The 144,179-nt window shown below is 35.0% G+C and overlaps 2 pseudogenes across 1 annotated transcript; both read left to right on the top strand.

Annotated features, from left to right (window-relative positions):
* Positions 1–31,032: 31,032 nt before the first annotated feature.
* On the top strand, positions 31,033–142,953 carry LOC149538524 ((S)-coclaurine N-methyltransferase-like; annotated as a pseudogene). The gene is made up of 8 exons (XR_016356073.1): positions 31,033–31,434; positions 31,507–31,615; positions 76,212–76,436; positions 83,727–83,826; positions 83,921–84,031; positions 134,391–134,473; positions 141,736–141,794; positions 141,926–142,953. The product of XR_016356073.1 is annotated as a (S)-coclaurine N-methyltransferase-like (transcript).
* Positions 38,420–39,199, top strand: LOC149538525 (protein HIGH CHLOROPHYLL FLUORESCENCE PHENOTYPE 244, chloroplastic pseudogene; annotated as a pseudogene).
* Positions 142,954–144,179: the final 1,226 nt, after the last annotated feature.

Here is a 144,179-nt window from a genome sequence, read left to right as displayed (position 1 = left end):
ATCAATTTTTTTCAAAGAAATATCACAATTATCATACTAGAAGAGTCATCAACAAATAGAATGAAATATTTGTCTCGATAATAGCTTTGAACACCAATAAGTCCACAAAGATCATTATGAACAAATATTAAAATCATTAGATGAATATGTATTGCTCTTGACACTAGAAATTGTTCATTTTTTCAATTGACATTGTTTACACAAATCATTATCAAGTCTCTTAAATTTTGGAAATCCTCTTACTCTTTTCATCTTACTAATGCTAACCAATTTGTCAAAATTTACATGACATAACCTCTTGTGCCATAAACATATATCTTCATATTGTGCAAAGAAACATGTCTCATCAGATAAATCTAGATAGAACAAGTGTTTGATCACCAGTTCCAATTAGTTCACCATCAACATCAAACATCTTGGACTTTCTATGATAGAATTCAACTTTGTAACTTGATTTGTTCAACTGTGAAACACTCAAAAATTATTGTTAAGTTCTTCAACCCAATAAATATTATCACACTTGATCTTATTAGTTAGTTGTATTGATCCTTTACCTTTCACAAGAACATCATTACCAAACTTAACACAACTACCCTTGTATGGTCCAATGTTCTCAATTTTACTTTTATCACTAATCATGTGATTTGAACAATCACTATTAATTATCCACCTATCACTTTTATTCACATAAGAGATTAAAGAAATTTTCTCATCTTTATTAGAATCTTCTTTCATAGAAAAATATACAACTTCTTCATCATTACTTTTAGATTCATTATCAATTTATTCTTCAACAATGTATCAAGATTTCTTACCTTTCTCTTTATTTTCCTTATTTCTCTTATTTTCTCGATCATCTCTTCTTTCTTTGTACTTGTTCTTCTTTATTTTATCTTTTTCTTCTCTATCAGGACATCTTGCAACAATATGACCAACTTTGTTGGATGAAAAACATATTATTATAGGAAGTTTACCTTTGCATTTTCCTTTGCCTCTTAGAAGTCTTCTAGCCATTAGTACTTCAAGCTCATCATGTTCATCATTGAAAGTATCACCTTCACTTTTCACATATTTCCTTTTCCTTTCTTACGAAGAACCAATTGTGATTTCAATGGAGATTCAACCAAGGTAGGAGTGAGATTTTCAAAATTTGACATCTCAAAAGAAGTAAGCCTACCAATTACACCTTCTAGAGTTAGGTCATTACTTGAAGTACATCTCAATTCTTGTATTGTAGAAACCCTAATATCATAAATAGTAAGTAGAGTTCTCAATACCTTATTAATTATAGTCTCATCATCAATATTTCTATATGTTCCTCTTATATCATTTGCAACCTCTTTGATTCTTTCACAATACTCGACTATATTCTTACCTTCTACCACTCTTATTTCATCAAACTTACCTCTCAAGCTCTCTTCTTTTTCTCTTAAGAAATTCTTGTCTCCTTTATAGATTTTCTTCACTGTATGCCACATTTCTTTGGTAGTATTGCAATCTTTTATGTCATCAAAATCAACATAGCTTGGTTCTATTCTTTCTTCTCTTTTAGTTGCTGAGTTGTCAGAAGAACTATTGTTATCTCCACATATGCATTGTCCACAAAATGTATTGCACCATCACCAATTCTTGCTAGATGTAGTCTCATCAAACTTTTCCATGTAGGGAACTTCTCTTTGTTCAACCTTGGTACTTCCTTTTTGTAGATCATGGTCTTTAGCTTCAAGTACCTTCAAACTTTTCTTTACAAGCACCAATTCTCTAATACTAGATTTTATAATGTTTAGAATGATTGGGGCAGGGTGGTGGGGGGCCGGTGTGGGGACTAAATCGGTTATCCAAGGTCCAAATATACCAATTAAACAAACAAGCACTTAAACAACCTCATATGTTAACATTTTTTAGCTCGAGCTCTATAGTAAACTTTCAACAACATAAAATAGCTATCTATTGTGCCGCATATAATAGACTTTTAGAATATTACATTAGAATGCCACCTTTATTGAAGGATTTACATATGACTATTAGGTTAACCTTGATTAAAGGATTTAAAATTGATACAATGGTTAGAAATTAATAATAGGTTTTGATCTAGTAAATACAACTCACTTTGCAAGTATAGATATCAATTCAACTCAAAGATTGATCCACTGGCTGGCCTTCATTGTCATCTCAGTCTCTGATTCTCGTGGCAACCCTTCATGTAATGACACTTCACCTCTTCTCAACTCTTCTTAGCCTTCTACTTAATTTTTTGAATCAATAACATCAACAACTAATCCAACTTAATTAGTTTAGCCTTTATATCTCATTACATAGGTAATTCTAATCTTTTTTTGCTTAAACATAACCATAGATCTTAGGGTTAGGTCAAATTCATTGAATCCTTCCATCATTTCATCTCTTCTTTTCTATTTTAAAAAATTCTCCAAAATTCTTCTTAAATCCTTACCTAGAAACATGCAAACACAGTTTCCCTTCATTTAAATGTTTTAGGTCATCCATCCTTATCTTCAACACACTTTGCATATTCCAAGGAATCAACTCTATCCGCTAGAAATCATGATTTCTCATAATCTATCAAAATGTTCTTCCTCGACCAACATTATGTACTAACACTCAGTCAGCACTAGATTACTCGGTCACTACTAACTTTTTAGTTCAAAAAATATATTATCACTCAATCAATACTAACACTTGGTCAACAATATTTCTACTCAAGACATACTATGGCTTGGTTGACACTAGCATCACTTGGTACAAACTTTAAGTTCCTTACTCTTCTACTCTATTGCTTAGTCAAGCATATGCATTTGGTTAGTATTTGATCACTTCTTCAAGGCTTTATTACAATTGTCTTGTTCTCTTGTAGCATGATTAAACAATCACCTTATCTTGTCAAAGTCTAAGTAGTTAGGTGTCCATTGTAGTTTCTCTCATAACTCGATCATTCCTCTAGGTGCTTTTGTTATGACCAACTTCTCAAATCATCTTCATCAATTATCTAGATATGCCACTCAAATTAGATAGCAAACTATCTCATCAATACAATTGTTCCAATTTTAGTTTCCAACATGTATTATTGAGTAGATGGTGTAGAGATTGCATCAGTCTAGTGGTACATAGAAATATTTTTTTTATCTAGATTAGATGTTGATGCTTCATCTATTGGGGAGTATCTATGATTGAGTTGAGTCATGAATGACTCTTGGTAGCTTGTATTTAACAGTGTCTTTGGACACTTGACTTGTTGAAGGTGTTTTTGTAGTAGATTGACATAATGATGCCTTTTTCATTGATGTCTTGGTGGGGATGTACTTGAAAAACATCTCATGTGGTACATTGAAATAAGGGAAAAGATGTACATGATAGAAGGGAGAAGATGAAGATCATGGGACAAGATGTAAAGAGTATTGAGGGAAGTATATCTACGGGGGAGCAACACAAATGGAGATTTGTTCCAAAGATTCAAATTTGATTAATGAAGAGGATTTAAAAAGAAGATGACTACAATAGTGAAGCAGTTACAATAGAGTGGTATGTTTAGTATTTTTGGAACTTAGATTCTTTTCATCTATGTTTCCATCAATGCTAAAGGGGGAGATTTTTAGCATGAATGTTGATAATATTCCTATGGGGGAATATCCTAGCATTAGTTGAGTATGTGGAATATTGATAGCATGAATATATGTTGCATTCATGATGGTGTTTATCATTGATATAAACATAATGGTTAGTCTATGAAGACTGGAAGAGTAGAAGAAAAAGTTTGAGATCATATGGTTTGAGGATTAAAGATAAGTTCAAGTGAATTTGAGGACAAGTTATGTGAAGTGTCTTGATTCCATGGTTAAGAGTGCGTACAAAAATTTGAAGACCAGTAATAGTTATTTGAGATTTATAAAAGATAGTGTATAGAAAGAGTTCCTAAGAAGTGGTTTTTGGTAATCAAATTATATCTCCTAATAGGGATAAAATCTGGTTGGGCACAATTAGACAGACGTAGAAGACATCATGATGATGATGTTAGTGAGTTTGCAAAGTCTGAGGTTGCACTTGTGAAGACTATGAGCCAATAGTGTTATGTAATAATGAAAATATGTAATGTAACATGTATTATTTTATCTTAATGAGGTCCTATTGTAATTATAAATTGGAAAATCCTTAAGGGCGACTCAATAAAGTGGTTTAAGAACTTGGTATAAAGGAATGTTGTTTTCCTTGTGATTATGTAATGAAATAAAGTGAAGTAAGTAAGAAAATTATAAGTTTGAATTATATGTGAGTAAGTGATCTAAGGGATTTGTGCGATGTGAGTTTGTAGATATGGTATTGAGATTTGAGAAGTATTTGATGCAACAGAGGCATGGTAAATGAGAGAAGTGATTATATTTGAAAAATACTGCTAGTGGATAGTTGATCATTTGGTATTGTTCTAAAATGCATAATACAAAGGCCAACTGGACAGTGAGTTCAATGGCCTTTCCCTTGAATTTTTTTGGATAGTGGGTCATTGTGCCTTCCAAAAATCCTAACAGAGTTGACAAAACTCTTAACAGGGTTGCAATCACCTCATAAGGATTTAAAGTCTCTTAACAAGGATTGATACTAAATGTATTTCACTAGATCCTAATAGAGTCCATCCTCTTACAAGGAATTTATATATTATTATTTTGTGTATACCATCCTCATCAGGTTTTCCCTCTGATCAAGATTTTCCCTAGTTAAAAAATCTAGTGTTGTGTATGGTTACCTTCTTGTGGTTATTGCACTTGTTGATTACATGTTTCAAATTTAATAAGGATAACAAAAGTTGTTTAGATTGCATAACTGATTCACCCCCACCCCCTCAGTTAGCTTGGTGGACTTTACTTTCAAACAATTTTGATTTCAAATATAAGCATGTATGTGACAAAATACTATGAATAAAATTATAGTTTATGGCTTATAATGGAATCCCTATGTTTCAATGAAGAAAGATAGTAGGTAATAGGGAGGTATATCATCTTTTTTCTTAGTCACTGATAATGCAAATAGGGAAATTAGGTAAATCAAGCATGTTTAAACATCTGTGAATCTCATAGAGACTCTCTTCAAGTACAAATTTTTGGATAAAATTACTCATTACATAAACGAACTTAATTAAGCAAATAAAATTCTCAAATAAGAATGGAATAAGAAATCAATTGAAGCTAATAGGTTGAAATTCAAGTCATATAATAATTCAGTATTCTCTAAGTAAAATAAACTAACATAATCATAACTAAGTGTTGTGATGTGGAGCCTAACCAAACTCAAAGGTTTATTCAACACCATTTCCCCCATATCTTTTCTATGGGGGTTTGGGGGAAGCACCCCCAAGATGGGGTCAAGGGGAAATGCCCCTTGTGGGGTCTTGGGGGAGTGTCCTAAGTGTGCTTCCTATCACAATACAAGGTGGGGTCAAGAGGCAACACCCCCACGGGGGTCTTTGGGGGTAGCGCCCTTAAGCCAAAAATGACCCACTATTGTAAAGATGTTGACTACTATTTTTCTATTGGATGACTTATTCTAGCCCTAATTTTGTAAGTGACAAAAGATTGCATAAAATGGAATAGGATTAGGGATTTCATAATGTATGGTGATATTTGTTGGAAATATTATGATAGGCTAAGTTACTGAGAGGGGAGGGGTGAATTAGTAACTTATAAAACTTTTTATCCTTATTTTGTAATTAATCCTTCATGTATATTATGATCTAATTGTAGGCATGAGAAATTAAAAACATTAAAGCATGCACAAAAATTTGACACACAAGATTTGGTGACCTAGAAACCTTCCAAATAGAAAGTAAAACTACGGTGGGGATGATACCCACAAGCTTTAGTACTGCAGTATAAATTTGGCCTGTTAAGACTTAGAATGATCACTTTTGATGATCTGCCCTACTAGGAGCAATAAGGACTACTAGGTCCACCTTGCAAAAGGATTTACAAACATACAATGAAGTATGCACTTGGTAAAGAGATTTATATAAGACTGTTAAGTCTACCTTGTTAAAGGATTGGACTGATCCACCTATTAAGATGAAGTAGTAGTTGATCTTTGATCTGTAACTTGTTTTTTTGAATGAGATTCCTCTAAGTGTACAAATCACCTTGTTGTGATAGATAAATCTTTGTTGCTCCTTATATTGTTGTAGCCTTTGTAATTTGTTCTTTTTCTTTTCTCTAATGATTACATTTTTGATACTTTGGATGTGATATAATATGTTACATATATAGCAATCCAATTACATAATTACAAATTTGGCCACAATACAAGTTTACACAAATATTACAAAGTCAGCCAAAGTGTAGAAACTCAGGTTGTAAAGAGTGGCTTGGTGAGGTTCTGATACTCAACATCTAATGTCAATGCTCAACATTGTTATGCACTTAGTAGAATAGAAGCTTGGTCCATACTAATCACTTCCAAGTAATCTAAAACTCACTCTGCATTGGTGATTTGCCAAATACTGTAAAACTCAGCATATAAATTGAATCACTTGATTGACACTACATAGCTCAGTTAATGCCATCACCTCGAGCTTGGTATAAATTGAGTCACTTGGTTAACATTGAGTAGCTCGATTAACACTAGATTCACATCACATCAACTGCAAACTCTGTAAGCATTGCACAACTTGGCTTGCACTGGTAAACTTGACATGCACTAAGATGCTCAGTTTACATTGTTGATCATCACCATAGTAGTAACTATTCAGTGCAAACCAAAATCTGTCCAAAGGACTCGGTAACAACTATAGAACTCAGTAACAATTGAAATGCTTGGTTAACACTGTTAATAAGCTTGGTATGAACTTACAATCTAAATAAGTGTATGTCACTAATAACAAACATGACTGGAATGTCAACAATCTCCCCCTTTGGCATTAGTAAGAAAAACACTTATCAGTCAAAACTAAATTGAAGAATGTTCAAAAACATCTTTATTTATCTCCTTATGTCTCCAACTTGTAGAGTATACTATTTTTGAGATTTTTCAAAATTGGTTTTGTAAGAGATATATTTATGTACATGGTAATGCTCCCCCATACATAATATACAATATACTATACATGCAATACAAAATTTCTCTACAATTTTCTTTCAATTTTGTCCCCATTTCTCCTTATATCTTCTCACATCTTCTCATATCTTCTTACAACTTTTCTCCCTTTTGACGTTAATGCCAAAGATTTATGGTATATGTATTTACACAGTAATGCTGAAATGTGACAATAATTTTGAGTGTACCTTCAAGATAAGTGCCAAAGTCTTGTCCCAATTCTCTTGCAAGACCTTGCATGTGTGCAATGCAACTTGCACTTCAGTTGACAATTCAATCATGTGGTCTGCAGTGAAGAAGCTATTGTCATGGATGAGCATTTTTTAATGTGAAATGTTCTTCGATAGTGCATCCATGTTAGGGAGAATCATATCCTGAATATCTATCAATGTAGATTATTTTCTTGCTTCTTCTCTAAGCAATTTTTCCTGCATATCTATTAGAAATATGATCTTATTGAAGTGAGCAGAGCTAGAATTTGGGTCAAGCTGCAATTATTGTGCACTTTCCTTCAGACCTTCATCAATTTTTGATAATTTATCTCTTATTTCTTTTGTGAAAATTGATGTATCACATAACTTACCAAAAAGTAAAGATACATTAATGTAAGAGGTCTCTAGAGAGCCTAAAATAGAAGATAGCTCTACTTGATGAATTATAATCTGTTGACCAAGAAGTTCTAGAACTTTATTCTCAAATTTTTTCTCAGCTTTTTGTAATAATTTGTCTTATCCATCCAAATCTTCATTATAATTCTAGTCTGCCTCTGCTAACTCATACAAAATTGGTTGAGAAGTGTCAACCTCTATGCCTAGAGCCTTTGATAGAATGTTCTTAGCATCCTCAATGATTTTAAATTCTTTGTTTCTTTCTTCTCTTAGCCTTTGCTGGTTGGCTTTCTTTTGAAGAAGTTCACCAAAAGTTTGCATCTGATCTGAATTTAGATTTGAGATGTCCCATTTAGGAATTATCCTCTTCCTTTTCTTTTCATTTACTCAAAAAATTTGTGCTCGGTTGAGGCTTGATCTCAACTATCCTTACGCTTATTGCTTGCGTACTAGGAATGGAAACAATTGTTGAAATGGTAGGACTTGCTGCAAAAATGGATACTGAACTCATTGAAATACTAGTAGAAATGCCTATTGTAGCCAAAATTGATGTAGAGGGTAGAACTTGCTGCTTGGTAGATGAAGTGGTAGGCTGTGAGTAATTTTGTTTCTAGATCTAATACCCTAAAATTTCATGATGTTATTGGTGTTATTCTGAGTGAGGAAACTTGTAAGAAAATCTCAAGTGGATCTACATCAAAAATTTATTTGAACATACAAAGAAGAGGTAGAACAAATGAGACATGAAATAATTATGGAAATTGTAAGAAATCAAGAGAAAAATAAAAGGGAAAAAAGTCTCAATCCAAAGGACTAAGAGATTGCTGGTACTGTGAAAAACTGGGGCATAAAAATAAATATTTTTGGGTTGGAAAGAACAATGAAGGAGGCAAAGAAGATGGGAACAAGGAGGAAAATTTGGTAAGTAAAAAATCCAAAGAGGATGCTTTGCTTCTTTCCTTAGAAAGTGTTCATGATTCTTAGGTTTTAAATTTTGGGGCTTCATTTCATGCTACACCCCATAGAGGTTATTTTATTGATTATGTCCAAGGGGATTTTGGGCTTATTTATTTGGGGGATGATCAACCCTGTCAAATTGTTGGAAAGGAAAAAGTTAAGATTAAGTTACAAGATGGGAATCATTGGCTACTACATGAGGTAAGACATGTTCCGAGGCTTAGGAGGAATTTAATTTCAGCAAGACAACTTGGTGATGAGGGTTACATAGTTATTTTTAATGATAAAAATTGGAAGGCTTCAAAAGGTTCTCTTGCAATAAAAAAAGGTGTGAAAGTAGGCACCTTATATCTTTGTATAGGTCATATTGGTCCTTCTATATTAATTATTTTAGAGAAAAATAAATGTTAACAAATAGTTGCTGCAGTTGAGTAGGGAGAACAAATAGTTGTTGTAGATTATGATACAATGCTATGGCACAACAAACATTGCCACATGAGTGAGAAAGGTATGAAATTACTTCATTCAAATAAATTTTTAACAGGTCTAAAATGTGTCAATATGGATTTCAGTGAAATTTGTGTGTATGGAAAACAAAACAAAGTAAGTCTTGTGAAGAGTGGGAAGGAAAAGATAAAAGAGAAATTAGAGCTTGTGCATACAGATGTATGGGGACTAACTCCAATATCTTCCCTTGGTGGCTCTCATTGTTATTTTACATTTATTGATGATGCAACTAGAAAAGTATGGGTTTATTTCATTAGACAAAAATATGATATATTTCAAACTTTTAAGAAATGGAAATGCTTGGTTGAAAATGAGACTATTAAGAGATTAAACTATCTTAGATCTAATAATGGTAGTGAGTATTGCAGTCATGAATTTAAATATTATTTCTTTGCTAATGGTATTCATAGATAGAAAACTACTCCAAAGACTCCATAGGAAAATGAAGTAGCTAAATGCATGAACATGACAATAATTGAGCATGCAAGGAGCATGAGGTTGCATACTAGGCTTCCCTTAGACATGTGGGTGGAGGCTATCAATACTATTGTATATTTGATTAATAGAGGTCCATCTACTCCTTTGGATTGTGGTATTCTAGAGGAATCATGGATTGACAAGAAGGTGAGTTATTCATTTCTTAAAACCTTTGGTTGTGAAGCATTTGCACATATAGATTATGAAAATAGAACCAAGATGGAAGCTAAGTCAAAGAAATGTGTATTTGTTGGATATGGCATTGATGAATTTGGTTATAGGCTTTGTGATTTTGAAAATCATAAAATTGTGAGAAGCATGAATGTCATATCCAATGAGAAAGTGTTGTATAAAGATGTGTTGCAACAACATGAGAAGAGAGAAAATGATTATGTAGTATTGGATGATACTCCAAAAGATGATGTTCTAGCAGTTCCTTATGCTCGGTAACAATCACAACAAAAAATACCACACACTCTAGTGAATGTTAGATGGTCAACAAGGCTAAGTAGAACTCTAGAAATATTTTCTCACTCTCTGTACACTATTTTACTTATTGATGCTAGTGAACCTACATATTATGATGAAGCTATGTAGGTGGATAATAAGATTTAGTGGGAGTCTACAATGAAAGAAGAAATTGACTCCTTGCTAAAAAAATCAGACATGACATTTACGCAAGTTGCCTGTAGGTAAAAGGGCTTTAAAGAATAAATGAGTTTACAAGTTTAAAGAAGAGGATGAAGGTAAAAAAAGATTTAAAGCCAGGTTAGTTGTAAAAGAATTTTTACATAATTGATTTTGATGAGATATTTTCTCCTATTGTTAAAATGACTTCTATTCGTACTATTTTGAGTATTATGGCTACTAAAAATTTACTTTTGGAGAAGCTTGATGTTAAAAAAACCTTTCTTCATGATTTTTTGGATGAAGAGATAGATATGAAATAGCCATAGGGATTTGAGGTCAAAGGTAAGGAGAACTTAGTATTCAGATTGAAGAAAAGTTTATATGGCTTGAAGCAAGCACCTCGACAATGGTATCTTAAATTTGATAGTTTTATGCATGAGAATGGTTAAATTCAATGCCATTCTAATTATTGTGTTTATTTTGAGAGGTGAGATGATGGAAACTACATTATTTTATTTTTATATGTTGATGGTATGCTTGTAGTTGGGTCTAACATGGATCACATTAAGGGGTTAAAGGAACAATTAACACATTCATTTTCTATGAAGGATTTGGGGGCAGAAAAAAAAATCTTTGGTATCAAAATTTTCAGAGATAGAGAGCATAGAAAATTAACATTAGCTCAGATTGATTATATTGAGAAGGTGTTGCAACATTTCTCTGTGGAGAATGCCAAAGCTATCAACATATCTTTACCTAGTCATTTGAAGTTGACTAAGGATATGTGGTCAAAGACACTAGAAGAGGAGGATAAGATGTCCAAGGTACCTTATCCTTCAGCTGTAGGAAGCTTGATTTATGCTATGGAATGTACAATACTAGATATTGCAATGCAGTGGGAGTTTTTAGCAGGTATATGAGTCATCTAGAGATCAAGCCTTAGAATGCAGTTAAATGGATTGCCAAATATTTAAGAGGAACATTCAGTAAGTGTTTACATTTTGGGGGCTCTACTACTGATTTATAGTGCTACGTCAACTCAAATTTGGAAAGAGATATTGATACTAGGAGGAGTAATATAGGTTATATGTATTTACAGTTGGTGGGGCAATAGTGAGATGGGTTTCTCTGATATAGAAGGTGAGTGCTTTATCCACTACAGAGGTAGAGTATGTTGCTACTACAGAGGCAACCAAGGAGATGATCTAGCTTCAACTCTTCATGGAAGAGTTAGGACACCTATAGAGGGATAATTATTTGTCTATAAATAGCCATAGTGACATTCATCTTGTGAAGAATTCTTCTCTACATTTAAAGACAATACACATACAATTGTGGTACCATTTCATTTGGTCAATTTTAGATGATGGATAGATAAAGCTAGAGAAGATACGTACAAATGATAATCCAACATATATGTTTACTAAGGTAGTAACAAGGGAGAAGCTAAACTCCTCTTCAGCTTCAGTTGGTCTTCTAGACTGAACAAAATAAAAGAACAATAGAGTCTAGGGTGGTTTGATATTTTAGTGGGAGCTACAAGTTTTACAATGCTATTATCAGCCTCCAAGTGGGAGGTTATTGTTGTGGAGTCTGATCAGTCTCCAAGTGGGAGATTTTTATGATGTGGAGCCTAATCAGACTCGAAGGTTTATTCAGCACACTTCCCCCTAGAATTTTCTTAGGGGGTTTGGAGGTAGTGCCCCCAAAATGAGATCAAAAGGCACACCCCTTATAGGGTCATGGGGTAGTGCCCTATGTGCGCTCCCTATTAGAGTACAAGGTGGGGTTGATCGGCAACACCCCACAGGGGTTTTTGAGGGTAGTGCCCCTGAAGCCAAAAATGAATCACTATTGTAAAAGGCATCACCTATTATTTTTCTATTTGATGACTTATTCTAGCCCTAATTTTGTAAGAGAGAAAAGTATGTATAAAATGGCTTAGTGTTAGGGATTTCATAATGTATGGTGATATTGTAGCTTCTTGGGATGATTTTGAGATGCAAGGGATTGTAGATTGTAATCACTAGATAATAATAATATTGGACTTGCTATTGGTGGACTTAGCCGAGGGATTGGGTGAACCATGTTAAATCCTTGTGTCTTGTGTTCTCTTCTATACAATTTTATATTTTCTAATATTGGTTATATTTGTATCTAGTTCTTTTTTCTTGCCCGTGGTTAATCCTAACACTAAGCACTAGTAACCTGCCATAAATACATGAATCTTTCAAAATAAATATAAATAAGTTTCAATCATAAGAAAATAGAGTAATATGATGGAAGATCTACTAAAAACAAAAACTCAAATCATCTAAAAGGTTTCCTAACACCTAACATCACCAAAATAAGATTAGAATATGAAAAGAAACACATAGTAAGAAAAAATGAAGGAAGGGTTGGTATTTTGCTGGTATTTGGCCAGTTAGACTATTTGCAAGGGCCATCCCCTTATTTTGGCTGCTTAATATTTCAAAAACATTTTGTCGATCTCTTTTATTTTAATAGCTAGTTTTGCTATATTCCATTTTAATTCCTAGATGACTTGCTTTAATTGAATTGATTCACACTCTCCAATCAACTAAAATATTGAGAGACCTTGAGAAGGCTCTTCATATTTAGATAAATTGGAATTAAGTTTTTGACCTTTCATTAATTCTTGAAATGGATAGTTCTTTAGATAGTTGGATTTCTTTCCAAAGCCATTCAACCGATGTCTATGTATACCCAACAACACTTTATCTAAGTAGTTACAATAAAGGTAAAGAGTTAAGTGTCACAATGAATACAATTATCAAATTGAAGGTGCTACTTAGCAAACAACATTTGATGAACCCATTTCTAAACATCTATTGCAAGAAGCCCTCCTTAATACACACCATCTAATAGTTCAAGTAGCCCACATTATTCTTGGAAAGGAATTTATCATGAACTCTAACAAGTATAGAGTGAAAAGTGATATTACTTAAATGTTCATAGCAATGTGTTTCTTGGTGGAATCAAATAAGACATGAATCCTTAGATTGTGTAAGAGACTATTCAAAATTGAATCTTTAAGGAATAAGGAAAAAGTGTAGGGTAACATTCGTAATGACTTATATATATGTTGCCCTTGTCACTACAACATTCCTTTGCACAATAGGAATTGTGTTCCTCTATATCCCCTCTTCCTTCAATCCAAAAAAACTTATAAAATGTTCTCTATAGTAAAAATGAACCTCAATTTTCTAATGGTATACTTTCATATCAAACAACCACAAGTTATAAATTGGATGACAATTTATATGGCAGGAGACAAGATAGATACATGGAAAAATAACCCTCGTTTGGTGGAAGCCAAACTTGGAGGTTGATGAAGAAGTTGAGGAAACATAACCACGATCACCATTAATTATGTTAGAAGAATAATATTCTTTATCTTTATAGGTCGTGTAGAAAAGGAAGTTTTGCATGATGATGATTGTATTCAATGTAATCAAATTATAAATAAGAAATTTCAAATAACCTCAATGTGAATTTCTCAAAGATGTTGACTTATAGTTTTATTATCTAAGCTAGTTTAGATTAAATTTAAATAGAAATATAAGATTCACAAAAGTTAAGCATAGCATAGAAATAGGTATATAATAACAAGGTGTTAAATGCCTCCTACGAATAGATTTATATGAATTTCACGATTTCAAAGCTAACTATTTTGGTGAGATGATAATGTGTATGGAGGATATTAACAACTAAAAATATCTTGTCAGAATATAATATTCTGCCTTGTATTATTTTATACACTTGTAATATTACTAATTTATTGGGTTGAAACAAGTTAATTGTTGCAATCAAACTTTCAGCCCACTTATCAATACATTGACAATGTGTTATACAAAGATATAGCGATTTTTTTTTAAAATTAACTAATTCTAACAATGATCATGGTTAAAAGATAATTGTATGCAGGTCAAATGAACTGAGAAGGCAAATAAACAATTAGCACAAACACCAAAAAGGAAAATAGAGACTAATATTGAAGGAAGATCAAGATGTTGAATATTCTATAATTCAAAGGAAATTATTGTAAATTCATTTTGTAAATAGGGGTATGCCCCTATACTATTGTTTGTATCATTAATGTGACATATGTCCTTGGGCAAGAATGCATATATTCTTGACTCTGTTGTTCTCCCATTGAAAGAACCATATAAATTTTTATTAATAATTAACAAAATATTGACCTCTTCCTTTTACAAACAAAAAAAACAAAAAAAAAAATCTAAAGTTATTTGAAGAAGTTAAATAATATTTTTTTGAACATTTTTCCCTTTTTCCATTAAATGCAAATACCAATAATTAATGGTAAAAAATCATTATCACTTTATACACTATTGATGAACTTGAAATAGTTCAATTTTTATCTTTAAAATTTTATTATAAATATGATCTTTATATTTATTACTTTAATTTATTTTTTGAATATTTTAATTCAATTAGTAAATTTGAATATCTTAGTTATATATAGATTTAAAAATAAATATAAATACTATATATTATAACTTATTTGAAGTATGTTTATTGAAAGACATGTCAAATATGTAGTACAACATCAATATAAAATGATTTTATTTTTATTTTTAAATATGAATAAATTTCATATAAAATTATAATTGAAAAAATGTTATTTTTAGTAAAGATGAACAATTGAATAAAATAAATATATTAATTTTGAAAGGTTTTTAAGCTTCCCAAGTTGGCTTTGCTAGGGTTTCATGCGATCTTTGAGCTTTCTTGCATACAACTCTGTGTCTAAGCTTTTCTTTAGTTGTTTCCACTTGTCAAATTGTATTTATTGTGGGAGTTTTTAGGCTAGTTTATAATGGTCCCAGCTAGTAGTGACCCAATTGTTGATACTGGTGTTCATGTTGTTGCTTCGGAAAGCCATGGCACCTCTATTGAACAAATGTCCTTGCAAATTTGTCTCGAAGGTTTTTCACAAGGTAATCCTGATACTATCCTTCCTTTGCAAGATTTTGATGTTGCTTGTGATTGGTTAGAAAAGTGTACCTTAATAGGGTATTTTGTGGGTAGGATTCCTCCTAAAGCTATGCTCTGAGAATGAGTTAACAAGAGCTAGACTCCTCATGGAGTCTGCCTTGACATCATGCAAAACCTCACCAAGGCTTTTCTCTTATTGTGCTTCACCAACCCATTGCAGGTAGACGTAGTTTTTAGCAATTGTCCTTGGTCTATGCGTTCCTCCCTACTTGTTTTTCAAAGGTGGTCAAGACACTTCACTATCTTTGACAAAAAAAAGCTTAGGGTTCTTGTGTCGGTCAAGCTCCCAAGTTTACCCTTGCCATGTTGGCCTTTTATTGAGCTCATTGCCAATACTCTTGGCAAAGTTATCACAAAGGAACATGAGAAATTTTTCAATGCTCACACTCAGGAATGCATCTGTGTTGAGGTTGATCTTTCCAAGGATCTTAAGGATTCTGTGGAAATACAAATTGAGGCTTAAACCTTCTCTTAAAAGGTGCTTTATTTGAACCTACCTAACACCTACTATAGATGCCAATCTGTAGAACACAAGATTAGGGATTGCCCTTTGGCCATGCCTAGGGTTAAACCCGCACCCAAAGAGGTTCCTGCCAAGGCAACAGAAGGGAAAAAGGAAGAATGGAATACTATTGGGCGCAAGGGTAAGGCTTCCTTGGCTCTTAAATAGTCATATTCAGTGGTCATTTTGGTTCCTCCTATTTCAACAAGAGCACAAAACCTAGCTAGTTCAGGGGCACATGCAATTTTTTTAGAAACAAACCCTGGTGTTTAAACGTTTTCAAACCCTGGTGTTTCATAGGGGATTAAGGTGGCTAGCAGGGCTAACACCTTGGTTGTGATTCATACCTCTCTTGTTGCTTCTTCTATAGTGACTTAGAATGCACGACATTCTCGCAATCCTCTCGGACATATTGAGAAATCAGAGAAGAAATCACAAGCCATTAGTCCAAAAGATTTTCCTTTTGGCTTTAACCTAGGTTCTTCTTTCTTGTAGAATAGTTACTCCTCTCTTGAGGATGAGGAAGATATGGAATAATTTTCATGAATTTTTTATCATGTAATGTGCAAGGTCTTATAGACCTTTCCAGAAAGTACTATGTCAGGAACACCCATCATAGAATTGGAAACTTAAATTTTCTCTATATGCAAGAAGTTAAGATCTCTGGTTTCATGCTTTCTTCTACATGTCATGTCATTTGGCTGAATGGCATTATGTTTTCCTCTCACACGATGCTGGCAGAGGTGGTGTAGTTACTCTCTTGTCACCTCGTCTTCATTCTGCTATTATTTTGCATGGTTCTGACCCCATGCACAAAATAATTTGGCTTTTTCTTTCCATTAACAATCATTCTATTGGAGTCATTAATGTTTATGCTCCTAATGATGTTGTGGAAAGATCTCAATTGTGGGGTTGGCTGGCTGACAACTTGCCTCTAGCTACTTGGGTTATGTGTGGTGACTTCAATATGGTTGAGTTCACCTTTGACAAAGATGACATTTTTCCTTTTCACTGGACAACTAGGGAAAGGGAAGCCTGGTACTATATGCACAATAAATTGGGCTTTTTTTATCCCAATACTAGCTGTCACTAACATAATGGGGTTTGGCACACTTGGTAGAACTTTTGAGCTGGTTTTGACTGCATTTTAAAGCATCTCAATCATGCCATGATTACTGCACAATCTTTTTTCTCCTTTTCTGAAGATTGAGATTTACCTGCCATTCCCTTGCTAGATTTGATGTTATCTGACCACTATCCCATTTATTTTTCCATTTCATGGCAAACAACTATCAAAAAAGTTTTCAAGTCACAATTCTTCCTCAGCACATTTGTGTTGATGCATGCTTCCATTATTGCTCATATCCTATATGTCTAGAATTTGGAGCCACATGCACATTCCCAAATTGGGTAGATTCAGTGGTGGAATGATGCCATTACCAAAACTGCTCAATTTTTGCACATCTGTGGAAGGCACTTGGTGGTTTTAAGAAGGCAGTCTTATGAATCTACTATTTCTGTCCTAAAAAAAGCTTTTGAGGGTCTCACCCTTAATCCTTTTGATGTTGATTTGTAAACTCAACTTGCCAAAATTTGTCATGACAAATAGGTTGTGGATAATTATGCTGCTCAAGGAGCCAAAATTAAAGCTTGCCTCCATTGGTCGGAGGTTGGCAATAAAGCTTCGAAGGAGTTCTTCTAAGTTCTTTTAGCTCGTCATACCAATTTTGGGATTAAAAAAATCAAACAAGGCACTTTTATTCTCTCCAGTATCCCTGACATCTTGCAAGCATTTTTTCATCACTATGAGAACATTTTTGCTTCATAGGGGAATTCAAGTGCTCAGGAAGAAACTCTCAAAAAGTGTATTTCTGCTACTCCAAACTGCTTAGCAGTTGAGCAACATGCTTTCTATGAGCAACTTCTTACCCTCTGAGACCTTAAAGAGGTGGTTTTCTCCATGGAAAATGATAAGTCCCCCGGGTGTGATGGGTTTCCTTGTGAATTTTACAAGCACCTCTGGAAGCATGTTGGTCCTGATTTGCACAAAGTTTATCTTGAAGCCTATCATTCTAAAAGTCTAGGAGCTATTATCAATAAAGGAAACATTAAATTCATACCTCAAGTTGGAGATCTTGAGTAAATTTTCAATTGGTGGCCCATTACCCTTTTAAATGTGCCATATATATTATTGCTAAGGAAATTTCTCTCAAAATTTTCCATCTCCTACCTTTAATTGTGCACCCTAAGAAAACTAGCTTTATCAAGTCTAGATATATTCTTGACAACATTGTTGTTGTCTAGGAAGGAATGGAGTGGGCTAGCATATCCAAACAGCTAGCTATTTTTTTGAAAATAAATTTTGTAAAAGTCTATGACTAAATTGAATGGCCTTTCATTTTGGCTATGCTCCAAGCTCTTGGTTTTGGTCCCAACTTTCTGCAGTCCATGGAGATGCTCTTTGGAGATGCTAATGCTTGCATTACCATCAATAACTCTCAATTTGATGCCTTTTCACTTTTTTATTCCATGAAGCAAGGTTTCCCTCTGGCTCTGGTGCTTTATGTTCTTATTGCTGAAGGGTTTAGCTATTTTCTAGTCCACTTCGTGTCTTCAGGTTTGGGTCATGGGATTTCTTTGCCAAATTCCTCTTCCTAATTGGTAAATGGTCAATTTGATGCAGAAGCATTGAGCTTGAATTTTGGTGGAATTATGCTTTTCATGGTTAGGGATGTGTTGGAGATACATTGGGGAACCTTTCCTCATGATTACATAGAGATTGGATGGATTGAGTTGAAGTTTGAACTATTTTTATTTTGCTACTGGAACTGCATATTCTAATTTTTGGGTGCCTATTCCAGACTATGTAACTAATTTTTCACAATGAATGAGAGGATGCCCACTTTAGGGATTGAAGAGAGCCTAGATTACTTCCTTGTATCAAAGGTACAATTTCTAATTCCTCATAAGGTGGGAGATATGGCAGTTCTCCCAGAGTATCAATTTTTGGCAATTTTGCATGATAGTTTTTTGTGCTTGACTTTTAGGATGGATGCACAACTTTCCTTGGTGAATCAACCTTTGTAAATTTCAATGGTTGTAGAGGACCTAAAGTTATATCTTTAGTTTGAAGTGAAATTTCTAATTCAATTGGAGCTAGGAGATATCACAATTTTTCTCGAGTATCAATTTCTAGATAGTTAATTTCTATTGGAGGCCGACTTGTGGCTCTTCAAGTATTTAATGTTAATTTTTGGCATTTTGGGCTGATTTTTGGCTTAGATTGGTATAAGTAGAGGTTGTGGTAAAGTATTTTGGTCATTCATGATGGATGAAATCATTCATTCAGATGAGCGAGTTTGGTTTTCCTGAGTTTGTGGATAGAGCGTTGAATGTAAGGCAGTTTACAACATGATTATGATGGAGTTGTGAGTGTGTGGGAAAAGTGTCAAATGCGAGGCATTTTACAATTGGATCTTGGATAAGTTGGAGCAGAGATAGGGTTGTGATTGAAAAATAAGGAGATTTCTTGGTGGGCTTGTGAGTATAAGTTTAGAATTCCTTGTTAGTTTCTTCTAGATAGCTATTATGTTATAGATCTAGGCTAACTAGGATTGGTTTTGTAAGTTGGATCTTGAGGGAACTTGTAGAACTGATTTTGTAATTGTTCTATGTATTTGGACCTAACCAAGAAGGCCTTAAAATCGGGCATATTGCATGTAACTAGTTATATTTTATGAACAAATTATTATAATTTGGTATCAGATCTTGCATTTTGCTTCTTGTCATTTTATCTTCTGCTATGTGGTTATATTGTTGGGGCCTCAAACATCTCGTTTGGGGATTCTCCTACCTTGTGCTACATCAGATGGTATCAGAGTGAAGGTTGTTCCTGAGTGTGTAGACAAATCATTGAAGTTGTGGTAGTTTGCACCAGGACTTGGGTTGAAGAAGTAGATCTAAGTTGATCTTGATTAGGTGGTGGTTTTTCTTTCTAGAGTCCTAGATCTCTTGGTTGCAAGGTGGAAAATCATGGTTCTAACTTACAATTGTAGAGGGCTTGTATATGGATTGATGGATGTGAAGATGGAAGACTAATCTTGTTGATACATGACCATAGAGAGTTTGTAGATTATAGATCTGTGGTCCTAGACTTGTAATTGGGTTCCTAATTGTTCATGTAAGGTGGCAGATTACAATCTGACTTGCAAACAATTTAGTTTTGTCACAAGGAGCATAAGAAAGATTTTTTGTATAGGGTTTACAAAGATCTTGGGAGATGGCTCTGAGAGGATTAGACCCTGAGATGATTGCAAATCTCTATGATGTGCTAGAAAGGGGGTTTCTTGAGATGTCTGCTCAAGCTGAAGCTAGTATGGCTGATCAAACTAAGAAGGTGGTTCCTCAGTTTGAAACTAGTTTGGATGATCGAGTTAAGGACATGATGAGGAATACATTACATAGATGTTTGTGGAGCTAGAGTTTATCAATCTGAAAGAGAGTTGTTTGGTCAATTAAGAGACTTGTTCGTGAGAGAAGATGGCATGACAATGTTGAGGTGGAAGAGGTTGGTTTTGTCGATTAGTTTGTGAAGTTTGATACAAAACTTGCAAAACAACTTGAGGTTTTTGCTGAAGATATTCCTAACCTTGTCGATCTTCACGATTAGTTGGCTGAATCTAATACAGAAATTGCAGAGCACTTGGTCATGGATGATCCAGTTATTGTTGGTGATGAGTTGTGTGTTGTAGAGCATCTTGTTGTGAGCAATGAGATTGTTGGTGTTGTGAGTTTGGCATGTGTTGATGGATATTTACATATTGTTTCTGATGTGGAGCTTGTTGTTGCTAGTATGGATTCATTAGTTGTTGATGTGGATAAGGATTTGCTAATGAAGCATTATGTTCAGTTTGTTCTTGGGTGTGAGCATGCTAATTGGGTTGCTGATATACATTTGATTCTAATGTTTTAGTAGATGAAGCATAGATGGTTGATTTTCAGATTTGTTCTTTTGACTTTGATGAAGTGGAAGCCTTCGGTAAAGATGAAGTTGGTTGCAAATCTCTCTTTAGGCATCAAAGTATGAGACATACTTTTCTATTTACTTGGGGAGTCTAATGCAGGAGCATCGAGCTTGGATTTTGGTGGAGTTATACTTTTCATGGTTAAAGATGTGTTGGAGACACATTGGGGAACCTTTCCTCATGATTGCATGGAGATTGGATGGATTGAGTTGAAGTTTGAACTATTTTTACCTTGTTGATGGAACTACGTTTTCTAGTTTTTGGGTGCCTATTGTAGACCATGTAACTAATTTTGTGCAATGAATGAGAGGATTCACAATTTAGGTATTGAAGAGGGCCTAAATTAATTCCTTGTGTCAAAGGTGTAGGTTCTAATTCCTTATAAGTTGGGAGATATGACCATTCTCCCAAAGTATCAATTTCTAGCAGTTTTGTGCAATAGTTTTCTGTGCTTGACTTTCAGGATGGATGCGCACATTTCCTTGGTGAATTAGCCTTTATGCATTTCAGGGGTTGTAGAGGACCTAAAGTTCTACCTTTAGTTTGAAGTGTGAGTTCTATATATTGCAATTTTTCTCGAGTATCAATTTCTAAATAGTTAATTTCTGTTGGAGGCTGACTTGTGGCTCTTCAAGTATTTAATGTTAGTTTTTGGCATTCTGGGCTGACTTGTGGTTTAGATTGGTATAAGTAGGAGTTGTGGTGAAGTCTTTTAGTCATTCATAATGGATGGAATCATTAATTTAGAGGAGTGAATCTGGTTTTCCTAAATCGGTGGACAGAGCACCAAATGTCTGATGCAATTTACAACAGGATTATGATGGAGTTGTGAGTGTGGGGATAGAGCGCCAAGTGTGAGGCAGTTTACACTTGAATCTTTGATAAGTTGGAGCAGAGATAGGGTTGTGACTAGAAAATAAGGATATTGCTTGGTGGGCTTGTGAGCACAAGTTTATATTCCTTGGTGGTTTCTTCTAGATTGCTATTATGTTATAGATCTGGGCTAGCTGGGGTTGGTTTTGTAAGTTGGATCTTGTAGAACTAGTTTTGTAATTGTTGTATGTATTTGGCCCTAACCCAAAAGACCTTACAGTTGGAAATATTGCATGTAATCAATTATATTTTATGAACAAATTATTGTAATTTGGTACTAGATCTTGCATTTTTGCTTCTTGTCATTTTATCTTCCATTGTGTGGTTATATTGGTGGGGTCTAGGACATCTCCTTTGGGGATTCTCCTGCCCTACACTATGTCACATTTTTTTGATGATTCCTTTCTCACTCTTTTGGAGGATGAAGAAAACATCAATAGTGCTTTAAATTCCCTTGATACTTTTTGTCAAGCCTCCGACTCTACTATTCAATGACATAAAATGCTCTATTATTGCCAATCTTTTTTCCCAATGCCACCTTAGCTTAACCAGTTTGAATGGAAATGGGTCACTCACAGGGAGATCTTCTACTTTCTAGGCATTCCTTTTTCTTTTCAAACATTGCCAGTGGATCTGTGGAATGCAATGCTTGCCAAGATTACTAAGAAGCTGGATTATTGGCTTACGAAATGGCTTTCTCTTGCGAGAAAATTCCATATTTTCTTGAAAGTTCTTGCAGCAACACATGTCTATTATTCTTCTTGTTCGGCTTCTTTCAAAGCCTCCTACCAAAAATTAGAGCAATTGCTCTATGATTTTCTCTGGGCCTCTAGTTTTGATCATCATGGCTTTCACAGAGTTGCTTGGGATTTTTGTTATCTCCCAAAAGAGTCTGAAGGCCTTGGCCTTCTCTCCACATAGAAGCAAGCCCTTGCTCTATGTTCCAAATGGATTATTCACACCATCACTGGGGATGAAGTCTAGAAGATTTTGGTTCGACATTGCATTTCTTCTGGATTTCCCTCAATAGGCCTACATGGAAGGGGATTGGCTTTCACACCCTTCTCATCATGTGAGAACCCATGCTCATATAGGGATCTTTTGTTATCAAGAGCATATGGAAAGCTTGGAAAGTTATTAAGCCTTGGCTTCATTGGTTTGGTGATGAGTACCGTGATGGGCTCTCTTTGAATCAGTAGAACATTTAGTGGTCTCCCTTATTTGCCATCTAGGGTATTCCCCTTTCCAAGACTCAAGGTGTTAGTGCTTTGCATTTTTTCAAATGAGGCATGAAGACTCCTAAAGATCTTTTCTCTAGGGTTTCCATGAGTTTCAGATCTTGGGAAGATATGCAAGTCCAGTGTCATCTTACCAATTTAGATCGATAGACTTTTTAGTTATTGCTTTCTGCAATTCCAAGGCACTTAATTCATAAAGTAGGTATTCAATCTGTTAGACCTTGGTGGATTGATTGGAAGTGATATCCTGCCACTCCTTTCACTAGTTTCAAAACAAGTTTGGGTTATAGATGGCTTTCTCCCCATCTGCCAATGGTGGATATGCTCAATTAGAGACGACACTTGCAATCTTCTCTTTCTCAATGGAGAAAGTGCTTTGACACTATTTGGAGTGCTATTACAGAACTCAAGATTGCCCATTTTGCTTGGTGCCTAACTTTTCAAGGTCTTCCCCTTGGGCCTCGGCTCAAGCATATTGGGGTTTCAGATCCTAGATGTCCATTCTTTGGCCAACCAAAGTCCTTCCTGCATATTTTTTGGTTTTCTAGACATGCTCAAAATTATTGGCACTAGATTCATGAAATTTTTTAAGTTGTTTTGGCCTAAACCCTTTTCTTGGAACATGGTTATTTTGGGTGATTCCCCCAAGATCCCTCAAAAATTTACCCAAATTTGGCATACCTTTAGGATAGAGATTTTGTTCACTTTGTGGAAAGATAGAAATGTTGATCTTTTCACTCACAATTTTCTTGATATTAATATTGCGATGTAGACTAAGATGTGCATTTGTAATAATGTAATAATGCAGATTCAAGTGCAAGAAAACAAGTTGGCCTTGGAGGTGGCCCACCTTCAAGAGATTCTTAATCACTAGGGCAATGCCCCTTGTACTATTGCTAGGGTACCTCCAGATGCCTCAGTTGATACCTCGATGCCTAGAGGCTGCCGCTAGAGGTGCAACTCCTTAGGCTATCGCTCGCACACTCCACGTTCCCAGGCTTCCCACCACCACTCTCCCAGTGGTGGCGATGATGGATGGAGGTGCCACTTGGTTTTTGTGCCCCATGGTGGCTCTAGCTGGTCCCTGACTCCTCCTAGTGCTCGGCAAGTGGTTTTTGGGAAATGGGCTTTTCACCTAGAGTTGGCTATTTTGCCTCCATGACTAGATATGAAGGATGTTGACTAAGCCACTAATGCTGCTGATGTTGCTATTGATGGTTGGACTGTTCCTAGTCTGCCTCCCAATCCTAAAGATGATTGGAGATTTCATGATTGTGATGAACCACCTCCCTCAATAGGCACTGATTTAGCTACCTGAGGCTTGCTTTATATGTTTTTTTGATGAATAGTTGATGTTTTCGGCCTCAGTTGTGTGAACTCTCATGAGATGAACTTATATCCCTCAACCCTTTTTTTGTGAATTGTATTCTTAGTATATTATTTATTAATAGAAAAGGACTATTCATTAAAAAAAAAATTTAATTTTTTAATAAAACATAAATTGTATTAGTAAAAAATAGATTTTATAATTTTTATTTCTCAGTGTCTTCAAATATATTAAAAATCTATGTTGCCTTAACACATTACATATTTCTAAAAAAATTTGTCGTTCCCTATAAAGTTTGTCATCTAAATTAAATTAGTACATGCATTTGATAAGGAGAAAGCTTTTTAAGTTTTTTTACACCAAGCTATTGATATTTCTTTGTTATTATTATTATTATTATTATTATATTGAGTTTCCTGTAATTAATGAACCAATCATGAAATCAAAAGTGATAAGGTATAATTGATTTAAAAAATCTAACCTTACAAAGTTTGTAACTAATGAACCAATCATAAAATCAAAAGTGATAAGGTATAATTGGTTTTAAAAATCTAACCTTACAAAGTTTGGAATATAGCAGTAGAATTTTTATGAACAAAAATTAATAGCGATCCAATAGGTGGGTTGGAACATTAATTGAGACTAATAATAATATTGCTCCCATTCTAATACTACCAACTTTAAATATCACACGCTAGAAATATTTAAAGAATGTTTCAACATGACAATGTTGGAACATTAATTGAGACTAATAATAATATTGCTCCCATTCTAATACTACCAACTTTAAACATCACATGCTAGAAATATTTAAAGAATGTTTCAACATGAAAATGTTGGAACATTAATTGAGACTAATAATAATATTGCTCCCATTTTAATACTACCAACTTTAAACATCACATGCTAGAAATATTTAAAGAATGTTTCAGCATGCCATTGTCCTATGTAGCCAATTATTTATGTAACTTTACCAAGAGAAATTGCTATACTTATGTTTTTAATAAACCACTCCCTTTGCTAAGTTATCTAAATAACTGAATGCATATCTATTTCCTTGTAATAATACTACTCCATAGAAACTTGCCCCTGGACGAAAAAGTGTTGCTACGATTCTGAGAATTATATTAACTTAAAAGCCATTTTCCACCCTACCATTCTCAAGGGCCTAGCGATTCAGATTCGACTGAATCACTGCAATAAAAATTGATATAATTGCACATTCAAACAAGGGCTCTGCAAGAGCTAGAGTCCCTACCTTTTGGTGAAAAAATAGATGATTGTTTTAGTGATTGATTTGTCAAATCTTGTATTAATCTATAATCCGTAAGTATGTAATTAGAACATAATTTAGAAATATATAACACTTGTGGATAAGATCTAATGCATTTCTTGCAAACAATTTTATGGCAACAAAATTAATAATAGTTATTGTAAATAAATTTATTTTAAGATAAACAATAATGAAATAATTGCATATACTTATTTCAATATATATTTGCAGTTGAAATTGTTAGGGAAATTAATGTTGAATAGAAAAGGCAAGTTATGTTTTGTGCAAAAAACCAATAATAATATTTGTTTATTAAGAAAAATTCATCTTTCATTGCAAAATAGAATCCAATAAATAAACAACATTTATAATAATATTTTTGAAATAAAAAGTGACCAAAAACAAGGGGGTCAGCCCTTACAACCAACAAGCTGGTAAAAAACACATTACTAGTAGAGACCAACAGAGAACATTATCATAATAAAAACATACTAAAGTTCCACTTAACCACAAAAATACTATGCAAGTAAATAACCAACATACTACTATGAATAAAACCATCTAAACTATAATAGAAGTTTATAATGCCTATCATACTACGAAAGTTCATCATAAAAACTGTTGGCATAACTAGGCCACCCCAAGTCTAAGCAACAGCTGGAAACTAGCAAATTCAGTAACAACAAATTAACATAAAAAAATTGGATCCGAGGATCCCTTAAAACAAAAAAACTTAATTCTCAATTTTCTCCTTTCCCTTCGCAACCAGTAGAATTTGAGCCCAATCATCAGCAAGGAATTTAAAGAGGAGCTTATGATCCTTCATATCCAATACAACATCTTCCTTCTCCTATGCCAATAGTTGGAGGGTAGTGGCAGCGACGTGGGTGACCTTTAGGGAAAATTTAGAGAAGGTGAAAAACCCTTCTTCTAAAATTTTAACCCTCTTATCCAATTTGGCATACACCTCCAATTACTCCTCAATCTCCTCTTTATTTCCCACTTCCACCTTTTTAGCTTCCTCTTTAGCTTTTTCCACCTGGTTATCAACCTGCAAAACCCTTGGGTTAGTAAAAAACTTAGCTTTTTCCTTGACCGGGGAGGAAATATTGATGGGGAAGGTGTCCACTTTGTTGCTATCTTCACAGAACGTAATGGGCTATAGGGTGAAGCTGGCCAAAACATGGGTAGTCTCCATGGTGGCAGCATTGCTAACAGTCACCTGAGTATTATCAACATACAACTGGGCATTGTCAATAGAATTGTTCGCCGAGTTAATACTTTTTTCTACCTCCTCATTTCCTTCTTCTCTTTTGCATCTATAATAATGTTTGAACTTGGAAGAAATCTAAATTTTTTATTTGAAATAAAATCAACAATATTGAAAGGAATATGCAATATAGGCCATAATATTTTAAGGATAGTAGCAACAATATTCTCCATTTGTTAAGAAAGAAAATAGTAAAGAAATGCATCGAAACACCTCCATATGTTTCCTAAAATGAAGAGAAAAAAAATATTTTAGTTGTTTATTGGTAAATCCCAAAATAATTAGACAAAAAATATTTAAGTCCATTAATATTGCTTGTGCTCAGATGAAATAATATAAAATGAGGGACTTTTATAGAATGTTTTTGAAGACATTGTTAACATCTAAACATGAGACTACAAACCTTTAAATAATTAATATCTACCTGAAAATCATTACGGAAAGAATAGAAAAGGAGAAACACCATGAACAATTATTTAAACATAAATGAATTTTTTTTTGAAATAAACATAAAAAATAAATATTTGAGTTGGATGGGCAATATGATTGCTGCGAATTCAATAATGCTGAAAAAAATCCTTTGAAAAATAATTATGGGCGGTGTCGTATATGTTGAGGAAGATTGATGATAATAATGAAATAACATGTAATATTGTGTGTCACAAACCAAGTTCTTTGAATAATAATCTAATATAAATAATAGAGCTCAAGATTTATTTATCCGAGTATTCTATGTATTCCAGAAAATCATTGCATAGTACATTACATGAAATACCAATATTCTAGCTATTGTAAGGGCCAGTTGTTTCCAAACTATGAGGCAAGATTTAGAGAAAGCATAATAGATGGACAAGAAGGAATATCAAATATGGTTACAAGAGCAAGAGACAATCCTAACAATCCAAAAGCCCCCACCATTGATAACAGAGGTGTCAGAGTGATCAGATTTGGCGACACTATTGGCATGGCTAGAATCCACAATATTATAGTTATTCAAAACTTCCAAATAAATATGTAAGTATCATCATTCATGGTCTCATAAATTCCTCTTCTCATGCAAAAATGCCACATCATAAGAACATGCATTTCATGAACAACAATCTGAGCCTTAAAAATATGGATTTTTATAGACGTTTAATACTTACCTCCTTTAGTGTTTAAGTTATTTTTGAAATCCACAAGAAAATGATTGGCACTATGGAGGTATTTGGTTCTATTGGGGTTACTAAAAAAGGTTTACTCAATATTTTTCATGGAGTCTACAAAGATTTTTCTACATTATGTTAGAACACTTAGATTATACGGCTACAAAAAACTTATTTGTTCAGAGACATGTATCTAACTTTGTTGAAAAAAATCAATGCCTCTAACATTTCTATACCCTGATGGAGGGTTTCAAATGAGCTCTGTATCATACTATTATATGAGAACTAAAAAAATCTTCACGCCTTTGAAAATATCTTCTCCATTATTTAAATGCTTCCCTAGACTGCCAATTTGGCTAGCAAGATCATCTACTTTCACATCTTCCATATGACTAGGTGGAAAGATGAATTGTTCAAACTAGACCTAAGAACAAGGGCTTTCATTTTTAATCAACTTTTCATCACTTCCATTCTCATATTCATCTTTGTGTCCAAATTCTTGAGGCATTTTTGTCCTAGGGCATGCAACAAAAGTTGATGTAGTATGTGGAAAAGCTTCCTATTCATGACCATGACTCTTACTTAACTCTTGCTTAATCCATCAGACCTTTTTTCTTACTAAACCATGTTTTGATCTTTTAGAGAAAAGATACTTGAATACACTAATTTGTCCCTCAAAATATCACATGTAACAATTGGCGTAAAAATTTGAATGCAAAAAAAAGATTAATCATCTAGTAGAAAGAAATTATGAAATTTGGTACAAGATGGGCCAAACACTAGGATATTCACTATGAAAACAAAGCCCTATCTTTAAAAAATATTTCCTTTAAAAAGAGATGTCAAAGAATATGTACTTGGCTAAGGAGGAGAATGGATATGTGGCCAAGGAGGAGCTTCACATTGAATGGTAGCACAAACTAAAAGTTAGTAACTACAAATATAAAAAATGATTCGAACATAGAAAATTACAGAAAGAAGAAAAATGAAGATGTTTGGAGTCTTCTATACAATGATAAAAACTATGTAATATTAATTTCATAATGAGAGTAGACATCCTCTGCTAAAGTATAATGGTGAACACCATTTTTATCCAAGGAGTACATAACATAACACTCTGACTTGAGGTTTTCATTACTTGAAGAATATGAACTATGTATAACTCTATTTTGATGTGTTCTTGAGAATGGAATCCCTACAACAAATACAAACCCTTTATAGAAATATATAAGATTGTTGCAATACAACACAAATCCAATATTGATGTGATATGAACAAAAAAATACTCAAATATTATAAAAGGCAAGAAAGCCATAAGGCAGAATGAGCCATAGAATATAATGGAGAAAATGGAGAAAGACAACTATAGTACTGGTTTTACTTATCTCCAACCCAACCCAAAAAGAACCCAAAGCTTTGTGAGTATCCTAGAAAGCAAGTATGAAATATAAAACAAGTGTCATATAATGGTTTAGTACTTGCCTTAGTTTTAATAGTTTTTATTATAAATCTAATGTTAAAATAATAAATTTATCATAGTATATAAAATATTTTAATCAACACAAATCTAATATAGTTAAATTCTATTCATATATATCATATATACTATTATAAATAAATTATAATATGAAAATAAAAATATTTTAATAATAATATATAATAGTGTTTCTTAAAATATTATATAATATAAGTATAGATAATTTTTAAAAAATATTTTAGTTGAATGAAATAAATTAATATTTAAAATTAGAATGTTAAAAGTATAAACATCTAAACTAACTTATTCACAGATAAAAATATTTAATTTCAATCATGCATATATAAGACTCAAAACAATTCACCCAATCAAATCATCAAAAAATATTTAATAGAAATTATGTAGTTAAAAAACTTGCATTTAACTATGCATTTTATAATTAAATTTGAAAATGATAAATTTAAACTTATAAAAACAATAAGTTTTAATAGGCATGAAATGCAATGCACAATAAAATGCATATATGGTTGAAGTTTAATGAATATAATGCAACCACTAAGGCCAAAATAAATGCCGGTCCTTTATTTAAGCCACTTTCCTTCCACATAGCAATAAAATAATTTAAATGAATTTTTAAAAATGTTTAAACCACTAAAACAAGTATGAAATACAAAATAAGTGTCATATAATGGCTTAGTACTTGCCTTAGTTTTAATAGTTTTTAGTATAAATCTAATGTTAAAATAATAAATTTATTATAGTATATAAAATATTTTAACCAACACAAATCTTATATAGTTAAATTCTATTCATATATATCATATATACTATTATAAATAAATTATAATATAAAAATAAAAATATTTTAATAAAATATTATATAATATAAATATAGATAATATTTTTTCAAAATATTTTAGTTGAATGAAAAAAATTAATTCTTAAAAATATAATATTGAAAGTATAAACATCTAAACTAACTTATTCACAAATAAAAATATTTAATTTCAATCATGCGCATATAAGACTCAAAACGATTCACCCAATCAAATCATGAAAAAATATTTAATGGAAACTATGTAGTTAAAAAACTTGCATCTAACTATGCATTTTATAATTAAATTTGAAAAATGATAAATTTAAACATATAAAAATAATAAGTTTTAATCACAAGTTAGACATGAAATATGACTACTTAATAAAATGCATATATGGAATAAGTTTTTAATGAATATAATGCAACCACTAAGGCCAATTTAAATGTCCATCCTTAATTTAAGCCACTTTCCTTTCATATAGTAATAAAAGAATTTCAATGGGTTTTTAAAAATGTTTAAACCATTAGCAAAAATAGTAATAACCAATAAAAAAATAGTATTTAAGTGTGAAAAATATGTATTTTAATAATAATAGTGATACACATTTAACATTTGATAATGTTTTCAGATTTTAAAAAATAAAAATAGTAATAGTATAAACAGAACAAAAACTAGGCAGAAACTAGCAAAATAATATTAACACATATAATTATGTATCTAAATTATTAGTAATATTTTTGAACATTCAACTCAAATATCATCTTCATAGATTTCTCCCTTTATCTTCACAAATTTCTCTGGAACGTGGTCTTGCAAAGTGAATTAACGGGTTCAACTCCGGGAAAGTGAATTTCAAAATGATCATATGATTTTGGGTGTAAGTTGATAACATGGTTATCCTATAACAAGAGAATGCAATAGACTGATAACCACAGGTGAAGAAAGGTTTGTTGGAGGTAGGGAAAGAAAGAGTAGGTGCATTAATGGAGGTGCAAAGAAGCATAATGCAGCTTTGTTATGATGTGTTAGTGAAGAGAGTAATGCGGATATTGGAGGCCAATCTTCTTCCCGACTTCCTTCTCAGAAGAATCACCCGAAAACTTTTGGCAAGCAGATTGCATTTGGGTTACAAACCCAATGCCCAATTACAGCTTCAAGATCTCATGGCTTTTGTCAAATGTAATATTTGATTCCTTTTTCCTTTTCCGTTTCTCCTTGTTGTAATTCACTCATATCTTTTGGTGAACTCAGCTTTGAAAGAGATGCCAATAGCATTGAGCACAGAGGAGCCCAAAGCCCAACACTACGAGTTACCCACTTCCTTCTTCAAGTTGGTGCTTGGGAGAAATCTCAAATACAGGTTAGTTCTAAAAACTAATATTAACTTTGGATATGTCAGGTTGTTACCTTGAGATTGGATTTTCAGATTGTCTCAGATAGGTCAGACTCTTAATTTTTGCATGTTAGACTTCTTTTTTGGGGTGGTGGTTGGTTGGGGGGTGGGGCGTCTCGATGCATGGATGGCTTAATAATCATACATTAAGACTTCATTCCTAGGCTAAAAGTGCTAAATAGTCAAAATTAACCTAGTTTTCCAAGCTTAATTTTTCTTGGTAAACGATTCCTAAACATTAGTACATGCCATCAAGGTGTATGTCCAGTTATTTTAGGCTATTTACATGAGTACAATGGCTGATTAACACATACAAAATGACCAACTAGCAATAGTAAGTGAACACTACAGCACTTCATGCATCTTCCCACTATTTGGTTCACTAGCACATACCTTTTTAATGCATCCCAGCTAGAAAGAGGGTTGTTCATACATCCCATACTACACCATGGTTTCCATCAATTTTTTAAATTTTGCATACAAATGTGATGATGGCAAGCATCCTATTGTACTTCCAATTATCACTGGATAAGATGATGTGAATATAACAGAACACATCATATAAGGTCATTAATAAAATTCCCACACTTTGTTGAACCATTGGGTTAGTGGATTTAGATGTTTGTTGTTTCTAGGACATTGACGACAAGTTTTTCCAATTTTAAAAGGGTAGCATTTGACATATATCATCATGGTAGAATGTCGACGAACCCCTTTGCCACATGGGTAGCTATTGACTTCCATAACCTCATGCTACTGGCGATGGCAAACTATATCCTACAATACAGTTTCATAACATGGATAGCTCTTGTTATCTTCACATCTATTCTATTGTTGAAAATTGGCTAATCCTTCAAATAGAATGGATAACACTTGTTGCTTGTCACTTGCACAATGTTGGTGACAACTAACTATATGTATTTGTATCAAACTCAGTTTCCACAAGTTGGGTCATATTAAAGTTAAACACACATAATCCACACATCACAAGGATTCACAAATATTGGCTAGGTGGACGTAGATACACGTGGCAGAAAAATATCTGTGAACTTCCACACAAAGTTTATGTCGTGGATCAAATTTTCAAACCACATAAGAACAAGAGCTGCTTGCAGTTGGAGCCCCTGCCACTTCCAAATAGTTAATGTTGGGTACTGTTGAGACTTTAATTGTATGATTTTATTACAAAGATGTCATTAATTTTAGCCAGCCTAAGATGGAGGCACACAAACGAGTTTTAAAATGCATGGTTGAAAAGAAAAACAAGATTAAAATCCTGATAAATATGATATAAGAAATGCCTAATAAAGCAATAGGATTCCAATAAAATAAATAATTTTAAGTGACTTGCCAGAAAATAAAAAAGAAATAGTAAATAAATTAGAATGTAGAATGTTTTATCGAAAAGCCAAATCAATTTGTAAAATGCAAGAGGCATGATTTATTGTTATTCCTGTGATTTGTACATCAATTAATTGAAAAGCCGGATTAATTTGTTATTATAGCTGTTATACATTGTTATTCATTAGTGTTTCTAGTACTTAATAGACTAGTGAAAGACATTGCAGTTGCAAAGCTGGCTGTAAGATGTGTAGTAAAGGTTTGACCAAAAACTATTTGCAGGGAAAATATTAATTGACAGTTTTAACTAATAAAATTAATGGCAAGTATAAGGTTGTTTGTGATCAAATCTTTCTAAGTGGCGGGGGCAACTGTCTTTGCAATTGCAATTTTTAAATAACCTTTTATTCTGGTGCAAAAATGCAATCTCTTAAATAATTTTAAATGAATAATGCTTATAATATTTTATTTTCCTAAGTAGAAGTAGGAAGCCAGAATATTATCAAAGTTCATTCGTGGCTTGCATGAAATACAGATTGTACTTCTGGGTTATTCATGTATAAGTGCTCCTCACCAGATGGATCGTATCCATTCCTGGCTTGATTGCTTTCCTATCACAGAGGAACAAGCAGATTTATAAATTCAGTACATATAATTAGGAGACATATTTTTAAGTTTGTATTAAGCCCAAAAGAAAACAGCCCCAACATTGTTTGTTGGTTTGGGAATTGTGGATTTCACAAACAAACAACTTACTCTTCAGTTGGATGTTTATCTTGTAAGAAAATAGTGAAAATCACAGTGGTTAAAACTAGTAACATTGATCTAGCATTTTGTAGGATTCCTGATCACTGAAGGGTCAGAATGGTCATCTGTTAGAGTTGGTCAAGAATGGAGGTAATGGTTCTGGTGACGGGGGCCTACAAGCTTATGGGACACTCAAGAATTGGGGGGAAGCTTTGTGTATCAGGCAAGGGAAATGATGCTAAGGGGACCCATGACCCTTTAGCAAATGGAAATGCAAATGCAACCACTTGGTCTTCACTTTTTGGGGTCAAACCGATAGGCAAGTTTGCATTCCCACCTGTGAAAGACTTATCGGATAATGAGGCTGGGAGGTATGTGATATTTGTCCTTGATCCTGTGATAGATCATAACATCTCTGTGATGTATTTATTACTTATTGGAAAATTTATGGGCCTAAGGCTAAATATTGATATAATTGGGACTTTTTCCAAGAAGAGATGGGCTCTGAAGGGTCAACTTGACATTGCTTCTGTACATAAGGGTTATTTCTCATTCTTCTTTTTGTGTGAGAAAGATCTAACAAATGCTTTTTTATGGGGATCCACGGGTGATTGCCAGATCTCCTCTAGCTTTGATGAAGTGGCCTCCAAATTTGGATTTCAATGATGTTATATTTGCCTTGGCCCCAATTTGATTTAGACTCCTTGGACTACCTTTGGAGTATTGGTATGAGGATGTTTTCAAGGAGTTGGCTGGTTCTTTTGGTGAATGGTTGTCCATTGACCCAATAGCTACAAAAAAGGAGGTTGGTGTATTCTAGGATCTTTTTTTGTGTGGGTCCTTCTACGGTGATCATGTCAAAATTAGGTAAGTGCGTTCAACAGGTGGACAATGAACATGTTCCCTTTACTTACTTTGTTTGCAAAAAGACAGGCCACTAGGCAAAGAAATGCTATATGCAACAAAACAAAGCAAAAGAGAAGAAGAAATCTAATGTCAAGAAAGTGTGGAAGGAGGAACCTTGGTATTCCACAAAGGGAGGAGTTGTTAATGAGAAGAAGAATGTTGATAACCCATATTCTGGATGAAGGCAATGGGCTTTTGATTCCCTCTGCCAATCAAGAGGGCAACATTCTCTCTAGAGTTGAAGACTCGCAGCCATGTAACATTATGGGTGGAGGTTGTCGCAGTTTTCGACCTCCCAGATAGTGGATATTGCGAAATCTTCCTACACGGGGAATGATCATATTGAGGGTATGCAGGATTTATTTTGGATAGATGACCAAGGGTTGATGGAGGGTAAGGATCATCAGGGTGTAGAGAGAAACATTTAAAGAAAAGAGTTGGTCACACTACTGATAACAAGAAGAATAATTTTTTTGGTGCTTCTTCCTTAGATGCTACACGGAGTGGAGTTTCAACTAGAAATAGGCTTAAGGTTGATGTGGGAAGTGGTAAATTCGCCCCATATAAGGCTGATGTGAGAAGTGGTAAATCTGTCCCAATTAAGGTTGATTTGGGAAATGCTAAAACTACCTTAGGACATAAGTCAGCTAGATGGTACAAAGAGTAGGAAAGTAAGCAAAACATAGCTGATGGTTGTCAGAAAATCATCACGGAGTTATGTTCCCCAACAAAAAAAATGAAGATCATTTCCTAGATTATTTGTGAGCTCAATGCCCCACAGAAGTAGGATATCCTTAGGAATATCATTACAGATCATAGACCAGATATAGTGCTGATTAATGAAACCAAATGTCTAAAGTCTTTTTAGATTGTGGTGTTGTCAAAGCCAACTTGGATGGAGCCTCTGGTGGTACTGCTATCTTTTGGAACCAAAATCATATTAGAGTAACTTTTCTATATGCTGATAAGAACATTATTTCTATTACAGTTATGAACATGAGGGATGATTTCACATGGGTGTTATGTAATATTTATGCCCCTAACTCTAACTTGGCTAGATCTAAATTTTGGAAGAGATTGACCACGTGTAGAGAGAATTTCCATGAGGAAGCCTGGCTGATAATGGGAGATTTATAAACTACTTTACTGGATTCTGAGAAATTTGGAGGCTCTTAGGTTCAATTAGAGAGTCGTCTTCATCTAATGGATTTTATCAATTCTCAGGCTCTGATTGATGTTGATCTCAAGGGAGCCTCTTACACTTGTTCTAATAGGAGAAATGACAACAATCTGATCCAAGTCAGGCTTGATAGGACTCTTATCTCACATGATTGGTTGGCCAGGTTCTTTTGTTAACTTACTGCTAACTCTAGAATAGGCTTTGATCATTCTTCTATCACTTTTGTTGTTGATGCTATCCATGGTAAGAACTTTTCTTACAGATTTGAAAAGATGTGGCTATTCCATCCTTTTATGGAGGAGAGCATCAAGATGTGGTGGAACATAACTGTTCATGGCACTGCTATGTTTAGGATGGCCAAAAAACTGAGATATGTCAAAATCAATGTCAAGAGATGGAACAAGGAAGTTTATGGTGATCTGTTTCCTTCTATGATAGCCATCCAGTTTGGTCTTGAAGTTATTCAAGAAAAAATCTAGAGGGAGGGGTATGATGATAATACTATGGCTTTAGAGAATGAGATCCTTGTGAAATGTCATGATATCATTGCAAAAGAGTTCTGGAAGCAAAGTTCTTAGACGCTTTGTCTTACAGAAGGGGATAGGAATACTAGGTTTTTCCATATGAGTACGCTTAAAAATTAGGCCAGGAAAAAAAATCCAAATTATCCATTAATGACACCTCTCTTAGCAAGGAAGAGGACATCTGGGGTGAAGCTGTTCGGTTTTTGTCTAGTCTTCTTTTTGTAGATCCTAATTTCAATAAGGAAGATCAAAATGTGTTTGTGGATGCTATTCCCTCGGTGCCAAATGATGATTAAAATAGATTTTTGTCTGGTGTTCCTTTAAGAGAGGAGGTTAAGAATGTTGTTTTTTTCCTACGAGCCAAACAGGTTTCCGATGTTTTTCTTCCAAGATTTTTGGCACATTGTTGAAGAGGATGTGGTTAATATTGTTAAGAAGTTCTTTGGGGCTAAGAACATCTCGAAGGAGCTAAATTCTACCTTTTTGGTCCTTGTCTTGAAAACTCTGGATGCAAATTCTATGGATGGATTTTGTCTTATCAGTTTATGTAACTCCTATATGATTATTTCCAAAGTTTTCACTACCAGGATGTTGGTGCTTCTCTATCATATCACCACTACAGAGCAACTTTGTTCTTGGATGCCAAATTCTTGACTCCATTATTATTGTCCATGTAAAAAAATATTCTTTGGAGATGTCTGACAAGGAGGGCTTCTTGATGAAGTTAGATCTTTCCAAATCTTATGACCGAGTTGACTAGGAATTTCTTTTGAAGACCCTAGAAGCCTTTGGTTTTGGAGACGAAATTCTCCAGCTTATTGTTGCTCAATTTTCACACATGTTCAAATGGAAGAAAACATACATGCTTATCACTTTAAAGTAATACTTAGAAATGCATTAAAGGAAAGAATTTTATTCATATTGAAATAATATCCAATGTTTGTATGATGGAACAAATCATGATAGAAATAAGATGCTGAAAGTAAATTTCTCCCACACATTTGACTATGAGAGTAGTCCCTATGTGCTGATATACATCTGTACTCTACTGAAATCAGTAACATGAAAGAGGAGTAAAAGGAGAAAAAGGTCATGGGCACAAGTCATTGCCTATAATAATTGGTGGAGTGGCACCCATCCGCATCCATCGTTTTTCTGTTTTGGATCTTGCCCTTTCCATGCTTCCAATTCCTGCATCCACAAAAGAGAATAGGTTAGATCCAATGGATCTAAACAATGCTGATAAATCACTTCATCTCACATTCATCATCCTACATGCTATTCATCTAAGTAAAATAAAGACATACATCAGCAGATAGAGAAGCCAATCACGAAAAATAAAAGTATTAAAGGGACAATTCATTTTCATTTGAAACCTTTTACTTATAATAATTGGTGAAAACAGGATAAGCGTAGCAAGTGGGACTGGTATGCATACCAGGAACAGAAAAATGAAACATTAAAGGGACGAACTTTTAAAGTTTTGAAACCTTTTGTTTCGCACATGCAAAAAGAATGAATGCTACAGTAGAAATATGGCAGAATAATGCAGTGTGAGAAGACAGATTCAGCCATACTTATCAGGAAAAAAAGTCAAATAAAACTGTCAGAGCAATAGATTGGTTCCATAACAAAGCATCAAAACTGAATGAGTATGCTATATGCAAAATGAAGAAAATAATCAGATCTATATGTTAAATTTTCTCAAAGATCAACAATACTGGACAATGCTGGAAGACTGAAATATCAAATCTTGATTTCATTACAGCATGGAAATAACAGCAAGTGAAACATTAAAGGGATGAACTTTTAAGTTTTGAAACCTTTTGTTTCATAGATGCAAGAAGAATGAAAGCTACAACAAGAAGTTAATTATCACAAAAAAAACCATTTTCAGCTAGTGATAAAAATGCGCCATAAAGGTAGCAGATGCAAACCATAACAATGACAGAAGCAAGATAATACTCATCAGTATCAGTAAAAATAAAAATACAGCATTATATGGAGAGATGTTTACATTTGGCTACTAATTCACTGCTCCATATGTTACATACCACGTTATCACTAAGGAATATGATGAATGGAAAGCTTATTCTTGCATTTGATCAAACCAAGAAAGCCAAGTTTGGATTGCTTTCGCATATGCAAAAAGCAGACTTGAACAAACCAGAGACAATTCGAGCAACACTAGTTGTTGTTCATACATTAATTGATTGTGCCATTGGCCGACCTAAAGATTGTAGACTAGGAAGGAAAAGTTGTCTTAATTCAATATGCCAAGGCAATGGGAATGCAAAAGTTTGTTTTCTTCTTAATACATAATTGTGATAAACATCCAGAGATACCATTGATAGAGATAAAATGGTGCACCAAAAAATACCTTCAAGAATCAGGCTTAAATTACTCTGTCATCCGTTTATGTGGTTTTATACAGGGTTTGATCGGACAATATGCAGTGCCCATTTTAGAAGATAAGGCAGTCTGGGGAACCGATGCACTTACCCGCATAGCTTATATTGATACTTAGGATATAGCTAGAGTGACATTCACAACTCTTGGTAATGAGAAGACAAACAAAAGTTTTTGACATTTGATAGACCTCGTGCTTGGACCACTTCAAAGGTGATTAATTTATGTGAGAGACTTACAGGTCAGGATGCAAGTCATAGCTGTACCAGTTGGAGTGCTGATTCACTGGCTAATTGACCTATTTTTTCAATGGACAAACAATGTTGTTGACAGGCTAGTATATATCGACAAGAGTATTTTGCAAACATCTTGGAAAAAATTCATATACAACAGAAACCCTCATGATAGAATATGATAGAGATGAATTTTCAGACGTCTAACAAGAAGAGGAAAAAGAAAAAAAAAGGGCGCTTAGATTTTATAACAGCAACAAGAAACTACCAAGAGAGCCGATACATCTTCTAAGGGAAACAAACAAATAACCAGTTGGCACGTCACTTATTCTCATACCCATGAAGTAAAGGAAGTTCATGCGGCCAAAGGAAAGAAGAGAAAATCACTTACAGCAAAGATCAGAAAATAGCCACGATTTTCTTTGATCCCAAACAACAAAAAATGAGTCTCCAGGCGTTCAAAACCCCAGTCTGCTATCAGAAGTCCGCAGCCAAAGAGAGGAGAGAAATGTTGCTCACAGATAGCAAAGCCCAGCAATGCAAGAGAAAACCCATAAAAGAGGGCAGATACGGCTTCAAACAGCACCAAATAACTAGTCGGCTTCTCAAAAAACCCTCCATTTTTCATGCCAGGATTTGTGGATGTACCAGGCGGTTGGATATAACAGCAAAAAACCTAAGATAGTGGTGTTTTCAGCAACAAAATTGTAGTATCTGAGCTTCATGGCGGCTAGGGTTTTATAATGACCCTACCATGTTTTGCTGCTGCTCATTCTCATAAACTTCAAGTGAGAAAATAAACTATCGACTTCCCTTTTGTTTCAATTTCTTAAGTGTTTTTTATGAAGTTTTCGGATCCACCCTATAATGCAAACTTTAAGCGGAGAAAATGTTTTGTTAAAACATTAAATTTTAATGGTGTTTTTAACTCACTTTATCCTTAACTATTATTTTAATTGCATAGGCTTTAAAAATGTAATATTATTATTTTATAATTGATATTCTACAAGTCAATTATTTAATAATAAAATTCATGCAATTAAAAATAATAAGTTAAGAATTAAAAGTGAGTTAAAAAAGGGGGTTTACATTGTGATTTCAAAGTTCAACTAGAAGAATCAAACAGTTGAAAGGGAGTTAATACTTTTTAATGCCAAATTTCAAGGGGAGTCTCAGTTGCTATTTTTGGAGGTCTAGTTCAGACTCAGGAGTTTGGAGTCAATTATGGAGTTATTTATGGCATTTTTGAGTTCCTTGTTAGACTTTTATAGCATGGGTGGTCAAGGCTCAGTTTAAGGCATATGAGGCATATTTTTAGAGCTGTTAAGGGATTTTTGTAAATTGTTAACTGATTATTTTGACCCAGATTTCCTAATTTGATGGAAAGTGGTATTGTTTTTGGAGATTGTTATATACCCCTCTTGTTTTTGAAGAAGGCGTTCAGATTTTGAGGGAAGAAGGATGCTTATGTGATTTTGTCTTTAGTATCATTTTCTTCATTATTCTGAGCTATTATGCAGATATATTGTTATTTGGGCCTTTGGTTGGAATATAGTTTTCATTGGAATCAACTTTGGAGTAAAGGACTTGGTTGTATGCTTTAAGGTGATTGACATTATTCAGTTGTGTTTTTGTTGATAGACCTTCTGAATTATGTCGTCTTGCATCTTCCTTATCTGATATCTGTTTCATAGGTTTTGAGTTGTGTTTCTATTATTGATATATTCAATTGTGATTAGTTTCGTTTCATATATTTTCAAATTCATAACCTTCTCTTGGAATATTGATATGAATTAACAGATCTTCAAGCAAGGGTTTTGTGATTATTTGTCAGAAAACATTCATTGTGTTTTAGGTATAACAATGTTTTTGCATTATCCATCTTGGTTTATCACCTTATTTTAATCTTTTAGCTTTTCATGTTCAAGGTTGTCTTTTACCCTTTTCCATATAAGTTTTTCACATCTCCATTAGCATAAGTAAGGTATCAGATATATTAGATAGGAACCGGCCTAGAATTCGGAGGTTCAACTAGGTCATAAGTTACCCACAACTTTAGGTTGATCCAATGTTTCTCCAAAATTGCTGAGGGTTTTAGGACTTAAAGCAAATTAGGATGTAGATTTTGGAGATAACAGTTTTTGGCACGCCCACTGGGACACTTGCCTTATTTTTTAAAGAAGTTGCTACTATTTTTGATATGCGAACAATAGAGTTTAATTATTATTTTCTCAAGAAAATCTGCATATCTGGCGACTCTATGGAAAAGAAAAGTGTAGATCAGTGCTGTTAATGAGAAAGGTACAAACTAGAAGCTCAAATACATTTGAATATCTGCAGCTTGAAACACCTAAAAGACATGGAAGGACTCTTGCTAGGAAAAAACCAGCGAAGAGAAATCAGAAATCAGCACAGGTTACTTGAGTTTATCAAAGGAAAAGTCGTACCACGCTTTGAACAAGTCCCAATTGGAGAACTAAACCTTTTGAATAAAAAATTTCTGCATCTTTTATAGATACAACAACAAGCTCAAGTTTAACAACAAATTTGTTTTCAGGACCAGCTATAGTTTCAATACATCAACAACAGATTAGTTACCAGTCACCATTAATGACACAACCAAGAGCTTTTGCTTTTTTTTCCCTTTAATCAAGGGAGTCCTCTAAATCTTTAACATAACTACATTCCTTTGGCAGCCTTGAAAGGAGTGTTGTACTTCACTGGAGAAGGCCAAACCACAGCTTTCGAGCATGTTAGAGATGTAGCAACCCTATGCAATGTTCATCATGTGACATAAGAAAACGTAACAATCAGATTATTGGCAGCTTCATTCAAAGGAAAAGCATTGGAATGGTTCAGAAGTTTACCGGTGGCTTCAATAAGCACATGGGATGAATTGGGTGATGCATTCACCAAGTTTTTTGAAGATAAGTCTGATCACTTGTCACTGGTGGAACAACTGACAACTTGTAATGAACCCTTTTTGGGGGTCCATTGTTTATGTGCGATTTTTCTTTTATTTTTCACCCTTCTTCCGTAATTTTCTTGATTATTGCAAAGAATATATGTTGTCACTGATATCTTTCTTTCTTATCAATCCCCTCCGATCATTCATCTGATTTGGCATTGGTAATGGCAATGGTCTGGTTATTGTGAAAACATTAGGAGTATATATTGATGCTTATGTGCTACTAGATTTTTCCCTTCCAATGGTAAGTCTAATATTGGCATTCTGTCCTCAATACTTAGTGGATTATCTCTATGTGGCAGTGAAGAGATTAGATGATGAAACTAAGATCGATTTATGGTAAACTGAAATGAGATAATGATAAATGCAATAACTATTTTAGAATTCTGATATTATGATCATGCAATCTATACTTTGTAGGTGCTGCTATCTCCTGCTATCAATTATATTCTATATCTTCCTTATATATGTATTGGTTGACGTGCTCTATTCCAGTTTTACTGCAATGTTCAATGAGTAACGGGTGTGGGTACTCTATTAGTCTATTCCAAAGGATTCCCTCTTGACATCATTGAATCTGGATTCTATATCTGTCAACTTCTCCTATGTTTGCATGTTCGCTGGAGTCTATTGTTTCTTCTTGGAGTTGGAGACGAATTATTCTTCTCATCAGAGATGAATCACATTCGATGATCTTCTTCAATGTATTTCTTTCATTCCCCCCAAAGATGATATCCTCATATATTTGCCATTTTTGAAGGGATGTGTCTATTCTAATGCCGTTATTATAATTTATTATTTATATGATTAATTTATTAAGGTTTTCATAAGGTTTTTTAATATTATATTAATTGTTATTCTTTGTTTGATTATTAATTACCATAAATATTATTTATTCTTTTTCAAATAAGTATACATCATAGTATTGGATGTATTACTATTTTATATTATATTTATTATTATATTAATATAACATCATTATTATATCAATATGTTGATATATATAAAAATTATGTTATATTATGGTTACATATATAACCTTATATCATACTTAATGAATTTATTATATTTATTTATCATTATATCAATAGTCAATAGTAATGTATTTTTAATATTATCAATCAATCATATTATATTGTATTATTTCCATACAATTATTATATATAGTATTATTTTCATACAATTATTATATCGATTGGTATAATAATAATATATTATATCAATTTGATATATTATAACTATATATAGTATATTTAACAATTATTATATTTGTTTATCAATTATAATCAAAATATTTATTTGTTATTTAATTTATTTAACTCATTAATATTATAATTGTAATATAATATTTTACATTACAATTATGCTATAATCTTATAAATATATCACTATTATATAATACCTTACAATATATTTTACTTTAATATTATTATTCTTAATTATTATCATTATATAATATTTTATTTGAATATTCATATATCCTTTCAATTTGGGCTCATGACACAACTATAAAAAGGGCTCCACAAGAACAGATGACTGATTTCAATACACGTTTTCAGAAAACGTGGAATAGGATACCTGTTGCTGTTAGATCAAGTGCTGATCACGCATTTTTGTATTATCGTAAGAGCTTGAACAACGATATCTCTATCATGATTCAATCTATGGGAGGTACTACGCTGCCACAATCATTTGCCATATCAGTAAGGGTAGAAAATAGCCTCATACAAGTAGGTAAAATCGCTCTTAGGCCTCCTATGCCCATTTTTCCGAATATACAGCCTGATATGTCTTTACAAATGCCATCATTCAATTCATTGCCAGTTGTTTCTAGCCAAGAAATAGTGGCTGCAGGACCTTCTTAGGAGCTGCAAGAGATTAAACAAAGTTAGCAAAAGATCGAAAATTTAATGCAAACATTCGGAAATGAATTGGTTAATCTCAAGAAACAACAGTTTTAGCCAAGGCAACCTGTACCAGCACAAAATTTTGCTGCAAATCAAGGATATCAGCAGCAGAATCAAGGATATCAGCAGCAGAATCAAGGTTACCAACAGCATAATCAAGGGCAATCTCAGAATAGGCAAAATTTTCAAGGGTTTAATGCTGGAAATAAACATAATATAAATCAGAGACCATATAGGCCTTACACTCTAGCACCCCTAAATGTTGCAAATCCGGTAAAAGATATAGTACCCATAACAATGCAAAACAATATGACTGCTAAATATGAGTGGTGTTTTCCATGCAATCAACATCATAGTCAAGCTACATGTTCAGATGGCGTGATCAATCAAGCTTTGATGGTACAAAACGCTACAAATATGCAACATACACCTGAGGCTGAAATAGAGCAACAACAGGATATACCCCCCATGGATGCTTCATTCCTAAATTGGCAAGTGGATGAATTCTGTGGTATAAATGGTGGTGATCTCAAGATTGCTATTTATTCCAGAAACAAAAAGAGAGCTTTAGATGACTAAAAAATCAGTAATAACAGCAATACAAGTGATGCAACCATTGCCGGATCATCTAAGACAACTAATCAGCAAATTCCATCAACAACTCTTCCACATACCAACACGGAACAACAACAAGAAGCACAACTTGCTGTTACAAGATCACAGCCAAAGGTACATACATCAATTCCTTTTAATATTGTTGGAAATATGAAGAAAATGAATGTATCTATCAGTATGTGGGATTCTTTGGCAATCCCTGGTCAAGTTGATATATTGTAATCTAAATTATCAAAAAGGGGTAGTGCTAGTGAGAATATATCAAGTGTTGCATTTGCAAGTAATGAAGAAAATAACAGCAAACCAGCAGCTCCAACTGTCAAACCTCTTCTTTTTTATGTGTCAGAGAATCTTAAGCCTAGATATTATGGTCCTTTCAGGATTATCAGGCGGATTGGTGAGATGGCTTATGAGCTTGAGCTTCCAAGAGGCAGCAGGGTGCACAATGTTTTCCATGTGTCACAGCTCAAGAAGGCGGTGGGTCAACATGTTGTGCCTTCAGCAGTTCTTCCTCCATTGGATGGTGAAGGGAAATTGGTTCTTGTCCCTGAGTACATCATTGACAGCAGAGAGAGGCAGCTCCGTAGGAGAACTATCAGATAGTACTTGGTGAAGTGGAGATATTTACCTGAGGAGGACGCCACATGGGAGGAGAAGGTATTTTGCAACATCCAGTTTTGAGATTGCTTGAGGGAAAGCAATTTCAGGAGGGGCTGACTGTCATGTCCCCTTTTTAGTGACATGTTATTTTTTAGTCAATTTGCCTATCATGGACTCTCGTAGGCAGATGATTTTGGTGAGTCATTTTGATGATTATTTGGGAATTGGATGGTCTTATTTGCTCTTGGAGAGATGGGGTTTATTATATTTTTATTTTGTGTTATGTGGGGTCAAAATGTTATAATTTTGAGTTGAGTTGCACTTTTTTATTTTATAAAGTTACTTTTTATAAAAGTACATTATAAAGGGATTTCATAAGAATATTTTATGGGTACTTCTAGAAGTTTTTAGAGGCTTCTTAGGAAAGTGAATAAATAGAGTGCTTGGCCTCTCATTTGGACATCCGAAGTTATGAGTTTACACTACTTTTCTCCTTGAGCATTTGTGGCGCCATCTTGGTCTACAGATTGTCATTTGATTGCTAGGAACAGAGTCTCCTAAGGATTTGCATAACTGAGGAGGTGAAAGATCCTTTGAAGGGTTGCACTTTGGAAGTGGTATTCAACTACTTCAAGTTGGGTTTATGTGGACATTTCCAGCAAGGTTCGATTTTTAGCCTGGACATACATTTTTTCTCGTATCTCACTGTTGGCTCGGAGTTTGATTTTTATTTTTTGGGAGAATTTTCCTTGGAGCCTGGTGATTATTTCAATACCAATTTCAGCATCCTTCATCCCAACATTTATTTTTTGTTGGTTGTCGTACTAGTCCGTACATGTACGATTGTACCTGCAAGCCGTACAGTCAGCAAATTGGAGGGCAGTTTGGAGTTGCATTTTCATTAATTCACCTTCAGCATTTAGTCTCTAGCATTTGCACAATCTAGGTTCTTTCATCTCAGTTGTAATTGCAAGAAATTCTCAATTGTATTAAGCCAGTAAGGGTTTATTTATAATGTGCCAAGTTGTAATGCCTTGAGATGAAAATCGCATATCATATGTAAAAGCATTTGGTTATCATTGAATGAATATATTGGCACTATTTTGCATCAATTATTTGAGTAGATTTGTTGCACAACAATTTCCTTTATCTAGCATTTTACTTTCAGCAGTGTATTTAGTTTGCATGCCAAGTGTTTGACGAAATTTCACAGTTCAGTATTAGTGGTTTTAGTGGCCTATTGGTAAGGGCCATTACAACTTCTGATGAGATTTGCATCGAGTGGTCTGAATTCGCTAGTCTTTCAGGTAATCCTTAAATCTTGATTCAGTGCTTTAAACTCTTTATATTATTATAAGTTCTTTTAATTATTACTTATAACTTTATATTTTATAAGTTATTTTAATATTATGTTGTAAACTTGTAACTTGTAGGATACTCAGATATTGCAAAGGTGGATCTCAAGACTATGGCACAAAAGAATCCCATTTTGTGGTGGAAATGTCATGGGTCACAGAAGTCAAAGATCACTCACTAGCCATCTGATTGCTTTCCGACGCTTTTTTCGGATCTGAAAAATGCCTCCGTATACTCAAGTTAGAGCCAAAAAACTGCCAAGGCCTCCGTATAGCAAAAAAAACTTCAAACCCCAACAAAAATTGAAAAAAGGCTAAAAAATTGGTCTCTGGCCCCCCATGTGACCGTAGGTTGGGCGGTGGTGGCCGAGAGGTGGCAAACTGGTGGCTCAGCCAGCAGATGTGGTGATGAATCCCGACAGAGGTAGCGATGGCCGAGTGGAGGTGGCAAAGTGGGTGGACATCGGGCGTGGGTGGTGACACCGATGTCCACTGGTGGAGTGGTGACCCTCGATGGTTAAAGCCAAACTGCAGTGGTATTTTTAATATCGGCTATGGTTTTTTAAATAGCCTCTTTTGATTTTTTTGCCATTTTCTTTAAATTTTCCACCTTGAATTGTGTGCCGAGGGCTGTATGACCTTGGTAGGCAGAAAAACGCAATTTTTTTGCCTTAGATTTGCTCAGTGTCCAAAATCGACAAATTTTATATAAAAATATGGGTTTTGACGTCTTCTAAAGCCAACCGTGAGGTCTATTTGGCCTCAAAGTGCTCCAAAAATTAGAGACCCCCCTATTTTCATAGAAAATACCCGAGAATAGCTAGATATGTTATGTCAAACTCTCGTTCTTTTTTTTCTCCAAATAAGAACAAACTATAGCAGGTTAGGCTTTGATACCATGAAGGATTTGAGCAATACAAATCCACAAAACTTGAAGAACACATGCATACAAGAACTTATCATAGAGAAGAAAAGACAAAGAAGAGGCAAAGGTTTTGCTCTGAGAATATGGAAAATTATATTATTAGACCAAAAGAATGAATGAAATTTACAATTGATCAATCCTTATAGGAGATCCTAAAACCTAAAAGGGAAACCCTAAGAGGTAAATGACATTTAATAATTACTATTTAATTATTAAATCGAAATACAAGCACATAAAGGGAAATCTTAAGAAGGGAGTAAAGGTAATTTAATAAATGAAATTAAATTAGCGCTTTACTCTAACAATTTTACTTTACTGATTTGCGATTCGCTAATTCAATGATTTATTGTTTATCATTTGTTACAAATTGTATGAACGTTTGTTTGTAAATTATAACTTTCAACTTTGTTATCTCAAGTTTCTAGCTCCTCAGTTGCAGAGAGGAACTGATCCACCTGTAGCTTCATCCACTATGGTAAGAGGAACAAACTTACCTCTAAGAGAGTAGAGAAGTTTGTTATTGTAGATGGTTTCTTGAGCTCAAAGATTGCAAGACATGCAAGTACAAGGAGAGCCCAATAGCACGATAGGATGTGGAGCCAGAGGATCCAACTCAGATTGATGAGGATGACAATGTAGCAATAGCCAATGTAGAGCTAGTTGGTATTCCTTTGGAGGATCAGGATCTTACCCATGAGGAGTGTAGTAGTTCTAGTGATGAGGACTTCGATATAGGGGATGATTAGAGAACACTTCGGATGATTCCATTCTCATTATGGACATTTTGTCATTTTGATGATTGTACTCACTTTGATATGGTTATGATACATTATTTCATTTCACTGTTTCATGCTACTCGACTCGTTGTCATCATGAGCATCTTTATGATATATAATATTCATATTTGAACAATGAATTTTGTATTTTTCATCTTTGTCATTTGATAAACTAATAGTCAATGGTTGACTTACATGGTACTATATGTGGTTTATATTTTTCATTTATCATTATCATTATTATGTTTAAAAGTTTTAGTATTTTACTAAGTTCAATGGCCATTGGTAATGGTTATGAAATTTCAAGTTTTTAAGTTTGAACTTATGGTTCGTGAATCGCATTTCAATTTTCTATATTCAACTATATTTGGTATGTTATATTGAAGTATCATTTCATAATTACCATTTTTAGTCATATATATATACTATGCAACACCCCCATCCTTGCCGCCACACCCCAACCGTCCCCCCATCATCCCCAAACTGAGGCCTTTTTTTTTCCTGCACTCGAAACTTGTCCTGATGTGCCCCCGCACCACCACACCCCCGCGCCAGTGTAACATTGATATAATGTGAAATCATTTGATCTGTGATACCATAAACCAAATTCCAAGAGACTTTAAAATATTTGAAAATTCTTTTTACTACTGCCAAGTATGATTCTTTAGGTTCTACTTGATATCTTGCCACAATACTAATTGCACTTGTTATGTCAGGTCTAGTATGAGTTAAATATTGTAAACCACCAATCATAGATCTATATCTTGTCTGAAATTACTAGGGAAATCATTTATAGTAATTGACTTACAACTTATAACTATAGGTATTCCAACTTGTTTGCAATTTTCCATACCAAATCTTACTAGTAAACTCTTTAAGATACTTAGTTTGAGATATAAAGATATCATCTTTAGTTTGAGTTATTTGCAATCCAAGAAATCATTTCATGGTACACTAATTATTGTGGATAGAGGGTCTTCTGAGTTAGTGGCTTGGCTTGAGAGGGTCTTATCTTCTCCACAATTTAGTGAGCTTCAGTTTGGTCTTCGTTTGTCTTCATTCAGACATCATTTGCTCTACTTACTATTTTTAGTAAGTGGTGAATCATTGAGATGGACCCCTGCTATTTTTAGAAATGAGCTATGGTCGTATGTGGCTTGGTCATGTTAGCCCCCAGTTCAAACGACGTGCGAAGATGATGAGTAATAATGGAGATATTAATATTTATTTGGCCAAAATAAATATCAAGTTTTGAGCTTATATTATTAAGTTATAATATAATTTTATATTATAACTTAAGTCACTTAAATGAAGGGTGAAGTTATCATAGATGGGGCCAAGTGAATACTTAATTATAAAAGAATTATTTATGGACTAACTATAGAGTTTTAAGTGAAAAATTAAAATGTGGGAATATATCTCTTATCCCACATTGGCTAGGAAAGTATTTGAGCTATTATAAGAAAAGGATAAAAGAGACTTATGGGCTCATTCTCAAGCATGTTATGTGAATGCTATTTTGTGGAGAATATTTGTCTTAGGCTTGTGGATTATTTGAGGGTTTCAGCCTTCAGGAAGACTGTGAGTATCGACACAGGAGAATGAGAGACTTTTATGTATTAGCATTCAGAGGCTATGAAATACTAGTCGATATTGTTTTAGAATTGGCTTTGTACAAGAGTCAAATTTGTGCAGATTTGTGGAGATTCCTTTTAGTATTCTAGGTTGATTGTACTTTTGATTTTTGGTGTGGGTTTAATGAATGGTTTATAGACAATTTTGACAAGTGTTTGACAAAATGTCAAAACATTGAAATGTGAAAGAAATTGATGCTTGATTTAGCTATAACTAGACAGGGTTATTATGGTGGTATCAAAGTTTGATTGCAAAGTGTTTGACGAAATGTCAAACAATTGAGTTATAAAAGAATTCGGTGTTTGTCAAAGTTATAACTAGTTGGGGTTATTAAATTTCATCTTACCTATTGTAACAGCTGGTTTTTCTACAACTACTTTCTTCATTTATCTAATTACATAATCAGCTGAATCTAAAATTCTAAACTAACCATTGAGATCAATCTAGACTAAATACTGAAGTTAAACTGAAACTAAATCTATTCTAATTATTGAATTTAAATTTAATCTAAAATTAAAGAGAATAAATTTAATCTAATATTGAAATTGAATCTAAATGCTAAAATTTAACCCTAATATGAATTGTTGAATTGAGAAGTTGCATCTAACATGCTAAAGAGAACTAAATTATATTTCTATGTTACATCTATTTCCAGGAAGAAATCTTTCAGTTGGAAAATAAGGTAAACTAACTTAAAAACAAAGATACGTACTGATTTACTTGAGAGACTTTTCAAATTAATTGACCAAGCTCTGACTTTGGTGAGAGGAGAAGCATTATCGTAGGCTTAAACTCCCAATTGCGGACCTTTTTACTTATCCCCACAAGTTCTAAATTAATAGAATGGCCCTCCCTACCCTAAGGTCAGGCTTGGGACGTTCATTGATCTAGTCATCGGAGTACTCAGGTGGGTTGAAGTCCCAACAGCTATTCGGTTGAATAACTGAAGCATCAGGACAACAATGCGATCATTTTGTTGTGGCAAGTCTGTCTTTTATCGCCCTGGCTAGGGATTTCAGAGGTGGGTTATTATAATCCGATCTCCACCACTCAGCTTGACAACTAATTATCAAAGTGGAATCACATGAGCTATTTGCATTAGATTAATTTATGTTTTATCAAATATTGATATCATTCTTGTTTTTCTTTTATCAAACTCATCTACACCTCACACCATCAACAGATCTTCAGATTGGTGTCTCCTCGGTGCCTGAACCATTACATCTTATACCAATTTATAAGATTATGACTTTACATTCTAAGATATTCCTTGGTATTCAGAATTGATCATTACTACTGTTTGTTTGAGAACAAAACATTTCAAGATAAAATCTACAAATTAAGACATACGTGGTTTGATAATGGTAAAATCTATATTCAAAATTATTTTTTTGAATTAAGGGATGGCAGTCAGTAGTAATAGAGAATGAATATGATGAGAATATAAAGCTTCAATACTTCCATAGTCGGCTTTTATTATATTCACCAACTACTTCATTAGCAACCATGTAAACAAGTTCTGTTGGCATTTTCTAATAATCTGAGCATATGGTAAATAGCAAGACTCTATACTGTGCACGCAACTCTTATATTTTGTATCAACCCGACTTAGAAAAGACAAAGAAAACGTGAGTGAAAGTTGGAAGTTAAAAACAATTTAACACATCCTTACTTGGCTACGGGTTACTGTATCCAGCTTGGTGGCCTCTTCAAATATCTGCTGAATCCGATGATTAGAGATGTGCAACAATGATTTCGTGGAAGCTCAGAGCGTATGATATTGTGGCTAGACAGGATAATGTTGTAGGTGATAAACGTGTTGTAGAATTGTCGACGGATTTTAGCAGGGTGATAAATGTATTTGCCAAAAAGGAGTTTGAGACAGATATCTTAGGATGCCTAAAAGACGACAAGGCTAGCTTATTTAATAATTTGCATAGACCTTACGGCTTCCTGCCGTTACAAGACTCATTTTGACTTCAAGATTGGAAAAGAAAGAAAGAATCGAAAAGAGGTGGAAAGATGAATTGGTCAGTTTTTTAATAATATCATTTTATATTATTTTGTTATCTTTATTAAGGTTATAAGTATGTACACACAAGGTGGTGTTATTGAACTATAATTTTTAATGTAAAAGTGCCATCTTGTGTCTATATATTTACGATTTTAATTAAGCAAATAAAATAATGTAAGGTGGTATTATTATTATTTGATAAATTAAATTAAGGTAAGAATTTTTTTTGTTTATATTTATTATTTTATTTTAACTCTAATTTTTAGCTCATGCGGATTCCACTAAGGAACTGGTTGTCAAATTCAAATAACTTGCCATAGCGATTTTTAGGTCAAACTTGTCATTTCTGATGACTAGATCTTATGACCATTCCATTCCGATGACCTCGTTTCATAATGCTTCCCCTCTTTCTCCGATCTTTATCCTGCAACCTTCAAAACAATCATTCTCTCCAAAACGTCAATTCATGATTCATAATTTGTTAGATAATATCGTTAGGAATTTCATCATAAATATTAACTGATTGAACAACGGCTAAAAACCATCTTCATTTCACATGAACACAACGACTCAATTTAACTGACTTAAATTCATGTAGTAATTTAGATCGTTGCAACATCTTAAGATAACTGCTTCAATTTCACATGAACATGAATAAATAAAGCAACGGCTATAACTACCATGATGAAACAACGGCTAACTTCACTTGAATATGAAAAATTATTTTGGTTCAACGGCTCTATTTACCTTAAAAAAATTATAGGGCAAAATTTGGGATGTAACACCTATCATAGACATTTCAAATTCACCTTTCATTTCATCAAAAAATTTGTTACTTAGTGTTGAAGATTGTAGCTGTGATGCGAATCTTTAGCTCTGATTTTGCTATATGTTGAAATTGGGACAATACCTCTGTATAGCTTCAACAACTAGAGAAGATATTTATGATGATATCTCTGTGATATTAAGTGAGCTCATTGTGGCATTCAATGTGTGCTAGGTGTCACACTCTAAATATTTGACATTTTATTGTACGAAGAGTCATGCAACATGTGAAGAGTCATGTGTTTGGAAATATGAGGAGACTTGTTTTGGAAATTGAATAGACCTTTGGTTTTGATATGAAGAGTCTCTCACTTCTATATATATATGTGATTTCTTTGTATGTATATATGTGATATTCAATTGAAAGTATTGTACTTGGACATTTATTATTTTAATAAAAGAGATATCTTTCTAGTGTGGTTGGGTTTTTCCCCTCAAGTTGGGGGGTTTTCCAAAGATATATTGTTGTGTCTTTATGTGCCTTATTGTTCTTTTGTTTATTGTTATTTATCTTTTTTCCTGGGCTAAACATTAACATAGTATCAGAGTGAGGTTAAAGATTTTAGATGTGGTCGAGGTCTGTTTACCTTGTTTAATCTCCTCTTGTCTATGGCATTTCTCTTTTCTTGTCATGTTCTCCTCAATGTTGTTCGAGCTCTCACATTAAGATGGCTTCAAATTCTTGTGTTTGTGCGTTTAGGTATTCTCTGAAGATTGCTCTTGGTCGTAATCATTAGTTGCTTATGGATCTTTTTTTGATTCGCATTCATTACTAGTTGTTCGTGGTTTGGCTTCATGCTCCAAAATGGATGATTACTTGGCATTAAGTTCACCTATCACAATGTTTCTTTGACATCATTGTTGCTGATTGTTATCCTTGAGTCTTAACATTTCTTTTTGGCTTCACTCTAAATGGAGTTAATGTTGGCAATTTTAGAGTTGTCGAGCTCCTTTCACAATGGTTCATATTGCTTCTTCGTATTTTATTTTTATTTTGTAACTTCAGTTTTGGGTGAGTTTGTTCACCTTTGTAATGGACGTCTAGTGTTATTTGTTTTTTTTTTCTTTTTTTCGTGTATGGTGATTCATTACTTTATTCGTATTCCTTTCTGAAGACAGATTTTTGAAGATATTTGGGAAAATGGGGAAATTTTGTAGCAAGAATTTCAGGATGACACTCATTCCTTATTTATGATTGAAGTCAAGAGAACTATGTTTTGATGTAGATACTTTCTATGTTATCATCTCAAGGATCATTTCATCTGCACTCTGTAGTCTATTAGATCTCTGAATATTTTCTTCATAGTCATACATTTTATGCATCTGTGTACTGTGTTTCTATGTAACTCTTTGTTGCTTATATTATTTACGATCATTGAATGATCAGTATGTGTTGAAGGCATTAAAAAACGAGAGTTTTTTGTTCATGTGCCATTTTTGGATTCTTTTAGCACCATTTAGGATCTTTGTGTTATTTTTTGTTTTCTGATTTCAAGCATTTATTATCTTTGTTAGCAACGTGTGTTTATATATTTGAGGGGACATCAAATATTAATTATAATTTCTCGTTCTTGCATATTTAAATTATATTTTTATATGTATTCAACAGTGAGTGATTAAGCTGAAACAAGGTAGGAGAAGGAAGCGTAGGTTGGAGGTATTATCATTAAAAAATGATGTGTTTATGCATTCTGATTTCAGCAGTGAATCTTACTTTGCAGATCTGAGGCAATGCTATGATCATTATATAAATATCAATTATTGTGAAGGGAAACTAGACTACAAAGAGATAAGTTTTCTATGATTATACCTTTGAGTATCGTTCACAATTTTTTTTATATTACTAGGAATAATGTATGATTCTAACATTGATCTCTAGATTTCTCTTTATGATAGGTTGATTCTATTGAGAAGCAATGCGATGATTACATTCAAAGCCATGCTGATTGTGAAAATGAACATGGAAATGGTGCATGCAGGCATAGGAGTGATGATACATATCTTCATTAGAAAAGGAAGATAATGTATTGGACGTGATATTCAGAAGGAGACTATTCAACTTCAAAGGGAGTTACATGACAAAGAGAGATGTCTAATATTTTACAAGCTTGTGTGGTAGTGTAACTACTAAACCTCCATGTCTAGTCAAATTGGAATCAACTATCTTATTGAGGTGGTCAAAGTTGTCCCCTTCGAGACAAAATCTTAGTCACTCTTATACATGTTTTTAATGATTTTTTCTCTGTGAAGGAGAAGTTTAAGGTGAAATCCCATATTAATGAGTTCTTCTCTGAGAGGTAGAAGTTTGAGGTGGAATCCCTTGTGAATCAATTCTTCTCTAGGAGGAAGAAGTTTGAGCTGCAATCCCTTGTTAACGAATTCTTCTCTACAAGAGAAGTCTAAGGTGAAATCCTTTGTTAATAAGTCCTTTTTGCCAGAGAAGTTCGAAGTAATCCCTGGCTCCACCCTCTATGAGTAGGTATGGTGGATCCACCCTTTGGGAATATGCATGGTGGGAATGCATTCTTCTCTGGGACAAGTTTGAGGTGAAATCCATCTATTCACCCTCTGTGAGTAGGCATGGTAAAAATGCATAGTTCTCTAAGAGAATCTTGAGGTGCTAGCCCTCATTCCACCCTTTGCGAGTAGGTATGGTGAATCCACCCTTTACTAGCTATAACAACCAGTTTTCTCGGGTCTTAATTAACAACAAACATACTCAAAGAAATTTAGTTATTACTTCATTTTCATAGGAAGATAGTTAAATCAGTTTTGTTCATATGAAAGAGATTGACAGTTAAAATTAGTTAAACAAAACTTCTTAAATAAGAACTTAAAACACCATCAATGAATTACTATAGAAATTAAAATCCACATACCATGGAATTTGAACCAAGAAATCATTGTAGGGATGTTTGTGCAACCACCCAGTTTAGTTCACAAATACCATTATAATAATATCAAATAACAACTACCATCCAATACCGCTATATCAGAATCAAATGACGATTACCATTAGACACCACTATGTTAGTTAGGGCATCACATACCACTGTATCAACTAGGACATCGATTACCATTGGAACATTTAGGGCATCAGATATCACTGCATCACTTAGGGCTTCAATTACCATCGGATCATTTAGGGCATCAGATACCATTGTATCAGTTAGGGCTTCAGATACCATAGAATCAATTAGGACTTCAGATACCACTATATCATTTAGGGCTCTAGATAACACTATATCATTTAGGGCTGCATATACTACTTTATCATTCCTTTCTTTTCGATTGCTTAATTGTGCCAATAACTCAAATTTAGAAGATATGCTCAAATTTATTATTCATATAAATGAAAGATTGATATAGCAATCTATTATATAAAATCTATCTCTTGCAACTAAATGTAAAATAACTGTAACGATGATAAAACTCAATTAATCTTACTTTCGTCTTGCATTTACATCATAAAAGTAAAACTACTTGTTTCCAACAAACAATTGAATATATAGCTTATCTTTGTCTATTGTACATTCGACAACTTGAGAAGAGGTGAAACATTGTCAGGGTCTTAACCACCCAACCTTGGACCATAGCTTATCCTCACACAATCTCTATCGAGAAAGGCCCTCCCTACGTGGAATAGACAAGGATCATCTTGTCATCTGTAGAGCATCCTGGTATCTAACCACACCACTCGACTTGACAACAAGAATTACAATAACAAGATCATGCATGAGCTATTAAATGTTTCCTTTTAAAAATGATAAACATTGTTATGTCATAACTGATACTGTTTCATGTTATTGCAGATTCCATTTTCTCACCTCTTCACCCTTTTCCTTGGCTATATAGCTAGGTGAGTCCCAGGTGTTGGAATTTTCAGAGCAACCCACTCTTTCTGTTGATCCATAACTGGTAAAAGAATATTATAAGTTTCCAGCTTATCACAAACTATGTTTTGAAAGAATATGTTCTTTAAAAACTACGGAAATATAATTGGTTCTTATTTCCAAATTGTATATTTAAATCATGATTTTATTGCATCTTCAATAACTCTTTCTCAAGAGGTTCTATTCGATGATTATAACTACAATTTAGTTGTTATTGAATTTGGAAACCAGTAAGAAATGATAAGAAGTATACAGCTATGCTTGGATCATGATTGATTATATTTTTCCAACTAATCACAATCTGTGATTTGAGAGATTATATTCTTTAGAACTTGCAGAATTAAATATCATCCTATTCCAAAGTCTATTGGCAAAGATAACTTATCATTCCATTTTATGGAAACTTCACTATGCTTATTGGTAAGCAACTCCCTAGAGTTATATAGTTATAATTGAAAATAATCTACAGCTATAGATATAGAAATCAATTGTAATAAAAATATTGAAGTAACATTAATTGGAAATGATTAACACATAACCTGATATAATTTTGGGTTTTTGCTGATGTATTTGCAAAATCGACTTGGTAATCTGACTCTCCTTCAGTTGCTAAGAATGTATCCAAAGAATACTAAGATATCCCATCTGCTGTGATGATCAATTCACACACAACAAGGTTCTAAGGCGTTGATTGTGAATAGAAACTACATATTAAAATAACAGTTAACGCTGCTTAAAAATGGAAATACTGATTGAATTAACAGTAAATCCTGCTTTTACAATAACTGGAAAATGGGTGTATGATGGGCGAAGAGGAGACTGGAATGTAGCAGAAGGTAGTCGGGTGTATAAAGGCGAAGATATATTGAAAACATAGCAGCAGAATGAAATCGGGAATATTGATTATGGTCCCCGACTCCTCTCATGGATTCCATATAAAGGAACATGTCGTAACTTCTTGGCTTCTGCCGGTTAAAGATTATAAGGCAATTCAAATTGCCAAATATTAAATTGATTCTAGTTGATTCAATTTTCCAAGTAATAAATCAATTTCAAAAAGAGAAGAATAAAAAGGATGGAAGAAGAGTTGGAAAATTATAATTTGATTATTGTCAATTTATCATGCCAAGTGTTAATCGATTAAAAGCAAAGAATATTAAAATGGAAAAATAAAGTTGGAAGGATTATAATTCAAATATTATTATAATTCAAATGTTATTATATTTGAATATTATTATTATAATTATATATTATATATGTACATGTAAATATATTAATGGGGTGACATCACTTTATTAAATTATTATATTATAATGGTGCCATTTCATTTTTATATCTATATGTACGTATATAGATATATCTATTATAATAATAAGGTTAAAGATCATAATAAATCCGTTGAGGTACATTTTATATTTTAATTAGATTATTTTTTTTTTTACTAGATTATTATCTTAATAGCTCATGCAGGTCCCACAAATGTATCCTGTTTCAAGTCGCTAGGTCCTGAATCCATCTGTCCAGTGATGGTGATGCTCCTGTGCCTAATTCTTTTCTGACAATGCTTCCACCCCTTCCATGTGTTTCCTGCAAGGGAATTCTTCATAATTAAATTATATTATCATAACGGCTAGTTGCCTTTTCAATTCCATGAATTTGTGATAAATAATCAACTAGCATGTTATCTTCACGTGAACTTATAATGACTAACCATCTTATCATTTCACATGATTTCAACCAATTTAACTGTCTACTGACTTCATGTGAACCTCAACGGCTATATTTTAAATTAGGTCAAAAATTGGGATGTAACACTAGCCAGCATGATGGAAGTTATGTGTGTAACTCCATGACTTTAATTTTACGCTCTTATGAAATAACTACGGTGAATAATGTTATGCTGAGATAACAATGTTTTAATGAGAATCTATATTATGAGAATTTGACATCTTTGGTTGCATCTATGTGTGTCTTCCATACTAAAGATCTCTCTTGCTAAATGAGAGTGTTGAATATTGTAGTTGTGATAGAGATCTTTATCTCTGATTTTACTATTAGGACAATACTTTTGCATTGCGCCAATAGCTAGAGAAGATATTTATGATAATATTTTCATCATATTAAATGAGCACATACGACATTCAATGTGTGCTAGGTGTCACACTCTAAATATTTGACATTTTGTGATATGAAGCATCATGTGAGATGTAAAGAGTCATGTGTTTGGAAATATGAAGAGACTTGTTTTGGAACTTGAAGAAACCTTTGGTTAGATCTCTCTTGCTAAATGAGAGTGTTGAATATTGTAGTTTTTATCTCTGAATTTACTATTGGGACAATACCTTCATATTGCACCAATAGCTAGAGAAGATATTTATGATAATATTGCCATCATATTAAATGAGCACATACGACATTCAATGTGTGCTAGGTGTCACACTCTAAATATTTGACATTTTGTGATATGAAGAGTTTCTCAATTCTATATGCATATATATGTATATATATAGATAAATATGTGTGTGTGTGTGATTTCTTTGTATATATATATTTGTGTGGTATTTAATTGAAAGCATTGTGCTTGGACATTTATTATTTAAATAAAAGAGTTTTTTCTAGTGTGATTGGGTTTTTCCCCTCAATTTGGAGGGTTTTCCTAGGATATATTGTTGTGTGCTTATATACCTCATTGTTCTTTTTTTTATTGTTGTTTATCTTTATTTCTGGGCTAAACATTAACACTCACCTCATCATTTTCTCCAAAAATAATGTCATCCACAAAAACTTCAATGATCAACAATCCATCTGAATTAGATCTCCAGTACCGATTACTGTCTACATTTGCCTTTTTGGATCCCACATGTAACAAGTGTTTATCCGACCCCACATACCATGCTCTTGGAGCTTTCTTTAATCCATAAAGAGCTTCCTTCAGTTTACATACCATGTCTTTTTTCTTAGTTAATGGAAATCCATCTAGCTGCTCAATGTAAACCTCTTCCTCTAATTCTCCATACAAGAAAGTTGATTTAACATCCATTTGATGCACTTTGAATTTTTTGTTAGTTCTTTATGCCAAAAATATTCTTATTGCTTCTAATTTAGCTACAAAGGAAAAGATTTCTTCTGATTGCTTCTAATTTAGCTACACTTGCTTCAAAATCAATACCTTGTTGTTAATAGCCTTTACATGCAAGTCTTTCCTTGTTCCTTACAACTTCTCCTTACTCATTCGTCTTGTTTCTAAATACTCATTTAGTTCCTATAATTGTTGTCTTTTGGCCTAGGAACCAATTCCTATGTGTTGTTTTTCTCAATCTGTCTAAGGTCTTCCTTCATAGCATTAATCCATGATTCAGCTTTGCATGATTCATCAATAATTTTAGGTTGAAATTTTGTAATCAAACATATTTCATTTCTCATTCTTCCTCTTGTCATTACTCCACAACTTGCATTTCAAATAATCTGATCATCGAGATGATTTAAAACAACATACCTTGGTGTTCTTTGTTCTTCTATAGGTTCTTCAATCTGATCATGAATCTTTTTGTCAATTTCAAAGAATTGTTCTTTTGCATTCTGATTTTGTACTGGTCTTTTACTTGTGCTCTCTTGGTTTGTATCCTCATCAAAATCATACTGAAAAGTTCTTTCTTGCACCTGAAATCTTTCATCAATTCTTACATTTTCATTTTCAACAATCTTCCTTAGCCTTGATTTAGAGCATTTGTAAGCCATACTTTTAGTAGAATATCCAAAAAATATACCTTCATCACTTCTAGGATCAAACTTTCCTATTTCATCATCTCTCTTGGTATGTAATTCTCTTCCAAAGATTCTAAAGTACTTTACTGTAGGTGTATGACCAAACCAAAGTTTAGAAGGTGTACTTGTTCATTGTCTTATATGCACACTGTTCAAGGTGTATATTGCAGTATTTACTATGTCCCTCCAATGTAAATCTGCCACTTTACCTTCAAGTAACAACACTCTTGCTGCCTCACAAACACTCTTGTTTTGTTTCTTCTTTCCCCTACACCATTTTGTTGTGGTGTTTTCGGGGCTTAAGTTTATCTACAAACTCCATTATCCTCACAATATGCATTGAATTGATTAGATGCAAACTCTACACCTTTGACAGACCTCAAACATTTTATCTTGAATCCGGATTCGTTCTCAAGTTTTGCTTTAAATATTTTCAACTTACCAAACACTTCAGATTTCTCTCTTATGAAAGCAACCCACATTATTCTAGTGTAATCATCAATGAAAAGAATAAAATATTTCTCACCATAGAACGTTCTTGTCTTTGTAGGTCCACACAAATCAATGTGTACAATCTCCAACTTTTCTATAGTAGTAAATACTTTGTTCTAAAATGTACTCCTTTTCTTCATTACTATAACACACTTCTTACACATCATGTTAAAAGGTTTTACAATCTTAGGTAAATCTTTGAATTACTGACCTTCACTATGTTATCAAAGTTTATATGACAAAATCTTCTATGCCATAACCAATTGTCATCAACTTTTGCAACAAAACAACTTATCTTTGAAGGATTTAATTGAAATACATTGCCTCTGGTCTTAGTACCAGTTACAATTTCATTCTTTTCTTTATCCTTGATTTAACATTTGCCATCAATGAATTGAAAATGATACCCCTTGTCTACAAGTTGTCCAACACACAACAAATCATGTTTCAAGCCATCCACAAATAAAACATCATTTGTGTTAGTCTTATCATCAGGTGTTATTGAACCTTTTCCCTTAATCAAGCAAGGTATATTGTTGCCAAATTCAACAACACCTCCATCATACCTTTTCAACTCAACAAACCTGTCTTTGTCCCTTGTCATATGATGTGAACATTCACTGTAGTACAGTCTGATTTCTTTTTCTCAACATGTGAAACAAGTGCTTTTTTATTCTTTAATAGGACATTCGTCTTTAATTGCAACAAATCCTATATCACCCTCATTATCACTATCTTGAAAGTTAATATCCTTGATTTTAATTTCATCATATAAAGACATTCCTTAGGAAATTTTGACTTGCAGGATCTAGGCTTAACCTTAGATTCTCTTGTAGGACATCTTGATGCAAAATGACCAATCTTCTTACATGAATAACAGAAAAAAGGTAGCTTGCCTTTAATTACTCCCTTACCTTTTGGCTCTCTCTTTATGACCAAAGCTTCAAATTCATCCTTCTTTCTTCTTCTTCAATTTCTACCCAATCCTTGACATAATCTCCAAGGTTCTGCTTTGGTGCTCACACTATTTGTTAGTATCCTTAACTCTGTAGTTTCAAAAGCTTGTAACCTACCAATTAACATTTCCCTATTGAATCCGTCAATGAGAGGAATGACTTCCTTGATAGTATTGACTTTGTTCTTGTAGGTTGGTGTTAAAGATCTAAGAATTTTCTGTACTACCTGATCTTCTAGTATATTTCCTCCTGAGCTCTTTATTCCTATTACAATCTTTGTAATTCTTTGCACATATGCTTTGATGGATTCATCTTCCTACATTCTAGCACTCTCTAATCTAGCTTTCCAATTTTTTGACTTATCCTTCTTTGTATATTCATCACCTTCCCATAACTTTTCCAATTTAGTCCAAATATCATGTGCTAAATCAAGTTCTTTTACCTTAAAGACTTCTGATTCAAATAAGGTGCTAATCAATGCCTCTCTTGCAATCATGTTGAATTGGAATAACTTCCTCTCCTCATCTGTGTGAAAAATCAACTATTGCAGTCACTGATTATTAATCTCCTATCATAAATGATTATTAAACTGTTGAAAATAAATTCCTAATTAATATTGAAAAATAACACAACTGCAACTTCACTTATAAAATACAGAAAGAAATGAACAACAAAATGAACACAATATTTTCGGACAAATTGTCCCTGGAAAAACCCCTAAGGGAAAACCAGTTCTACAGATGAGAAATTATATTAAACTTCAGCAAATCAAGAGATACAAAAATTCCTTGCCTCTCACTGGCAGAATTCCGACAACCTCCTAATTTGTCCCGCTGATATTCCCCACTGCTATTCCCACGCTAACACTGCGCCCTTGCTAACATTGCAAGACTGTTTGCTAACATTGCAAACGTTTCTCCAAAACTTGTTTCTCCAAATGACCCAATGTCCCCTTTTTATACTACCCTATTGGAAAAACCAACGACCGAGATTAAATCAAACCAACGGCTGAGATTAAGACAACTTGATAGCCAATAATAGAATTGGTTGCAAGGTGTCCAAAAGGGAATCACTAAAATTAGTAAATAATTATCCTTGCAATAACCATTTACTAATTCTCGGCAAGTGGACAAACAACTATCCAAACTACCTATAACTAATGCTGTTATACATAGATAAGGACGAACAACTGTCCAAGCTACCCATAAATACTACTGCTATTTCCGGGTCAGAAATAGCAGCTGTCCAACTAACAATAATTAACACTCCCTCTTAGCGAGGAAGCTGTTCTGCATGACACCCATCTTATCTCTGAAAAAGATAAATTTGGCCTTTCCCAAAGCCTTCGTCAGAATGTCTGCTACCTGCTCATCTGTAGGTATGTATTGTAGTCGAACAACTCCCCTTTGTACACAATCTCTGATGAAGTGATATCTGATATCTATATGTTTAGACCTATCATGAAACACTGGATTCTCAGACAACTTGATGCAACTCTGATTGTCACAATGTATCACAATAGTCTCAACCTTCTGACCAAACAAGGCTACTAACAACTTCCGAAGCCATATAGCTTCACATGTCGCCATGCTAGCTGCTATGTATTCTACTTTTGCTGAACTTAGAGCCACAGACTTCTGCTTCCTGCTGAACCAAGATACAACTCCTAATCCCAAGCTGAAACAACACCCTGAAGTGCTCGTTTTGTCTATTGTACTTCCTGCCCAATCTGCATCAGTATAGCCTATCAACCTGATACCTTCACTTCGAACATATCTGATCCCATACTCAACTGTACCACACAAGTAATGTAGCACATGCTTAGCCGCTATCCAATGTATTCTCTTTGGTTCAACCATGAACTGACTAAGAGAGTTTACTGCAAATGCTATATCTGGTCTAGTGTTGACCAAATACATAAGCGAACCAATCAACTGTCTATATAAGGTGGGATCTACATCTTTCTCCTTAGTTGTATCTACCTTCCTCCAATTCGTGATCATGGGTGTAGACATGGCTTTGTAATCCTCCATCCCAAATTTCTTCAAGATTTCAATGCAATATTTCCCTTGACCAAGGAAAATCTCCCCATCTATCTGCCACACTTCCATGCCTAGAAAGTAGTGCATAAGTCCTAAATCCTTCATCTCGAACTCTTCTGCAAGGTTCCTCTTGCAATCTACTATGAGACCTAGTGAACCTGTAAGAAATAGGTCATCCACATAAAGAACAAGAATGAGAATCTCACCCCCAACCATCAAGTAGTAGAGGTTAGCATCTGCTTCACTCTTCACAAAGCCCATTTTCTGCAAGTATGTATCAATGCGCTCATACCACGCTCTAGGAGCCTGCTTGAGTCCGTACAATGCTTTCTTCATTCTACACACGTGGGTCTCTTTGCTGTGTGCTACAAAGCCTTCTGGTTGTTCTATGTATACCTCCTCCTTCAACTCACCATTAAGGAATGCTATCTTGACATCCATTTGATGGATTTGCCACCCCATTTGTGCTGCAAGTGAGATTACAGCTCGTATAGAAGTATACCTGGCAACAGGAGCAAATGTCTCCTCATAGTCTATTCCCTCCTTCTGAGAGAACCCCTTTGCCACGAACCTCGCCTTGTATTTCTCAATGCTACCATCTGCACCGTGCTTTATCTTATAGATCCAGCGTGATCCAACTACAACCCTATTTGTTGGTCTAGGTACTACCTCCCACACATCATTCTGCATTATTGAAGAATATTCCTCAACCATAGCATCTCGCCATACCTGATATTCTGCAGCTTCCTGATAGCTAGAAGGCTCACTATCTACCAACTGACTAACTAATGCCACATAGTCATCGAACTTGGCTGGTTGTCTTTGCTGTCTAGTACTCTTCCTAGGAGCTCCCACAAACTCCTGAGTATCCCTTTGTGTATCTAGAACCACATGGTTCCCGCTGCCAACTGTAAAGGATGAAATGTCAACCTCTAAGTCTTCTAGATGCATTTCTTGTTGCACCCGTTGCTCCATACTCTGTGAATCTTCACTAACTGAGTCTACACTCATACTGGTAACTGTACTTGAGCTTTGTTGCTCTTGACTTGGTCTTGGAGCTTCTGTTGGCTGCTCACTCTGATCATCTGCTGGCAAATCTCTGGATCTCCTGAATGCCTTGTCCTCCATGAACTTGACATCCCGTCTAACAATAATTCTTTTAGTCCCTAGAATGAAAATCCTGTATGCCTTTGAGGTCTCACTATACCCAACAAAGTACCCCCTCTCTGCAGTCTGATCTAACTTTGTACGTGTATCTCCAGGAATATGGCAATATGCCAAACTCCCGAATATCCTGAAGTGACTAACATCTGGTTTCTTCCCTGTGAAAGCCTCCTCTGGTGTCATCTTCCCTAGCACCTTGTGTGGAACTCTATTCTAAATGTAGACTGCTATATTAGACGCCTCTGCCCATAAGTAACGAGGCATGTCCTGGTCATGTAGCATAGCTCTTGCTGCCTCCGATATAGAACAGTTCTTCCTCTCAGCAACTCCATTCTACTGTGGATTGTAAGGAACAGTCCATTCTCTCTTGATTCCTTCTCTGGTGTAGAACTCCTGGAAGACATTTCCTTTGTACTCGCCTCCATTGTCTGACCGAAGAACCTTTATCTTCTTTCCTGTCGAATTCTCCACAAGAGCCTTGAACTCTTGGAATCGACTGAAAACCTCATCCTTAGTCTTCAAGAAGTATATCCAGGTCTTTCTAGAGAAATCATCAATAAAAGTAACATAGTACTCATATCCTCTAAGAGATTTCGTCAACATCGGTCCACAAACATCTGAATGTACTAGATCAAGAACACCCTTAGATCTGGTGTCACTCCTTGGACAAGATGCTTTCGCAAACTTCCCCAACACACATCCCTTACATACATCGTCATGCTCTGTGCTCACCTTTGGAACACCTGTCACTGTCTCACGAAGCAATCTAAGTGCTCCATGATGAATATGGCCCATCCTCCTATGCCATAGCTCTCCAAGATCTCTAGGATTACTGTTGCTCATAAGTGCCTTAGGAGTATCAAACTGCAATCTATAAAGGCGACCACTCCTAACTCCAATAGTTATGGGTGATTTCCAATCCTTGTGCTTAATCAACACATGTCTCCCTCTAAAGAGTACATTATACCCCCTATCCTGAAGAACAGATACAGAAATCAAATTCATACCTAAGCCTGGCACATATAACACATCATGAAGTGGAATTATCTTTCCATTCTCCCTCTGAAACTGAACAGTCCCTTTCCCAACAGGGTTGAGTTTGGACAAGTTTCCCATAGAAATCTGGATGTTGGTGTCCTCCTCCTTGTAACTGGAGAAGTACTCTCTAACTCCTTTCATGTGAAATGACGCCCCACTATCTATATACCAAACACATTGTGAGGTTGAGCTAACCATACAAGCTATGAGTGCAAACTCATCTTCCATTCTACTGGAGAGTTCTTCCGCACTTGCTGAAGCTGCCACCTGCTTCTTACCCTTCTTCCTCTCTGGGCAATCACTGACATAGTGGCCAAACTTGTGACATCCAAAGCACTTGACCTTAGAAAGGTCCTTCTTCTTCTTTTCACTTTGTGAATTTGATCCTTTGCTAGATCCCTTCTTTGCTTTCCCTTTACCCGCTAGGGCAACGTTCTCTTGTTCCACCTCATTTTTCTGACTCTTGTTGGCCCCATTGACAAGACTTAGTCTAAACTCCTCCTGAGTGAAATCAGTCCATAGTCGATCCCAACTCGGTAAAGTATCTCGTCCACTGATAATTTGAACAAAGACACTCCATTGTTTAGTAAACCCATTTAGGGCTATTCTCACTAGCTCGTCATCACTAGGGCTATCTCCAACAGCTGCTAACTCATCCTTGACAAGTTTGAGCCTGGTGAGGTAACTTGTGACGTCTTCTCCCTGATCCATCCGGGTATTCTTTAGCTTTTCTCTGAGAATCAACTTCCTGTTGGTGGTAGCATTTTGGTATAGATTCAGAATGGCGTCTCACATCTTCTTTGCTGTATCTAGCTCCGAGATATGTGGAACAATATGATCCTTGACACCATCAAGGATAATCCTCCTCGCTTTGGCATCGTCCTTCCTATATGCTGCAAGCTGTGTTGCATCCGTTGGTACAAGTACAACACTGGTAGCATAATCCTTGATACCATTCTCTTCCAACAATAAAGAAATTCTGGCCTTCCAGACACCAAAATTTGAGGCACCATCCAATCTATCCTGATCTCTCAAACTAGTTGAAGCCATCTCAAGGGTTTAAAGCAATAATAAATCTAAAGAGATCAAAATTTCTTTCCTAGGGTAAAACTCTTCTACCCTTAACAATGCTCTGATACCATGTGAAAAATCAACTATTGCAGTCACTGATTATTAATCTCCTATCATAAACGATTATTAAACTGCTGAAAATAAATTTCCAACTAATATTGAAAAATAACACAACTGCAACTTCACTTATAAAATACAGAAAGAAATGAACAACACAATGAACACAAAATTTTCGGACAAATTGTCCCTGGAAAAACCCCTAAGGGAAAATCAGTTCTACAGATGAGAAATTATATTAAACTTCAGCAAATCAAGAGATACAAAAATTTCTTGCCTCTCACTGGCAGAATTTCGACAACCTCCTAATTTGTCCCGCTGATATTCCCCACTACTATTTCCATGCTAACACTACGCCCTTGCTAACACTGCAAGATTGTTTGCTAACACTGCAAACGTTTTTCCAAAACTTGTTTCTCCAAATGACCCAATGACCCCTTTTTATACTACCTTATTGGAAAAACCAACGACCGAGATTAAATCAAACCAACGGCTGAGATTAAGACAACTCGACATCCAATAATAGAATTGGTTGCAAGGTGTCCAAAAGGGAATCACTAAAATTAGTAAATAATTATTCTTGCAATAACCATTTACTAATTCTCGGCAAGTGGACAAACAGCTGTCCAAACTACCTATAACTAATGCTGCTATACATAGATAAGGACGAACAGCTGTCCAAGCTACCCATAAATACTACTGCTATTTCCGGGTCAGAAATAGCAGCTATCCAACTAACAATAATTAACAATCTGTGCTTGAAGATAGAAGAATCTCATGTTTGCCATCAGTTTTGTTCTTTGTGATCAGCCATTAATCAATTCCCATACAAATTAAATGTGTTCTCATCTTGTTCTTCCAACTGTCATAGTTATCACCAACAAATTTAGTACTCTTCTTCTTATAAGCCATTGTAGATCTCCTCGAGCTGCTAAGCTTCCTTCTCAAAGAGGGCCTAATGCTCTAATACCATTTGTTAAGAAGTAAAGTCCACACACACCTAAGAGGGGGGTGGGGAGTAGCGGGGTTAGGGTGAATCAATCGTGAGCAAATATAATTAAATCCAAATTTATAAAACTCATCACCAACAATCAGAACAACGATGCACAACAATAAGAAACCATACACCATAACACAATGATTTTGTTAACTAGGAAAACCCTTGATTAGAGGGAAAACTCGGTGGGGTGGTACCTACACGATAGTGTACTAATAGATAAGTCCCTTGTGAAAGGATGTGACCCTATTAGGAGTCAAATACAATTCATTTAGTACAATAGTCCTTGTTAGAGGACAAATCCCTATTAGAAGACTTTGAACCCTTGCTAGAACAATCTAACCCTGTTAAATGTTGATAAGAACAAGTAGACCTACTATACAAATGCTTTGATAAAAGTGAAAGGTAGATCTTTCAAGGTAATATATCCAATAAACATAAATTGACTGATTTGCAACTTGCTAAAACATTTCTTTTGAAGTCCACTTAATCATCCAAACAACTTCTTTGCTATGCTCTAATAATCCAACATCAAGGCTTGCATCATTTGTATCCAGAAATACCATACATCAAGCTCATAAATCCCAAACAAGGAAAACATCTTTCCTTTATACCCCATACAAATAATTAATTAGGTTGGCCTATTAGAGCTTCCCCAATGTACAATTAATTACATAAGACCATCCTGAGGCATACACGCCTTCATAAGCATCTATATAATCATTATATTAAGTTTCCCATATGTTACAATGTGAATATAACATTTGCCAATGACAATTTGCACACTAAAAGAACACGGTCAACAACCAGTAAAATATATCACACGTTATACACCAACAAACCTTTCCAAAATAAGCGAAATGACTCACAAATCCGAACATGCATGCATGAACAAGTCTTCTACCATCTTCCATGCTCTCCATTAAGATATAGAAAAAACTCTGCAACTGCCTCTATCATATTTTCCTACACATTAGTCTGCTATTAATCTTCACAAAACAAACCATAACTCATCCATAATATCATATAACCCATCCATAATGTCATATAATGTATAACAAACATAGACATGATGTCTACCCTCATTCTTCTACACAAATATAAGCTTGCATATCCAAATCTATCAACCACTGTCTATGGTGAGCTGCTAAGTAGCCTGCGATATAGAATTTGAGTCTTTCATGAACCAAAGAATATATGTTGACATCAGTTGCAAAACCTTCCATTAATAGAACATCTCTACAATACTCCCAAGTGCCAACAATATCCTTAATTCCTAACATGAAGAAGTTTCCCAGATCCCCCTAGGAGAAGAAGAACTGGTGAAGGTTAACAATACCTATTTTGTACCTGAGCAGATAAAGAAAATTTGAAAGGAACATTTGAAACCAATAATGGAGTACTTCACTCTAGATGGAAGGTTTACACCCAATGCTTAGCCATTTTACACATAAAATTCTTGTTTCCTTCTTGTTTTATCTCTTGTCTTCATTGAATACTAGTATTGCTAACTACAAGGAGAATCCTAGTAAATGTCCTATGCTTCATCAAGGTCTTCCTTTGCTCATTTTCAAACATTTTAGTGATAGAGTTCCCCCTTCCCCCCTAGGCTTTTTCCTGGTCCAAGAAATGAGGAGGATAGCAATGATAGTGAGGAAGAGGATGGGTGGGCTATTGAGGCCGGTGAGGAGGAAGCCCCTCCTACCTCCTCAGTAAAAAGCCCAAGTACTCCCCTAAGAAAAGGCCTACGCTCAAGGCAGCTCAAAAACCCTGTTGCCAAAGCTAATTCTACCCCTTCTAAAAGGAGGGAGGGTTCCTCTTAGAAAGACCTCATAGATTCCCCTCAAATAAATGTTTTCCTTAAGGGTGCTTGAAAAGATGTTGGTAAGAATCTTGTTATGGTGGATTATGACTCCTTAGCTGATTAGGAGGCTCCCTCTTCTCTCGTGGGATCTAGGCAACCCCACCATAATGTCAATGCTGCTGATCTAGAGAACTCTTGCTCAGTGGATTTGAGCATGGAAGGTTTTGCGGTGAAGGTTGAAGAGTTCCCTCTATTTGTTTAGGGTGGTAAGGTGGGTATTTCATGAAATAAAAAATCTTCACTTGAAGTATAGGGTCCCTTTTCTTCTAAATTTGAAGAGATGTAGACGAAGGCTGGCGAGTCGGCTTCTTAGAGGGTTACTATTATCAACCCCCCTACTGATCCAAAGGAGAAGAATGACGAATCTACCACCTATGCTCTTTGGAATGAGTTTGAGAAAATATGTTTTCTGATTGGCTTATGAAGAATGCTGAAGCTATTGAGTTGGCCATGAAGCATTATGCCAGGAGAATTAATGAGCTAAACAACAAGGTTGGTAAATGTGATACTACTCTGTGCAAGACAATGGATCAGAGCTACACGATTATCATATCCTCTGTAAAGAATATGGATAGTTTGGTTACCAAGTCGGAGTGGTTTCATCAGGAAAGGAATGTTGTGGTTGTGGATGTGGATGTGGATAAGGACTTGGGCGTAGAGTAGATTTATGCTCCCAGCAAAAAGACCAGAGCCAACACTAGAAAGAAGAGTTCCATTTTGCCCAAGGCTATTGTTAAGTTAAAATAGGTTGAGCAGAGGATGGATGTGCTCAAGGAGGAAGTTGCAGAGACCTTGAAGAACCTAGCTTAACTCTTCCCCTATCTCTTTGCTTCTTTGTGTTTTGTGCTGGTTGTATGCTGGCTTTTGGTTGGTGGTTGGCTGGTCGTGTCCTTTTTTTCTGTTTTAGTCAGCTATTGTTTTAGAGTTCTGTAGTTAGTTTTTGTTGATGAACTTTATTGAAAATCTTATGTAAATTGACACAAAGGGTTTTGGGGTCCCTTCAAAACCTGCTTTTACCTCCATTGGAAGCAAGTACAGGGCTACAAATTTGGAATATCTTCTATTCCGTTGGAATTACAATGTCTTTTCTACTTTTCAGCAGGAAAGCTTATGCAAATTTGAAATGAAAAGCAAGTTCTTTCTCTTATCTTGTGGCATGTGATTACAAAAACCACTTCTTCAGCCGGGTAAATGTCAACAAGTAGCTTGATCAAATCACTAGTGGTACTTCCATCCAATGTTAAAAAATGAAGTTCATAGAAAGGAAAGATTTCAGCAGGATGACCATCCAAAGCTATACAATGTTAGATAAATAGCTGTGAATTAAGAAAATTATATCTTGAATGTATGCACTTGTAGGTTGGTGGAGAACTAGTAATACGCTTTAACATGTTGTTATAGGTGGATCGACAAGGATAAATCACCTAGCAAAGTCATTATAACACACCCAACACTTATCAAATCAGCAACTTCTATGGTAATAACAAAACCACCCTTTACCATACTAAAGCATCATTAAACAAAAAATATCAAACTGATAACTGAAAGCTCATTTGCAGATCTGAAAAAAAAGAGTAAGTTTGTAAATGGAGCACTTGTGGCAGTAGAAGAGCATTGTTCCAATCTTAACACTCCATAAAGAGTTGTTATGGATAAAAAACCCAAGGCCTACCCGGCAATAAAAAAAGATTCCCAAAACAATAGTAATTTCTCCTCAAACTCTCACTCCTAGTAGATAAGGTACTACTAATACCATGAAGTGTACAACTAACTTCAAACTCACAACTTTTCCCTTTATTGGTGGTAGATAATGTGAACAAGTGATAGTTGTTTTATCAACCAAACTTTTTTACTCCAAGTTGTAGGTATTACTGCACCGTGGACATCATTGCTAACATATAGTACAACCTGCACAAGTAGAAATCATATGGTCAATGAGGAGGTCTTCTAATTCTCTCTATCAATCATTTACCCAAATGACTTCATAAGAATTCCAAAAAATTAGGTCATCAAAACACATGAAATGCTCCATGATTACAATACCCAAAACAATAGCTTTAATCTGTAGCACAAAGGTGACCTTTCTATAAAACCACTCAGCTAGCTATGGGTTTTTCATCCTCAAAACCAACAATCTTGACAGGTTCAAGATTTTGAAAAACTCCACGTTCATTCTAGTAGCATAACATTAATATTCATTATTTGTAAGGCAAAAATAAGCCCCAACACTTCCTTTTTCAGCTTTTTGGAGAGAAAGTCACGAATCAAAAATAAAAAATAATTAATTGATCCCTTAAAATAAATGATTTTGGAATATAGAATAACTTTTTATGCACAAAAGGCTCATTTATCTCCCCTAGGTATCCACATTTGAGGTAAATAAAAATATTTTAAATTTTTTTAACACTTAAGCAATTACTTTATGAATTCAACATTAGAAACTTAAGCACACAAACAAATTTTTTCACCCAAGTTGCCAAAAGAAACAGCGATATCAGAATCCAACTCTAACCACACCATAATAAAACTAAAGTAGACGAGTCAACTAGGTGACTTAGTAAAAATAGAAGCTCTCTATAATATGTTTAGGAAACTCATGTTTAAAAACACTCTTGAAAGTGTTATGAGGATCTAGAGTATCAACTGAGCTCATTGCGGTAAATTGCAACCAAGAAATACTGAACCTGTGCACTCCAAGAACTTTGGAGTCCCTTTCCCTTGATAGTGAGCTTATAGCTACTCAGGAAATAGCCTAAGTTTCACCAAATTGATTAGACTGAAGGGGACATTACATTCTTCCCTCACAACATTGCTTGTCCCCAAAGAAATTGTAAAACTGGATATTGCAATATCTTTTCATTTTCCCAAGAGGCATCCTCCATAGGTGAGTTATTCCATTTCACCAATATTATCTCTAATGGTCCTATTTCTCAAAGAATGTTCTTTGAAGGGAATCACTATTTCTGAAACTACTACAAGTTCCCCTTCATCCAAAGGAAATAACCAAGAAGAGAGAATAATATTATGTTGAAGCGCCTTCTTGAGGCATGACACATGGAAGAATTTATGCACATTGCTAATCTCAAGAATCTCTAGTTCATTAACCACTTCTCCAATCCTCTTTTATATTATAAGTGGGCAGAAAACATTGCTTCAACTTCTCGACGCTACTCTTCTTGAGATTAAATTTCCTATAGGGCTATAACCTCAAGTAAACTGTGTCTTTAACTTCAAATGTACATTATAGACGGTGCTGATCTACATAAAACTTTTGTTGATTTTGAGCTCACTAGAGGTTGTCCTTGAGGATTTCATTATATCTTGAATCTTCTGCAATAAATCCTTAACATGGGGCACTCTACCATTGCCAAACAATAAGTCAATGAAAGTAGGAGTTTCAACTTTCATATCCATACAGTGCCATAAATGGAGACATCTTAATTGGCATGTGATATATAGAAGTTTAACAGTTTTTAACTAAATGAAGCCTTTTTACCAAGCTTTATTCTGCCCTGAAATATCATTTTTGAGGTGTCCTACCCACTTGTTTACTATCTCTATTTCCCAATAGTTTCTGTGATAGCTGTTGTTAGGAGTAAGTTTGGTCTCACCTAATCTGAAAAATTCTTTCTAAAATGAACTTAGGAATTCACTATCCCTATCACTTCAATGTTCTTTGGCAAACCATGCAAGATGAACTCTTATCGAAAGAACCAATTAGCCACCTAAGCTGTTGTAACTTGTAAGCACTACAAAAATAGAAATGAAGTGTGCAAATTTAGTCAATCTGTTCATAATAACAAAGATATAATCCTTCTCTTGCATTTTGGGTAGATCATTAATGAAGTCCATTGAGATGCTTTCCTATTTAGTTACGGGGAATGGGCCATAGTTGCAACAAACCAGTAGGAAAAGTGTGCTTATTTTTGTTCTGTTGACACACTTGAAATTCTGTCATACTCAAGGACTTCATCCTTAAGCCCTTTGTATGGAAATATTTCCCGAATCTGCTTGTAAGTCTTGAAAATTTCCTGAAGACTAGCCCAGAGAGCTTTATGGAAAGCCCTAAAAATATTCACTTTGAGGCCCAATTTAGGCACTAGGAAGATTCTATCCTTCTAGAGATTCATTTCATTCAAAACTTTGTTCATTTCATCTTACAAAGAACCATCCAAGATACTTAGTGACAATTTTACCTTTTTCCATACTCCACAAGTGTTTTCTCTTTCAAATTAGTAGAATTTCCCATCATGGAATTCAAATGTGGCCTTCTTGATAAAGCATCAACTAGCATTACCCATTTCTGCTACCCATGATAGAGATATTTTTTATTAAGAAGATATTTGAGGTTATTATGATAAATTTTTAAAATGAACTTACCACTAATCAAGTATTGCCTGAACTTTTCCAAAACATGCATTATGGCAAGCATCCACTTATCATAAATTGAATAACTTTTTTCATTTCTCTTTATTTTCTGCGTTTGAAGGCAGTAGACTTCTCATTTTGCTTTAGGAAAGCACCCATTCCCTCTCCGAATGCATCACACTCAAGTGTGAAGGGCTTGGAGAAGTCAAGAATGGCCAAAATAGGACATCTTAATGCTTGTTTTGAACTGATCAAAACATTTCTGCTGCACACTTGTTTTGGTAAGATTAGTAAGTGGGGCAGCCAAGTATGAAAATTTCTGGACAAATCTCCTATAGAAATCACAGGAAACAAATAAATCTTCATTTGAGGGATATTTGTAGGTAGAGGCCAGTGTAAAATTGCTTTGAACTCTTCTTGGTCAACACATACACCCTTTGAGCTGATCAAATGACCTGGGCATAAGAGTTTGGTCATTCCTTCTTGCACTTGGATTCCTCAGCCGACAAAGATTTAGCCTCAAGGAATACTCAAAATCTCATCCAAATGCCTCATGTTCTCTTTCCGAGTTTACTGTCAATTTGGATATCATCAAAAAATATTAAGACTAATTTCTGAGATTCCTACAAGATTGAAATGTTGCAAAAGCATTTGTTAGACCAAAAGACATAAGAAAAATCTCTCAATGCCCAAAATGGAATTCGAATGAAGTCTTCTTAATCTCCTTCTCAAAAACTTTTATCTGATGATAACCAAATCTCAAATCTGTCTTTGAGAAGTAGACAGCTCATCGGTGAACTTATCTATTCTGGGTGCCTATTCGAGTTTATGAAAATAGATGGCATGTGTAAATTTGTTAAGAAAGAGAGGGTCTTGTTTCAGGTATTGTTTCTTGGATGGAAATCATGAAATGTGACAATTTGATGTCAGCTTAACACAAAGAAGAAAAAAGGATCCCAAGTGCAACAATATTCTTGTCAACTTACCGATGAGTAGCTCCAGTGGTAGATCTCAAAGTCAATTATGGACTAAATAGCATCAAAGTTCTTAGCATATTTTCCCATGTAGCATAGTATTGTGAATGCAACCTTATCTTAAAGAAAACTAATAGTAATATGATGAATTTAAAAAATAAAAAACTGATAACATCATTGCTATTGTGGGGGTAAAATTTTAAATGACATTTCCTAACTCCACAATAATGAATAGAAGTTAAGACATAAAAGAAAAATGTTAAAGAAAAACTACCAGGATATTTGTATAGCAATTGCCTCTACAGAGTTGATGCTTTTTTTCGTATCAAGTTTGAGAATGTGACCTCAATGCTCACTTAAAAGCCTAAAATAATTCAGCATCAAGAAAGCTCAACTATATTTTGTTCTATCCCAATTTGTTGTTACTTGGACGATGCGAAATTATAATTCTGATTATTTAGATGTATAGGTTATAATATGAAAGTCAGAACTGATTCTATTTCACAAACTCATTCTGTACTAACTTCCTTGAATAATTTTAATTTATTGCACAAAAATTAAAATCATAAATTTACATGATTGTGTGAGTTACATTTTTCATTTCTGTATAATTTAGATAAAACTGTAACCTAGATGTGCCGTAATAAATTTGAGAGATTTTATTGCATTCTTCTGTATGAAGATCAAATGTGTCTTTTTTGACAGTTGCAGTTTATGAAAATTTGGCCACAACTCAAGTTGCAATGATATTTGTTCACTGTAAATATTTTCCTTGTGTTATAGGTGTAAGTTGTTTCTGAGGTGCTTGCAATGAAATATGTGACAATTTATTATGACATTGCAATTTGTTGCTTTGCCTCTTTATAATAGTTGTGTTACAGTATATGATATTTTTCTAATTACTTTGTTGCTTTGTCTATAGTTCAGCGTATTTTGCAAGTAATATAAACACACTGGATGAGGCTGAGGAATCAATGCTGTCACTATATTGTGAGAGGGCACAAATAAAAGAGGGGCAAACTATTTTGGACATTGGATGTGGCTGGGGCTCTCTTACTCTCTATATAGCCAAAAAGTATCCAAATAGCCATGTCACTGGCATTTGCAATTCTACCACACAAAAGGAGTATATAATAGAGAAATCTAGGTATGTAACATATTAACATCCATCATATGTAATGTGACTATTTATAGATTCAATAATGTTCTCTATTTACAAAGGATCTATAGATGCTCCTTCAAGCATCATGCATGTGCTTTCAATGCAAAAACGATTTTTTAAATATTTGTACTAATATCATATTAATGACTTTGAATGGGATAAGAAATTGACTTTTTCAGAACACAATGTTAGGCTTGAAATTATTGACAATGGGATAGGATTTGAAAATAATATTTTTGAATTGTGGAATATGCCAACCAAGAACATATGGTATTCTTAAGAAATTTTGGAAAGAAAATGTCACAAATCCTCAAATTAAGTGAAATGTTGCACATCACAATGTCACCTAAATATTGTTAGGAATAAGGTGTCTCAACCTTGTATAATTCCTATTCTTATTATTATTTGTTTTGTAAATGTATTTTTTGCAAATAATATGTAAATGTGAGTGTACATGTCTAGTTGGCATGTTGATCACTTACATTTGTCGGCATCTTGAAGTGTGTGAAGGAGATCATGGCTGAAAAGGTTATGACGGATTCCTATAATGCGTAAGAGCTATTTAAGGAACGAGCTATGACAGGTGTAAGAGCATCTTATGACATGGGGCCTTTTTGGGCACCCAAGAATGAGTGGTTGGTGTGTGTAAGAGAATATGCCAAAAATAGGTTGGTATGACGGATTCCCTTACACTTCTCTTGTGACCGCTATTTTTGGCGGATTCTATGACAAGCTGTCATTGCCTATTCAAGGGATGGATGCCCTTTTCTTGGTATTGCATTTACATGTGGCATTGTGCATGGTTCTTGGTGGTTGAGCCATGAAAAATGCCCAACTCCTTTGTGGGCATTTTGTTGGGTCTTAAGATGTTCATAAAAGTAGTATTGCATGTTGAAAATAAAAGAGGAGAGTGTGCAGGTACTGAGGTGCTGCTGAAGTCTTCTATTGTTGCTGTTAAACTTGCATTGCAAGTGTATTGTAACCTTGTGTTGAAGATAATACATTGTGCAGGTTTTGAAGGGGTGGGGTTGTTTTACCGAAAGGTTTTTCCCCATCGGCAAATCTTTGTGTTATGTGTTTCTTTCTCTATCTATTTTCTGTATGCATGGTTGGCTGCAATATTGTTGTTTATATGATATCAAATTTGCAAGTGTAAAAATTTTAAAAGGATTTGCACCATACTTTCCTTAAGAGATTAGCGTAGGAAGCTGTTTCTGCACCTGAGTTTCCTTACAAGTGGTATCAGAGCTTGATCAACTTTTGATCCTAGTTGTTGGGTAGGGTTTTTTGAGCTAATCTCAAGTTGAGTGGGAGTCTTGTGTAGAGCATCCTAAATCTTATTTGCAGATTGAGATGGCGAGTTCATCATATGGAAGAATGGAGGTGGAGAAATTTAATGGCACTAATTTCGAGTTGTAGAAACTCAAGATGGAAGACATGTTGGAAGATCGTGACCTATGGGAAGCGACTTCAAGCGCTACAAGACCAGCAACTATAGCTCAAGCAGATTGGGATATCAAAGACCATAAAGCTAAGGGTCTCATAAGACTCTGTTTAACCGATGCAGTTCTTTTGAATGTTCTAGATGAGAAAACCGCATATAGTTTGTGGACACGACTTGGGTTTGTGTATCAGGCCAAATCTTTGGTGAACAAGTTGTTCCTGAGGAAGAAGTTGTACTCTCTACGAATGGAGGAAGGTGGATCCTTAACGGATCATTTAAATGCATTTAATCTGTTGGCTGCACAGTTGACATCAGTTGGTGTCAAGTTAGAGGAGGACGATCATTGCTACACACTTTTGTGTTCTTTACTGGATTCATGGGACCATCTTGTGATGGCTCTCGGAAGCACGATAGTCACTTTCAAAATGGATGATGTGGTGTCTTCGCTGCTATCAGAGGAGATGCGGAGAAAGGCTTCCATTTCGGAAAAAGATGCCCTTGCTATTCGTGGGAGATCCACGGAAAGAGGGAAGAAAAATGACAATAAGTCTGAAAATAAGGGTAGATCCAAATCTCGTGGGAAGTTAAAGACTTCCAATAAGTCCAAGGCAAAATGTTGGAACTGTGATAAACCTGGGCACTTCCGTAAAGATTGCAAAGAGTCGAAGAAGAAGAAGAAAGGTTCAGATTCAGCATTAGAAAGATCTCAAGAAGATGGCGATGCATTCATCGTAGCTTTGGCAGCCCATGCATCTGATGATGTGTGGTTGGTTGACTCGGGTGCATCTTTTCACATGACATCTCATCGAAACTGGTTCTCAAAATATGAAGAGTTCGATGGTGGAAAGGTGTACTTGGGTGATGATTCTCACTTAAAGATAGTTGGATGCAGAAGGGTCACTATCAAATTTCCTGATGGACGAGTAAAGGGAATCAATGGAGTTATGCACATTCCAGGTTTGGCACGAAACCTATTATTTGTAAGTATGTTGAATGATGTAGGTGTGCAAGTTGTTTTTTCAAAAGAAGGATGCAAGATGATGAGAGGATCAATAGTGCTTGCAAGGGGTACTAGGAGAGGTACCTTATTTCAGCTAGATGCATATATTCCTCTATGTAATAGTTCTTCATCCTCACCATCTGAACGAGTAGTGAAGAATTCTGTGGTTATTGGTTCTGATGGCAATGCAAACACTTTGTAAGGTAAGCTTCCTGTAGAAAAGACAATGCTGTGGCATATGAGATTTGGTCACATTGGTGAAAAGGGTCTCAGAACCCTGAAAAATAAAAATCTCGTTGAGGGGTTAAACGATTGCAATCTCGAGTTCGACTGCTGTGAACATTGTGTCTATGGTAAACAAAATCGTGTTCAATTTTACTCTAGTTCTCACAAATCTTTTGATGTTTTGGATCTTATTCATTCTGATGTATTTGGTCCTGTAAAAGTTCCTTCAATCTCCAAGTCTGTATTTTTTGTATCTTTCATAGATGATTACAGTAGAAGGACATGGATTTATTTTCTTAAAAGTAAGACACAAGTCTTTAGTCGATTCAAGGAATTTAAAGCCCTTGTAGAGAATCAGACTAGTAAGAAGATTAAGTGTGTGAGAACTGACAATGGTGGTGAGTTTTGCTCAGCAGAGTTTGAACAGTTCTGTAAAGAATGAGGCATCGAGAGGCAGAAGACAACTCCTTATACCCCACAGCAAAATGGAGTTGCAGAAAGAATGAACAGGACACTGATGGAGAAGGCTAGGAATATGCTTAGTGGAGCTGGCTTAGAACAAAAGTTTTGGGCCGAAGCTGTGGCCACTGCTTGCTATCTAGTTAATAGATCTCCTACATTAGCCCTTGTTGGTAAGACACCCATGGAGGTGTGGTCTAGTAAGAAGCCTTCAATTAGACATCTTCGTGTTTTTGGTTGTGAAGCTTATGCACATGTTCCAAAGGAGAAAAGATCTAAGTTGGAAAACAAAGCTGTTAAATGTATTTTCATTGGGTACAGTGCTGGTGTGAAAGGATACAAGCTTTGGGATCTTGTGACTAGTAAGGTGTTGTATAGTAGAAATGTTATTTTTAGAGAGCTAACATCTTCTCCTATTGTGCTACAACCAGATGAAAAAGAAAAAAAGGAAGATATTGTTCAGTTTCCTCCTACCCCTGAGAAGACTGAACAGAAAGACCATGTTGGGTCTAATGATGAGGAGAGCTCTAGTAGCTCTGATAGTTCAGAAGAAGAAGAGGAAGAACAACCTCAACCTTAGCCTTTGAGGAGATCCACGAGAAAAAGAAAGCAACCAGAAAGGTTTGGTTATTCTATGTTAGATTCCAGTTGTGCTTTTGCTTTAATTACTAACACTGATGAGCCTAGATCTGTGAAAGAGGCTTTGGGCATAGAAGATGCAGGTTCCTGGATTGAGGCTATGGATGATGAGATGGCTTCATTAGAGAAAAACAAAACTTGGGACCTTGTACCTTTGCCTAAAGGGAGAAAATCTGTTGGCTGTAAATGGGTGTTCAAGAAGAAATTCTGTACAGATGGCAGTGTTGAAAGGTACAAAGCCAAATTGGTTGCGAAGGGGTATTCACAGGTAGAGGGAATAGATTATGGTGAAATATTCTCTCTTGTTGCAAAGATGACATCCATTAGATTTCTGTTATCTCTTGCAGCATCATATGATTTAGAGATAGAACAGATGGATGTGAAGACAACTTTCCTTCATGGTGATTTGGAGGAAGAAATTTATATGTCACAGCTTGAGCACTACATTGTTAAAGGTAAAGAATCTTGGGTTTGCAGGTTAAAAAAGTCTTTATATGGTTTGAAGCAATCTCCTAGGATGTGGTACCTTAAGTTTGATGCCTTTGTGTTGTCAATTGGATTTGTAAGATCGAAATCAGATCATTGTATTTATTTTAGAGTTCAAGATGATCACCTTCTTATTGTTGCATTATATGTTGATGATATGTTGCTATTTGGGAAGGGTAAGGGTATGATTTATGTTTTTAAATCTCAGTTGTCAGCACAATTTGAGATGAAAGATCTTGGGGCAGCAAGGTACATCTTGGGTATGGAAATCAGTAGAGATAGGTCTAACAGAAAACTTTGGTTGAGTCAGAGTAAGTATGTGAAGTCTGTGTTGGACAGGTTCAGCATGGCAGATTGTAGACCTTTGTGTGTTCCTGTTTCTGTGGGAACAAAGTTATCTGTAGAAGATTGTCCAAAATCTCCTAGTGAGAAGGAGGACATGAGTAGAGTACCTTATGCTAGTGCAGTTGGTAGTCTTATGTATGCTATGGTCTGTACTAGACCAGACATTGCCCAAGCAGTGGGAGTTTTGAGCCGGTTTATGGCTAATCTTGGATGGGTACATTGGGATGCAGTTAAGTGAGTATTTAGATATTTGAGGGGTACATCAGATTACTCCATATGTTATCATGGTAACTCTTCTGGAGCTCCACATTCAGTTTGTATTCGTGGATTTGTGGATTCAGATTGGTCAGGTGATATTGACAGCAGGAGATCCACCAGTGGTTATGTGTTCACTATGTTTGGTGGTGCCATCAGTAGGATGAGTAAGCGACAACCTGTGGTTGCTTTGTCCACTACAGAAGCTGAGTACATGGCTGCTACTCATGCTTGTAAAGAAGCCATTTGGCTTAGGAGACTGTGTTCTGATATTGGTGTTGATGCAGGAAAGATTACTATTTCATGTGACAGTTAGAGTGCTATTTGCCTTGCAAAGAATCCAACTTTTCATGCCAGAACAAAGCACATTGATGTGCAGTTTCACTTTGTGAGAGATATGGTGGAAGATGAAAAGGTAAATTTGGAGAAGGTGGATACTACAAAGAATGTTGCAGATGCATTGACAAAACCAGTGGGCACAGAGAAGTTCAGATGGTGTTCAGAGTCTATGGGTCTTCTGGCCCATAGCGGTTAATCCCTGTTATGTTCCTATTACTCTTACAAGGTGTTCGACAAGTGGGAGAATGTTAGGAATAAGGTGTCTCAACCTTGTATAATTCCTATTCTTATTATTATTTGTTTTGTAAATGTATTTTTTTGCAAATAATATGTAAATGTGAGTGTACATGTCTAGTTGGCATGTTGATCACTTACATGTGTCAGCATCTTGAAGTGTGTGAAGGAGATCATGGCTTAAAAGGTTATGACGGATTCCTATGACGCGTAAGAGCTATTTAAGGAATGAGCTATGACAGGTGTAAGAGCATCTTATGACATGGGGCAAATTTTTGGGCACCCAAGAATGAGTGGTTGGTGTGTGTAAGAGAATATGCCAAAAATAGGTTGGTATGACGGATTCCCTTACACTTCTCTTGTGACTGCTATTTTTGGTAGATTCTATGACAAGCTGTCATTGCCTATTGAAGGGATGGACGCCCTTTTCTTGGTATTGCATGTACATGTGGCATTGTGCATGGTTCTTGGTGGTTGAGCCATGAAAAACGCCCAACTCCTTTTTGGGCATTTTGTTGGGTCCTAAGATGTTCATAAAAGTAGTATTGCATGTTGAAAATAAAAGAGGAGAGTGTGCAGGTACTGAGGTGCTGCTGAAGTCTTCTATTGTTGCTATTAAACTTGCATTGCAAGTGTATTGTAACCTTGTGTTGAAGATAATACATTGTGCAGGTTTTGAAGGGGTGGGGTTGTTTTACCTAAAGGTTTTTCCCCATCGGCAAATCTTTGTGTTATGTGTTTCTTTCTCTATCTATTTTCTGTATGCATGGTTGGCTGCAATATTGTTGTTTATATGATATCAAATTTGCAAGTGTAAAAATTTTAAAAGGATTTGCACCATACTTTCCTTAAGAGATTAGTGTAGGAAGCTGTTTCCGCACCTGAGTTTCCTTACAAATATCACTTTGCTTATCATTTATCATCAAACCTTTTTACACCAATTTATTATCTTGTCTCATAGTAAGATTTCACTTCTGGCTTCTAGACTAGCATGATTTGAAAGTTAACTTTTTTTTTTGAAATATAGGAAATGTAACATATGAAATAAAGTTCAATTTGTGTTTTTGTATAAGTTAGGATGATATATAAGAAATGAAGTCCAATTTTGTATTTTTGTATTAAGTATATTCTAGTGTCATGTACAAATCCATTATGAATTCTACTTAAATGTGATTCACATGTGTTATAATGGTCAAATTAATAGGTGTTGACCAGTTCCTTTTGTTGTTGAAGTTGTTACTATGTGATCTCCATGTCATAAAATCATAAATCTCAAGTCAAATCTGTTACGTCTTTGGGGATTTCTCTAGGGATTCACTACAATGTAAGCATCAAACACCAATTAGGTTACCATCTCATTCCATATATTTAGAGGGGTTCTCACAAGAAAGGATTAATCTTAGGAATATTAACCATTTGTTTAACATTTGTAGTTGATTGTATCCCAAGACAATTCCATCTAAATTATGCAAATATTTCTTTACTGTATTCCGATTGTAATATACTTCAAATATTCATATCTATTTTGTCAAATGTAGACTGTCAAAAATTTTAGGAGCTTTTATCAAATAACAACATGGACATATCATGTACAGTAAAATAATTGTCAGCTTAAACCACTTTTGAATCCCTTTACTGTATATGTTTGAATATCCCTAAAGCTACCTTGCTGACCTTTCATATTAATCTTTCATCGAGGTTTCAGAACATATTTTCTACCTAGTGAAATATTAAAACATCTGTTTTTGAAGCTCCAAATTACTTCTTGATTTCTTCCATTCTTGCGCAATTAATCTCTTTCGCTTTTCTAAAGACATGATTTAATTGGTTAGTTTGGTTGCATGTCCAGTGAATTAGGGATGTCCAATATTGCTATATACGCTGGAGACATTACCAATTTTGAGATGGATAGCACTTTTGATCGCATAATATCTATTGAAATGTTTGAGGTACATGAATTGATTTTCTCAGGAAATATATGTTGTTTTATTTTGAAGTAAATGTCTTTCTAGATATTTGTTTATTTATGCTATTGTATGGCAGCATATGAAAAACTATGGGAAACTCCTTGAAAAGATATCACTTTGGATGAGTCAAGAAAGTCTTCTTTTCATTCATCACTTTTGCCACAAAGTATTTACATACCACTTTGAGGTATGATTCTTTTAATTTACAAATAAAACTTCAAATGGAGTATTCTTGAACTTTTAAGAATGTAAGCCTGTTGAGATAGAAAAGAATTATGATAATTATTATTTCTACAAATAGCTCTATAGCCAATTTCTTCTTTGTTCAAATGAAGTCCTTTTTTCTTGTTATTATTCTGTATTTCATGTACATTTTGATATATTGCTTTCCCCTATCTCTCTAGTTATCGTTAATATTCTGTTGTTGATGTTTTATAAATTATTGACCTCCTCTAGTTGGAAGTTTTCCTTATTTCATATATTCTAGGTGACATATTTCCAACTAAAAGGACTTGAACAATGGTGAGGGCTTACATCTAAAGATCACAGTAGTAATCTATAACAGACCTCATATGTCAAGGACTTTCAGCTTAGGCTTTCATGTCCTGGGAGACACATTGCCAACTAAGATATCAGTCCAACATTTTAGCTAAAGGAATTTCAGTACCAGCAGCTAATAAAGACTAAAAATCATTTTTAGGAGTCATCACTGCGAGTATGTTTTCCTATTATTACAGCTAACTGTAGCATCAGGCATAATGTAAACTTCAATGAAATAAATTATAGGACACCGGGAAACTCTAAATCTATGTTTTCTATAAAAAAGAGGATTCATATATAACTGATGACATGTGAAAAGATTCTGTACCACTAATCTGTAGCTTCTAAGTGACAAGAATGGCCCGCAGAATTCTTGATGCTCCAAATACTTCTGTACATCATCTTTTCTTGTCAGCAACCGATTTCGGACTTGAACAGCTATATAGGGAAGGAACTTCAAGGAATTGATGGTGAAAATGGGAGAGATTGTTGGCTATCCAGTGTATTACTTGAACTATTGTTTGTAGGACAAGTTGGCCTTTTGATAGCCAGCAATTACTTAACCATTGCATATATCTATTTGTAATGAATGTTATTCTGTCAGAGTCTGAAGAATATGTCCATATCATATACCTACCATTAGAAAGACCTTGTGATTACATTTTTAAAATTCTAATAATTAACTTTTTTCTTGAAGAATTCATTCTTAATTTCACTCCAAATATCTCAAAAAGATTCAATTCCCAAGGTACAGTCACAAGGCTTCTCATTTGGTGTTGTATTGATCTATTCCTACCTATAAGAAATCTGGTTTATTTTTTGGAAGGAGCACGTGGTATTTCACAAGCCTGTTGCAAGTATTTTTGTATCCAACAGCTAAGAGGATGATAGTAGAGGAATTCTATATAAATTCGACAAACAATGTGTGACTGTAAGAGCCCTGCTGGCTCACTCAAGAACTATGCTGAAGAATTTTTTTTTGTTTTCTTGTTTTGGAGTTTTTACAATTTTTTAGTTTTGAAATATAAAGGCTTTTTTGTGATTTTTCAGATATATGAAATGCTTGGAAAGAAAAATACAATTACTGAAACTACTGTGAATGGCCAGTATAAAGATATCAATTGCAATTACTACAAGCAATATATAAGGAAATAATTTCTAAAGAAAACCTGGATGTAAATTGGCTTTGGAAATAACTTGCAGAAGGTACCAATTCCTATACTAATGCTCAAAAATTCTAATCACAGCCTCCAATGGATCTAACACTGCTACAGCAGAATGAACGCAGCCCTTAGTAGAAGAAGGCTGCTTCTAAACCTTTCATGCTATCCTCCTAGTTCAGATCGCACCAGAACAATTTCAAACACTGGTCCAAATGCATAACTTGCAGTACATGTAACGCCTCCCAAAGACAATATTAATGATGGAATTTTGCAGGAGAATGAGGTGTCCAAACTCAATGTTCTTCTTTCATAAAATTCGCACAGAATCAAATGTAGCTCCTCTACAAAACCCTTATCTTTTAGATTCCAAATTGCAGATCAGATGATAATTAAATTAGTATACATCAACACCAGTTTAATTGTTGATAAAATTGAGTAGTCATCACAATTCACTTGCAATGAACAAACTCAAAGTGCAATCACAATGGAGAAATCAGACTTTTCTCAACTCCAACAACGAAACTCTTGAAACATCTTTAAACTCAATAAAAATGGTAACATAAGAGATGATTAATTTTTGCATAAAGAAATCCTTTTTATAACTTTAAATGGAAGATGGCTTCATTCTCACACTAAACTCCCAAGAGCTTCACCAATACACTTTTCACTGAAGTGTCTTCAACTGCACACCATTAAATTAGAATAGAGATGCATAAATTATTTATCAAGTGAAACTTAATAAACAACCAAAAAATGTGTAATCCATAAACAAAACATCAATCAAACACTGATGAAGCTTGGACCTCATGCCACTATTACTACATTTCTATAAATAAAAACTTTGCATATTTGATTTACTACAAATAGCAAGTCACTCCACTGAGAGCCTCAAAACATAGTTTCAACTCATGAGGGTCGCGATGATTAACTGACATCACCAAACTACTCGAACCTGCTAAATTGGGGACATTATAGAGTCTCTTTGAAATGGCATGAGACTATGGTAGTTGTGCATGGGAATAGGACAAAAAACTGGGGCACGGTTGGCATCAAGTTTTCTTTCATATAGAACTTGGTAATAACTAGCGAAATGAATTTCAAAATATGGCTTCACTTGTTTTTTATTTGGTGAGGTTATAGATGTATGCTGAAAAATAAGTTTCTTTTTGTCTAAGTTTTGAGAGTGGTTGATATATCAATGATGCACATAAGTCATGCCATTGACTAGTTTCTCAATTTCCCAATAAAATGGAAGATTAAATCAGTTCCCAAAAATGTTTCGAGTCGAACATATTAATGAATCCATATATTTGTTGTTGCCTTATATTTAATCCTGCCATATATCTTCAAGGGGTTGAATTGCAATGACAATTATTGCCTTTGGTGAGATCCTTTCTCGTGTAGAAAATTTGAGTTCTATTGGGATGTTGTTATTTGTAGCTCCAGCGTATGTTCTTGAGATATAGCATATGGATGTCAAAACAACACTCATGCATGGAGACTTAAGGGAGGCAGTATACATGGAACAACTTGAAAGATTCAAGGTGAAAGGAAAAGAGAATTCGGTTTGTAAGATGAAAAGTTCTTTGTATGAATTAAGACAGTGCCACATATGTGGAACCATAAGTTTGTCTTTTGCTAGACGTGGTGTTGATCATTGTGTGTATTACAAGCAGGTAAATGGTAAAATTCTGATATTGTTTTATATGTTCATAATATGTCAACTATATTGTAGTATGTAATCACTTGATATTTTTAGAAGATGATTAAAAACATAGTGCAATGCTCTTAAGTTGAAAAGTGTGCCATTTTCTTTCAATCTCATTCCTCAATTTTTACCAACAAGAGAGATTGCTTCTACATATATTTTATCTCTCTATGAACAAAATGTATAAAATTATAAAGAGAATTAAGGTCATAGTTGATAATTGATGATTTTGTGTCAATCATTAGATCATTAATGTTAAAAACAAATCAAATGTTTGGGATTGTAGAGGCATTTTTTAGAATGAGGATTAACTCAACAACCTAAAATGAATTCAATTAGTCAAAATTAAATAAGGAAATTTTGGAAAAACTTAGACATGGTGTGAAACAAGTTTTAGTTTTAATAGGGTTCGAAGGTTAAAGTCCCATTAGGTCAGAGGTAGCTCCACTTATAGTGTTTTCTACTAGAGCTTTCCTGCAACATGGTTTTTGGTGAATGTCTAGCCCTCATAAAAGGTTGGAGTATTTAATCTCCCTTAAAAAAATAAATTAGTTTTTTGTGAAGTAGTAGATAGAGAATGTTAGGGAAAATAGTTTATCCGATGGAAAGCATAAATCCTCAAAAAATCTCAATTGCAATTTAAAATAAACCCCCTATTGAAACATTATTTCCCCAACAAATCTCATTTTAATCAGCCATGATTTTCAACGATATTCAACTATTTCCAAAGGTTTGAATTGCAAAAAAATTATGCGAGAATTTTGTTTTACTATCAACCTACCTATTGTGATACACTAATCATGTGAAATAACCATTTGATTGGGCTCTTTCATTGATATTTAGTTAACAACTAAGTGCTAGCCATTGAGATGTGTTTCACCATCAAATTCTTATTGTGTTTCATCAAGTTATTGAGGAAAATCGTAGGTAAGTGACCTTGAATGGATTTATATTTCTCATATATGTTGAAGACATTAAAATAGTGACATATTCTTTGGTATGCTTCTACATTTGATGTAAGGAAATTAACATGGAATGGTTAAGAAATCCTCAATATTCTACATTACCATCATTTTCCGTAGGCTTGTAGTAATTCTTTCCATGTATGTAAATCCAAAGATACGATTTAGTGGGAAATAGCAGACAAGATGATAAATACTAAGGATTCTATCTGATTTGTTCGACATATCTGAACCTTATAAAAATATCTGGCAAATATAAATATAGTAAAAAACTGAACTCAAATGAAATTATGTTGGCTAGATATCAATCTGATGAGCTTTGTATTCTTGGATTTCTTGTGATCCTCACTATTCAAAAGAATTTTAACATTTCAATTTTCAACAATGATACCTAGGTGGTTAATTTAAAATTTTAGATTATCAAGGTTTGCTTGGGACATATTCTCTTTTTAGATGCCAACAAAGTATGACATTTTGGAGCTTCAATTTGGCACCAACCATCAAGTTTCAATGACAAGCGGGTAGGGTAGTGACAATTGTATAATCAAGTGGAAGCAAAAGTATATACATAGCCATATATAGTAATTGTGGTAACACAAGCTGAATGGTTCCTATCAAAAAGATAAAAATCACCTTGCAGTAGCGAAAACAATGAACTGTAACAATATTTTATATCCAAGTGATGTGTAATGCCCTGCTAGGGAACTCGAGAGAACAAGTCTTCTAACTACTAAAAGTGCAAGTAGTTTTTTTTAAACCAATGGGATATGTATCATTAACACATAAACAAACACTTGTTTACAAAAATCAATTATGAGATTACTAAGCAACCTAAGTTCTCATAAGTTCCCTAATGTCGCTACTAAAGAAACATCATCAAACATATTTACATCCATAAAGATATACATTAAAATATGATCTTTATATGTCTATGATCATTTTAATTTTCATATCTTAGTTAAATGTAAGTTACTCAACTAACATTATTTGAATTATCAACTTAAGCCATTACTTCAAAACTAATCATCAAATTCATAACCTCTACTAGTCTATGCTTCATATTAGTTTTATTTAGAAATTAAGGTAGAGATAAAAATTCATTAGGGGGCCTATCGTCTTATTACTCTACACTCATTTTAAATGCATTAGATAAGCATAAACCATTTATTGATGAACACAATCACGTTAGTTTCTCTGTCCATCATATCCTAACTACCCATTGATTATAAGACTACTATAAGCAAGTTATTATAATACTTCCTTTGAACATTAAGTTAAAGGATGAGATTTTCATTCCTTTCTATCATTCATTTAAATACATCAGACAATAACTATTCCTAGATTTATTTTCTTTTTAGCCATCAACATAAAGAGATACTTAAAAGAAATACCATTATCAAAACATCTTTTAAATTCTATAGAATATGTTCACTTTTCCCTTTTCTTTCTCTTAGAGCTACCCTTTTTCCTTTTACATTGCTTTAAAATTAAATTACATCAATATACATCATTATACCATATACTTATGACTCCTTTTGAGGAGATTACATTTACATGAATACATATACATTAAGTACATCTCAATATAAAATAATATACTTGAATATAAAGCCTTCAATTCAAAGGATAGTCCAGAAGGGAACATGATCAAGGACCATCCATGAGATCATGAACAATACCTCAATAAAATTAACCACCCAAACATGTGGAATAACAAAGATCCACTCCCCCAAGCTAGGAGATAGAAACCAAGGTCCATGCAAGAGGTGACAACTGGGATATTCCTAAGGGGGTAGTTCCCTTCCCAAAATAAAGAACAATAAGATTAAAAAAACAATGCAAAAAGGACCACTAGCATAAACAACATCAAGAGTGAGGGATTCTAGGGTACTAACTAGGTGAGTGTCATCGCGTACCCCTCAAGTGTTCGAATCAACCTCTTGAACCATTGTCACCCTGTTGCATCAGGCCTTCTATTAGAATGACAAATGGTTCCAATACTCCAACAGGGCATATGCGGCCTCATCACACTTTCCTTAATGTTGGGATCAACCTCCTGAACTAATGACATCTTGTCACTCTTAGGCCTTCTACAAAATGACATATAGTACTAGTACTTCAATAGGACAAGTGTGACTCAAATATCTCTTATCATTGATGTGTTGACCTAATCCCCCCAATATCTAGTTTATTTTATGAAAATTTTCACTTGATTACCAAATCACATGTAGAAGCCAGCCTACTTAGGGACCTTGTTTCCTCCTTCATAGGATCCTCTAGTGACCACTTTTGGGTCCTAGTACCTATGGTGAGCCACTCACCTAGGGTACCTAGCTTACCCTAACCTTGAGAAAACATAATTTAAGCATAGCCACTCACCTAGGGTACCTAGCTTACCCTAACCTTAAGAAAACATAATTTAAGCATAGGAAGACACAATAATGACTAAAGGCTCCATAATAACATCAGCTGCTTGGGTTTTGGGAACCTCTAGTTGTTCTTAGTTAACCAGACAACTATAGCCCTAATTTGGCCTTCAAAGCTCATGAGAAGGAATCAAAATGCGTCATACATGATATAAAAACCATATTTAGTATATTTAAGGTCCCAATAAATCAAAAATACCTACAGCCCTCTAATAAATTATTCAAATAACAATATCCAAAAACTGGTTGCTAAATATTGGAGGAAATTATTTTTACAAAAAGGAACTCAATTTTTTTAAATAACTCTAGGAACTAAATGTGCAGATATGATGCATCATGAGAATATATAAATACATCCATTTTCTTAGATAAATAATGAATTCAATAAATTCAATAAATACCTTGAGTCCTATGAAGATTCAATTGAAGGAGGAAGGAGACAAAGAGAGGAAAAAAAATCCAACTTGAGATGCAACATTCAAACCCTCTCCACTTACAAAAATCACCATGGAAGAAGAAGAGCTAATTCCACAACAACAAATCCCTCTCTCAACCCTTGAAAATCTCATATATGACTCTCTACCTAAAAGAAAAGAAACTTACAAATATTTAAAGAATTATGCTCACAAACTCTCCCTCACATATCATAAGTTTTTATCCAAAATAATATCCACAAAAAGTGCAGCCAATCCATATCTAGGTTTCAACACAAAATCCCCTTTTATATTTACATTTTACACCACATATATATGTGGTTGAATAGTTTTCATACCCCTTTCGGTGAAAAGACACCACCCTTTTAAATAAACATAATTTCACCCGAAATTGCCTTAGCTTATATAATTAACTACCATTTTACAAGTTGTTTAGGCATATTAGAGGTATGTTAAGGCTATTTTAGGGGTATATAATGGATAAATGGTCTGAAAATGATGTAAATACACTCTCGAGTACTTCACACTCCATTCTTTATGCCCATCATTGTAAATATGTTTGGTTTCGTATTCTTCCACATAGTACTTATACCTTTTTCTCTTGAATGCATCTTATACGTATCCTTTGTATATTAGGAGGATTTTATATTGTGCAAAAACTTGAAATCCCAACAAGAGCTTAATTAGGTATTAGGTTTAACTCCTCTTTTAAATACTTATTCTTTTTATTTTACCCTTTTATTTTTTATTTATTTATTCTCTCTTAGGTCATATTCATTAACATTTTATTCTAACATATCTTGCCTAGATATTACACACACATATTTACATATACATATATAGGTATACATGTATGTGTGCACCCATATATGCACACTTATATATGTATAAATATTAGTTATTATTTCAAATGTACATATCTACATATATTTATTAATCATAGACACAAATATTTTATCTCTATATTGATATTAGAATCTTTAACATACACTCTTCATCATGTAATGAAACTATTACTTACTATAATTTATTATAAAGATAATATGACAATCATAAGAGAAACCTTGGTGCAAGAACCAAACTGATCATCTAAGAATGGACAAAAAGCAATACACCAAGCAACTTAAAAATCTAAAAGAGACAACAACTCAAACCATAGACAAATTGACAAATTAATAACGAGTATCAACGTAAGACCATAATCAAGCCCATCCTAGGTGAAGGGTGAATCCATTTAATAAAAGTCTATTTCCAAAATGAGAAAGCTTGTGGGGAACCTTGGTATTACCTCCGAATCAACAAATTTTGAGGATTTAAAGACATGCTCAAACCTGTGTAGCCAGGTAGAGTTGATGCCTGGTACCTAAAATTTCCTACATCATTAAGACACCAAAACATATATATATGCATATACATAAGCAAATCGTAACATACAAGGAAGGAGGAGTGTGACATTGTGTAGACCTCCCAAACGATTCAATACAACTACTTTTCCTCATCTTACAGGCACATTAGATAGGATCTATGTTGAATGATACATAATTGGTTAGTATTGTTAGCCCATAATTAATCATAATCTTGTAAATGTAGTAAAGAAGATAAATCATTATTATTGATCATGCATACATGCAGACATATACATCATTACAAATCACTTAAAATGATACTTAAACTAGAGGCTATTCAGGATCATAATCAGAAAATATATCATCAAGCACATTCCTATAGTATCTCATCATCTTAGTCAAGGAAAACATAAAACAATATTTATCATTGTCATGCTGAATCACAGATAGAACATAATGAATAGTACCATGCAACTTAAAGACAAAACTGCACATTTGTTAGCAAAATAAGCCCAAAGTTCAAGTTACATCTCCTAGTTCTCTGAAATACTTGTCAAGGTTAGAGGGGCATTACATGAAGGATATTGTTGGTCATATATGAATTTCCTATTTATTCTATAGGCTTAATGCTTTGTAAATTGGTGAATCTCATCGCTTAAATGCATGCCTTATGATTGTAGGGAACTACATAACATTTAGGCTTGTCATGAGGTTGAATGACTTAGGAGAGGCTTTGAACTAGGAGCTTCATCATCAGGACCCAAAAACCTCTAGCATAGGTCTATTTGTATCAGTAAGAATCAGTGGCTACATTTGATTTTTTGGAACTTTGTACTTACTTTATAGGTTGAATTTGTACAAAATATATTGTAATTATAATTTTTTCAGTTGTGACCATCTAGTTTATTTATGTGTTGTGAAGTATATTTTGTACAATGCAATGTAATTAGTGATATGAACATAAATAAAAGAAAATCCTATATTCTACAATTCATGGGTTAAAAACTCTATTTTATTTGTTCTCTATATGTCTATCCTATTGAAAAGTCCTTAAGAAAATAGTTTTTTTTTTCCTGCAACTTTTTTATTTTTTATTTTCTAAATCAGATTTTCCCCATTTTTTCAAAATATCTTCTACTTTTGATTTTTCAGTTTTTCTCCAAATGATATTTCTTTTGTTGAAGTTTATCCTTAAAAAATGTACCATATGAGGGATGTCCTAGAAAATGCCTCCAATATTGGGGAGGCATCCTAGGTGTGTTGGTGATTTCAGTTGTAGGTACCAAATCCTAGAGGCTGGATAGTCTCCTAAGATTCCAAGGGTGTGAAGCCTTTGTTGGTGATTTCAGTTGTAGGTACCAAATCCTAGAGGCTGGATAGTCTCCTATGATTCCAAGGGTGTAAAGCCTAGGAAGAATACCATGAAGCCTGCATTCATGTTGGGGAACTGAGAAAGAATTACAAAGTTGGATAGGACCTCTTTTAGTTTTAGTGCCTCTAAACCAAGGGGGGTTTCCATAAGGTGCTGCAGTAGATATTATCATAAAAGCATAACATTACCTTGACAAAAACCATACCCGTTGCGTAGTGCACCCATATTTTTTGTTACTTCGTGTCTCTATGATGATTTGGGGAAATCAATGCTAGAGAAATTATTAAAATAGATGATCTACCATATGAATGTTTGAGAATGTGTTATTTTATGTTATATCATTAATGATTGACCATGAAAACACAATAGAATAGATAAAAGTGAAAACATGTTTGTATTTTTTGTTGTTATGAGTGTTGGGATGATGGAGAGATGGAGCCAATCGCAGACCAGTGCCTTTATCTAGCTGGACAATAAAGTCTCAAAATTCATAGAAAAGATGTAATAAATTAAACCAAAGGTGATAGCTTAATTAAGAAAACACAATTTTTTTTTCAATTGTACAAACATGATGGGCTCTACACACATAAAAAAATAAAAATAAATGGTTGTAGAATATGAAATGAGTCTACTTAGTAATCCATGAGCATATCCGTACTCTTTATTATGCTAAAAAGATACCTTACGAAGCCTCTACAAGGGTTTTACTGTCATGTGCTTGGCCAACTAATACCACACATCAAAAAATGAATACAGCACACAAGGAGATTCTCAAGTAAGTTCTGTTCTTCCTTCAATCATTCAATCTACATAGGTTACATATATTTATTACAAACTTGGGATCAACTAAGATCATTACAAAAATGGAAATATCTACCCATGTGTTTCTCTTCATGTAAATGTCATTTTTATGTTGATTCTTCCATTGCTCCTCTTTTTTCTTGTTTGAAAAATTTAGAAAATTATGTCTTTCAGCATCATTCAAAGATATTGGAGAAAGAACCATAGTAATTAATAATAGTATAGACCCCCATTTCTGTACATCACCTTCACATTGCTACACACTTGAAACCATGCCGTTTAAAGAAAAAAACCATGTGCTTGTGTACACCATTCATGTCTTAGAGGGGGCCTTAGGTTGAAACAAGCATTTGAAAGTCCTCATTTGTTGAGTCTCATCCTTTTTTAGACCATCAAGGGCATCTTGAGTTGTATAGGGAGGTAGTTAGGGTTTTTTGTACACAAAGATTCAAGACTTTGCATGTTAAAGTGGGAAGAGAGGAACAATACCCCAAAGGTACAATATGGATGCTGAATGAGAAACTCTAAAACTTCAAAATTCGCAAAATGGATTTTCTGGGAACAAAGTTTCGAGTAGAGGAAATGATGCATGGATAGCCAACCCCTGAATCCAAAAATTCAAGGAAACATATACTTAAAGGGAATGGCATTCTAGGGATGACAAGTTTAACATGTAATGCCAAAGTGGGTTTTTGTGGAAACAAGCTGGTAGAAGGATGCATGCTGACCAAAATCAGAAACACGAAATTCGAAAGAAATGGGGGAGCTAAAGAAGAAAACCAAACTTGGAGTTAAAGACATGCCAAGTATGATAGGTCCAATAGAAATGCCAAGAAGAGAAACTTTGGAATTTGAAAATTGAGTTTTTGGAGAACAAAGTTAGTAGAAGAGAGATCCATATATGAGCAAACCCAAAATCTTGAAATATATGGAAAGGGGGCTTACAGGGGAAATACACACTTGAAGGGAAACACATGTTAGGGATGATAGATTTGACAAGGACTTTGAGATGAACGAGTCAAAACTTGTGAAATGGATATTTGGGAAAAATTTGTTGGCAAATGAGGGAAGGATCCATGGATGTCTGAACCCATAATCTTGAAATTCAAGAAAAAGGTGTTAAGAGGGGAAAAAAGGACTTGCAGGAAAAGGCATGCCTATGCTGATAAGTCCGAGAAGGATGTCGAGATGAGAATATCCACAATTTTCTAAAACCACTTGAAGAAAGGACAAATCACAAGGTAATGACCCCAAAAGTATCTTTTAACTGACTTAACTAAGGACATTCGATAAAAACAATTTGAATGAATACCCTTGACAATTAATCAACATTAGAGACCCAACTAGATATTTCTTAGATCAGTTACTAAAAGGTGGATAGAGTCAACTACACAACATGGAAGTAAAATAAAACAAACATAAGACACTTGAAAATAGGATACCGACATTGACTTTAGTTAGGGATGTACCTCTCATGCAGGGACAACAAAAATTAAAATAGGGACTAAATGGGAGATAGGACAAATATACTTTAGCATGATTGAGCAAGGATCATGAATGCACAAAGGATCACACAACTGAAAGAACAATTAAAATTATTTTTACCAAAAGAAAAATTACAGCCAATGACATGAAACCCACAGATATTGGGAGTTATGGATGTATGTGTTGGATTATTTGTCATTGATGTCAAAGACATATGGAGTCTAGACGATAATCTTGATTTTTGTCATTTATGTCATGAAGGATTTTGCTGGTCCAAAAATAAGATCGACTTATGTGAAGTGGTTTAGACATTGAAGCCAAAGATCATGAAACAAAAAATATTTATTTTAATAAATTTGCATAGAACAAAGTGGCTGACTCCACTAACATGCTTATACTCTGAGTTGGACGACCACTCAACCATGTGTTCCAAGACTTGTATAAATAGAGATTAAGGGCAGCAATCATGGAATGAAGTATAGCAATTAGGAGAGGACAAAGTGGAGCAATTACTATAAGGAGAGAAGTGTTTATGTCTTGATAATAGAACAGAGATTAATGTTGTTAAATTCAGTGACTCATAATGAGGGATATCAATATATTAACAGCAACAATGAATATTCATTTATGAGCAGAGATTGAGAAAAGACTTTTAAGTGTTTAAGGCAGAGATTAATATATTTCTAGAGGCAGTGATGGAGATTAAGCATAGTGGATTGTATTAACTAAAGGGCACGCCCACTAAAAAAGATACCTCCGTTTGAAAGAATGTCTCTCTTCATATAAAAGGATGTGAAATGCAATAAGGAATTCATGGAGAGAATATATTAAATAATAGAGAGATGTGTGGAGAATAAAAAGGAAGATTTCTTATTCAAGAATGTGTTTGACTTTGGAATATAAGATAAATGAAGTATGACAGAAGATATATGAATGATTTACTGGCATATCTCCAAGCAGCATTAGACCAGATATGAAAGCAAAAGATATGATAAGTCAGTCAAACTAATGAGAAGATTTGAACAGAATTTGAGGGAGATGCGAGAAGATTTGTTGAAGCATTGGAGCAGATTTGTGAAGAATTAATAAGTAGATATGATGATCAATTGCGAGCAATCAAGCATTTGAAAAGATCAAGAGAAATCAAGCATTTAAGCAATTGGATTCAAGATTTGAAGGCAAGCATACCAGATCTAGTTTCTTCTCAATCATTCAAGTCGATTCCAAGGAAATCTTCTCCATTAAAGAAAGCTTCCCTCCCATGAAGGCCATGCAGAGCTCTTAATCAAGCAAGAAGATCCTTCCTTTTGAATTCATCTCTCCTTCATTGCAAGTGATTATCAAGCATATCTATATTGAAGATCTAGGAGTGGTGTTCAAAGATCCATGCATTTTTCAGGGAATCCTTAATTCTATTCTACATTCCAAGGTCCACTCCTTGAATTCAAGCACATTCAAACATCTTCATCAGTATGAGCTATTTCTACATCCATCCATGAGGGTTTTTGCAAGGTGAATCAAATATTTACCCTTTTGTGTATTTTCCTTTATGCAATCTCCTTTCATTTTAAAGTTTGATTCCTAAACAGGGGTTTGACCAAGGAAAACCCCTTTTTTCCTGTTTTTGTGTGTGAAGGAATAGGTTATAGAGCTGTCGAATCTTTTTTGGACAGATTGGGAATACTTGGAGAGTCCCTGAAAGTTTTCGCAAAAAGTGCTCGGAACAAAACATCTGAAATGTTATGTTCCTAGGTACAAAATGTTTGAAATGTTCTATACCCTACAATTTGAGTCCAAATTGAAATCCCAAGTCATTACAACAATTTGGACCTTGATTCAATTCATTTCCAGTTTCTGGTAGTTAGTTTTCAGTATGTTATTTCCAACTTTGTCTCTATTTGTAAATCCTTCTACATTGCATCTTTCTTCTTTCCATTTTCAATTTACACATTTATTGTGAAGGATCATTGCCCCATTTAGTGCTTAGGACTTACTTGATCCTATCGAGACGTCTTCCTTCTGAATGTGCAATTTAGAAAAGAAGTAATAAACCCCTCAACATTTGCTTTCCCTTTCCTATTGTTCAAGTACATCATACACATTCATTCATAATAATCAATATAATCTCGAGAAGTCAATCTAGAGTTATTATCTTGTAATATTTCAACTTGCAAAGTTGTAATAGTTTGGTCCTAGTTCAAGATCCATTCTATAGAAACAATATCCTTTATTATTTAAAATAAAAGAAATTATAATATTGCTTGAGGAAAAATAATGGTGAAGATAAAACATGTGCAAAAAAATGTGCATTGATGAACATCACAATACTCGACTATTTTGCCTAAAAGAAAATTGAATCACATATTAGAGATTAATGCAAGAGTACCTGGAAAAAGTTAGCAATCAGCACCACCCAAAATAAATTCCCAATTTATTTTCTTTAGTTTTAGTTTTGGTGTGTTCTTGTACTCTCATTGGTATCTCTCTATTTGTTTGTAGAAACTTCATTTAAAGAGGCACATAGATCTCATCACACAAATTGTTTCATGATTTGAAATAAAATGTGGAGGCATAGATAGCAGACACGAACTATTGACAAAGTGCTTGAAAGATATGTTATCTCATGGATTGCCATGCAATTAGCAAGCTTAAAGCCAAAATCCTCAGACTTTTTTCTAGCACCCTTCCCACCTATGCGAAAATGGGAGCTTTGGAACATGGCATTGGCATTTGTCAAGTCACAATTTTTATTATCAAATGTTGTAGTTGCAGAAATAGAAATGCATGCAAAAATGTGGAAGCATAATCAAGGCTGATGAATTTTTTGACAAAACTCCTCATCAAATTGTAGTCTTCTAATATAAACAAAATAGAATTATCACTCCAAGCACTGAAATCAGCAGGCATGAGGCCGAATTTCATAATTTTTACCAACATCTTGCAGTTTGTAATAGCAGTTTTGAAGCAATGCAAATCTTGAGATGTCACAAATGGAGCTCATTCCAACTAAGGAACAATATGGAGCAATTCAATAGTGCATTCTAGAGTATCCATAGGCATGTGGAGATGCTCACCCCTAGTGTCCAAATTCATCATGGGTTGATCTAGGTGAAATTGAACTGGATAATAGAAGGCTTTGGGTAATTGGTAAGACAACATGTCTCAACCTCTTACATAGTGGAAGAAAATTACTTGTCCTTAGAAGTGAAGGTGCATTGAAATTTGTTAATGGTTTTTATATTAATCCACCTTGAAAGAAGTTGCGGTCAACAGTGGAGGTTCAAAAGTATTATGAATAGGTCCATTGCCTCCCAGAGCCCCTGTAAAAGACTCCATCTTGTGGAGTTTTTGGGAAACCCTTCAAATCTATCAAATGTTAAGCAATGAATGTAATCAAGAAGTCTTGAGTGTAACCAACATGATGGATGCACCAAAGTTGAGAAAAAAGAAGTTTTCCATATTAATTAAAAACTCATGCTCAAAACATTTGGTATTATTGAAATGCAATGATAAGGAAACACCTCAAGGGGAGGCAAACAAACATCCAGTCCAAACAAATACCTTAGAAATAGGAGAGGGGGCATCGGCCAAGAAGGGAGGTCTAGGTTGCTTTAAAGGAAGAGTGAGGTGTCTTTGTAGCAGGTGGCTAAAATATGAGGGGAATTCAGTTGCACACGGGGAAGAGAACTTATTGCTTTTGCATTGAAACACCATTGTTTGGTTCATGGTTGAAGAGCACTGTTGAGATCAGAGATGAAAGTGTGTGAGAATAATTTTGGGTTGAGAGTCCAATAGAAGGCCATGATTGTGAAATTTGTATTTGCAGACTTACAGAGAATGTAATTTGATTTCATTATTGCAGATTAAGTAATAGTTTTAATGTAGAGTTTCTACAAATGTTTGTGTTTCATCTTATGTTTGAGTGATTGAGTTGCAGTCAGAGAGGAGTTCAATTTGTGCATCAAAGACGACTCACATTGCGAGCATGTATTCATATATACTCAGATCAGAATATGTATAGTTATTACGAACAATTGCAATCATTGACTATGTACCCAAAAAAACATAGAAACACAAACAACTTGCTAACCAAAGTCTTCTTTAGATTCCTCAAAACTTTTTAGAACCTCAAGAATAACATTGAATCTCCTTTCTAAAGACAACAAAATGAAAGCACATGTCACTTTGAACTTGAAGAGAAGTTGTTTTCATATTGAACAAACAACACTAGGTATGCAAATTGAGCATTCTCTATCGTACAACAAGCTACAATTCAACTCTATGGTGAAACTTAGATAATTGTCTATTAATTTACTAATGCAGGAGCCAATTCCAAGTTATCGCATGAAATCATGCATTGCATGCCTTAAATTGCAATTTTGTATTGTTATAAATGCTTCTTGATGGCAAAATTTGTGCTCTTTAAGAAATTGCAGAAACTTGTTCCGTTTTGCAAAATTGAAAAAATTTGGGGGCTCTTTGGCTTGCCAAAATTTGGAGGAATGTTTAAATATTGTGAGAATCTAGGGCAGTTGTGGATAAATCCTTGTTAGAATCAAAATTATGAAATGGAGCTCTTGGCAGAAAATAGAGGAAGTTGAAGCGTCATTTGGATAATTACAAAGAGTAAGGGGTATACTAGGTGATGGAACACTAAATTTTGGCAAATTTAGAGGGCTAATTTTCAGATCTTACCCATTACACATATTCAAACAATATGCTTCAAAATTCAAAAAGTTTATAGTTAGAGGAATATGGAACAGGGAGTTGTTCGATCTAGGCATGCATTGCAGCACTATCCAAACTGTCTTGTGCAATTCATCAAATAATTTATATGAAGAGAATGCAAATACCAATACAGACAACCCTGATCTATGTTGCATTATAACCGGATATCTTATCTGTATACAGATTACTGCCTGAGAAAAATAACAAGTGTGATAGTTTCTCTTTTTCACACAGCGTACAGGAATAACAAGGATTATCAAGCAGCAGAGGAAGCTATTCGTAATCTTCCCAAATTAAATCTTATATCATCATCTTGCATACCAAGAGAAGTAACTGCTGTTGGAACATCTACTTATGTCAATCTAATTCAGGACATACCTCTGAAGTTGCTGAAATTGTTATATTGGCTCTCGCACCCTCGTTACCAGTTGGAGTTGGTCCAGCATCCAGTAGAAGAGCTAATAATAATTCTACCTTCCAGACTAAAGGTGGGATTCCAAGGAAATGGCTTTAATGTTGCACCTTCTCCAGATCATATTTTGCGAGCAGAATTTGTTTGCAAATCAACAAATGCATAAAAGGGAAGATGTCATTCTCAGCAGTGCATTAGAGATTGCTACAAGCATCATACATTTTCTTAAAGTGGAAGATGGCAAGCACATACAAAGGCTGAAGAACTCACACAGCAAATGAAGGTTATGAGAGCAGTCAAGGACGTAATTAAGACCAGTTACCATGAATAGTATTAGCATTTCCAGCAGGGTGTTTAGTGTAGCTTCATTGCACAATAAAAATGATCGACCTCACAAGACACTGTAGATGATTATTCATCCATGATCACTGTCATAGACTGCTTAAAATTGTATAGGCAGTGAAGGATTTTGACATCAATACTAGAGATGCTTCTTATACAATGGCAATAGTTGACTCAATACTTGAGTGTGCTGAACTATCATATAGATCAGAAGCTGGAGGGGTAAGGCTCAGAGATGATTTACAAAACGCCCATGGGTATCATTTTCTCGCACAATTTGGATTGGCACTTTCCCTTGGTTGCTTGCTACAGCAGAACATACACACGCACATGGAACATTCTTATGCCCGATTAAAGGTCTTACACAAGGAATTCAAGTTATACGGTTTTGTTCATCGACATTTAATTTTTTCTTTTGTCTTTGCTTGCAAGCACTGAAACAGATAAAGTAAAGCTTGGGGACAAAAGCGAAGCTATTTGTGGATATTCACGATGAGGAAAGTCTGGAGAAAGTAGGCACCAGAGTGTAATTGATATTCAATGATGAATACATCCGCGATGGGAAGAAGTGTGTAGACGGAAAGGATGAAAACGCGGGTTGCATAGACCACCAGGCATACACCCGAACAAGTTCACATGAAAGGAGATCACGATCAGAAAAATACGAGTATGGTTCATGAGTGCATCTCAAATATTGGGAAGTGGCTTTCGACGCAAATTTGATAAGAGGTGAATTTAGCAGGTGTTGGCGGATTAGTGTCTTCAAGCACCCAAGTTGATGGATGCAAAGGTTGTGCATTAATGCCTATGGAAAATATAAAGAGCAGGAGTTTAATTATATTTTGATCAAATTAAAACATATCAAGTTTTTAACTTTAATTAGTTCTTATTTATGAAAGGGTGCATTGTTTTGGAAGGGTTACATACCCTTTTACCGGATATAAATATGACATGTAAAATCAAATTCAAAGATATATTTACATAGACTTTTTCTAAATTTTATAATGCACCCATGATGTATTATATTTTCCAATTGGCAAAGAAATAATTTTTTGAACTAAGCCTCTGAATGGTGGATTATGGAATAAATTCTTGTGCGATTCTGGAGTCGAATTATATTGGATGGATCATCTGTAAGGAGTGTCTCCAGTACAATTTTATTTCTGAATTAGTAAGAAGTATTTATTTAATTTATTTGCATTAAAGTTTTAATTTTTTATTAAGTTGTGTCCTTTATAAATGTTTTTTATTATTTTCTTTAAATATTTTAATATTCTTATAAGTGGACTGGGTCATTATTGCATTTTAAATTTGATAAACATAAATATTGTGAAATATTTAATTATTTTCGTATTTATGTCTAATTTGTCTCCGTAGGAGTTGAAGTGCATTTTAGACTAGTTTAAATTGTGTTTATATAATTGATCCGTTGCGTCTGAATTATTAAAATTATTTATAGTTTAATGTATTGAACTTTATAAAGTTGTATGTTTCAACTAATAATATTGACTCTATTGCCCATTTAATTAAGCATTGGTCTTTTACTCTTAATTCATAATCCATATGCTAGCAAATGTCTCATTTCTTGCCTTTGAGGAATTAATATATTCATCTATTACATTAATCTATACTTATTCTTTATTTAAAACATTATTTCAATCATTTACTTTTGTTCTTAGTTCATAAATTGCAAGTTTAAAGTTTTCCTATATTTCTTGCCATTTGGAAAACTTTTATTGTATTCGTGTTTTAATCGATCTACTTGAAGCATCTTGGATTTGAGGTTGTCCAGGATCAGGTACATCAACCTTAGTTTTGCAGAGCCGAAAGCGCAGGGGATTGGATCACATCGATCAATCTCGTAAAGTTGGCCTTAACTGGTTGGACATCCCAACATCGAGTAGGCAAGGCTCGTAGGATTCCAATCTACAGTTTTGGGAACCAATAGAGTGGCGACTCTACTGGGGAAGAGTTGCAAAATAAACCCTAAGAATTTTTGTTTCCAAGATCAGTAAGATTTTAATTTTTGGTGAGTTGTACTCTGTTGGAAGGAAGTACTTAGGTTATTGAAAATTATTCATTTTCTCCATTTGGAGGTGGCGACTCTATTGTATTTCAATTGGTACTTTAACAAAAGGAATGTCTAGATCATCAGTGACTATGCTGAAGGATTAGACTCAGAAAGAAATGGTAGATGGTCTTTCAAATGTATTGATCATTTGAAAGAAAACTTTTTGTTCCAAATGGCATCAAGCCATTGGATTTCAGTAAGTTTGACTGTGAACCTAGCAAGTTATCTCCAAAGATTTCACAATTGGTACCAAAGTTCCATGGAGAATGGGATGAATTGGCAATTCGACATTTGGATGCATTCTATACATTTGTAGAAGATTATGAGATCTGTTCAAAAGATCAAGTAATGAAATTGTTTGCCAGGACTTTAAAGGATAGTGCAAGACAGGTATATGAATTATTACCCACACAATGCATCTCATCTTGGAAACAATTCGAACAATGGTTCTTTATTGAATTTCATGATATAAGCCATGAAGAAGAGATGTGTTATGAACAATATGATGATCAAAGTTGTAACATGGAAGAGGATCCTGAGATATCTTCACTTGATGCCTAATTCAATTTAGAAAGATATGAAGGTGAAACTTCAGCACATTTGTTTTTGAGGGTGATGAACACTTACCATGAGATTCCATCAAACATAAAACCTCCTTACAAGAAATTTCTAAACAAAATTGTCAAGTTGAAAATTTCGCCAAAGGACCCTGACGTGAAGCTTCTTCTTTAGGTATGGGACCAAGCTATTAAAGATGAAGCAAAAGATACTAAAGTAAAGCAAGAACATAATGATGTTTCAGATTCAAATGTAGAGGAAATCAAAGAAGAATCCGATCATGATAAGACCGGTGAGGAATTAGATTGTAAAGAGAATGGAAATGATGAGGAGGATTCTCTCAATATGGATGAGATTTCAATCTTGTTAGACATAGAATATCAAATGTATGTTGAAAAGGGTGGTAAAAATTTTCTTCCTATATGCAAAGAAAAGCATATTGATGAGATAATAGATGTGTTCTATGAAATATTCAATGAACAAGAAAGTCCAGCCCTCTTTATGAATCCATATTATTTTCACAAGATGGAAACCAATGAACTCGAAGGATCATACAACTCTCAAAAGGATGACATGTTTGCTGAAGATGAGTATTGTAGTCCAAGTATAGAGAGAGATATGTTTAGATACAATTTTAAAGAATGTTATGATCCTATACATGATGAACTAGCAGAGGGGAATAAAGAATACAGCCCTTATACATTTCTAGATTTTGAGGATAGTGTGAACATGCATGAAGAAGAAGAAAAGGCATCCAAAGACTTCAACATCACTTCAGATCTTTTATTCATTGAAACAATGGAGAATCTAGACATAGTATCTTGTGAAGATGAAGATGAACAACATGAGAAAATGTCGAATGAAGGATATCATGGAAATATACTTGAGCATTCTATATTTTTGAGTCCATTGTTGGAAGAACAAATATCTCAGCACTATAATGAAAATAATAAAGATATCATGCTTAATGATAATTGTGAAGTCCATAAGATGCGTAGTATGTATTCACAAGGTGGGAATCTTTTTAGTTCATCCTATGAGCCAAAATCATATCAGATACATGAGGATGATATGAAGTCAAACAAGTGCAATGAAGAGAGTGTGTTGAGCTTGAAGCATATTTCTGAAACTTTTTCAAGTACCATATCTGATGAGAATCTTGATCACAGGAAATCTGTATTACCTGAAAGTGAACTACTTTCAAAACCTTTATACGAGGAAGATCAGCATTTAATGTGTGGAGATCAAGGAAACTACGTGCTAGAAGATGTCCAAGTGGAGAAAACTAATCTAAATATTTGTATGATTGATCAAATGCATGAAGACAAGGATCTTCTATCCAGCAAGGACCATAATGTAATTGATGACTTACCAAAGGCCAATGATTGTGCTAATAAAGCTGAATCAGAAAATCAGATTCATATGGATGATTCATTTGGTACAGGTATGAAGTATACGCAATATACCGAGGTAAGTATTCTTCAAGACTCTATGATAACATTTGTTAAAAATATGCTTAGGGAGGTGTTTTTAAGTTTTCATCATCCTTCTTTTGAAGATTTTTCTACCACATATATTGAACGAATCAAAGGAGCAAGAGATCAGATGTTAGGATTAAATGACACTAAAATTTATTTCTTTTCAAGCGATCTTGTTGATAAAGCAATGGTAAGATTTAAGTCAAGACAAATGTTGAATGAAATGCATAGGTTATGTAATGATTGTTCTAACACATGTTAATGGATCGGATTTTTATAATACCATATTCAGAAAGTTCAAAGAATTACAGGATCAGAATCAGGTATTTGATCGAGGAAAGAAGTGATTATTTTTGGCGGGCCGGGGGGCCACCCAATTTCATGTGCATCATGCTAAGCATGGGTGCACGGTCTACTCCTCTAGAGATAATTGGAATCTCGCTATGCTCACAAGGAGCATACGTCCCCAAAAAGAGCCACTAATGGAACACTAAATTTTGGCAAATTTAGAGGGCTAGTTTTCAGATCTTACCCATTACACATATTCAAACAATATGCTTCAAAATACAAAAAGGTTATAGTTAGAGGAATATGGAACAGGGAGTTGTTCGATCTAGGCATGCATTGCAGCACTCTCCAAAATGTCTTGTGCAATTCATCAAATAATTTATACGAAGAGAATGCAAATACCAATACAGACAACCCTGATCTATGTTGCAGAATAACCGGATATCTTATCTGTATACAAATTACTGCCTGAGAAAAATAACAAGTGTGATAGTTTCTCTTTTTCACACAGCCTACGGGAATAATAAGGATTATCAAGCAGCAGAGGAAGCTGTTCATAATCTTCCCAAATTAGATCTTATATCATCATCTTGCATACCAAGAGAAGTAATTTTTGTTGGAACATCTACTTATGTCAATCTAATTTAGGACATACCTCTGAAGTCGCTAAAGTTGTTATATTGGCTTTTGCACCCTCGTTACCAGTTGGAGTTGGTCCAGCATCTAGCATAAGAGCTAATAATAATTCTACCTTCCAGACTACAAGTTGGATACCAAGGAAATGGCTTTAATGTTGCACCTTCTCCAGATCATATTTTGCGAGCAGAATTTGTTTGCAAATCAGCAAATGTATTATCAGGGAAGATGTCATTCTCAGCAAAGCATTAGAGATTCCCACAAGCATCATACATTTTCTTAAAGTGGAAGATGGCAAGCACATACACAGGCTGAAGAATTCACACAGCAAATGAAGGTTCATGCCGGGGCAAGAAATAACTGAAGAAGTTGGATGGTCAGTTAGAGCTTGTGAAAGTTCCTCACAAATTATGGTTAATCACAGTCTTGCAGATTTTTTGCATATTCTAAGTATGGAAGGCTAAGGAAGAAAGACTAATTTCAAGCAATGACAAGGATGCCAATGTACCAACGTTGAAAGGTTATGAGAGCAATCAAGAATGTAATTAAAACCAGTTACCATGAATAGTATCAGCATTGCCAGCAGGGTGTTTAGTGTAGCTTCATTGCACAATAAAAAGGATCGACCTCACAAGACACTGTAGATGATTATTCATCCATGATCACTGTCATAGACTGCTTAAAATTGTATAGGCAGTGAAGGATTTTGACATCAATATTGGAGATGCCTCTTATACAATGGGAATAGTTGACTCAATACTTGAGTGTGTTGAACTATCATATAGATCAGAAGCTGGAGGGGTAAGGCTCAAAGATGATTTACAAAATGCCCATGGGTATCATTTTCTTGCACAGTTTGGATTAGCGCATTCCCTTGGTTGCTTTCTACAGAAGAACATACGCACATGGAACATTCTTATGCTCGAATAAAGGTCTTACACAAGGAATTCAAGTTATACGGTTTTTTTCATCGACATTTAACTTTTTCTTTTGTCTTTGTTTGTAGGTGCTGAAACAAATAAAGTTTGGGCACAAAAGGGAAGCTATTTGTGAATATTCACGATGAGGAAAGTCTAGAGAAAGCAGGTACCAGAACGTAATTGATATTCAGTGATGAATAAATCTGCAATGGGAAGGAGAAGCGTGTAGACACAAAGGATGAAAACGTGGGTTGCACAGACTGCCAGGCATACACCCGAACAAGTTCACATGAAAGGAGATCACGATCAGAAAAATATGAGTATGGTTTGTGAGTTCATCTCAGATATCAGGAAGTGGCTTTCCACACAAATTTGATAAGAGGTGAATTTAGCAGACGTTGGTGGATTAGTGTCTTCAAGTGCCCAGGTCGTGGATGCAAAGGTTGTGCATTAACACCTATGGAAAATATAAAGTGCGGGAGTTTAATTATATTTTGATAAAATTAAAACATATCAAGTTTTTAACTTTCATTAGTTTTTATTTATGAAAGGGTGCGTTGTTTTGGAAGGGTTACATACCCTTTTATCGGATATAAATATGACATGTAAAATCAAATTCATGGATATATTTACATAGACTTTTTCTAAATTTTATAATGCACCCATGATGTATTATATTTTTCAATTGGCAAAGAAATGATTTTTTGAACTAAGCCTGTGGATGGTGGATTATGGAATAAATTCTTGTGCGATTCTGGAGTCAAATTATATTGGATGGATCATCCGTAAGGAGTGTCTCTAGTATGATTTTATTTCCGGATCAGTATGAAGTATTTATTTAATTTATTTGCATTAGAGTTTTAATTTTTTATTAAGTTGTATCCTTTATAAATGTTTATTATTATTTTCTTTAAATATTTTAATATTCTGATAAGTGGACTGGGTCATTATTGCTTTTTAAATTTGCTAAACATAAATATTGTGAAATATTTAATTATTTTCGTATTTATGTCTAATTTGTCTCCGCAAGAGTTAAAGTGCATTTTAGACTAGTTTAAATTGCATTTATATAATTGATCCGTCGCGTCTGAATCATTAAAATTATTTATAGTTTAATATATTGAATTTTATAAAGTTGTATGTTTCAACTAATAATATTGACTTTATTGCCCATTTAATTAAGCATTGGTCTTTTACTCTTAATTCATAATTCATATGCTGACAAATGTCTCATTTCTTGTCTTTGAGGAATTAATATATTCATCTGTTGCATTAATCTTTACTTATTCTTTATTTAAAACATTATTTCAATCATTTACTTTTGTTCTGAGTTCATAAATCGCAAGTTTAAAGTTTTCCTATATTTCTTGCCATTTGGAAAACTTTTATTGTATTCGTGTTCTAATCGATCTGCTTTAAGCATCTTGGATTTGAGGTGGTTGTCCAAGATCAGGTACACTCGCCTCAGTTTTGCAGAGCCGGAAGTGCAGGGGATTGGATCATATCAATCAATCCTTTCAAGTTGGCCTTAACCGGTTGGACATCCCAGCATCGAGCAGGCAAGGCTCGTAGGATTCCAATCTGCGGTTTTAGGAACCAACACTAGGTATATCCCTAATGGGGTGGAAATTAAGCAATGGAGAATATCTCAATGTAAAATGAATTAAAATTTTTCTCAAAACTTCGAACTTGAAACATGTTATCCTTGACACTAGGAAAATTTTGCGATTGAATAGTTTTCACAATTTCGATTGGATTTCCCCCCAGTTTGAAATATAACATCCCTCACACTAGGGAAATGTTGCAATTGCATAACTTTCATAGTTTGGTTGGATTTTCCCCAATTTGAAACATGGCATCCTTGACTCTAGGAAAATGTGTATAACTTTCACATTTTTGGTCAGATTTCTAAAAATTTGAAAGATGACATCCTTGATATTAGGAAAACCCTACAATTATATAAATTTCACAATTTTGGCTAAATTTTCCCCAAATTTGAATTATGGCATCCTTAACGCTAGGAAAATCCTATAATTGCATAAGATTCAAAGTTTTGGTCGAAATTACTCCAAATTCAAAATAAAGATACCCAATATGATGTTCCAAAGGGAAAACCTTCCGAACCTTAATACTTAGAATTCCTGATCATAAACTTTTCCTTATTGGGCTTCCATTTTGAGATTGTTCTTCCTACCTTGACCTTCCTATGTTGGTTTTAATGTTTCGATTTAAGGTTGTATTTGTTAGTGCATCAAGTAATTGAGTAGGCTTGTTTTTAAGTTTTCTTTTCTCATTCAAAACCTAATCCACCTTGTTGTTAATGTTTTCTTCCTCGCCCATTTGTTTTTCTTCCCTTTATCCTACCCTTCTTCTGCTATATAGATGTTATTATTCCTTTTTTGTTCATCAACTTGGCGAGCCTACTTGAATATTAATTGTAATGCCCTGTTTTTCTTCAATCCAGGATACCAAATTCTCCTTCCAAAATCCTTAGTTGACCATGATAATTTGTGTTTATTTAATCAAGTAATGGAAGGTAATTTAAGGATGAGACTCAAGTTCATCAACTGTTTCTTATATGCTTTGACTATAACATTGTTTAGTTATGATGCAATTTATGAGGAAAATACTTATATAATATTTACAATCATGGTATATGTATATTTACAATGTTTACAAAAATTATCTTTCTTATTGTGCAAGCAATTGATATAGGTTCATACAAAAGTTGTTGCTCTTGATAAAGCAATAAATATATGCAATGTCTGATGTATCTGTCAATGTAATTTGGTTTATTTTTTTGATATATATATCCACACATACATATATACATATACATATACATACATACATATATATAATGATTACTAGCTTTGTTTGATATATCAATAGTTATATGCAAATTGAATGTGGTACTTGCGTTTATATACTAGTTGTGTCTGATTTAACAATAAATGTATGCATTGGTAGATGCCATTTTTGATTATGACTTTATATTCTTGCACCAAGACTGTCGAAAGGAAAAATGCTCTTAACAGAGCAATTGTCAAAGGATAGGAAATAGTTATATAATTCTCCAATTCGATGCTCGAGAGAATGGGACGATCATTTTTATATACTTGTGATTAAGTATGAGGAGGTGCATTTGAACAGATACCTTCCCCAACTGATTCATAATCAGTTTGATTATTATTTTACAAACACAATGTTTGATGATCCTGATTGGTTATTATTAACAAATCGATCATTATAGTAATTGATTTACTAAGAGCCGATTAATATAATAATTGATTCATTATATTTTATAATTGCATCAATGAAAGATCAAATCATCTGTTTGTGTAATGCAATTAAGTATGAAATACTTGGCATGCCCGTATGAGTGTGGCTGCTAGGATAATGTATTGCATAATGTAAGAATGCAGTGTGTGGAATCATGAAATAATGGAGGACTTGAGTGTTTTCTTTATGAATTGCAAATCGGATGAGGTCGAATGGAATGTGATGTATGCCAATGCCATGGATGGATGTAGTATATTGGTATGCAATTATGACAGATGGTAACATGATGATGAGTGGACTCGTCCAATCATCAATTCATCAATCCTACATATATGCAATAAGATATGCTGCCATTCATAAGTGGTTGTATTGATCACTCAAATTGCATTAAAATTGTGTTGGATACATGGAGGATTGATGACATGGTGACTATCTAAGCAGATCAATCCCACAAGTAACTCTAAACCATAATATAGTTTGGTCTTATATAACTTAGAAATACAAATTGTGTATACAAGACAAGGTTTGCAATTCGTTGCCAACTTTATTTAAAAATAATGCACTTATTAAAAGTTTGAGGACATCATAGTCACCCCTGTTGACATTCCAATCATGTTTGTTATTAGTGACATACATTTATTCAGATTGTAAGCTTATATTGAGCATATTGTACAATTAACAGTGTTAACTAAGCATTTCAGTTGTTACCGAGTTCGACAGTTGCTACCGAGTCCTATGGACAGATTTCAGTCTGCATCAAGCAGTTACTACTAAGGTGATGATCAGCAGTGTAAACTGAGCATCTCAGTGTATGCCGAGTTTACTAGTGCAAACCAAGTTGTGTAGTGCTTACCGAGTTCATAGTTAATGTGATGTGAGTCTAGTGTTAACCGAGCTACTTAGTGTTAACTAAGTGATTCAGTTTATACTAAGCTCAAGGCGATAGCATTGACCGATTTATGTAGTGTGAATCAAGTGATTTAGTTTTTATGCCGAGTTTCACAGTATTTGCTGAGTCACTAGTGCAAACCGAGTTCAAGACTACTTGAAAGTGATTAGTTTGGACTGAGCTTCTGCGTCTACTGAGTGCATGATGATGCCAAGCATTGACAGTGGATGCCGAGTATCAGAACCTCACCGAGTCAGTCTTCAAAACCTGGATTTTTACACTTTGGCCGACTTTGTAATATTTGTGTAAACTTGTATTGTGGCCAACTTTGTAATTATGTAATTGGATTTATGTATATGTAATGTGTTGCATGACATCAAAATAATTGAAGTGAAGTAATGTAATCATAAAATAAGAGCAGAAGAGCAAATTACAAAGGCTACAATAGTATAAGGAGCAGCAAAGATTCTATCACAGCAAGGTGTTTTGTACACTCAAAGGAATCTCATTCAGCAAACCAAGTTGTAGATCAGAGATCAGCTACTATTTCATCCTAACAGGTGGGTCAATCAAATCCTTTAACAAGGTAGACCTAATAGTCTTATGTAAATCTCTCTACTGAGTGCATACTTCATTATATGTTTGTGAATCCTTTTGCAAGGTGAACCTAGCAATTCTTATTGCTCCTAATGGGGCAGATCATCAGAAGTGATCATTGTAAGTTTTAACAGGCCAACTTTATACTACAGTACTAAAGCTTGTGGGTATCATCCCCAACCTAGTCTTACTTTCTATTTGGAAGGTTTTTGGGTCACCAAATAGTGTGTTAAAAGTGTTGTGTATGCTTTCATGTTTTCAGTCTCTCATGCATGCAGTTAGATTCAGAATATACATAAGGATTAATTGCTATTCAAGGATAAAAGTTTTATAAGTTACTATTCATTCCTCCCCTTTCAATAACTTAGCTTGTCATAATATTTCCAACAATTGGTATCAGAGCTTTATGGTTCTCAGTGAAAAGTTTAAACAACTTGAGCAAAGATCAAAGGAATTGGAAGTATTCAGACTTGACAAGGCTATTGACAATGAGAAGCTAGATTTAGAATTGGCCATTGGACAACTCAAGAAAGCAAAAAAGCAACTCTCTCAGTCCCTGAAAAGAAGAAAAGACCTTGCAATTCAAATGAATGATTCACTCTACATTGAAGAAAGAATTGAAGACATTCATTCAATCAATTCAGATGAAGCTAATGAAACAATCAAACTTCTATTAGAAAAGAATAATAATCTTCAAGAAGAAGTAAGAAAACTAAGAAAAGAGCAAGAAATTCAGTCAGTAAGATTGTGTGAAGTCATGAAAGAGAAAAACAAGATAAGAGAAGAGATAGAAGGAAAGAACAATGAAATTCAGCACCTATTCCTTCAGCAAGTAGACTTCATTGATCAGCTCACCAATGCAAATGAAGAAATCATGAACCTAAGATCACAGAATGATCTAAACATTGAGAGACAAACCAATGAAAAAATGATGAAATCCCAAGTAGACATGAATCAACTGAATGAGCAAAGTCATTACAGACAAAAAGGAAAAGCAAGAATTGGATACACAGAAGAAGGTGAATCATCCAAGCAAGGAGCTCAAAGGAATAAAAAACCTACTTCCAGTCAGTGTGGAAAGATAGGTCATACTTCAAACAAATGTTGGAGCAATAGGAAAGCAAAATTCAATGGAAAATGCTATAATTATAATCAACATGGTCATAAAGCAAATGAATGCAAAGAAAAACCAAGATTTGAAGGAAAATGTTACAAATGTAAGAAGCATAAGCACAAGTCATCAAAATGCAAAACTAAGGTATTGAATGCAGCAGAACAAATTGTGAAAGCTATATTTGGTTAGGACTATAACACTTGGTGCAGATGTCATTACTGTGGAGAATTTGGACGCATTGGAATGAATTGTGTAAAACATCACATGAGGAAAAGAGATACTGCCAAAAGATGTTTCATTTGTACAAATCTTGGTCATCTTGCCAAGAACTATATAAATACTAGAAGAATTGAAGATGAAAAGAAGGCAAAAGCTGATAACATCAGAAAAAAAATGAGACAACAATGGGTTCCAAAGTCCATTGAGAATGCAAGTCCGTGATGATGATCGAGTCACTCAAGAATTGGGTGACTCCATTTTCGCTTGATTTCTTAGAGGAGAACTGGAACTAAGCTACTAAAGAAGACATCTAAATCAGCTCCAATTGACAGGACAAAAGATCCATTGTAATGGCCTTCCTCAAATCTGCTCTCAAAAATGCTAATGAAAGCTCAAAGAATTTCATCAAACAATTCACATGCAAGGGAGGTATGACTGATATAGTATTTCAGCTGGCTTTAAATGACTCTTTTTTCAATTTGCATCAATGAGAATCTTGTGCTAGAAGACTCCAAATGGACTACACAATGGCCTAACATGAGTGTGCTACTAATTTTGACAATATTCAGTGCATATATATGATCTAAGCATGAGAAATGAACACCTACAGCCAACTGACATTTTTACAAACAGTTGGTATGCAAACTAACTAGCTGATAAATAATGATATTGAATTGCTTAAATGACACCAGCAACTATTATCTTCTTAATTTGCAATGAAATTTTTAATACAATGCTCATGAAATATGGCCAAGACTTTTGGCATTTACACGGATTCTAAAATGATAATGTTGGTATAATGCACACTTACAGCTGAAACTTATTACACCTAAAAAAACAATACTAATAAAGGAACCTGGTTGTAGATGGCTGTAATAATTTTCTTCAATGCTGCCCCTTCTGCTTTGCTTTTTCCGATTTGCTTTTTCAAACTGCTTTTTCGGATCTACTTTTTCGGACTGCTTTTTCGGCCTGCTTTTTTCGGTTCCACTTTTTTGGACTGCTTTTTCGTATCTGCTTTTTCAGTTCCGCTTTTTCGGACTGTTTTTTCATATCTGCTTTTTCGGACTGCTACCCTGTTGAATCTCAAGACCATATCTTTCAATGGCGTCAAGATTTTCAGCTTGAAGGGATTTCGTCCTTCAAACTATTGAGACATAATCTCCAGAAAATTTATCAATTTTTTGATATTTTCAAGCATACTTAAAAGAAGCTCTTCCATTTCTTTTATAGTGTTCTCACAAGGGTTCCATCCTTCGTTTTCTCAATGTGAGATAAAAAATAACTCCCTTTATGTAACTTATGTCTCCAATGTGTTATAAAATAAAAGGGACTCTTTTAATTTAAATATTTCCCACAAACTATAGTTTATGCATTAATAAAGTTAAATATTTAAATTTAACTTTATAAAATAGCTTTATCAATGCATAACAAATCTTATCAGTGATAAACAAGTCTTCTTGTCAATTTTAAACAATTACCATCAACATATTGTTGCCACTGGATGTCCGCCCATGCCCAAGATGACTTACTATAAATAGTAAGTATGCCCAAAGTTGCCTCAAAACCCCTCAGAAAAATTTGCAACTGAAACTATCTAGGCCAAATGGCCTCTAAGTCCCATTAATGTCTTGGTTAGTCTACGGGACCGTGGGGAAATAGGCTAACGACAACATCATGCTATGAATGCTAAAAAGGGGACATTAAAGTCCGCCCTTCCCAAAATTGCTTGTCCCCAAGTAATGGTCGAACAACCACCCAATCAATCCACCTGAATCCCAAATGTAGTCATGAACTATACTACTGTCAGTCAACATAGGCTCCTGCAACAACCTCTGAAAATTAACCAAGAGGAATCCATAATTAAATTGGCAAATACAACTCACCCAAACTCCAAAGTCAGGAACCCATGAGAAACAAGCTCTCGAAATATCAGAAGCCAAGTAGAGTAGATAACCCAAACTGCCAACATAGTAAATACCATCAACACATCCCACTAGCCTATGTGGAATGTACAATACAATTCTACAACAACAATGAATACTCCCGCATGAAACTGCACCAAATACAGAGAATCCACACACTGCACACCTACTGCAATTAACACAACTCTACAGATCACCGGTCACTGTTTCATAACCATAACACCCATGCACTGCTAATGGTGAATAGTCATTACACAGTAGATAGCAAAAATGAGAGCCTAGACCAAACTTGTTTGCCATCAACTCCTCAACACATGGATCAAAAGCAAACCGATGAACATATCCTACAGTATAATACCGGTAAAAAGAACCAATCCCAGTCAAAGACTCATCCTGCAGACGTGATACAACCAACTGTGACTGATCATCAGCTAAGTCAGAGGATGATATAGCCAAGAGTGCAAAATCAACAACGACATCACTAGTCTCTATGCCCTCCAAGTCAAACATATCACAATGCTCAGCTGCAGCACCCAACTCAGTTGAACCTGCCTCCAGTGGAAACGGACCAAATATGCCAATACTAGTGTCGTGGACAGATATATCCTCATATCCACTACCTATATCAACCTCGACCATGGACATCCGCGGATCACTAGACACCATGGTCCGTGATTGTACAAAATCTGGTAAAGACTGAAGTCATTCTAACTCCATGGTTACTTTAGCTAAATGAAACTATGACTCGAAAGCCAATTGTGTACTCTCAAGAAACTCAGAAGTCACCTCGAGTTGCTGAGTAAGCTTACTCACCTCATCTTCCTTGACCAATAATTCGTCACATGCTGTACTGCCCCACTCCATAAGATAATCTTTGTCGGCTACCAACTGCATATAATTCTGTCTCAAAATCTGGATAGCCTCCCATAAAGAGTGGATCTCTGTCAAGGAAAGATAACTGCCTCCCTGCTCATCACTAGTAGGAGAACCCCATCCATAAACTGCTAACAACTGACGAACAACATCAAAATGCTCGCAAGTGATAGAAATGTCTCGCTCACCAACTCTCAGCTGACTAGACACATGATTGTGCTGACTGGTCGAACTCCTATACTCTATCCCTGGTACACTGTCCAAAGAAGTAACCTCAGAATAGCTATCATCTATAATACTCAGATCTTGGGACTCTCCTATAAACTCTGTCATCTCTCAGAAATCATCAACATGTGACCTGACTGTAAAAGAAAACTGAGTCCCTGCTATACGCGCTAACTCCCGAACTGAGCTCACCTCAAGACAAAGTTCGTCCACATATCTCTCAGAATCCTAGAGAGCCAACTGAATACACACCAAGGAATTCTGAGTATCCTCCAGCTCATGAGAAAGCCGGTCAACCTCCTCCTCCTTCTTCTTCAATGCATCTAAATAGATCCCTGCAAGATTAAGGAGATGATCGCGATCTGAAAGTAGGTGTATGTAACTTATCTTCATTGCCTCCATGCCTTCCTTGATCTGTTGTAAGTTGTCACAAGAAGAACTTGTTGTGACTCCTTTCTGTCTCTCCTGCAGTTGAATCATCCAAATGTGATTCTCAATCAATCCATGTATCCTGTCATGATGAGATAAAGTCGTGACAATATTCTTGTCCCTTGTCTTCAACTGGCTTGCCAAACCAAGAAAAGAGCTACTAGCCTCTATCTCATGTGAAGACGCATCCAATTGTGCTTGATACTCATTTTCTGCAAAGTCTTGAATGCTCACTTGCTGATCAAATGTACTATCCTCAAACATGACAGTATCCTCAACTATTGTAACTTCATCCAGCCCAACTGTACTGGAATCACTATTTGTGTCAATCACACAATCCGGTGTGCCTGTGATATCACCTTCTGATGCTACTGGCTCAACTTGCACAACATTTGTAACCCCTTCTGCCTGTGAAGATGATGCCGATAAACCATTACCTGAAGATGTGCTAATGTCTCCCTGTATCGAATCAACATGTCTGTTAAACTCCTCATACAAGTTTCTGCCTGTCATAGGGAAGGTATGATCCTTAGGCCTATCAAAACGTTCAATCAGTCTCTCCGTAAACTCTACATATGAGGTAATGTGTGCATAACCCATAGTGACCATACCATGATGCCACCACTTGTGTGCTACCCCATCCAGGTGAATTGCTGCATACTTAATAGTTTCTTCCTCAGGCATAGGGTTCATTTGAAAGTATGTGTCAAGATTTTGAACCCAAGCTCTTGCTGTAGACTTCCCCGAGCCATCATAATATGGTAATTGAAGTTTCCCTACTTTCTTCCGTAGCTCATAGCTCTAGTTTTTGTCATGTCCACGTGGCATATGCTTCATCCGCACATCTATATACTCCTTAAAGGTAATTGCAGCAGTAAAATCTGGACCTCCCGCTTCCCAATCTCTCCTTAACTGGTCCTGTATATCAGTGATCCGGGGCTCTGGTACGGGTTGATCTGGGGCTCTAGGAGGAAATGTGGGAATCATGGGCCTTGAACTCACTGTCCTAGTTTGCTGGGGTGCATGACCAAAATTGTTCCCAACTTGTTCACCTCCATTATGTGTCCCATCCTAATTATTACCATTCTGATTATTTCCTCCACCCACATTAGCATTCAACCCCATTTGACGAGCTATCATCTGCATCATAAGCTCCAATCTCTGACTCTGTTCCTGTGCTTTCTGCTCTGCTAATCGCTATCCCTGTGCCAAGGTGTCTAATATCTGTAAGAATCTTTCCTTTCCCTGATCCAGACTGATATACATGTTGTCAAACATTTTTTTCTCTCTATCTGGCTATTCCAAATAAGACCTCCACAGGATGGCAGGACTTATAGCTCTGATACCACTTTAATGGCCCTCCTCAAATCTGCTCTCAAAAATGTTGATGAAAGCTCAAGGAATTTCATCAAACAATTCACATGCAAGGGACGTATGACTGATTTAGTATTTCAGTTGGCTTTAAATGACTCTTTTCTCAATTTGCATCAATGAGAATCTTGTGCTAGAAAACTCCAAATGGACTACACAATGGCCTAACATGAGTGTGCTACTAATTTTGACAATATTCAGTGCATATATATGATCTAAGCATGAGAAATGAACACCTACAGCCAACTGGCATTTTTACAAACAGTTGGTATGCAAACTAACTAGCTGATAAATAATGATATTGAATTGCTTAAATGACACCAGCAACTATTATCTTCTTAATTTGCAATGAAATTTCTAATACAATGCTCATGAAATATGGCCAAGACTTTTGGCACTTACATGGATTACAAAATGATAATGCTGATATAATGCACACTTACAGCTGAAACTTATAAAACCTAAAAAAAAATAGTAATAAAGGAACTTGGTTGTAGATGGCTGTAATAATTTTCTTCAATGCTGCCCCTTTTGCTTTCCTTTTTCTGATTTGCTTTTTCGAACTGCTTTTTCGGATTTACTTTTTCGGACTGCTTTTTTGGCCTGCTTTTTTCGGTTCCGCTTTTTGGACTGCTTTTTCGTATTTGCTTTTTCAGTTCCGCTTTTTCAGATTGCTTTTTCACATCTGCTTTTTCGGACTGCTACCCTATTGAATCTCAAGACCATATCTTTCAATGGCGTTATGATTTCCAGCTTAAAGGGATTTCGTCCTTCAAACTATTGAGACATAATCTCTAGAAAATTTCCCAATTTTTTTGATATTTCCAAGCATACTTAAAAGAAGCTCTTCCATTTCTTTTATAGTGTTCTCACAAGGGCTCCATCCTTCGTTTTCTCAATGCGGGATAAAACATAACTCCCTTTATCTAACTTATGTCTCCAATGTGTTATAAAATAAAAGGGACTCTTTTAATTTAAATATTTTCCACAAACTATAGTCTATGCATTAATAAAGTTAAATATTTAAATTTAAATATATAAAATAGCTTTATCAATGCATAACAAATCTTATCAGTGATAAACAAGTCTTCTTGTCGATTTTAAACAATTACCATCGACATATTGTTGCCACTGGATGTCCGCCCATGCCCAAGATGACTTACTATAAATAGTAAGTATGCCCAAAGTTGCCTCAAAACCCCTCAGAAAAACCTGAAACTGAAACTATCTAGGCCAAATGGCCTCTAAGTCCCATTAATGTCTTGGTTAGTCTACAGGACCGTGGGGAAATAGGCTAATGACAACATCATGCTATGAATGCTAAAAAGGGGACATTACATCCATATCAGCATTCGAGATGCAAAGAGATCACCGAGTAAAAGGTAGCAGTTACTACCGAGTTACCTTCCTTACCGAGCATGGTCGGGTTACAGACTCCACCGAGCGAGGTTGGGAGTTACTAAATCTTATATGGTTACTGAGTCACGAAAGACTCCACCAAGCATTCAATGCAAGTGTGGATGACAGTCTGTCAATTTGATCTAACATTCGTACTAGGCATTTATGGCAAAATTTGATAAAAAGAATGAAATCAAAGTCATTTTTTCACTGTGAATTTTCAAGCTATTTGTACAAAGTGATCTTTAAGAAGCATTCAAGCGATTTGAGTGAATTTTTACCAAAAATTTTTGAACTCTCTTAAACCGTACCGAACGAAAATGGCAGCTACCAACAGCAAGGTGAAAAGAGGTTCAGACATGTTGGTTCATGGTGTAGAATGGAAAGCAGTGGATTTCAAGTTAACTCCTATAGTTGCGGAAACCCTAGATCCAAGTGGAGCGTAGTCTCAAATCCCTCCTAAGGTACTGTTGATTAATGATATCTATTCTCATTTCAAATGTGCAATTCAGGATATTGGTACCTTGGAAATGGATGAAACCCTAGAGAAACTATGTGTTAATGGTGTGTTGAAACCTGAACACCAACATCTAGAAGCTAAAGGTTTAACACATATTCCACATATGCCACGAGAATTTCAAATTAAGTGTACAAGATACATCCTTAATCGTGTGCATAATGGTCAGTTTTGGTTGGAGCAACCAATTTTGATCACAAAGAAGATGATCCATGGGATCACCGGTCTCCCCATGTTATCAAAAGCCAAAATGACCAAAACACTAAGTCGGGTTGAACTGGAGAAGAAAACCCTAGCCAAGTGGGATGGAAGAGGAATGAAAATAAGTAGTGTGAGCGACATGGAACTAAAGTTCGGCATTCACATCATCGCACGCAAGATATACAGCTCTAGCAGGTTGAACAGTGTGTCATGTGAAGTTATGGACTTGGCTTACAAGGTGGTCAAGAATAACCTATCTCTTGACCTTGTTGAGTTACTGTTGAATTAGTTCAACAAAAGCATGGAGAGCATTAGAACTTCAAAGAACAATCCATGTAAGTTTGGCTCACTATTGACATGTTTATTTTTCTATGTTCAAATTCTTTCCATCAAAAGGTACTGTTGTTTGGAGGAAAGATGTGCCAATACTTTATTAGATTAATGAATACATTGCTGAAATGGGAGAAAATTATACTAGTATCATGGATAATTATTTTGATGCATTCAAGGAGAAAATGAATAACAGATTCTGAATCCCCAAGAAACTAATTGAGGATTATAAAGATGATGTTTGTTTTATGGTAGATAGTGACAAGGTATATATTTAGGTAATCAGGCCTAGAATTGCATGGGTAAAACCTCTAGGATATGAGGTGAATATTGATGAAACAAAAGACATAATTGAAGCATTGATGAATTAGCCAATTGATCCCAAGGCTGCTTTCTTTGGCACTTGTGATGAGGCAAAGGCTAGAATTGAACTTGAGATCAAGCTTCCTTAGGCAATTAGCAAGGGCAAGAAGAGGATTGCCAAACTGAAAACCTGTTTTACTCTTTTGCTAACTGAGGGAAAAGGTGAGGATGAAGAAGCAGAGGATGAAGAATCAGAGGAAGAGGAGCCATTGAAGAAAAAGGGTAAGGTAATCATTACCAAACTTGCTAGGACATCCACTGCTGTATTCACCAAGAGATCCTCCAGGAAGAAAGCAGATAAAGGAGGAGACATAATTTTTAAGAGGTCTCTACCCACATTTGAGGAAAGAATGGAAGAATTGGAATCAAGTTCTGGAATTACAAACTTCAAGGCATTGAAATATGAGACTAGAATAGCTAATGAGTAGAAATAGATTGAGGACATATTGATAACCAAGATGGGTAAGTGGAAGTACCCACTTGATCAACTTACTCAGCAGATTCCAGATGCATTGATGAACAAAATCAAGCCAAGATGGGAGCATGCAATGCAAACTACAAAAGATATTTATGAGCATACCTTAAGGAAACTTATGCCATTTTTGAATGATAAGGAGATAAAAGAATCTTTGAAGAAAAATGAAGAAAAGTTAACTTTAAGATTCAATACTTGTCTTATTCTATTGAATGAAATAGAGCATGTTGTGAAGAACGCCACAAATACATGGAAGAATATTTATCTTCTTCACAAACCAAGTGATTTTGTTGTAAGTAGAAGTGATAAAGATGATGATGATCAGGAGGAGAAGGATGAAGAGAAAGATGATGAAGAAGTAACTCAGTTTGATAATGTTGATAATGAAGAGGAACAGGAGTAGGAGGCTATCAAGGAAGATACAAGATGTTGAGGAAATCGACCCAGTTAAGATTGCTACAGCGGCTATAGCCTCACTTCCTCACTCTCCTAGCAAAACACTGATAACATCAAGCCCGGAGACAGCCTCAACAGGATTGACTATGACCAGCACTACAAGCACAAACATCCAATTAATCTTTGCACCAGTCTAGCTCCGTACTCCATTGATAATGGTGCCTAACACTTCATCTACTAAGCTGCAAGTTCTACCTTCTACATTAGTTTTGTCTACACTAGGTATTCCTACCACTAGCGTTTCAATGAGTGCAGTATCTATTTTTGCAACAAGTCTTACTATTTCAACAATTGTTTCCATTCCTAGTATGCAAGCAATAAGTGCAAGGATAGTTGAGACCAAGCCTCAACCGAGCACAAATTTTTTGGGTAAAGGCAAAGAAAAGGAAGAGAATATAGATCTTGATGAGGAGATTGTCATTCCTAAATGGGACATCTCAAATCTAAATCCTGATTAGATGCAACAATTTGGTGAACTTCTTCAAAAGAAAGCCAAGCAGCAAAGGCTAAGAGAAGAAAGAAACAAAGAGTTCAAGATCATTGAGGATGCAAAGAACATTCTAGCAGAGGCTCTAGGTATAAAGGTTGATACTTCTCAACCAATTTTGTATCAGTTGGCAGAGGCAGTCTAGAAATACAATGAAGATTTGGATGGATAGGATGAACTATTGCATAAAGCCGAGAAAAGTTAGAGAATAAAGTTTTATAACTTATTGCTCAACAAATTGCCATTCATCAAGTAGAGCTATCTACTATCTTAGGCTCTCTGGAAACCTCTTGCATTAATATATCTTTACTTTTTGGCAAATTATATGACACATCAAGTTTCACAAAAGAAATAAGAGACATTGTAAAAAATTGATGAGGATTTGAAGACAAGTGCACATCAATTACAGCTTGACCCGAGTTCTAGCTTTGCTCATTCAACAAGATCAGATTTCTAATAGATATGTAGGTAGAACTGCTCAGAGAAGAAGCAAGAATCAGATCTACATTGATAAATATTCAAAATATGATTCTCCTTAACATGGATGCACTGCAGAAGCATATTGAACATTCAAAAATGCTCATCCATGACAATAATTTCTCTATTACAGAACACATGATTGAATTATCAGCAGAAGTGCAGGTTGCATTGCACACATGCAGGGTTTTGCAAGAGAATTGGGACAAGACTTTGGCGGTTATCTTGAAGGTACACTTAGATTTCTTGTCTCATTTTGGCATTACTATGCAAAGATTGCATAATTCTTTGACATTAATGTCAAAAAGGGGGAGAAATTATAAGATGATTGAATTAGATGTAAAAAGAAAAAGGGGGAGAAAACTGAAAGGAAATTGTCGGGAAAATGTATATTGTATGTATAGTATACTGTAAATTATGTATGGGGGAGCATTACCATGTACAAAAACATATCTCTTTCAAAACCAATTTTGAAAGATCTCAAAAATAGTATACTCTACCAAGTTGGAGACATTAGGTGATGGATAAAGATGTTAAACATTCTTGAATTCAGTTTTGACTGATAAGTGTTTTTGTCACTAATGCCAAAGGGGGAGATTGTTGACATTCCAGTCATGTTTTTTATTAGTGACATACACTATTCAGATTGTAAGCTTATACCGAGCATATTGTACAGTTAATAGTGTTAACTAAGCATTTCAATTGTTATTGAGCTCTACAGTTGCTACTGAGTCCTATGGACAGATTTAACCAAGCATTTCAGTTGTTACCGAGCTCTATAGTTGCTACCGAGTCCTATGGATAGATTTCAGTTTGCATAGAGCAGTTACTACTAAGGTGATGATCAGCAATGTAAATCGAGCATCTTAGTGTATGTCGAGTTTACCAGTGCAAATCGAGTTGTGCAGTGCTTACTAAGTCCGTAGTTAATGTGATGCGAGTCTAGTGTTAACCGAACTACTCAATGTTAACCAAGTGATTCAGTTTATATCAAGCTCGAGGCAATAGCATTGACCGAGCTATGTGTTGTGAGGTTTTCACACCATCGCCCCAAAATTTTGGGGACCCCCCCTTTTTTAATCGCCTTGGAAAATTTTTGGATTTGTCCAAAAAAATTTGATTCGATTTTTTTTTTTGAAAATTTTACGTATTGGACACCTTCAGGCCAATAGGGAGAGGGGTAGATTTATTTTCACCCGGTTTCAACTTGATTTTCTAGAACAACCAATTTCATCCTTAGGCCGGACAAATTTTTCAAAAGCAACACTTGACAGGATAAAATTGTAAATTTTGTACTTAGAACGATTTGTTTGAAAATTTTAATGCAATTGTATAAATTTGGATAATTTTCAAAAATTAAAATTTTGTTAGATTTCAGTCTTCTGGAAAATCTTAAAATTTTTTTTAGTGAGAAAATTAATTTTGTGAAGATGAAATCAAATTACAAAATCAATTTTAGACTATAGAAATGATTTTATTTTTGTCAAAAATGAAAATTGCTTGGCAAAATCAATTTGAATTGAATTGCAAAAAATTGGCTATAATGGATTAAAATTGCCTTAAAAAATTTTAAGCCTTTAATGAAGCTGGTAATTTAATATTGAAAAATGGCTTTTGGCTAGCCAAAATCCGATTTTAATGACATATTAATTACTAAATCATTATTAAATGGAAACATTTAACATCTCCAAGGCATTATTTACTTTTTTTTTGCAAGTTTGGTCTAATTGGCAATTTTTAAAAGTAAATTTCATCTTGGCAAAGTTAATTTTGGGCTAAGCATTTAATTAGGGACCATGTCTTGTGTTCTAATTTATTTATTTTTGCTCCTAGGGTCCCAATTGGCCAGCTAAGGAGAGTGAGCAAGTTGGGTATAAGAGGAAACTCTTTCCTCTCATTTCCTCCTTCCTCATTCCTCCTCTTTGGTGCTTAGGTGATTTGGCTAAGAGCAGATTTTTCTCTCTACTTTGGTGTTTTCCTAAGGCAGATTGGCATCCCTTGAGCGATTTTTCGTTCAGCTAGGGCAGATGGACATTATGTTGGCAAGTTTTTAAAGACAATTTGGAGCTACTCCCTATGATTGGCGATTTTTAGAGGGCAGATCTGCACTTTTCTTTGGCGACTTTTCAATATCAAAGGGCAGCAAGATCCGTCATACTTAGACACCCTTCATTTTGGCGATTTTCTTAGGGAAAAGTTCTCATGCATGGTGGCTTCCCTAGGGCAGATTGGAAACTTCTCATTGTTGGATGATTTTTGCAAATTCTGACTTTTGCTTGGAAGCTATGATTTTTGCCCTAGTTTGGACAATTTTGTTTGAAGGAGATTATTATGATCAAGGGTCTGATTTTTGGGCAAATGGTGGACAATTCCGAGAGCACTAAATTCTGATTTTTTTCAGCTAGAGCCTCAAGTTTTGCAAGGGGTTTGAAATTTTTGAAGTCTAATCCTAAATTTCAAAAGAAATATCCGGCTATTGGTAGAAGTGACTTTTAATCATTTAGAGTTGAAAGGGGTACTTAAGCTGACTTCCTTCTTTCATTCTTGTCTAGATATTATTTCCCTTGGTTCTTCTTGCATTCATTTTCCACCACTTTACCATCCCATAATAGGGCGACGAGATGGAGGATGGTAGTGCAAGCAAAAATCCTAAGGGAACAAATACTAAGAAAGACAAAGAGGATATGATGTCCAAAACAACTTTCTTCTCGAAAATGAAGCGAATAAACCGATACCAATGTCGGTATAGTAAACATGATACAAGTAAAGGATAGACTAAAGGAAGGTCAATCCCCCTTGGCAAAGAAGATATACAGAAGCAGAATTGTACACGCAACGGTTTTTCCTCCTACATTGCCCTGTCCGGAATTGGTTATGGAGTGTGCATTCAGGTTTGATCTGATCAATAAATCCATCATTTTTAATGAAGGGAAGAGGGTGTTGGCCAATATTGACGGACAAGCAATTGAAGAAACATTTAACATTCCCCAGTACAAGAGTATGACAGTAGTTATGATGGATCAGGTGGCTAAATCATTTCAGGAAAACCAGGAGGCCTATTTCACACATCTAACAGGATTGGCTACACGAGGGAAAGAAAGGCATAACTAAGTCATCAAAGCTTATAGTGGCGGACTTCAAATTAGAATATGAAGATCTCATTGTGCTTCTCAGTCGAATCATGGGCCTAGCTCAAGGTACGCAATTTGAAAACTGGATGTAATTCTTCATTGATGAAATTGAAAAGGGGAAAAGAAGATTTGATTGGGCTAGGATCATAAGTGAGAACCTAGAGTTGCAACTCAGAGCAGTACAAAACCAAAAGCAATTTTATATGGGATCCTATCTATTTTACCTAATTGATAGATTGTATAAGAGTCTTGGACTTAAGGCTTTAAGAGAAGTTGGCAAGGAGCCGAGGCAGTAATTGATGCATGAATGCTATCCAAAGCTTCATTTGCACAACAACAAAGATTACAAAATGTTTTGTGATGCCTTTGCCATGAAGACAGTAAGGGTATTACAAGGGGCACCTGCTAAGAGAATTTCATCAGAAGCAGAAGCAAAGATAAAGAAGTTTGGGAGTTGGTTCATCCAATTTCCGCAATTCACCTACATTAGAGTAGTAGGGAGCATAGTTTGTCCCAAGAGGCTTCCAAGATACCCACCCGACAAGTTAGTTTTGATGGAATTGGCTAGGCAACTTGAGCACTATGATAGAATAATGAGAAATGAAGGTAAGATAGGGATTACCTTCTCAATCGAAATTGGCAATGATAGTTGTCCCAATCAGGCCGCCTTTGCAGCTGCAGAGAAAGAATTGGAATGGTATCATCTAGGGTGGTACAGAGCAAGGCAAGGATTCGATCCTAATGGTCTTATCAAGGTATCTCATGGAAATGCATCCAAGCATGTTCCCACTATTGAGGACTTTTGGGCCAATGCCAAGGATGACTTTCATGTGAGAAAGCTTGCTTTCTCAAGATTGTTAGTGAACATGATGAGAGATATCAAATGGAGAGGCCTTGATATTCCCGAACAACTAGAAGATGATGGAAATGTGTTGAGAGAAGATTATGATACGGTAGAAGGAACAAAGTTGAATCTAGTAGACTGGGATGACCATCAGGATCCTTCCTTGGAGACAGTCACCAAGGCAGTCGATTTGCATACCGAGTCGTGGTATAATGAAAGATTAAGGAGGCTACAAAGACAAAGGATTCCCCTTACCTATGAGAAGTTGAAGCCAAAAGATGGTACAACAGAATTAGTTGGGCAGAAGGGTGGAGGAAGTAGTCGGCAACAGGAAACAGCCAGAGACAAGAAAAGGGCTTTGGAGGTTGAGAAGAGCAAAGAACATCCGAAACCTCTAGCCAAGAGACAACATACAACTCCAAGAGAGAGCATAATTGAGGCTAAAAGTCAAGAGGTCAATTCAAGTGATAAAGGGGCCGCAGTAGAGGTAAGCTCTGATTCATAATTAGGTGGTTACAGTGAGAGCACTGAATACTCCCCTCTCAGAAAACCAACAAGAAGATGATATGGCAGTAACTAGTGGAGAAGAAAATGGGCCAATTGACATTGAGGCAATAAGTTAGGCACTCGAGGCCGTTGGTGATGCTTTGTTAGCCAAACCAAATCCAGATTTGGGGAGATGCACGGCACCACTATGGTTAAGGAAAATGCTCATGCCAAAAGGCGAGGTGGTAACTGCCCAAACAATGGAAGACATCCAAGGATTAAACAAAAAAGGGTGATAGCGAGAACCAAAAGAAAATGATAAAGACAGTGGAAAAGGTAATCAGGAGCGACAATGATGGTCACTGAAAGGTTCAGGTTGCTATACCAACAGTCAATAAGGTAGTGGATGAGATTGCGGCCCAGGAATATGAGATAGTAGAACACAACTTGGGAAGAAACACAGATGATATGGAATGTGAAGAGATTCAGGAAGGTATAGCTTCAATCAGAGAAAGGTTGAGGAAGGCAAATGAAAGGATCGTAAAGTTGGAGGCCAAGAACAAATATTGGAGAGATTGCCAGCCCATCCAACAGTTGCACCAGGAAACCCTTCCTCAAGATAGTGGGAGCAACCTAGAAGAGATAACAGATCAGCTACATGAAGTCAAGGATTGGATCCATGATACAATCCAAGATGGACGAAATTTCTTGCCTTCCATGATCTCGACATTCCAGTCATTAGTGACTGTTAGAGACAAGTTCAGATTATTTGAAGGAGAGTGGAAGGATTTCCTTCCCATCAAAGATTTAGCTATTCCCAGGCTACAGGCATTCATTGGGCTACCAGAGGCATATTTGGAGAAGGCCAAGTTGGTTGATGAGAGAGGATTGAGTACGGTTGAATCTTGGTTTGTTGCATTGACTACCAAATTTAGAGCACTTGAAGAGATACAAAAGGTAGTTGCACAACACAGCCCAAGCGTCAACACTTCCATTTCAACCATGATGAGCGACGTCGTGATGGCGCTTGATTTTGAAGACATTAGAGAAGAGGATATCAATGAGACAAGACTTGGATCGAGATTGGATGAGCTAGGAAAGGTTGCTATCAAGAAAAAACATTTGAACACCCTTTCCTCCCTAAATGCTTTCATTGGATTTGCAAAAGAGTATGAAAAGGATCATGAGAAGACACTACAAGCAGCAAACAACATGATGAAATCAGCGGAGCTCAAGATAAAGTACACACCTTGTCCTCCCATGGAAGAAATCAATGAAAGGCTAGCTAGGTTCATTGCCTTAGCTAAAAGAATGAAACAAAAAGGGAGAGTTATATTAGAAGATCATTTGATGTAAGCCCAAGTGGAAATTCTCTTTCTTCTAGGATAGGACAAGTGCCTAATTGTGATTGGCCACTATTTTGGTGCCTTCTCATTGGTTGCCACTTTTACACTTTTTTCATTGGTCCATTGGCGAGGTGTCTTCTCATTGGCTGATGGGGTGGCAACCCTAATTAGGGTTTTTAAGATTCAATCTGGATCGTCGGTTTTGCCTCTTTATCTCTATCATCGATTGTACATTTTGGCCTCTATATAAGGCCATTTGCTCTCATTTGTAAGGGTCGGAGAAAATTGTTGCAAAGATAATGCAAAAATTTGCTATTTCTTTCTCATTGTTGTGACTTGCATGGTGATTAAGAGCCTTTCGTATTATTGTATGGTTTCTACTTCCAAATAGTTAGAGTAAATTTCTTTCAAACTTGTTGAAGCAAATTTCATTTTAGGTTGCTAAGTAAGATTAAAGTAGATGGATAGTTGCATAGTAGCATTAGCAGATGTTTGATAGGGATCAATAGTAGACCACTAGCATCCTAGCGGCTTGTTGGGCAGCCTTGTGTGGTAAACTAGTTTATTTTTCCTTTGAATCATTGCATCTGTGAAGGTGGAGCCATTGGTTAACTTTCATTAGATTTGATCCCAGTCCATTTGCTAGTCTTCCATCCACAGGAGTAGGAGTAGGATAGCAAGAAGTTTAGGACTTAGAATTTAGGAGAAGAGAGTTAGAAAGATACCAGCCATAGAACCATTCACCCCCCCCACCATCACTTTCTCACCAACATCATCTAACATTCACACTAAACCACCATCTCCATCATCCCACCAAAGTCCAAGTCATCCTCAACAATTTGCATAAGGCTGCCTATGTGATTACTAGCAAATCACATTGATAAACTGAGCGAGTATCCACAAGTGTAAGGAACATTGGAGTTATTCTCTTATCCCATGAGCATTGACTTTTCAAGAGAGGAATTGTATGTTTGATACTCCATATTGCATATTCAATTACTAATATGTTATGGAGTGATACAAAACTCACATCAACACTATGCAATGTGAATAAGTGATTCAGTTTATATGCCAAGTTTCATAGTATTCGCTGAGTGACCAATGCAGATTGAGTTCAAGACTACTTGGAAGTGATTAGAATGGACCGAGCTTCTATGTCTATTGAGTGCATGATGATGCCAACCATTGACAGTGGATGTCGAGTATTACAACCTCACCGAGTCAATCTTCAGAACCCGAGTTTCTACACTTTGGCCGACTTTGTAATATTTGTGTAAACTTGTATTATGACCGACTTTTTAATTATGTAATTGGATTGATATATATGGAATCTATTGTATCACATCAAAAGAATTGAAGTGAAGTAATGTAATCATAAAATAAGAGTAGAAGAGTGAATTACAAAGGCTACAACAGTATAAGGAGCAGCAAAAATTCATCTATCATAGCAAGGTGATTTGTACACTTAGAGGAATCTCATTCAGCAAACCAAGTTGCAGATCAGAGATCAACTATTGTTTCATCCTAATAGGTGGATCAATCAAATCCTTTAACAAGGTAGACCTAACAGTCTTATGTAAATCTCTTTACCTATTGTGTACTTTATTGTATTTTTGTAAATCCTTTTGCAAGGTGGACCTAGCAGTCCTTATTGCTCCTAATAGGGATCATTGTAAGCCTTAACATGCCAACTTTATACTACAGTACTAAAGCTTGTGGGTATTATCCCCACCCCAGTTTTACTTTCTATTTGGAAGGTTTCTAGGTCACCAAATCGTGTGTTAAAAGTGTTGTGTATGCTTTCATGTTTTCAGTTTCTCATGCATGTAGTTAGATCAGAATATACATAAGGATTAATTTCTATTCAAGGATAAAAGTTTTATAAGTTATTGATTCACCCCTCCCCTCTCAGTAACTTAGCTTGTCATAATATTTCCAACAACCCCACCTTAAAAAAGACTTGTCCACAACCATTGGACTGCTTTGATCTTGCCAACATGTTTTTTCAATTGATGCAACATCTAGTGGCTCCATCCCTTTTCTTGAAGACTTCAATAGTTGGTGAGTGGAATGTCCCTTCACTAGGTGGCCTAAAGATCTTGGCTAAGACATCTTTTAGTCTTGTGACGGAGTAGAAGTGTCTGAATATATAAGTGGTCCAAATTGTGGACTTTTTTTGCTTTCTGATCTTGGTTTTGTCATAAGCTGATTGGAGTTGCTTGAAATTTTATCCTCCATTAGCCTATGGAACCTTTATTTCTAATTTTGCATGTTGAATTGGAAGGTTTGTTGCTCAAAATCTTGATTAAAGCTACCTATTTGTACATCAACAACCCCTACTTTTAAAATATGAAAGTGACTTTTAGAGGAATAATCTTCCATGGTAAGGGTGAGCTCAAGGGGTTATAGTATTGTAGATTATGGATGTCCCATTCATCAATTGATTTTTTTTTGTATTGTTACTTATAAGTAGTGGTGATCAAATCTTGATTGATGAAATTGTGAGTTGATCCACTATCTAGTAGGAATCTTACCTCTTTACCATCTAGGTTACCTCTGACTTGGAAGGTGTATTCAGATTATCCTTCTAGGGAAGCGAAAAATCCTTCTCTCTTTGGGTTTGTTGAGGACCTACCTTCTGAATCAAAGTCATTGATAGTACTATTAATGTCTTCATCATCATCATTGTTAGGTCTTCAATATAGTGAATTTGGCCCTTGCCTTGCAACCATGTCCAAGTACTCATGGCTCTTTGCAAGTAAAGTATAGTTTTGGTCTCCTCATTAACCTCCTTGTTTAAACATCAAACCTAAGTTTTGGGCTAGTTTCTCTGCTAGCTGCATTGAATGCCTTGGGAGTGATACTTCTTTAGGCAAGGGTTTGTTTTTGGTCGGGCCTAAGTCCATGTGCCTTGCCTTTTTGATAGAATCTTGTAATGAATTAGAGGGTCTCGTAACCCATCCATAAAGAGTACAATCAAGTGACTCTCCAATAAATGTACAACAAAAACTGAGATCCTTTGAAACTCTATGATGTATTCCTCAATCAACCTCTTATGTCTAATTTGAGTCAATTCTTTAAAGTGTAGCTCTGGATCTTTGTTGTTGACTTATTATATTAACCTTTATGTAAATTCTATGTAAGAGGTTATCTTAAAATGTCCCATAGGTGACATCCAGTGATACCACCATTTATGTGCCACCCCACAAGGTGAAGGGCTGTATATTTGATGGCTTTCTCTTCTTTCGTTGGGTTCAATTGGAAGTAGTTGTCAATTTTTTGAACCCAAGTCCTAGCCATTGTTTTTGCTGACCCATCAAAGTATATTAAATGCAAATATGATAGATGGTTATAGAAGACAAAGTTTTCCATTCCTTACCAACTTTATTTAAAATGAATGCACTTGTTAAAAGTTTGGAGACATCACATATGTTTTATGTTAGTTTGTTTTGTTTGAGTTCAACAAACCTCAACTATAATATTAAAGGATTATTCAAAGATAGGTTTTACTTTTGTAATAAAGTCACCTTAGCAACCTAGTGAGTTTAGTAGTTTTAGTTTTCTATCTTAAGCATTTAGGTGAGCCATGCAATTTTTATCCTTTCGCATGCTTATTTTGTTTCATCCTCCAAAATCAATACAAGGAGATGTAGGGATAAACCTCATTGCAATTGGTATCTTTATATCTGATAGAATAGTGATATTGTATGTTCTGTTGGTTTTTACGACAAATACACTTTCTATATTTAAGTTGATAATAAAGACACCTAAAACCCTCATTCCTTACCTTTATTTGGGTTGGATACTAACCAATGTCAACCTAGGCTCTATTGTGCCCTTAGCTGACTACAATAATATAATGTCCCCATTATTGATCTCTTTGGCATTGTAGTTAGCTTCGATTTTCTTGTTTGCAATGAGTTCAATTGGTCTAGAGGATTGCCATGCCACTTTCCAAAGTAAACTTCAGCTTTTGGTGGGATCTCCAAGATTTTTGAAGAGAGTGCCTATTAATAGAAAGTCATCTAGTGAGACTTAATTATTCATTATTCTGAATTCATCATCAGTATCACTCCAAAAAATAGTCAAATTCTGATGCCAATGTCTTTTTACACTTCGCAAAACTTAGGGGAATTATTGGCTATAACTTAATTGTTTAACCAGAGTTAATTTGATCAAAATAATTTAAACATTACCTTAGTGTAATAACTCATTGGATAGAGGATGAAAATTGTGAATCGTGTATGCACAAAATAGGGAACTTGCCTATCAAAGTTATCATTGTTTTAATAATAGGGTCTTTTGGACCAAAAAGGAGATTTTGTTGGAAAAGTTATTTTAAAAAAGAGTCTTAGAGAAAGCTTGGTGGGAAAAGTATATGAGGGGGTTCAGGGAGCTCATTTGTATTGTGCAAATCTTTTTTTTCCTCTCTGTTGAAACCCTTGTGGTTCTATAGGATTGGACTTGGTTCATCTCAGCCTTATTGGGGATGAAAGCACTCTAGAGAATATTAATTTTGATGGTGAAAAATTCCTTCCTGGTTGAGATTTATTCGTTGCTTTATGTGATGCTGGAACCATTTTATTTGTATTGGGGCATTAGAAGTCATGTATATCTGTCCCGAGACTATTAGCTACATGTGGAGTTGAACCTAGTGATTTGGACGGCAGAAAAAGACACTTCCAGGCATAGATTTCAGTCCATACCAGTTGCCTCCTGCTGTCTAATTTTAAGCTTCATTGGAGTCATTTGAATGCTAGTTGGGTGATTTCAAGGCATAAATGGAGGATTTATTTTTTTATTTCAGTTACTACAGGCTGTGGATGCAGTGTGGATATAAAAAAGTTTCAAGGTTCCCCGAAGGATCTATTTGTGTGGTTAGAAATGAGCTCAAACGTTTCCATGTATTCTGTAGCAGGTTTATAATGCAATATCTCTGTAATCTCGTTAACGAACTACAGATTTCTGTTCAAAAAATATATAATAGCATAGGATGTTTTGGTAGATCAAATTTATATTTTATTTGAACTATTATTGTGGTAAGAAATCAGTATACATAGATACACACAACTCTGCAGACAAATATTTTTGTCAAGCGCAGAAACAAGCAAACTGTTGCTATGGTATCTGCAATTTAAAATTGAAAAGAAAGTGCAAAAACCAAATAAATATTTTTTGTGGGGTGGATTTGACATTGGGACTCTGCAAAGAGTACTTTCTTGTCTTCTCTCTTTGCAAAGCTTATCAAATGCATTCCCTACCTGACATTCCATATGGTGCTAGTCTAGAAGAAAATAACAAGAACAGAGACACATGAAAATATAGCTCCTTTGTTTTGTAGGCACCATTGAATGGGTTTATTAAGATTTCTATGACTTGTTTTGTTAAGATGGTTAGTGTATAAAAAAGTGTTGAAACACCTTTTCATGCATAAATGGCAGGACATCAACGAGGATGATTGACGGCAAGATATTTTTTTATTGGTGGAACAATGCCATCAGCGAGCTTACTTTTGTTTTTCCAGGTATTTATTCACCACGTATTTTTCTTCAATATGTTCAAACTTTTTAATCATTCATAAGCATTTTCCTTCCGTCAAGAATTTAATCATAATACCTTATAATTTACTATTTGACATGTACAAGAAAAGGATATATTTTGGACTTAAACTACAAATCAGTAGCGGGTACCCTCTTCAGTTTTATGCACACACTGATTTGATTTGTTTTACCATAACCCTAAACATATTCCCATTGAAGCATCTATTGTGCAGCATGGATTTTTTTATAAAAATGCATGTACCAAATATTAATGGTAACTGACAATTGGCAACCATGATTATCACTTGTAAGCTTCAAGATGATCGCTCATGTAAATTTCAAGGATAAGCATAAATGGTCTCTATTTAAATAAAATAGTTCTCATAAGGTGTAGTTGCATGGTAGCTGAAATCAAGTGGGGAAGAAAAGTCTCAAGAGCTCTTTTAATAACAACCATTTTTTTCTAGATTGTTTGTTTACATTCTCTTTAATAAAATGGAGTCAATGTGTACCAGATCTTGAGTTTGGCAGGTATCGACTGAAAAAGTCAGCATATATGGAAGAAACCTCCATGTTAAGATCACTTTTACTGTAGATTCTTGGATTAGTAGAAAAAGAGGGATATTTAGAGATGATGATGGACTGCCAATGTTTAATATTTCTAGTCCACTTTGGACTGGATACAAATAATAGAGCAGGGGTAATATTTTCTTAGAATAAATAACATTGACTAAGTGATATAGGAGCATCCAGTGGTGTAAGGGCAATCCTGTATCACCCCAAAATATGCTTAGTGTCAGTTTTTGTTTAATGTGTTTGTATTTTTAGATACCCATTCGGGCCAAATAGAGGATCCAACTCTCATAGTTCCACTAGTAGATTTTTGGGTTAGTATTTTTGAGCACCTCGAGATATGTGTCAGTGTAGAAAATGGGTTATTTTGTAATTAAGCCATAATTATGATGATTCAGAGGGTGTGAGTTGGAGGGATGATTGTACTTGTAATTTCAAGCACTCCAAAAAATAATCAAGTTAAAAGGCTTTAGGGTGTGAAAGTTATTGCAGTTTTAAGTTGTTTGGAGACCTGAGAACACTTCAAAGTCAGATTCGAGGCACTAAATGGCCCTGCACATGACCAAAAATGCCGGATGAGAAAATAACATCTATAGGCATATAGAGCACTCAGAGAGCTTTTCGGAAATGTAAATGGTTCATCAATCGGAGCCACAGATCAAAAGTTATGCCTTCCAAAAGTTGGACCACCATTTCTGGATTCTTCTAATTTTGCATCAACTTCTGACGTGTCTTCTAGAACCTTCTGCTTTAGCGGTGGATGCTAAATGACATATTCTAAAATGTATTCCTAATCCTAAACCTGATTCAGGTTACTTAAGGTCATTTCTTGCATTGTAAGGGCAGTTTTTGTGGAGTTTGAGAGAAGGTACTATGGGAAGGGTTTTTCTCCAGAATCTAATTATGTTGCAAGCCCATAGGGCATATAGTTGAGTCTTTTTTTGCTGTAATGAATGTACTTGGATATCATTTTTGATAATAAAAGCCTTGTTTCCTATTGTGTTCATTTTGCTTAGGTTGTGCCCTCATCAAGTGGTATCAAAGCGGGAGTTCCTGAGTGTGTAGACAGAGCGTCGACTGTGAAGCAATTTGCACTAGGACTGTGTGGTTGTGGGTTTTGAGATAGTGAGAAGATGCCTCCATGAAGAAAGCGTGGTGGAAGGGATGGAGGTGTTCCCTTTGAGGTTAGAGCCCTCCAAAGACAAGTTCAGGCATTGCAAGAGAAGATCCGTAGAGGGATGAATCTTGTTGTAAGGGATGAAAGTGAGGTGGAAGATGAATTAGGAAATGTTGTGCTGGAAGGAGAAGAAGGAGAAGTCCTGAACCAAGCGAAGGAGAATCTTTTTAGGGCCAAAGCTAGGCAAAAATATCTAAACTCGATGTCAACATGTTCTCGGAAAATCTAAACCCGAGTGAGTTGATCGACTGGACCAATGAGCTAGAGGAGTATTTTGAGTATGAGGACATTGAGGACCCTTATAGGGTTAAGTTTGTCAAGGCCAAACTAAAGGGCCATGCCAAAATCTAGTGACGAGATTCGGTTAGAGAGGAATAGAAAAGGGAAGGAGAAAATCACAAGATGGGATCGCATGGTGGAGAAACTAAAGAAGCAGTTCATTCTTGTTGACTACAAACTTGATTTGTTCAAGAAGATGTAAGGGTTAAAGCAAGTGGGAAAACCTATCTAGGAATATACAAAGGAGTTTTTCTGAGTCCTTATTAGGACAGGTCATGCAAAAGAAAACAAGGAGAAGGTCGCATGTTACCTTAATGGGTTAAGACCTAGCATTTAGGAGAAGCTAAGTCTGGTTAGAATGACTAGCATTGAAGAGGCATACCAATTTGCCTTGCGAGTTGAGGAGAAGCTAAACAAAAAGTTTAATGGAAAGAAAAGAAGGCGTGGTCAAGGAGGAAGGGGTGGTGGTAGGTCTTTTGGAGGCCAAAATCAGGACTAGAAGAAAAATGAAGATGTGGGCACTGGCCAAAACCAAAGGTATGAGGGTTTCAACCGCTCCCATGATTAAAACTTTGGAGACCAAAGAGGAAGAGGTAGAGTATGTGGACAAGGTTCAAGAAGAGGAGGCTTCTGTGGCACATGTTTTCACTGCAACAAAGAAGGCCATTGAGCCTATGAATGCCCTCAACACCAAGGAAGGACAAATAGGAGAGTTGGTCAAGCAAGGGTTGCTCATGTGAATGATGATGCTAAGTCATTGCATTCAGAAGATGTAGAAAGAGGAGAGGTTTTGGTTAATAAAAGGGTCTTGCTGAGTGGTGAGACTGAACCTAGGCAAAGGAGGAGTTTGTTTCATACTAGGTGCAAGTGTGAGGGTAAATGTTGTGATGTGATCATTGATGGTGGGAGCACTGACAAGTTGGTGTCAGAGGAGATGGTCTCAAAGATAAAGCTCAAGAGGGAGAAACACCCCCATCCATATCGGATTGCCTAGGTGCAAGATGATCATAAGGTCCTGGTTAGTGAACAATGTTTGGTGAAGTTCAAGATTGGGAGTTACCATGACAAGGTTCTCTGTGACACCATATTGATGGATGTATGCTATTTTTTGTTGGGAAGGTCGTGGTAGTATGATAGGTGTGCTATACATGATGGTCGTGCAAACACCTATTCTCCAATGAAGGAAGGAGTTCGTCACAAGTTGAAGCCCTTGATAAAGGAAGATGAAAAAGTATACAATAGTACTAGGGTATGTCTTGTTGATGGAAGAATTTTTTCGGATGGCATAAAACATCAACATATGTGTTATTCTTTAATTCCTAGAAAGGATAAGGAAGGTAGTAATGAAATTCCAATTGAAGTCTTAGGTCTATTAAGTGAGTATGAACATATCATACTTGTTAATGTCCCAAAAGGGTTGCTGCCAATAAGGAAAATTAGTCATCAAATAGATCTAGTCCTTGGAGCTAGTTTTTCTAACAAGGGTGCACATAGGATGACTCTTGAGACTGAGGAGTTGAAATAAACAAGTTTAGGAGTTGTTGAGGAAAGGTCTGATTCAAGAGAGCTTGAGTTCATGTGCAGTACTTTTAGTACTGGCACCAAAGAAGGATGGAGAGGAGGATGTGTACAAACTCTCGGGCTATAAACAAGATAACCTATCAAGTACCGGTTTCCTTTGCCAAGGATGGATGATCTTATGGATTGCTTAAGTGGAGCTCAGTACTTCACAAAGATAGATCTCAAGAGTGGCTATCACCAGATACGGATAAGAGAGAGAGATGAGTGGAAGATTGCATTCAAGACCAAGGAGGGTCTATATTAGTTAGTCATGCCCTTTGGACTGACCAATGCGCGAGCACCTTCATGTGGCTTATGAATGAGGTACTAAAGAAATTTCTAGGCATTTTTTTTACTGTCTATTAGGAAGATATTTTGATTTTAAGTAAGTTTGTGAATGAACATTTTTTGCACATTCGTAGTGTCTTTGAGAGGTTTAGGGAAGAGAAATTGTTGGTTAATTTGAAGAAGTGTAGCTTTGTCAAAAAGGAGTTAGTCTATTTGGGTTTTTTTGTATCAGTTGAAGATCTCAAAATGGACACAAAGAAGGTGAGGGCCATCCTGGAATGGCCTACTCCAAGGTCTGCCACTGAGGTGAGGTTATTCCATGGTTAGGCTAGTTATTATAGGAAGTTCATCAGTAGTAATTGTGCACCCCTTATTGAAACATTGAGACGGTGTGATGTTCTCGTTATAAAATAAATTATTAATCAAGCTATTGTTAATGGGCCGATTGATTTAATATATCTCAGACTTATTTTTGTTTTGTTTTCGTAGTTTTTGTGTAGCTGTTGGCTATCTTTGTACACCCTTTAAAAGTTTTCCCCCACAGGTATTTAAGCACGGCTTGTAGGTAGTCGTACATATGCAATTTTGGTTGTTTTTTTGTATTGCAAATTCCACTTGGGATTCTCTGTTGTTCGACATTTCGGAAGTAAAAGATCTTCCCTACTTGGCTATTCCGGTTTCGGTGGGATTCAACCCTCACCCTATTCTGTCGCCTGCATTTTTCGCTCGGATCTGGCAAATTGGAGCACCATCTTTTGGCATATATTAATTGAAGGATTATTCGTGTTCGATCTCTATTATTGTTTGGTGTTGTTTCATAAATTCGGATCTATAAGTTTTGCATGAATGATCATTCCCTCCCGTCGTACCCCTCGCTTGAAACACATCTATCCGAACATCTATACTACCTTGTGTTTCTCCATTTTTCCCTCACCGTATGGCCTTGTCTATATACACCCCTGTATGGCCTCCCTACATCATCTGTACGACCCTTTCTGCGTACCTTATGGTCAGCCCTACATACTTTACTACCATTTATGCACACCATACGACCTCTTTAGATACCGTACAGCCATCCTTGGAGACTATACGACTAGTTCATAATATCATAAGTCATCTTCCTTGCTCATCGTACACTGCACATTGTATGGTTTCTATCCTCCTTGGGTAACCGTACAGAGCCCTTCTCACATCCATACTGCTACCAACAGTCCGTACGACTTTTGTAATAGCATCATCGGGTGAAGTTCTTCGACAACTGATAGAGGAGGATTGTTTTCCAAAGGAGACGTAGGACACAAGAGCATTACAGAGGGGATAGAAAGGAGTTCAAATGGACTGCAGGAGCTGCACAGAGTTTTGAGTTGCTGAAGAAGGTGACAGAGCAACCTATGTCGACACTTCCTGATTTTAACAAAGTGTTCGAGGTGGATTGTGATGCTAGTGGTAGTGCCATTGGAATTGTATTGAGCTAGGAAGGTAAGCCTATTGCATATTTAATGAGAAATTTTTTGTGTAGCTGTCGGCTATCTTTTTACTCTTGGAAAGTTTTCCTCAACGGGTATTTAAGCACGGCTTGTAGGTAGTCATAGGTATGCAATTTGGATTATTTCTTTGTACTACAAATTCTAGTTGGGATTCTCTGTTTTTCACCATTTCGGAAGTGAAAGATCTTCCCTACTTGGCTATTCCGGTTTCGGTGGGATTTAACCCTAACCCTATTCTGTTGCCTGCATTTTTCACTCGAATCTGGCAAATCGGAGCACCATCTTTTGGCATATATTAATTGAAGGATTATTTGTGTTTGATCTCTATTATTGTTTGGTGTTGTTTCATAAATTTGGATCTATAAGTTTTGCATGAATGATTGTTCCCTCCAGTTGTACTCCCCGCTCCAAACATGTCTTCTATATCACAGACTTACCCATATGAACATCTGTACTGCCTTGTGTTTCTCCATTTTTCCCTCACTGTGTGGCCTTGTCTATATACACCCTTGTACGACCTCCCTACATCATCTGTTTCATGTTGATGTTTTCTGCTTCTAGATTTTGAACTCATTGAGCAAGTTTTCAAATGATGTGATCTTGAGAGGTTCTTCTATAGATTAGTGGAGAGGCAACTCAAGGTTATTTACCAATTTTTTGACTTTGGTATCTCTCAATGAATCTTCATTAACTAGGATCATGAACTTTTAAACATATCAAAAAGTCACTTTGAAGAAGTCCTTATCTTTAAGTTTCAGAAGATACATCTCAATATATCAAGATACATCTCAATATATCAAGATACATCTCAATATATCATACTTTCAAATGGTAGTACAACACATTGGCTTGTGTTCTGTATGAATATTGCATCCCACCCTCCTGTTTGTAGGGGAGCATTATGGGATGCACAATTTTATCTGATCTTGAGAACAGTGCATTCAACTTCATTTCTAGGACACTCTTTCATTCATTTATCAAACCTGTTGTCCATTATGTTTCAAAATGAAAATTATGAAATTCTCATCTTGGATGTATGGACTCTAGAGTGGTCTCATATTGAAAGATTACTATCTATCATATAGTGTTTTCTTAGTATTATGTAGGCAGATATTAGATTAGCATTTAAGAGTTGTTGAGTACTTGTGCATCCAAGTCTGAGTAAGGGTGTTTGAATCTGGGGTTATAGCATACAAATATGGAACAGGGTTCTTTTGAATTAATGATTCTCTAGTCTCAGATGTTAGGGATTGTTCTTCCTCAGATCCGTTTTCTCAACTATTTGTGGAAATACTTTGATCCCATTAAGGATTAGTTGCCAGGACCTTATTGGCTGAGGACATTTGCATGATGATATTTTATATTGTTCACTTGGTGTTAACTACTACCCCATTCAGGTAACAAATTGTTCAAGTACATATATATAAAGTCCCATGTATCCACTGAATATACATACCTTTAGTATGAGTCTTGATCAATTGGTTTAAGTCTTGCTTATGTTTTCTTTAATGGGTTCAAGAAACTAGATATCTTGTATTTGTATCATACAATCGTAGTCTTCTAAACAGATTACTATAAAAAATGCTAAGATCTATGTTAAAAAAATGAGTTAGTTTTTGTTTTACCGTGTTTCCAGTAATGCTTCCTATTTCAACTGAATTAAAAAGATATGAACAACGGTAATTTTCCATCAGGTCACACATACCAAACTTTGGAAAGAAAGATTTATTAAAGCAAGTATTTATTATCAAGATAATTAACAAGTGCATTGAAGGTAAATGATGAAAATGAATATTGAATATAATTCTGATTAAAAACCAGTGGTACAAACCAATGGTGACTAATGTACAATTCGGATCTACTGATTTCATTATAATTGTAGGAACATGTTTCAGTCATTGAACAGTGGCTTGTAAATGGAAAACACTATGCTCGAACGAGGTACTCAGGATTTCCTTTACTAGTCATCTTTTATTGCATGAATCATATTTTACAATTACAGTTTGATATTTGACTCTGATTTGAGTGTATTTTGTGTCCGTGGCATTCCAATTTTTCTTACGCATTTGCAGTGAAGAATGGCTAAAAAATATGGACAAGAATATAAAATTTATCTATCCAATTTTGATTGATACATATGGTGCGGACTCAGCTAAAAAGTGGATGGTCTACTGGCGAACATTTTTCATTGCAGTTGCAGAACTTTTTGGATACAATGATGGAGAAGAGTGGATGGTTTCCCATTTTCTTTTTAAAAAGAAGTGAGGATTTGGTTATCTTGATATCCACATCAAGTCAGAATTCATATGAAAAGAGAACTAAGATCTATCAACCCTAAGATCTCAGATGGTAGGAGGAACGTTACTGAATTTCACCTTGGATGTTGGGTTTTAATGAATTTTCTATTTAGTCAATCTTAAATATAAAATTAGTTTCTGCAATTCTTAAAAGCACATTTATATGGTATACAAATGCAAAATAGTAAGCCAAGGAAAGCAATAAAGAGTGCCAAACTATAAGTATCTAATGACTTACTTTATTGGAATAAATTGTTCACATTTTTTATTACCAGCTTCAAGGATAGAGAGTTTTCATACCAGATGGAAGGCCCTATTAAGCAGTGATAAAAAAAAATGTGAACATGGTAGATGTAAATGAACAAGAATGCTCAAGCGATTGTAGACATGCATATTTACAAGCGAACCTTTTAGCATGTTATTAGTACTCTTCTTGTAGAAAATGGCAATGCAATTTAAGTGTAAGTGTCAAGGACTGTGCAGTATTATGAGTTGTATGTAGGTGCTCACTGATATGAAGGGCAATTGAAATGAAATGTTTGATCCTAACAGAGTTACAAAGAAATTCCATTGGTAAGTGAATAGGTACTTGCCAATTCATTAATAGTCATTGGAGTGAAAACTTGTAGTCATGGTCGAAGTGTCAATTGATGATCATCGAAGTATGCAACTGAATACGTAAATACATGCAATGGAATTCAATTGCAACAGAAAAACAACATAACATTTTCATTTGTTCACAACCATGAAATGCATTATAACATGCTGCAATGGGCTTACAATGTGGGGCCTCTTCCTTCAAAGATAGATGGGCACAAATATGTGTGAAATATGAGTTCTACATAAATGATTTACAATGACTTCAATTTTTTATCTACCTTTTATGTAATAATGGTTGAGCTTGTTGGACCTAGAACTCAACTAATTTGAAATGATGATTGAGTGATGATTAGATAGTAAGCCTTAGCCTTTTGAATGATCTATGTTGGCTACGAGGTGGTCTAAAACTTGATGTTAGATGCAAGATGTATCTTGGTAGCAATTAGGTAGGAACCTTTTAGAATGACTGCAGTAAAGACTAGCATTTTCTCTCATTGTAGTTAAAATCAGGGACTTCCTTAGAAGTAATGAACTTAGAAATATGATTGGTGTTGCCAAGAATTTTGTGGAGTTATTGCATGGTCAAAAACTTGGCAAAATGATATGTGTTTCTTTGTTATTGAGTTTTGAACTCTAATATTCTTGAGTGGTGACAGCTAGAAGTTTGATTGGTTGTGTGATGACTAGAACATTATTGTAAACTTCAAAAGTATTTATACATGTTGGATGCTCCTTTATCACACAAATAGGGTAATTATAAAATTGAGTCCCTCAATTTCCAGTAGCCTAACAGATACTAAAATAGTCTACCTTAGCCTTAGCAATCCAAGATGGTTCTTTAATTGGTCTTCCATATATTTAGCTAGATGTTCTTTACACTGCTTGTTTCTTGTACTTCTGCCAATTCTATTAATGAAATCTCTTCAATCTCCTTGTGTTTTGTTGTAGTATTTGCTTTTCCCACATTAGCTATGTACTATTGTTTCTCGATTCTTTTTCCATGATAATGAAAAAAAACTACATTATTGAACACTAGTGATACTTGTAGCTTCAAGCAACTCTACCTCAGATACATTATTGGAATCGAATTGTTTAATGATTTTAGATGGCCCAAATATATTCATCTTTAGTTTGTATGTTCCAATCAAAACATTTCTTTTCCTAGATATATCATTCTTAATTTCCTATTACAAACTCCTTTTGTCTTATTTTCTTATCAGACTTCTAATATCTACACTTAATTTTCTCCAAATGGTCATCAGTATTCTCTTGTATTCTTTTCACATGCTCTATAGATCCTTATGAAATGCTATAGTTGTTTTATATTTATATTATTGCTTATCAACTCTAAACCATTCCTTGAAGTGCTACTACAAATCGTGTTCACTGAATTGTTTTTGAATATAAAAGAAGCAAGTGGGTGTTGGCC

The sequence above is a fragment of the Cupressus sempervirens genome, chromosome 9 (genome assembly GCF_028749045.1).
Source record: "Cupressus sempervirens isolate cs-2001-9-10 chromosome 9, ASM2874904v1, whole genome shotgun sequence".
In the NCBI taxonomy this organism is placed as follows: Eukaryota; Viridiplantae; Streptophyta; class Pinopsida; order Cupressales; family Cupressaceae; genus Cupressus; species Cupressus sempervirens.
Note: the sequence above shows the minus strand (reverse complement) of the source record. Positions and strands in the feature narration are given on the sequence as shown.